The sequence below is a fragment of the Sarcophilus harrisii genome, chromosome 3 (genome assembly GCF_902635505.1).
Source record: "Sarcophilus harrisii chromosome 3, mSarHar1.11, whole genome shotgun sequence".
Classification (NCBI taxonomy): Eukaryota; Metazoa; Chordata; class Mammalia; order Dasyuromorphia; family Dasyuridae; genus Sarcophilus; species Sarcophilus harrisii.
The window spans coordinates 275,391,712-275,500,854 of NC_045428.1; the positions used below are offsets into that span (position 1 = coordinate 275,391,712).

The window sequence follows — 109,143 nt, forward strand, 5'->3', positions numbered from 1 at the left end:
TGGTTCTTTCCCCCACAAGTTTATTTGAAGTGTCTTGAATCATTTCATTGTTAAAAGGGGCCAAGTTCATCATAGATGCTCATCACATAGTCTTGTTGCTGTGGATTGTTCCTTCTCTAGTCATCTTATTCTTTTCCCGTCAGACTCAGGCAAATGATTCAAGCATAGAATCGTCTTTTAAAGAGAAGAGAACTATGCTGCTGCTCATTCCCATCAATCAAAAAATACATAACATGTATTTGAAATTTGAGGTTTTTTCTCATCATAATGAACATGTTTTTTTGGGGGGAGAAATCAATATCATTTGGCCAAATGTAAATGATTGTGGTATAAGAATTCTCTATCAAATAGAATTATGATTCTAAACCAGAAGATTCCACAAAAAGTTAGGTTTGGCAGCATGGAAGCAAAAGTCTCCAGATTTTGTCCTGTCATAACAGCAACAGCAACAATAACAATAAAAAAACAGGATGTGGTTTAGGTTGGCAAGTGAGCTTGCATCGATATGAACATCTTTTGGGTTATTACACCCAAAATGTAATGACCTAGCATTCAAACATGGTAAAGGCAGGAATTTACTAGGCATTTCTTCACTTGGAAAGGGCAACATGTCTAATCCTTGGATGACTCTGAGTGAGTCATTTAATTTTTATGGGCTTCAGTTTTCTCGTGAGTACAACATGGCTGATGGTATGGATAGTCATTTTCTTTCTGAACTCTCCTCTAACCTCTTCCTTTTCCATGTCAAAAACATAAAACTTTCGTGACTCTTGACAGTGTGAGACCTGATAGAAATAATCCTCTCAATTCTCATGCTTTGTTTTGGGACAAGCTTTCTCTATCTCATTGATTTCTTTGGAACTTTAAAATTTCCAGTTAGACTTCTTAATAATCAAATATATTAAGGTAAGGAATAAGTATAAAGAAAAATTGCAGATATTACTTTAGGTTCATAAATGTATAAATGTATTTATTTTAATGATATAGAGTGTCTCTCCCATGGTCAACTGGATTCCTTTGTAAAGGACCTCATTCATGAGATGATAGAAAAGATCCTATTGCAAATAACATTATGGCATATCCAAAATTTTAGATTAATTTGTATCAAATTAATTTGTATCAAAATGTCTTCCATTTCAGGAAAAACAACAATGGAAATATTCCCCCAAACATGAAAAAGGATGGGATCTACCATGTGCACAAGCCTGGTGAGCTGATTAAAATTATCTTCATATTTGTAATTTCATAATGTTATACAGTCACTGGAGCAATGTTGTGATTCAATCATATGTTGGTGAAATTCTTATTTCAGGAAAATATTTAGAAATTTTCAAGTTTGACAGAATTTGAGAAAGTCTTATCCAAAATGAATAATATTTAATTTCAGTGAGTTTCCAATTTACAAATAAGAGCCTTCTAATTACTGTAACCATATAAAGGCTACCCTAATCCCTTTGCAATAGCGTCAATTCCAGCTATTGAAGTGAAACTTGATGCTACACAACACTTCATCTAGTGGCCGAAATTCCTAGTATCAGCATTTCTGATTCTATGGTTCAATTTCTGTAACAAATAATTTAGTGATGTTCCACAACTCATTGTTTTATAATCATAGTCCCCAGTACATAAAAGTCTTAAAATACTGTTTTTAAAATAGATTTTTATTTTCAAAATATATGCAAAGATAGTTTTCAACATTTACCTTTGCAAAACCTTGTGTTCCAAATTTTTCTCTCTCCCTTTCTTCCTTTTCCTCTCCAGACAGCAATTCAATATATGTTAAATATGTGCAATTCTTCAATGCATATTTCAACATTTATCATGCTGCACACACACCAAAAAAACAGATCAAAAAGGAAAAAAATAAGAAAACAAAAAGCAAGTAAATAACAAAAAAGGTGAAACTACACTGTGGCTCATTTTTAGTGCCCACAGTGCTCTTTCTAAAGCAGATGGCTCTCTCCATCACCAATGTATTAGAATTGGCCCGAATCACTTCATTGTTGAGAAGACACACTTTTTAAATGATTGGTTTAGTCTTATTTGTTTATGACATCATTTGGGGTTTTATTTGTTTTTTTTCAAAGATCCTGTAGTGATTTGCCATTACTAACTCCAGCTCAATTTACAGATAAAAAAACCAAGGCAGACAAGTTTAAGTGACTTTCCCAGGGTCACAGAAAGAGTGTTTTGAGGCCAGAGATAGATTCAGGTCTTTTTGATCCTAAGCATGGGGCTCTATCCACCGCTATCATCGGCTCCAAATGCAAGTCCTTAAGAACAAAATCTGTGATCTTTATTTTTAATACTTGTCATGCTTGATTAAGTATATGGTTTCTTCCATATTGGCTATAGGGGTGACAATGAAAGTTTACACTTTTAACCCATTGATACTTTTGAAATTACCTCTAATTGGCTTTCTATTTGTCATAATTTATAGTTAATCTTTTCTGTTATTGTTGGGGGTTATTGTGACTAAAATAAAGGTCACATTGTATGAGTTTAAGGGACTTGAGGTGTGGAAACTACTCCAATAATTCATACAATTAATAGATGCCTCAAGGAATTGTCTGGCATTTCCAAGTAGACTTGGCATTTCACATTGGAATTCTTTATTATTATAGATAAGCCTGAGACATTTGGTATCATTGTTATGAATGATAAAGCAAACCAATCAAACTGAATAAATTGAGGATGATTTTTGAGTAAGGTGGGGGTAATCAGCATTCATGATGACCTCTTTTTATCTGCAAGACATCCTACTTTGAAAAATAATTTTAACAAGCATAAAAATTTCTCAAGGAAAAAACTGAAAGAAAATCACCCTACTTAAAATTTGTCACCAGTTGCATATGAAAACACTTTGTTACACATGTACATTCTTTTTTATTTTTTATGTATTTCCTTATTTTATTGAAAGAAAAAAATCAGAACAAAATGGGAAAACCGTGGAGGGGGAAAAACAAGAAAAAGAAAAACATGTGAACATAGCATGTGTTGATTTACATTCAATCTCCATATTTCTCTCTCTGGATGCAGATAACAGTTTCCATCCAAAGTTTATTGGGATTTCCTTAGGTCACTAAAATGTGGAGAAAAGATTCAAGTTTGTCATAGCTGATCATCCCACAATCTTGCTGTTTCTTTGTACACTGTTTTCCTAATTTTTGATGGTTGATTCATTCAGCATCAGTTCATTTAAATCTTTCCAGGCTTTCCTAAAATCAGCCTCTTCATATTTTTTCATAGAATAATATTCCACTACTTTCAGTTGATAGATATATCCACTCATTTTCCAATTCCTTGTCACCACAAAAAGAGCTGCTACAAACATTTTTGCACATATGGATCCTTTTTCTGCCTTTATTTCTTTGGGATACAGACCCAGTAGTGGTATTAATGGATCAAAGGGTATGCAGAGTTTTATAGCCCTTTAGGCATAGTTTCAAATTACTCTCCAGAAGGTTGGATCAGTTCACAATTCTAATATTAGTTTCCAGTTTTCCCACATCCCTCCAATAGTTTTCCTGTCATTTTAGTAAATTAAAACAACTACTTTCTTCTCATTTTTTTTTCTATTTGCCTTTTAAAATCTTTTATGAGCACTTCTAAGGTGGCTCCTTGGGCTTGAGGCTAATTCACATCCTTTGATATATCCTACGTGGTTATTCTGAGTTGGTGTTTTGGGTCTTCCCTGTCATCATAGTAATTTTCTATGGTTAAGGTTCTTTTCTGTTTCTTATTCATATTTTTTTTTCTATTTTGGGTCTTGAGTTGAGCTCTGCTCCTGGGGTATAGAGAGTGCTGTCCCAAGCTTCTTGTGCAGCTCTTAGTTTGGCCTTTTGTGTTTGGTGTCTTGTTCACAGCAGGTGACAGCTACCCCACTGAATTGCTTCACTACTAAGCCAGGACTGAGGGTCTCAGTTGCTGATCTGCTGTGTTTAATAATCTTTCACTTTCTCAAACTCCATCTGAGCTGGGTTAAAGACCCCTTTCACACCAGTAAAATTACCTTTCCTAAAATCCTTCTAATCTATCTTGGAGCTGGAGAATGGTTTCATTTCATTAGACTGTTCAGAGGCTTTTTTTCATATGCTTTTTAAGGGAAAATGGGAGAGCTTGAGCAGCTTTCTGGCTTCATTCTCCTATCTTGTCCCTGCTCCCAGAACTCTCCATATAAGTCTTTTCAGATTTTTTTGAAAATATCCTTTTTGTCACTTCTTATAGTACAATAGTATTCCATCACAATCATCATCTACACTAATTTGTTCAAACATTTGGTTGATTGATGATTATCTTAGTTTCCAATTTTATTGCTACCACTAAAAGAACTGTTAATATTTTTGTATATATAGGTCCTTTTCCTATTACCTTTTAGGGTTCACTCCCTGGTAGTGGTATTGCTTTGTCAAAGGATATATATCGTTTTATAGCCCCTTCAAATGTAAAATTGCTCTACAAAATAATTGAATCAATATACAATTTTACCAACAATGCATTAGTGCTTTAATGTTTCCATATCTGACTTCTAACATTTGTGATTTTCCTTTTCTGTTATATTAGCCAATCTGGTAAGCTTGATGTGGTACTTCATAATTGTTTCAATTTGCATTTTTCTAATCAATAGTTATTTAGAAATTTTTTCATATTAGCTAGCTTTACCTTGGCAGAAAACAAACACAAAACAGGTCAGATTCAAAGTTTGATGCAAGGACTTTTTTCACATTTATACATCCAAAGAACCTTATGTTTTAACTGAAAACTGACCTGTAATATACTGACCAATCAGTTAAGGTTTCCACATTTGCAGACATATTAGGGAGTGGGACTTTTTTCAGGATGTGAGAAATAACTCCAAAGGACTTGGGAGGGGTGAAGTTAAAAAGTTTTTAATTACACAATTGCAAAAGAGGACATCTTATAGAATAGGAACTCTTAGAATATATGTCTTCTTTTTTATACCTGAAACACAAGTCCCTCCCCTAATTCTCCATTAACTGGAGTCACAATATATCTGGATACCTAATCCCTCATGTAAGTATGAATCTTCAACCTTAATTACCTTGCCCACCCAACTCCCCATCCCCATCTGAGTATAAGTCTTTAATGACACCTCTTCCAGTGCTGAATAAGTCACCACCTGATTATATTTACAGTTGTTTTTCTTATTCCCCACCTCAGATTCCATTTGACAATTTTTTGCAAGTTTGACTTCCTTGCCCCAATTACATTTTCCTTTTATTAGTTTTGTTTCCTTGTTCTTGATCTTAGGTTTCAAATTCATTTTTTAAATTTAAATTTCCTTTATTTCTCCAACTTAATATTTCTAACTGTGGAAACCAAACTTCCATCCAATTCTCAGTCTTCCCTTTTTATTCATAATTTGGCTTCCACATCCTTTACCTTCTAATTTGGCTAATACTTTTTTACACTGTTCATATGTATTTTTACTATTTTGGCATACTATTTTAATATAAGAAATGACAAAAGGGGAGAGGCGATTACAGAAAGACATCACAATTGTATCACAAATGATACAAAGGAAAGTGAGAAGCAACAAGAAATCGTTGTGTACAGTAAAAGAAATAATACAGTGATAATCATCTTTGAAAAATTTGACTACTTTCAATGATCCAGTGATCTAAATGAAATTCTAAAAGATTCATGATGAAAAGATGCTTTCCACCTCCAGACAGAGTTAACTCTGAGTGGAAGCTGAAGTATTTAATGGGCTTTTTTTTTTTCTGATATGGCTAAAATGAAAATATATATGGCATTCTTTCACATGTATAAGCAGACTGCTTGCACTCAATGGATGGGACAGAGAGACTGAATTTGGAATTCAAAATTTCAAAAAAAAAATTTAATGCCTAAAAATGCAAAGTTATAATAAAGTGGGAAAGTAGAGGGTGGTGCATTGAGAAGCACTCCCCTCTAATTCCTCTACACAAGAAGGACCAGACCAAATGTTAATGGGGAATTTTTTAAAAATCCCAGAGTCATTCTTTTTTTCAGCCCAGCATAGGGACACAGATAAACAGGACTACAAACATATGATTCAGGTCCTTAAAAAGAGCATGTAACACAGAAAGTAGCACATCTGCCCATGGTGAAGTTTGTAAAATAAATTAAGAAAATGTCCAACCAAGGCACCATAACTGGGGCCAGTGTGGTGAACTGGACTTTTTTCAGCCACTCTGCAATTCCAGGACACATCCCAGTTCTGGGCAGAATGAAAATGTGTCTCATTGCCTCAGATGTTATCCCAAGGAAGAAGCACACTAAGAAATGCCACAACAGTATATCTCAGATATAACTTCTGCACAGAAGCATCTCAATTCTACTTCCAGTCTTGTCTAAAGACTAGAACAACAAGAATAGAAAACCAAACTAAAACATGCCTGTAATAACTCTGAATTAGCAGAACATCCCCGAAGACTAAATGTACATGGGGCCAGCAGCACTCTGTGGTTGCTCTTAACCCAAATCCAGATCAGGAATATGCAGAAAGGCCAATAATCAGTTATCTCTAGATCAGGCCACTTTAAGCCAGTGGAAAGCCTGTAGTTCTCCAATCTTACCCATTTTGAAAGACACAATACTGCTAACCTCAAAGTAGAAGCAATACCTGCCCTGCCTTCCCTAGAGAAGTAAATACAATACAGTCCGGATTTTAAGTCCAAAGCCAAGAAAAAGGATGGAAGAATGAGTAAACTACATCACCAACAACAAAAATCTCACCATAAAATGTTTATTCACTTGGCTTCAAGAAATCATTTCTTGATTGTATTTCACATTATCTTTTTTAATTCCTTCCTTACATTAAGCAAAGACAAAGAATTCCAATAAATGTTAGAAAATTTTCCTGCCCAGTCCCATCTCTGAAAGTTAACATATTTCTTATTGCACTCTGTGGGTGTTACTCATCACAATGTGGTATTTTTTAGGATAGAAATGCAATTTTTCTATGCAAAAATGATCATATGATAAGGATAGTATGGGAGTAGAATATACATTCCAGTATGTTAGACTACTCAAAAGAGTAAGGACTGTGGATTGAGATAGTGTGATTTCATTGATTAGAGGACCTCTCAGATTGAGGAAATCCTTTTGATCAATTAACTATGGGAATCTCCTATCCAATTTATAAGAACAAGGTTCTGATGATCAGGAATATGTTCAAGAAGTGAGTACATCATGCAGAGGAAGCTTGTGTTTTAACCTATATCTTCATCAGAAGTTTTGTCTTGAAGACAGAGACATGTTTAAGAGGGGGTCATTTTTAAAAGAAATGAGTGGATTCTGCTGCAAACATGGCAATGGTATATGATAAAGGACATACAAATAGTTTGAGATTCTTCTTCTTATAATGAACATAATTTTCTTAAAGAAATATACCACCATTTAAGAATGATCATGTTTCAGGAATAATCTATAGTGATGATTTAGCAGATTCCTCAGAACAAAAACATTAGGAGAACAGAAAAACCTTTTTGAGAAAAAACTGGGTATGGGATGCGGAGTGAGTTTGCATTGTGTTTTTTTAAACCCTCCTCCCAGATGAGGAAGTAACTTTATGTTGAGTGTCTTCTTACAAATATATGGCACAGATGTTGATCTCTCAGGGAAGTTGTGCTCCAGCTCTCAGCACAGATGGTCCAGGCAAAATTTTTCACTTGGGAGCATCCTTTCTACTCCTTAGGAGAATTCAGTTGAATCATTTAACTTTTAAAGACTTCAGTTTTTTCATGAGTACAAAGTGGGTGTCAGACTGCATAGCCATTTTCTGACCTTGCTTCTTTCTGTCACATATTAATCCCATTCTATGTCTAAATATCCAAAACTTAACCACTCATTGACAGGATGGGATATAATTGCAAGAAAACTTTTATTGGATTTGGAGTTTTATTTTTCTTTCTATTCCAGGGCTGTCAATAATTTAAATATGCCTCCCAAATATGGAAACTATTGTGATAAGTCTGGATGATGATCCTACTGAGTTGAATAAAATCATTCCCATTTTTGAAGATTTCACTGCATACTATTTTAAAAGGAATTTAGTAGATGAGCCAAAACCCCCAAACACTTTGTGGTATGACACTCTATATGGAAAATAGAACCTTCTGGAGAACTGAGGCTCTATTTTTATTCATTTTTGCTTCTTCGGCACACCTGATTAGGCATATATACTCATTAATAATGATTATGGATTACCTAGTGAAGACAATAAACATTTTATATTTCAATCCTTTTATATTTTGAAGATTATGTCTAATTGATTTTCTATTTATGATCACTGATAAGCAATGATTTCTGGTTGATATTGGTCCTATTTTGGTAAAAACACAGTACCACATCAGTATACAGAACCCTAATTCTGTAACACCCCTGCATTCATTCATCTATTCAACATCTATTTAAAATAACTACATAAGAGAATTGCCTGACATTTCACAGAGCTGTAAATGTTCTGGTAATTGACATTTAAACTCTTGATTGTTGTAGATGAAAATGTTACCATCTACGTGTAAGATTAAATGAAGTGGCCAAAACAGGGAGAGAGGCAGAAAACTATTATGCAGGAAGCTATTTATGATCAATATGCATGAAGAACTTCTATACTAGTTTTTGACTTTACTTGATTTAGCTTTGAATAGGATTGTTTAAATAAATTTACAGATTTCTCAAGAAAATTTCATCTCAAAGAAAATATTACTTGTAGGGGCTTCCAGCCAAGATGGCGGCGAGGAGTCACACAGCATTTTCTCTCAAAATCCATCTCATTACAAGCCTCTGAATTAATGCCTGACTGAAAAAAAAAAACGCAAATAGTTACCAAGAGAAGACATCCTTGAGATTCGCCAGGAAAGGTCTGTTTTTGCTCGAGAGCGGGACAGTTTTAGATTGGGCACAGGCTGAGGGCAGAGGCAGCAAAGAGCTCAGCAGGCAGCTCACAGCCGAGCAGACCCGAGTGGGGTGGGGTGTGATCTCAGCCGTCTCTGCAGGAGAGCTTCGCTACAGGACTGGATACTTTGCCCTGACAGCAAGTCAGTAGCCCAGCAGAGAAGTTAAATACACAGGGGATAGGCGGGGATGGGGAAGGGGGGGTGAAGAATACAACCCCAAACAGCTGGAGTTTCTTGGGACCTGGCCACCCCTCCCCCATAGTGTCTCAGCATGCTTTCAGAGTCTCGGAGCACAGGCGCAGCATAGTCCTGCTAGTGCCTCGCTGCTGCCCCGCAGTCTGTAGAGGAAGCTTGGTAAAGCCACCCAGCCCCTACCCCCAAAAAAGTAGATTCCATTTGAGGTTTTTTTTCTTTTTTTCTTTACTAGTTTGTCTCTGATTTTCCTCAGACAAAATGAGCAAAAAATTGAAAAGGACCTTAACGATTGACAGCTTTTATATGGACAGAGAGCAGACTCTAAACCTTGAGGAGACTAAAAGCAGACTATCTCCAGGTGAATCCCCAAACAAGGAGAGCATCTGTTCCTCAGCACAGATGAATCTCATAGAAGAAATTAAAAAGGCTCTCACAAGAGAGCTAGAAGAAAAATGGAAAAAGGAGAGGGAGGCCTCTCAAGAGAGTCTGGAGAAGTTATCTCACTCATTTAAAGACAGAGTGGATAAAGAAATCAAATCCTTGAAAAATAGGATTAGTGAACTGGAAACAGAAAATAGCTCTCTAAAAAACAAAATTGGTGAAATGGAAAAACATTTCATAGAACAAATTGGTCAATTAGAAAAAGATATTAAAAAAGTGAATGAAGAAAATACTTCATTGAAAATCAGAATCGAGCAAATGGAATTGCATGACTCAAGGAGACAAGAAGAATCAGTCAAGCAAAACCAAAAAATCAAACAATGGAGAAAAATGTGATATACCTTCTTGGGAAAACAACAGACCTGGAAAATAGGTCTAGGAGAGACAATCTGAGAATTATTGGACTCCCAGAAAAATATGATGAAAAAAAGAGCCTGGACACTATTTCCAGGAAATTATCAATGAGAACTGCCCAGAAGTTATAGAAACAGAGGGTAAAATAGACATTGAAAGGATTCATCGATTGCCTATTGAAAGGGATCCTAAAATCAAAACACCAAGAAATACAGTGGCCATATGCCAGAACCCTCAAATGAAGGAAAAAATACTCCAAGCTGCTAGAAAAACCCAATTCAAATATAGAGGAGCCACAATAAGGATCACCCAAGATCTTTCAGCATCCACATTAAAAGATCAAAGGGCCTGGAATATGATATTCCAAAAGGCTAAGGAACTTGGTATGCAACCAAAAATAACTTACCCAACCAGAATGAGCATCTTTTTCCAGGGAAGAAGATGGTCATTCAACGAAATAAGTGAATTTCACCTATTTTTGATGAAAAACCAGAACTTAACAAGAAGTTTGATCTACAAATATAGAACTCAAGAGAAACCTAAAAGGTAAAAAAGAAATCTTGGGAACTATTTTCATGTAAAGATGATAAAGAATACATGTATACCCTGTTCTAGAAAATAGAGGTTAAAGGACATTGTACCAGAAAAGAGTAAAGGGGGGTACACATGTCACAAAGACGCAAAGGAAGCCTATTATATCTGAGAGAAAGAATGGAGGGGATGAATATGGGTATTTTATCCATCAGAATTGGCTTTGGAAAAAATTTTAGACATATTATTTAGGGAAATTCCCACCATTGAAAAGGAGAAGGAAAAGTGAAAAGGGAAAATAAGCTGGAAAAGGAATACAAACTGTGAGAGAAAGGAGTAAGATGGGAGGAACCTAAGGTGGGGAGGAGGGATATAAAAGGAGGGCTGTGAGAAGCAAGTGGTGCTCAAATTTAATACTGGAAGGGGGTAAGGGGAAAGAAGGGAAAAAGCATAAACAGGGGTTCAAGATGGCAAGTAATAAGAATTGGTAATTTTAACCATAAATGAACGGGTAACCCCTAAAAGAGGGTTAAGAATGGATTAAAAGCCGAACCCTACAATATGTTGTTTAAGGAAACACACCTGAAGCAGGGAGAATAGAATAAAGGTAAAAGGTTGGAGCAAAATCTATATGTTTCAGGTGAAGTCAAAAAAAGAGAGGTAACCATCCTGACACAGATCAAGCAAAACAAACACTGATCTAATTAAAAGAGATAAAGAAGGGACTATATCTTGCAAAGGAATAGTAGTAACAAATATTAAAATATATGCACCAAGGGTGGCATCTAAGTTCTTAAAAAGAGAAATTAAGAGCTGCAAGAAGAAATAGATAGCAAAACTATAATAGTGGAGATCTCAACCTTATTGAATTAGATAAACAAACCACAAAATAAATAAGAAAGAAGTCAAAGAGGAAAATGAATACTAGAAAAGTTAGATATGACCTGAGAAAATGAAATGGAGACAGAAAAAGTACACTTTCTTTTCAGCAGTTCATGGAACCTATACAAAATAGACCATATTAGAAAAAAAACCCTCAAACTCAAATTCAGTAACAGAAATAGTAAATGCATCCTTTTCGACCACAATGCAATAAAATTACACTCAACAAAAAGACAGGGAAAGTAGACCAAAAAATAATTGAAACTAAATAATCTCATACTAAAGAATGATTGGGTGAAATAGCAAATATGACATAAAAATCTCACCCAAGAAAATGACAAGAGACATCACACCAAAATGTGGGGGCAGCCAAAGCAGTAATAAGGGGAAATTTAATTCTAGAGGCCTACTTGTAAAATAGAGAAAGAAAAGGTCAACGAATTGGGCGCAACTAAAAAAATGCTAGAAAAGAACAAATTAAAACCCCAGTCAAACCAAACAAATTTAAAATAAAGGAGAGATCAAAAAATTAAAGTAAAAAAAAAAACTATTAATTAATAAAACTAAAGTTGGTTCTATGAAAAAGCCAACAAAAAATAGAAAACCCTTAGTAAATCTGATTAAAAAAAAAGAAAGAGGAAAATCAAATTGGTCTTAAAATGAAAAGGGAGAATTTGCCACTAATGAAGAGGAAATTAGAGCAATAATTAGAATTACTTTGCCCAACTTTATGGCAAAAATTTACAACTTAAATGAAATGGAAGAATACCTTCAAAAAATATAGTTGCCCAGATTAACAGAGGAAGAAGTAAAATCCTAAACAGTCCCATCTTAGAAAAGAAAAGAACAAGCTATTAACCAACTCCCCTAAGAAAATCCCCGGGGCCAATGGATTTACATGGAATTCTACCAAACATTTAAAGAACAATTAACCCAATGCTATAAAACTATTTGAAAAAAATAGGATTGAAGGAGTCCTACCAAACTCCTTATATGACCGACATGGTACTGATACCCAAACCAGGTAGGCTGAAAACAGAGAAAGAAAATTATAGACCAATTTCCTAATGAATTGATGCTAAAATCTTAAATAAAATATTAGCAAAAGATTACAGAAAATCATCCCCAGGATAATACATTTGACCAATGGATTTATACCAGGAATGGTGGTTCAATATTAGGAAAACTATTAGCATAATTGACTATATCAATAACCAAACTAACAAAAACTATATGATCATCTAAATAGATGCAGAAAAAGCATTTCATAAAATGCAACATCCATTCCTAATAAAAACGCTTGAGAGTATAGGAATAAATGGACTTTTTCTTAAAGTAGTCAGGAACTTTTCCAAGTAATATTTGGAGTGAAGCAAGTTTGTCCACTATCACCATTATTATTCAATATTGTATTAGAAACACAAGCCTGGGCAATAAGAGTTGAGAAAGAGATTAAAGGAATCAGAATAAGCAATGAGGAAACCAAACTATCACTCTTTGCAGATGATATGATGGTATACTTAGAGAACCCCAGAGCTTCTACTAAAAAAGCATTAGAAAATTCAAACTTTAGCAAAGTTGCAGGTTATAAAATAAATCCCCTTTCCCAGCATTTTTTCATCACCAACAAAATCCAAAAAGAGATAGAAAGAAAATTCCATTCAAAATAACTGTCGACAGCATAAAATATTTGGGAATCTATCTACCAAAGGAAAGTCAGGAATTATATGAGCAAAATTACAAAAAAACTTTCCACATAAATAAAGCGTTAAATAATTGGAAAAATATTAAGTGCTCCTGATAGGCCGAAAGGAATATAATAAAGATGACAATTCCTAAATTAATCTATTTATTTAGTGCTATACCAATCAGACTTCCAAGAAAATATTTTAATGATCTAGAAAAAAAATAAAACAAAATTATATGGAATAATAAAAGGTCTAAATCTCAAAAGAATTAATGAAAAAAAAATCAAATGAAGGTGGCCAGCTGTACCTGATTAAAACTATATTATAAAGAGATACCAAACCACGTATTGGCAAGAAAAATTAGGGATCAGTGGAACAGGTTAATTCATAAGACATAAAGTCAACATAGCAATCTAAAATTTACAAACCCAAAGATCCTAACTTTTGGGATAAGAATTCATTTTTGACAAAAAACGCTGGGATAATGGAAATTAGTATGGCAGAAATTAGGCATGGACCCACACTTAACACCGATACCAAGATAAGATCAAAATGGGTCCAGATTTAGATATAAAGAACGAGATTATAAATAAATTGGAGGAACATAGGATAGTTTATCTCTCAGACTTGTAGAGGAGGAAGGAATTTGGGACCAAAGACGAACTAGAGACCATTATTGATCACAAAATAGAAAATTTTGATTAATCAAAAAAAAGCTTCTGTACAAAACAAAATAACAAACAAGATTAGAAGGGAAGCAACAAACTGGGAAAACATCTTCACAGTTGGTTCTGATAAAGGCCTCATTTCCAAAATATATAGAGAACTGACTTAATTTATAAGAAACCAAGCCATTCTCCAATTGACAAATGGTTAAAGGATAGAATAGACAATTTTCAGATGATGAACGAAACTATTACCACCAAGAAAGATTTCCAAATCATTATTAACTAGATAAATAAATTAAAAACTTGAGATACCACTAACACCTGTCAGATTCAAGATGACAGGAAAAAATTGATGATTTTTTGAGGGGATGCGGGAAAATACACTGATACATTTTAGTGGAGGAACAACCAACCATTCTGGGGCCACCCTTATGCCCAAAAGTTATCAACCGATTTCCCCTTTGACCCAGCAGTGCTACTACTGGGCTTTATCCCAAGGAGATACTGAAGAAGGAAAGGGACCAGTATGTGCCAAAATGTTTGTGGCACCCTGTTTGTATAAGAAAACTGGAAACTGAAATGCCCATCAATTGGAGAATGGTTGGATAAATTGTGTATATGAATATTATGGAATATTATTGTTCTGTAAGAAATGACCAGCAGGATGAATACAGAGAGGCTTGGAAAGACTTACATGAACTGATGTTAAGTGAAATGAGCAGAACCAGGAGATCATTATATATGTCAACAATGATACTGTATGAAGATGTAATCTGATGGAAGTGGATTTCTTTGACAAAGAAACCTAATTCAGTTTCAATTGATCAATGATGGACAGAAGCAGCTACACCCAAAGAAAAAACACTGGGAAATGAATGTAAACTGTTTGCATTTTTATGTTTCTTCCCAGGTTATTTTTACCTTCTGAATCCAATTCTCCCTGTGCAACAAGAAAACTGTTTGGTTCTGCACACATACATTGTATCTAGGATATAGTAGGACATATTCAACATATATAGGCTGCTTGCCATCTAGAGGAGGGGATGGAGGGTGGGAGGGAAAAATCGGAACAGAAGTGAGTGCAAGGGATAATGTAAAAAAATTACCCTGGTATGGGTTCTGTCAATAAAAAGATATAAAAATAAACAAACAAAAAAAGAAAATATTACTTGTTTATAAATAAATTATCTTGAGGGAAAACCTCTTAAAATATGGAAAGAGACCCTGGGCAAGTCATTTTACCTAAATTGCCTCAGCAAAAAAAAAAAAAAATGGAAATAGAAAAAAGCATTTAAAACTGAATGGTCAATACTACAAAAATGAAATGACACTTAAAAGTTGAGAAATTTAAAATATGTATTTAATGATATAGACTTTCCCCCAATCAAATGGATTCCTTTACTAAAGACTTCCATGAGGTAATAGAAAAGATCTTGTTAGAAATAATATTATGGCATATCTAGAATTTTAAAAATTAGATTTACATTTAAATGTTTTCTTTTCTATTTAAGGGAAAACAACAATGAAAATATTCCCTCCAAACAAAGAAAATGATGAAATCTTCCATGTACATGAGCCCAGTGAGTTGACTAAAATTACATTCATATATGTAATTTTATATCACATGGAGCATTGTTGTGATTCATGTTAGTAAAATTTTTATTTCAGTAAAATTTTAAGAAATTTTGAAGTTGACAGTATTTGAAAAAATCTTCTCCCAAATGAAGTCTCCAATTTATGAACATTTAATAAGAACCTTTCACTTACTAGAACCATCCAAAAGCTAACCTAGGCCCAGTGCAAGTAGAGGAAATTCCAACTGCCAAATTGAATCTTGTTGCTATACAATACTTCATTCAAATGAGTGGACAAAATTCCCAGCATCAGTATTTCTGGTTCACTCTTCTATTTCTGTAACAAATACCTTAACTGATACCCAGCAGCTCATCGTATAGTCAAAGTCTCCAAGACACAAAAGTCTTAGAGCAGTTTTAAGGTGGTTGTTTCAGTCCTATTTGATTCTTTATGATACATTTGATTTTTCTTTTTTTCTTTTTTTTCTTTTTTTTTTTTTTTTAAGATATTTTAATGGTTTGCCATTACTAACTCCATTTCAATATACAGATGAGGAAACCAAAACAAATGACTTTCCCAGAATCACAGAGATAGGTAGGTGTGTCTGAGGCCAGATGTAGATTCAAGTCTTCCTAATTCTAAGCTTGGAGCTTTAGTTCTGGTTTTTTCCTTAGAAACAAATGGAATTCATTTGTTTCATTAAATGTCCATCTTCTTCCCTGGAAGAAAATGCTCAGCTTAGCTGGGTAGTTTATTCTTGGCTGCATCCCAAGTTCTTGTGCCTTTCAGAATATCAGATTCCAGGCCCTTCGTTCCTTTAATGTGGAGGCAGCCAGATCTTGGGTGATCCTTATTGTGGCACCTCGGTATTTAAATTTTTTTTTTTTTGGCTGCTTGTAAAATTTTTTCCTTAATCTGATAGTTCTGAAATTTGGCCACAATATTCCTTGGGTTTTATTTTAGGGTTTTCTTTCAGAAGGTGTTTGATGAATTCTTTCAATGCCTATTTTACCTTCTGATTCTATTACATCTGGGCAGTTCTCTTTGATGATTTCTTGTAAAATAGTATCTAGGCTCTTTTTTTCATCATAGTTTTTGGAAAGTCCAATAATCCTCAGATTATCTCTCCTAGATCTATTTTCCAAGTCTGTTGTTTTGCAAGTAGATAATTCATGGTTTTTCCAGTTTGTCATTTTTTGTTTTTGCTTGACTGATTCTTGCTGTCTCAATGAATCATTAGTTTCTATTTGTTCAGTTCTAATTTTTAAAGAATTATTTTCTTCATTAGCTTTTTTTTACTTCTTTCTGTATATGTCCAATTGAGTTTTTAAATGTATTGTTTTGGTCTGTGGAATTTTTTTCCATTTCACTAATTTTTTTTTAGTGAATTATTTTCTTTTTCCAATTCACAGATCCTACTTTCTTGCGAGTTCTTTGTCTTTTCCAATTCACAGATCCTACTTTCTTGCGAGTTCTTTGTCTTTTCCAATTCACAAATCCTACTTTCTAGTGAATTCTTTATTTTTTCCAATTCACAATTCTTACTTTCCTGAGATTTTTTTATTTTTTCCAGTTCACAAATTTTGTTTCCCTGCACTTCCTGGGAATTTTTTATCTTTTCCAATTCGTATTTCAGGAAGTTGTTGCTCTCTTGTAAGGCTTCTCTTTCCTTTCCCCATTTATCTTCTAACTCTCTTTTGAGACTTTTAATGGTCTCTTCTATGAGAGCATCATGTAAAGGAGGACAGTCTGATGCATTTTTGCTATTTGCTGTCTCTTCAGGTTTGCTGACCTGCTCTTTTTCTGCATAGAAGCTGTCGATCATTCTTTTCATCTTTTTATTCATGTTTTAAAGCCTTTAGGGTATGTCTCCTAGGCAAGGGGGTTACCAGCTTCCTCTGCAGAACAGGGAGAGATGTAAACCGATTTCCAGGCTCTGAGGTATGGGAGTGCTCTGAGTGAGAGTTTTCCCTTCCCCCAACAGGAGGTGGATTCAGCACTGGCCGAGCTATGGAAGTGCCCAGTTGGGCTGTGTGGGTTAGCGATTGCCCTAGGCTAGAGACTAAGGGGTGAAAGTGTCACTGCCCCAGGCCAGAGCCTCTTGTGGGACTGTGAGTATTAGCAGCTGACCGCAGACCGCCGATTCTACCGAACTCTGCCCGGAACTCTGCCCCAGCGTCTCTGCCCGACAAATCAACCCTGGGAAAGCTCTATGGCCCCAAGCCAAGCCCCCCACTGCGCAGATTGGAGGCTAACCCGGGCTGTGTCCTCCTGCCGTGCAGGATCACAACTGCCCCAAGGAAAAGCCCCATACTGCGGGTTGGGGCTGCGAGCTTGTGCTGAGAATCTGTGCTTTCACTTTCTGTTTGAGGCTCTCCTCGGAACCTAATTTCTCTCCCAGTCTACACCGATCTCCCCCTTGGCCCCGGAAGCAACCTTTTTTGGCGAGACTGCAGATTTTCTTCAGCTGGTGAGTTGTTCTACTTCTTATCTTTACAAATTGTAGCAGTCAAGACTATTTTTGAGGCTCGATATAATATTGATAGAGAGGGTAAGAGAAGAGCTTAGAAAGTCGTGTGTGCCTTCTCCGCCATCTTGGCTCCACCCCCAAGCTTGGAGCTTTAACCATTGCTACCCAGATGCTCTAAAAGGAAGATCCTTGAGAACACAGCTGTGATTTTTTTTTCACTTTCAGTTCTTTAGCATTACTGTTTAAGTAGATGGTTTATTTTCCATATCAACTATAGGGATGGCAATGAAAGTTTACACTTTTAGCCCATTAATACTTTTGAAATTATTTCCATTTGTCATAATTTATAGGCAATCTTTTTCATTAATGTTTTCTTTGGATTTAAAACAAAAATCACATTGCATGACTATAAGAGACAAAGTCTGGAAATCACTCCACTAATTCACACAATCAACAGCTTTTAAATGACCCAAAACTATTGCCTCAAGAACTACCTGACATTTCCAAATATTTCAAATGACTTGATATTTCATATGGGAGTTTTTTTATCACTGTAAATGAGCTTGAGGTTTGTGGTATCATGAATATGAATGATAATGTAAACTATTCAGACTATGAAAAAATTGAATGATTTTTGAGACGGATGGACATGATCAGCATGCATGGCGATTTCTACTTTAGCTTATATCTTTAGGGAATCTCACTTTGATTGCAATCATTTTCAGAAGCATCTAGATGTCTGAAGGAAAATAACTACTGAAAAAAAAATCACCTAAAAACATTCTGAAGAAAACTTCAAGAGGTCAAAATGCATTAGTATTTAAAATTAAAGGGATGTTGCTGGTAGATGGCAATAACATGAAACTCCCATGGCAATCCATTTCACATGGCCTGAACAAATGAACATCTATTTATGCTTTGATAAATTACAAGGCTATTGTAATGTTCTTTAAATTATAATCTTCTCTGGGAACAGGTTTCTTGGGAGGCTTCTGGGATCAGCCTTCATTTCAGTTCAGTGTAATAATCACCTCAAATGCAGCCAGGGATTAAAGTCCAAATCCTTTATTGTCTCCTCCAAAATAAACCAGTTAGCTTTCTTAGAGGCCTATCTCTCTCCTTGGTTCTGAGAGCTCTTACTGCTAGTCCTTTGTCTCTTCCAGCTTCTGCCTCTAGCTCCCTCCGAATGTCTCCAGCCAGCACAAAGATGGAAGATGGAATAAATCTGTCTCTGCCTCCGAGAATGGGCTTGTGTGTCTGACCCTGAGATCTTCTTGCTTATATGCTGTACACTAAGTATCCACCAATGATTACATCACTGGGAAGCCATTATTTGTTGTAGGATTAAATCAATTCTAAACTAGATTTAACCATTGTCTCCTCAATTCCACTTAGTGCCATGTTTTATGTTCTGGCCCATAACATCTCCTTGTTGGATCAGATCAATCATTTTGAACCATGCTAAATTAGATAATTATTGTCTCTATCAATCTACGGTCTTAGTACCTTATAAAAATCTTAACAAACTACTGTCAGTCACTCAATGGAATCTCACTTTTCTAGGTAGAGATATTTCCAAAATCCATAGAATTCAAAGAAAATGTTCAATAGCCATGCTGCTGATTAAGCAGCTTAGAAGGCTTAGAAGATGGTTGTGGTTTGAATTAAGCTCCTGAATGAGCTGTTCAATTAAAAAAAAAACTGAACAGTTATGACAAATCTCATAACTTCTGGTTATTCCCATGTATATTAATAACCACCTTCTTAGGGAGGGTATTTTAAGAAGTTAAAATATATTGACAAAGATTCACATAATCCAGGGACTCACAAGAAGCCAAACTCAACAAAAATGGGATCAAATTGCACTAACAATTCAGAAGAATTGAGTGGATGTTGCTGCAAAGGAGTTAGTAGTATAAAACATCCCTGCTATTTCATTCTTTAAAAGTCTGAAACAGTGGGCATCTCTTTTTATTTAATCAAGTACAAGGTCTTAGCTATTGTAATTCATTCCCTGGAATGTAATTATTCAGAGAAGAATATGGTAGGAAGTCCTTTACTCTCCCTCAATTAGTGATGGGCCCTAATTCTCTGTTTGACTATGAATTAGTCACAGAATTTGTTGCAGCTTCAGTTTTTTAATTACAAACAATGAGGTTGTCAGATCAGATGTTCTTTCTCTGATAATGTTTGCAGCCCTAAAACATTATTGGTATTCTATTTTAAAAAATAAAACTCATTTCACCATATGATAATTATACTTAAGTCTAAAAACAAACTCATTGTATTTCATGTTTGTTTGAACAGCAAACAATATTTTGTGGGATATCAATCTATTATAAAATTCTTTGAATTTCTAAAATTTCTAAAAATCCAAATTTTGTGGAAATCCACAAACTATTTTTTATGTTCATATATCCAAAATACCTCCAATTCCAGGATAAATGAAATTATTGGTTCTAAAAGGTAAAATATTATTGTAAAGAGGTGAACAGTCAAATGGATCCATCCTCCAAGGTCTTACAGTGTAAAGAGTTTTAGGACAACAATAATTTTATCTAAATTACATATTTAAACATTTGATGATTTTATAATGAGGATTTCTATTTAATAGATTTTACTTCTTATTCAAGGGAGGTCCACATATATGAAAAAGTAGAAAGTACAAAGGGGAACTTAAGTGATAGTGATGGTGAGTTTTTCTTTTTTTATATTTGGTGATTTTTATCACATATGTAATCATTGGATGAATGTTACTATTCAACTCTGTTAGTCAAATAGCTGCTTATTAATAGAAACCTAATCCAGGACACTTTTCAGAATGACATACTTTGAGAAACTTCTCTTATAAATGAATAGTACCTAAGTATATACTAAGTCTCTGACCTAGGGATATTCATTGACCACTTTTGGTTCACTGCAAAAGAACATTTCTATCCATAAGTGTCGTTACTACATAGTCTTTTCTTATACATTCCTATACTATCACCAAATCCCCAGTCTCCAAACCTATCAATATTAGAGCCACATTTTTCCCCCTTTCCTTTTTCATAGGAACTTCCTTTCTCATGGGGCTTTGGTACCCAATGACAGACTGAGTGCTCCTCTTAAGCTACAATATGGATTGAGAAATTTATTGATGTTATTCAAATACAATGTTAGCTGTTTGAAGATAAAGGCTGTTTTCTTCATCTTTCCTTACTGGAGGTAGAGCTGATGTTTTCTACATGTTCTCTTAAATAAAATTAATTCAATAAAAGAAATACCTGATTTAAAAACAAATGACAATAGAAAGTTTTATATTTCAGCCCATTTTTATTTTGAGAATTTTCAACTGACTTATTACTCACGTGAGAGAATAATTGGGTTTTGTGTGTGTGTTAAAGGTTTATGTAAATCTGTGTCTGTACAATGTGAGGAATATACACTAGGAATATTGTCCTGATTCATTTGATTGACAACACATTAGAAACTTGGGATTTTAAGAGAACTGTCAAACATTTTCATTATCACTGTAAATGCTTTGTGTGTGCCATTTTTTAACTCTGTATTTATGTTTTGCAATCCCTCTTACACATATAGATAAGGAACACTGCCTACCTATTTGCATGCAAAATTGTAATAGTAAGGAAGGAGACAATTTTTTTCACGGGTGGTGAGCTTCTATTTTTGCCTATAACTTTAGTAGTTTTTTTTAGTAAGGACTGAGACACTTTGAATAGTTTCCTTTAGAAAGAGGACAAAGTTCTAATGAAAAAGCATTGTCCAACAAAATATAGCTTTTAAAGTATCCTTCCTAGCAAAACAAAACTGTCATTTAAAATTTTACTGGGTATGGCTGTAAAGATGGTAGTGAAATATATCACCTGCACATTATTTTATTATGTATTGGCATGATCAGTCATTCTTTAGAATGGGACTGTTTAGTGTAGAATTGATTTCCATAGCCTGCTACATTTATTGAGAATGTTATAAAAGCCACTATAGTGATTCTAGCGATTGGATTATTGTGTCACCTGTTAAGAAAGATTTATGAGACCATTAAGATTTAATTCTTCTGCTTTAGCACCCAATTCAAGAATAAATTGACCAGGAACAATACAACTTGTTTTGTCAATTGCATTATGTTATATTGTCGATACAATACACCTGTGAAATTCAAAGTATTAAATGATGTATTTTTAAGTCTAAAAGATCTCACAAGTTACCATACTCAAGAAAAATACTATCAGATTTTACTTATAATGTGTCCATATTCAAGTAATACTTCTGGGTTCCTTCAAAGAAAAGTAAACCTCTCTCCAAGTTTGCTTTCTTTCAGTTGCAAAACTTAAGAGAAGGGAAGAAAAAAATTATATACTAAACAGTATGTTAGAAGGAAAGCTTCATTTCCCTACTTCTATATTTGAGATGAAATTCCTAAAAATTCAATTCACTTATCTTCAAATGACCATTACTCACTAGTCCACTCCTCTAGTTCTTTTAAGTTTTTGTTTTTGTTTTTTAAAGCCCACTTAGTTTGATTACTCCATGAACCTAATAGTTCCATGCTTATAAGATAGGGAAGAATTTTTAAGCACAAGCAATTCTTTAAATGTTAGAGAAGTATTCCATATTGTTCTATCCCTCAACAAATGCCTAGAATTAATCTGAAGCTTGAGGCTGCTTCTCACTATGATAAAAAAAATTTTTTTTAAAGGAGAAGTAATGTTATTGATACATGCTAGCACGATTGTTTTCCAGGGATAGTTGATCAAACTATCAGAGATTATAAGTACAAAAATTCCTCAAAAGGGAAGGCTGTGGCAGACATGGAAAGGTAGAAAGGATAGTGCTGAGATCTGTCAAAGGAAATAAAATACATAGGTTGTGATAGGAAATATGACTTCATTGATCCAAGACTCCCACAAGGAGGAAATTTAGGCTTCTCTCCAAATTATAGGAGTAGATTCCAACATTCAGAAAAGTATCAAGGTACTTTGTGTGTTCAAACAGCAACAAGTATGGAAAAGGCAGGAATTCACCTTAACTTTCCTGACTGGGGAAGTGGATGGTGGAAGGTGGATGGAGCTTTTTTAATCTTCCTTCAGTTATCTGGAGTGAACACAACTCCTAAAGTCTTCAGTTTCTTTATGAGTATAATGAGAATGCCGTAAAAGTTATCCACATGTCTTTCGACCTCCCTTCCTCCTCTAGCCTATTATTCTTCTTATTCATCTCAAAATTCAACTCTTTACTTTTTAAAAACCACTTTTTTGATCTTGTTAAGATATGACAATAAAAGTAACCCTTTTCTTGTTTCCCATGATTTGTTTTATAAGTAAAACTTCCATTCTTTTTCTTTCTTGTTTAATTCTTTGGATTTCTAAAAATTCTGATCAGTTAGTTGCTGATTCTTAAAAATCTTTTGGTCCACATCTCCACACCGATTTAACATTTCAAAGGTAATAAGTGATTGTGAATGGAAATTAAACATAATATAGGATCAAAGTTTTCAAATAATTTTTTGGAGTGATTTAGATTGATTCTCCCCAAATCCAATGGATTCCTTTGCAAAGACCATTCATAAAATGAAAGAGCAATTATAAAAATTATTTTTTATAAAACATCTTTTTTACTCATAACAATATAGCACATTCATAATTTTAAAACTGCAATTATATTGAGATATATTACCTTTATATTTTGTTGGTTCCAATGATGGTAATATTCATCTGACTATGGAAAACAGTGAGATCACTTACAATAATGACTCAAGTGAGTTTTTAAATTTTTTTTCATAATTTTAGACTTTATAATTATATAGTCACTCAATTAAAATTCAATGCAACACTTAATAGTCACAAAACCTAGAGGAAGTTTTAAAGTTGACAGGCTGTCAAAAACTGTCAAGAACTCTCCATGTGTAAATGAATCATGCCTAATCACAAGTTCCCATCTTATGAACAATTATCAATAAGTATCCTTTCCCTGAAACATCTAAAGTCTACTCTACTCCCATATCAGCAGAGTCCATTCTCATGGCTAAAATGAAACTTGCTGGATTATCCTTCATCCAGAGAGTGGTTAAAATTACCAGTTGTTTGTAGCTCCTTTTTTCAAGCTTCTGTTTCCATATAGAATAATTGCCAAAAATACTATAAATATTTATCTTCCAGTTCAGTATTGACCAAGACAATTTGATATATTAGTCATGAAATTCTGTTAATCATAAGAACGTATTAGGAAAATAAGTGTCACTTGAGGCAAAGTCTGTTTCCCAATTTATATTTTATTCTTTACTATTACTGATTATGTAGATGTTTTAAAGCCATATTGACTATGTTTACCAAATATAAGGACATCTATCATTTTAGATTTCAGTCCTTTTATAACAAACTTTTCTTACAAAATATATCATTTTAATTTGTTTATTTAGAGCTCAAAACTCTTTTTCTCTCCCTAGTCCCTTCCCCTTTTAGATTTCTACTCTTTTATAATGGAAAAGAGACTTCAAGTTTCTTTTTTTAAGAAAAAATTTATAAAATTCTTCTCTGATCTTTTAAGAGTCCTTTATTTCATTAAAAATCCATTTTTCCTTAGATGAACTTCACTCAGTTTTGCTAGGTAGCTTGTTCTTGGTTGTAATCCAAGTTTCTTTACTTTCAAATTCTAACTAAGCCTATTAGTACTTTGACATGGAAACTGCTAAATTTTGTCTGATCTTGTCATCTGATTTTTAAATTTTTTTCTAGTTGCTTATACTATTTACTCCTTGAACTATCAGTTTGGGAATTGGGTTATAATATTCCTGGAAGTTTTTATTATGAGATCTTGTTAAGGAACTGATCTGTGGTTTTTTTCCATTTTGATTTTGTCTTCTGGATTTGATATCAGGACAGCCTTTCTTTAAAATTTCTTGAAATATGATGGCTCAGTTATTTCTTTTAATCATGGCTTTCAGATAGTTCAATAATTAATTTTTTGTTGATTTGGGAGGCAATTGGGGGTAAGTGATTTCTCCAGGATCACACAACTTGTAGTGTTAAAGGCCTAATTTGAATTCTGGTCATAGAAGAAGCAAAACTCCCATTTTCACCTTTTTTTTTTTCCACAGGAACTTGAGTGTCTAAAGATACACTGAACACTCTTATTCAGCTACAATATTTAGGAGATTTCTATGGTTACTCCAAAATTTATTTATACCATTAATCAATTAAGAGTTCTAGCTACTTGACAGCAAAAGCTATTAATTTTGCTTGCTTAGCATCACTGGTGGTAGTTTTGATTTATATGTGTGTATATACATATACATATATATATATACATATATATAATTTGCTGTCTACTAAATAGATGTTTATTCAAGAGTGGAAATAACGATTTACAAAAAGATGATAATTGTTTTAGATTTTAGCCCATTTTTACTTTGAAGTTTTCATGCAATGAGTTTTATCATTCACATAAATGAATAAAACTTTTTTTTCTTTTATGGGTGCAGAGGGGTTTTACAAATCCATTTCTGCATGAGTGTAAGAAATTTACACTTTGAAACCTTTCAGCTTAACAGAACTTCATCAAATTAGCAACTCATAGAATCTTGGAACCTTAGAGAATTATTTGATACTTTGTACTATCACTTTGAATACTTTGTGTATACCTGTTTGAAATTTCTGTCTTCATAGATGGAGGGATAGAGTTTATAGTTATACAAAAGAATACCATCAATCAACTTCTGTGGAAAGTTATGAGGAAAGACTCACTTATGGGTGGTGAGCACCTACATTTGCCTATGACTTTATTAGAATTAGCTTTGTAGTGAGCATCAAGATACTTTCAATAGTTCTATTTTAGAAAATTCACAGAATTCGGATGAAAAATAATTTCCAGCAAAGACGGAAAAGGTCAAACACATGGGGTCTAAACAAGCAGCATTTAAAATTAAAATTCATATTGCTGCAAAGGTGGCAATGGAGAAAGTCATCTCCACATTATATTAAAAAGGTTTGCTGTATTCTGCATTTATTGATGTGTAGACACTTTCACTCCTCAAAACCTTCTCAGATTGCTCACTATAGAATTGTTCCTGTAGTCTGTTTACACTTTTTGAGAATGTATAAAAACCATAGCAGTGATTCTACTAATTAATACTGTTACCTAGTAAAAAGAGCTTATGAAACAATTAGAGTTTAATTCTATTCCTGATGTTGCATCCAATTCAAGAATTAGTTGAACAGAGACAACACAACTTTATCTTCAAGGTTTCACTATAAAACATCACTAATCATGTGTTTTAGGGAAAAAGACAATTATGAAATTCAAAATGTTGAAATAATATTCATATATTTTAAGTCTATAAGAATCTATGAATCATTGTGCTCAACAAAAATGCTATCAAATTTTACTTGCTTTATGTCCAAGTTCAAGAAACACTTTTGTGTTCCTTCAAATAAAGTAAATACCTCTCTGAATTTGAGTTCAGTTGTAAAACTGAGATAATAGGAGAATTTTTTATGTTAAAACTATGTTAAGCTAGACTGCAATTTTAATTTTCCTATTTCTTCATTTGAAATTTAATTGATAATGGTCTCATTTACTTGGGTTTCTTATTCCTCCTCTAATTCCTTTGTCTTCTAATCTCACTTAAATCGAGGACTCCGTGGATCTACCATGAATTTCTTAATAGTTACTGAGGCATTTTTCATTACAAAACACTGTTTAAATGGTAGAATTATTCTACACTGTTACATCCCTTAATATATGCTCAAGATCTATAAGTTTGAGGTAACAATTTTAATTTTTTAAATAGGAGAAATTAAGGGTATTGAGTCCTCTGATCCAGGAATGGTCTATGGCAGAAAAATATTGGTTCCAATCAAGCTGATTCCTCAAAAAAAGAAAAGCTTGCCTGGATAGAAAGGTAACAAGGATAGAACAGAGACAGGATGGAAAGTGTAAAAGCACCGATTTCCTCCCCTCAAGTGGAGGAAACTCCCTTTACCATGGAAGTTGAGACTTTTATCCCCAATTTATAGGCTCAGATATGTCAAGCATTTAGAAAACTATTGTGATACATTATATATTCAAGCAGCAAGTGAATATAGAAGTGGCAGGAAACCCCATTCTAACTTTCTTAATTGAGCCTTTTTTTGAGAACACTAGGTAACTGAGACTGAATCACTTAACTTTTGAGGGATTCAGTTTCTCCATGAGTGCAATAAAGATGTCCGGGTGGCCACTTTTCTTTTTGACATCCTTTCTAGCTCAAGTATGTTATTTTTATTATGTGACTCTCTGGGAGTCCACAATTATTGTCACTCTGGAAGAGTAGAACTTGATAGTGAAGAAAAGCCTTTGCATTGGTTGGCATGTTTTTTTCAAAAGGGGAAATAGTACTTCATAGTCTTTCTCTACAGTACTAAACTTCTTTAGAATTCAAAAAAATCCCAATCCATTTTCTCAATATATACAAACTAATTTAATATGTCAGAGAATAAGGGATACCTAAAAAGGGAAGTTGAAAAAAATGATAGACTCAGTAAGTTAAATTATTTTTAGAGTCAAATGGAAAGACTTTCCCCCATTCAAATGGATTCATCTTCTGGCATGCTTACCAATGGAAAAAGTGATTGGGAAATTGCATATTCACATATTTGACATATGAAAGGGAGAAATTATATTTAAAAGTTTTTATTTCTTGTTCAAGAGAGGAATCTATGTGGAACTGCTTAGAAATGAGAGAAAAATTCTTTTCTCCCTTTGGTAGTGAGTTTCTCCAATTTATTTCTATACATGCAAATTTCACCATATATAATTATTGGAGGAATGCTGACATTGACCCCTAATGTCATGAAATAGATTTTTACAATTAGAAGCCTAATCTAGCAAACATTTTCAGAAAGATATTTTTCAAGGAGCTCCCTTGTTAAAAAGTTATCAAATTATACTGGTTATATGTCCATATTCAGAAATTTATAATGCCTTCATTTGATCTCTTTCAATGGCAACACTGAGAAAAAAATCTAATATGATAACTTTATGCTTGAAGGCAAACTGCAGGGGTTTTTTTTTTTATTGTTGTTGTTTATGCACCTGATATACAATTTATTTTAGCCCATCTTGCTTGGTCAAAAAATCCTATCTGTAATGTTCCTATTTTTATCTTCTAAATTCTTTACCTGTCTCAGTAAAGCTGATGAATCTGTGAGCAGTCCATGTATCCCATGCTTATAAAGTAGTGGAAACTTCTAGAAAAGGCATTCTTGTACAAAGCAGAGAATTCTCCAAAAGGAGGATAGCATTCTCCCAAATAGGTTTATGCTCTTTTCATGAAAAACCTCTTAAAATTTTCTCACTTGGAATCATTGTGTCTATACTAATTGATTTCCATTCCTGATTAAAATTATTTGTGATAATTCAATTTTTACTCTTGTAGTAATACATCAAGAATCCATCTTATATAGTTCTGATAAAAACAATTCTCATCATTAATAGATGTTTGATCACTTACTTGATTTAAATTTTCTGGTGTTTAATTTGCACATGGATCAAATAAGGCAGTGAGAGCTGAAGATCTCGTTTCTTCTCAAATATAAATTGTGGGATCCAAAATCATCACCCTATGTTTTTTCCCCTCCTCCTCTTTTCTAAGCTGCATGCTTATATTATAGCTGGACAATTGAGCAATTTATACTCAACTCCCATAATTGTAAATGGAAATTGAAGCATAGAACTTGAAAGTATGTTCACAATAGCACAATAATATTGGTGGATAGATCAGCCAAGCTAGATGTTCTCCAAATTCACTACAATTTAAGAAGTAGAACCATGATGGACAAGCCAAAGTGTAAAATTCTAAGGAAGCAATCAGCTCCACAGGAGGGCATCTTTTTCAAATCAAGGCTAGAGAAAAGAGTGAAGGATGGCTTTGAAAACTGCTAACCTGAGAATTTTGTTCCACCAAGTACTCTCTCCTTCTATGGTCATTCCTTTGAGGACAGCTCAAGAAAACTGTATGAAATTCATGCGAATGAAGAATCAGATGTTTCATAGTAAAGTCAGGCATTTGTTCAGGTACCTGTGATTATAATTTCCTACTTTCTCCTGGCCAAGGATGCAACAATTAAGAATAATCTTTGTAAACGTTATGCCCAAATAAAATCCTACAAAAAGGTAAGGGCAGGCTTGGTAGGCAGGAAAAAGGAGGTAAAGGTAATACTGAAACAATTGCCTATGATAAAGTGTGACTGCAGAGATTAAAGAGAACTTGAAAGATGAGTAAATCCCCTCTAACATAGCATTTGGGACATCTTCTCAATATATCATACTGTCAGATGCATACAGAAAAGAAAGATAAAGTGACTGACCTAAGCATTCAAGCAATAAGTATATGGATAAGAGACAGAAAAGCATGAATTTTCCTCGTCCTGGTTGAAAGTGAGGTCATTATTCCCTGAGTAACTTTTGGTGAATAACTTACTTCATTTGGGCTTCAGTTTTCTCATCAGGATAATAGTTCAGAGAGTTAGAGGCTTCTTCCTTTGTTCTCTCCATTTCTAGAAGACTACCACCATTCAACAATGTCTATCAAAACAAAAGTCTTTCCCTTCTATGACAGAAAGATGCCTAGTATCAGCCATCCTTTCAATTCTTCTCTTCCTTTCTTGATGCTATGGTAGTACTATTTAGACTTTTCATTAGCAATGTTTTTGATTTTTTTAAAAAGTTGCTATTTTAGTCAATACTGAGAAAATATTATGATATCTCCAGGGAAAAAGGCAATCCCCATGATAGGTTACACGTATATATTCAGAATTTGTAGAGATATATAAGGCTTACATCAGTTATTATAAAGTTGATTTCTCTTCCAGATATAAAGAAAGATTATGGCAAAATCTTTTCTCGAATTGTCCATTTGCTTATTTGTCATTTTAAAAGCAGGATTTCATTTATAATGTATTTACTTGCCACTCTAGGAAGATCAAATTGTGTTCAAACCTCAGACCAAAGCGAGTGGTAATTTTCTCTTTACTTTTGATTTTGATGATTTCCACTTTGAGCTTCAAACTCATTTTAATGCAATAGATGCTCAACAAAAGCAACCTAATCTAGAGAATATTTTCAAAATGACATTCTTTCAGTCTCCTAGAAGAACAATGCTGTCTCCAGAACTGGAACCAGTCTCTAACCTGTGGGTAGCCAGAGCTGCACAAAGCAGGTTAGAGATAAGGAGAATCAGGACACAAATTGAAGTGTAATTTGTTTCAGAGGAAAACAATAGCTGCAAGCAGAAGCCTCCTTCCTAAGAGGAAGGCTTAAAGCTGTTGATGCTGGGACCACTCTCTACACAATCTTTCCAAGATCTTCAGAGAGTTTTCATGGTTAGCATTTCTTGGGACAATACAAATTTCTTGAGACAATACATGTGTCTCATGTTTTGATATGAGTTCTTTGAGAGGAACTGGAATGTGTAGTACCTGTCAGAGACAAAGAACAAGGGATTGTGAACATGTGGTGGACATCCCTGGAAAATAAGGAAAGCTAAATCATTTAGCGAATATCTGGTGCTGACCGGTCCAAAGCAATGCACTTTGTCCAGGGTAATTGTTAGGCCAAGATTGGGACACAGCCTCTTTGCTGGGTCTTAGCTCTGGGAAACAGGGCATCCCCAAAATATTTTCACAATATATCTAATCAGGGCTTCTCTACAATTTAGGGCTATTCAATAGAGAAAATTTATGCCTTAAAACCTCCAAATGGTAAACATTAGTCCTTTGCCACAAGAGTTCTTCTCTATAGTTAACATAAAAATTTCTGCTACATTATTTTTTATAGCTTTTCACCCCCCAAATTAGGGATTTGGTGACTAATGGGAGGCCAAATCACCTAGAGTAAGGCTTCCATATTTACTTTTCTCTTGGTACCTAAGGTATTTTGAGTGCTTCTGTTCATGCATCAAGTAAACTTGTAGATGACTCAGAGAAAATCTTATTCCTAGCATTATTGTCCTAATTAAAAAAAAAAGGTTATGTCTTTATTCATCTTTCCTTCCTTAGCCCTCCTGGCAGAGCTGATGTGCTACTCACCTTGTTCACTTAATTTTAATTCAACAACGGAAGAAAAAAGCTGAGTTACACAGCAATGACATAGAAAGTGATAACTTTCAGTCCCTTTTTACTTTGGGAATTACCTGTGACTTATTAGTCATAAAATTCACAAGGCATCACCTTGGGGGTATATGTGTGTGTGTGTGTGTGTGTGTGTGTGTGTGTGTGTGTGTGTAACAAGGCCTGTAAAAAACCTCTTAAGATAATCATTAATCTTTATGTAATGCTTTAAATTTTGCCAAGATCTTTTCCTAAATCAGATTGATAATGTTCTAATCTAACAGATGTGGGAATAATCTTTAAGAGAGCTCCAGTGGTCATATGACTAGTTAAGTGTCTGAGGTGGATTTGAACTTAAATCTTCCTAACTTCACTGCCAGTGCTCTATGCACTTTAGCTGCTTTTGAAGCCTGGATCTCTGAGAGAATCCTTGGATTTGGGGGGTTTTAGATGAATGTCATTTGAACTACATAATAATTGATATTATAAAATGGACCAACCTTCTAAGCTAGTTATTATTAAATAGGCAACAGTCTTCACAGAAGTTATTTGATAAAACTTAGATTCTGTTTGGAGAAGTCACATTTCCCTACAGTCACATAGGATAATGTGGATCTTCTCAGTTCTTTCCAAGGGATCAATTAGCAGAATAGGAAGCATCTGATCACAATTGATGCACCTCCCTGGTAGATATTTCTTGCACTGTTTATGCTGAATATTCAGATAACACATTATGAATTTTTGCTGTCCAGTTAGTATTTGGGTTGTTCAAGTCTAGTTTTGTTGGTATTCACCTGCCACTGCAGAGGGAGGGGACTATAGATATAGCAAGGTTGTGGACTTGTAGAAGAAAGCCCACTCCAGCTGGTAGCTCTCTCTTGCCAATACCATTTGCATAGTTTTAAGAGTTGACTCCCTGAATTCTTCATGCTCCTGGAGAGAATAAGTGATGACACAATAAAGAACACAATACAAGGGGAAAACCGTAAAAAGAGGATACTGCTTTCATTCTTTTGGTGAGATTTTGTGTCCCAAGAACAAAATTGTACTTAAAATCAATTTCTCTTGACTTCATTTTGACTCTTTGGTAGCTGGACTCTGGTGCTGGGGGCACAATGCATGGAGAGTCAGGCCTGAAGTCAGGGAGGCCAGAGTTCAAATATGGCCTCAAGACTTTTACTGGCTGGGTGACTCTGGGCCAGTCACTTTATTTTGTCTATCTCTTGTTTCCTCATCTGTCCAAAGGAACTGTCAAGTTGAAATGTCAAACCACTTCAGTGTAGTTGCCAAGAAAATCCTAAAATGGATCACAAAAACTCAGCTACAAGTGAAATAAGACCAAATAACCACTCCTAGAACCCTATCTATTTTGCTTTTTGCTGAACAGCAAGTCCTCCCTAAAACTTATTGATTCATGTTGCTCTTCAGTGACCCATGATTCAGAAGAAAGGATATTGGGTGGGAATTCTGAGGACTGCTCTGGATCCAAATCTTAGCTTTGCCACTTCTCACTATGCATCTAATGATAGGTCATTTAAGATATCCAGGGCTCACTTATCTCATCAGGTGTAAATAGGGAGTTGGATTAGATGATTTTCAAGGTCCTTTTCCAATCTAAAATTATGATCCCATAAGCTTCCTAAGTTATAGGGGAAGGTCCTGGAAGCCCTTGAAGTTATCTTTAAGCAGCCTTGCATCATTGAAGGACATATGTGTATTTTTTCTTATATTAATATAAATATATTAATATTCATTATATATACATACATATATGTATATATACATATATAATGAATATTAATATGTATATATGTATATATACATATATGTATACATATACATATATGTGTATATATATATATATATATATATATATATATATATATATATAAAATCTTCTTTATATGCTATATTCCCTATTCTCAAAGGCAGGGATGAATCCAAAAAAAATGTCTCCAAAGATACAGCACCCACAGATTGCAGTATTTTATCATGTTTTACTACTAGGAAATTGGCGGCAAACCTCAAGAAATAAAGTTAGAAGGAAGGGAAATTTTTGTTATGATTTTGTCATGCATTGTAGCGTTTGTGTCAGTTAAGTTTTATTAAGTTCCTACTGGGAGCCAAGCCCAACGCTAGGTGTTGGGCACAGAGAGAGAAAAGATAGAGCCGTAGTTCTTCCCTCACACTGACGCTCACAACCTTCGCGGGGAGACAAGGTAGAAATCGCCAGGAAAAAGGCGGCGCGGCTACAGGAGCCCCATGACGTCACGGAGGGAACCCAGGAGAATTGTGGGATTGGGACGGCCCGGCTGTCGGCGGTGCGACGGGAGCCGAGCCGTAATGGCAGGCTGGAAGGAAGGAAGGGCGCAGCTGCGAGGGTCTAAGGCGAGCTCGGGAGCCGCCAAGGGCTCTCCTCCTCGTTCTTCCTTCCTCCTCGCCTTCCGTTTTTTTTTTTTTTTTGGTGGGTGGGGGGAGCGGAGGGAGTTTGGGAAGCGAGGGTGAGTTATCGGGTCGGGGGGCGGGCCGCGCGGGCCACGGGCCAATGAGTGAGCCCTCTTCCTCCCGCCCCTCCTCAGGGCGCACCACCCACCTGTCACTACCAGCGCTGCTGCTAGTACTGCGCTGCTGCTGCTATCGCCCCCGGCACCCCTGCTTCCGCTGCCGCTGTTGTCACCGTTGTCGCCGTTGACGTCGTTGCCAGGCGACCGTGAGAATCTCGAGGCCAACGGGCGCACACATTCGGACGCCTGACAATCACGTGGCCTCGGGCTTTCTTGCACGAGGGCAGCGCGTCTAGCTGCGAACTCCCCGAGCCCCGCCCCTTCCCCAGCCGCCTTTCTTGGGGCCTTTTCTCCGGGGCTCGAGGGTGGGGGGGCCAGTGCCTCCCGGGTGGTGGCACCAAGCACGTGGACTTTGGGCCGAGTTTTGGGGGTTCCCTGATTTCGTGTTCGGGCCAGGAATATTCTGGTACGAACAAGTACAGCGTTCTCTGGCATCTCTTAGGGTCATGGAATAGACCCTGCCTTGGGCTCTCTTGACTTTTTTGGAGCTGCTCCCAGCCACGTGACCTCTCCAGGGAGCCCCCTCCCCCCACCCTAGAGTCAGTAACAGACCCCTACCGGCTTTAGTCATTTATGATGGAAGAATGAATGGAAGGTGTCTGTATTCTGAATATATATTTCTGAATAAATAGATTCTGAATATAGTGCCAGAATAAAGTTTCCTCCATTATTGAGAAATTGCATGATTAAAAAACATACACACACATATATGTATGTATGTTTTTAATAGGTTAAAAAGAAATTACTTTTTGACTATTTACATGGTTGCTATGTCCAAAGAAATATAAATTTGATTAATTTGATTGCTCATATTTTGTAAAGTATCTTGGGGCATGGGGGCTAGATTTTTTTCTTCCCTACTTATTTTATCATTTCTGCCCCTCCCCCAATAACTGGAATAGTCGATTTTGTGTGTGTGTCAGGTAGTTTTCATTTATGATTTATTGAAATAAAGCTCTAGGGGGCAGGTAGGTGGTATAGTGGATAGAGCACCAGCCCTGAAGTCAGGAGGACCTGAATTCAAATGTGGCCTCAGACACTTAACACTTCCTAGCTGTGTGACCCTAAGCAAGTCACTTGACTCCAATTGCCTCAGGAAAAAAAAACAAAAAGAAAGAAAGAAAAAGAAATAAAGCTCTAGGGGGAAAAAACTGGTTTTTGATAATACTCTCTGAGATTTAAATGGACCTATTTAATTTGTCTTTAAAGCCAAAGCTGGAAGGTTGACCAATTGTAGACTTCAACCCAATTCTCATTTGCTCATTGTTTTGTTTTTGGTTGCTCAGTGAGTTGTTGCTTTCTAGCCAGAAATTCTCCTCCTAGACCAATTCTTTTGGGAAATCCAACTAGGCCATTTTTTGGCTCTATTCTTACCTGGCTTTTAATCACTGAAAGGTATTACCTCAGACAAACTGAGACCTGGGAATAACCCTAGCCAAAAAAAAAAGACTAAAGTCTCCCACTGCATCTGGGTTCATTATAAGTAGTCCTGACCTATGTCTTGCTAGACCTTGATGACTCAGGAGGAGTGAGGCTGATAACTTTGCACATCCCTGCCTCATTAAATCCAGTTTATTTACAGGTCAAGATATCACCCCTATTACTAATAAAGGAGGCAGATATAACCCAAGATTCCTGGAGGTGCCAGTTGGACTAGGATAAGGTGTCCAGGGAGTTAGGTCCTTCAGGGGACCGTGGGGAAACATGTTCCAGTGTTAACCCTTGTTTGTTTACAAAAAAAAAAGTAAAAAGGGAGGCCAAAAATATAGAGGGAGGAAATACCAACACATGCTTGAAACTGAATTTTGGTGGTTGGGCAGGTAACTAAAGGGAAGAGAAAAAAGTGGGACAGTGTACTCAACCCTCTTCCAGACTCTTGGACTGTTGTGTCTTCTAGGTGTCAGCTGCTTCTGTATCTGTACTGGACAAACTTTTGAGGTCCATGAAGACTTTTGGCATGCATTGAAACAAGGGCTTTCATCAGAAGATCTAGGAGTGCAGTCCCACAAGTTTGGCAGCTGTGAGAGTAATCAGAAGGGCATGGTAAGGTTACTCAGACACAAGGATTTATTGATCAATATGGTGCTAGTTTTCTGATAGGAAGAATCCTTGCATGGATCCTTGGAGCTGAACTTCTCAGGATAATACAGGTTCTTATAGAGTCTCTAAACAACACAAAGATATGATCCAGTTTCCTAGCCAGGAAAAGCTAGATTCAAATAATGCAATAAAGTTTTCTTTTCACAGTTCCCATAATTGCATAATTCCATTAAGTCAGGTACAATTCAAACTATTTAGAGTTCTTATAATGGGCAAATTTTGAGAAAGGAGATTGACATTTCATCAAGGTAACCAAGAAAACTTAAACATAAACCATACAAAACAATCACCAATGTTGAACATTCACTCCCCTTGGATCCTTTTAACCTATATCTCTTTAACCAGAACATTGTGTGTTCTAGACATCTCACATACTTAAGCTGGTCCCTAGATATCTTTTGGTCAATAAGTTTTATTTTTCAAGACAGCTCTAAAGGGGCTCTGTTTCTCTGGTAGTAAACCTAGAGGTTTCCAGATAATTCTGAATATAACATAATCACTCAAATTTGGCTCTCCAATTTTGAAACAAGAGAATTTTAATTTATGCATCATTTGCTATTTCTATCCTTATCTAAATGCTGTACCTGTTGTAAGAATCTTTAAAATTTGTGAACTATTTTTCTGTTTCTTGACCAGCACCAGATAGGTTTGATAATTACTGCCTTATAATATAGTTTAGATCTGATACTGCTAATCATCCTTTACATTTTATGAGTTCCTTTGATATACTTTTTGTTCTTCATATTTATTATATTGGCCCTGCTTAAGCCTGAATAATTTATATTTATTCAACTATTTTAAGCTAATGGAGTTCCTGGATTTGTTTTGGCAAATGTTGCTTTTCTCAAATTTTACTATTTCATTTAATTTTGAGAAGATTTCACATTACGTTTATCTTATTACTTTGTCTTGTCATTTCCCCCTTACAAGAAGGATACCATTCCTATGTTATAATTTGACCACAAATAAAAGTTAAAATTGTAAGTTATTCATTTTGCATCCTATTATATTAACTGAGAGATGTTCCAGTATCAATCTATTATTTAATAGATTTAGTATTGTACTTACAAAACTTCTTGAAATATAGAAGTTTTCTATAAAAGAAAAAAGAGAATCATGGTTATAACTATACCAACATATAATAGAGGAAAAAAGTCCCATAGCTCTTTTTGGCTCCAAGCATGAGTCATATCTGACACCCAATCATGCAGTCAGAGGGCAAGTCTCAGGATTAACCAGATGGAAATTTTCTTTTTCAGAAAAGAAATAGCATTTCCTAGACTGAGGGTTCTACTGCTGGCTTTATGACAGTCCAGACAACTATTCCTAGAATCAAAGTTGAAAACAATGATAAATTATAGTTCTAGGAATTTTTACCTTGAATAGCAAAATTTCACTAACTACAACTTAAGGCTTGTTTCTTGATATTTTCCTGACGGTTAACATTTCATTAATTCTTGACTCATCCATTAAAACTACCTATATTCTGAGGCTTTACACATATAACAAATACCAGATAGCTGACTCATCAGTATGTTGAATCTAGATCTTTAAACAACTTTACATACTTCCATAATAGCCAAGATTTTCAAATGAAAAATTACAATTGTAGAAAATCTCTCATATCAAAATAGGCTTCATTAAATATTTAACAGTTTTCAAATATAGTTTTTTACTACATCCTTTTAAAAAGCCCAAATCAAAATCTAACAGCATTCAGATTAAAAGTTTTGTCTAACAGTATTTCTGGTGTATAGTGGTCTCTCAAATTATATGATACAGATTTAGAAATACAATAATAACACAAACAATAACCTTCAGATGATGTCATTTGCATTTCCAATTTATGACATGTAAAAATCTTATTTATTGTATTTGGCATTTGAAAACCATTTTAAAGTTAGCAGGCATGGAATAATTACATTCAATTAAAGAAATAATAATATAGTATTTAGCATATTCTAGCCATTGTTAAAAACTTTACAATCATTATATCATTTTGATCTCACAATAATAATCTTGGGAGGTGGGTTTCATTATTTTTTCTTTACACATCAGAAAATGGGCAGAGATAAGGTAGTTTGCCTAAGATGACACAGCTAATATGTTTCTGCAACTGGAACAGAGAAGGGTGGGCTCACCAAGGGCAGAGGTTGATTGGCTCCACCATCTCATACTGCCATACCAGTATGAATACGAATGATTTCAAAAAGGCCTAGAATTAACCGAATATTTTTTAATCTAATTAAGATATTTGATTTTGACTCAATAAATCATGGTTCTACCCCATGAATACCTTATGCTTTCTATTAACATAAACCTAATCCCTGTCTTGGCACCCAAGACTTTCCCAGGTAGTAAGTGAGCAGGGCCTGCCAAAGGGTGGGCCTGCACTGGTGACACTAATTGGACTTTTGAGGGATAGGGTTCCCTGGGGAGACACTGACTGCAGCTTAGGAACTGGAGTGGCTTGTGCCAGGATCTCCCCATTGATGGTAGCTTCTGGTGGCAGGGCAAACTAGATGCTGGCTATGGGACCTGAGACCCTTCCCCCCAGCCACTCAGAGAATTGCAGCTTTGGAGTTAGGTACTACTGAGCCTGGGGATATTTGCAATGCCTAGAGCAGGATGTACTATACCTGGGTGATGCCCTAAGGCTTGCTCAGAGGGGCAGGTTACAGGATACCCAGGGGTACAAGTCCATTGAGGCCACTGCCAGCTGGGTGAGGGTCTGCTGTGGCTGCAGTTTTTCCCCTCTTCTGCACCCTCCATGTGGGCCCTAGAGCTTTGAAGGGCAAGGAGTAGCAGCATAATTCAATTCCCTACATTTTTCCAGCTTTTTATTTGGGAATCTGATATAGAATGAGAGGGGTTACAGAGAGAATTTAGGAAGGACTTAAGGGGAAAAAACCCCCCCTAAAGGAATGGGAATACTTTCAGAAGTGTTGAGTGTCAGGGAAGGGGTTCCCTTTAGGTCATTTGAGATAGTGTCCTATAATTTATGAAGCAGATCTTGCCCTAGTAAATGACTAGGGGTCTCAGGGACCAGAAAGAAGATAAAAGGTGATAATCCCTTTAATAAAAAAGGGAAGAGGTATGGTCTAATAAGCAATCCTCACAACTGAGATACATTCATGATTCTGGGGGGAGGAGGAGGGAAGCAAGTGGGGAAGGCCAAGGGGTTTAATATCCCCCTCCTTGTATCATTCCTTCTTTCAACCCTTCTAGGAATTAGTACATGCTGAGTTAAGGGGGTTGTGGATAAGGTCGCTCAATACTTTCTGGAATGCTTTCCCTTTTTCAGCATCTACCTCAGTCTTCATTCTGCATTCTGTCTTCCAGTGAATAGATTTTTATTTTGTTTTGTATTATAAGAATCCCACTTTTTATTTTGTAGAAAAGCAGAAACTGAGACCCCAAACTCTTGAAAACTCCAAAAAAAATTTCTTAAAAATATTGCATATCTCTCTACCACACTCTCCTTTTTTTTTTTTTTTAACCTTTTTACTTCCCTCCCTCCCTTTATTTCCTTAACAGTCGTTTTCTAGGTATTTTCCTCTTTTCCCCTGTCCCCTTTCCAACTCTTGCTAACTTTTGATTTTTGTCTTATTTTGCTTCTACTTGTTTTCTATTCTACTTAACACATCTCCATTTTTTTTTCCATTTGTCATCTTTGAAGTATAGCTTTGGTAAGATCCTCTCACAATTCTCACCTTTCCTACTCCAACTGAATAGTTTTCCCTATAGTTTTCTTTTCCAATGATAAAACCATCTTCTCCTCTACTTCCTCTTTTTACTACTTATAGTTTGTATGCCATCCTAACTCCAGTAATCTATCTCTTCCAGAAAAGAGCCTTCTCTCTTCCCTGGGCCCTTTTATACTAGAACACAGGAACCTTTTCTTTCCTTATCATCCCAAGGGGATTAGAAAGGTTCATTAATCCCTTTAGCAAGATCTAATCTCTTCTCATTCTCTGAGAAAGACTTGAGTAGCTGTTCTTTTATAATATTTCTACCTTTAACCCCAGGATGTATGTTAATTCTCCTGGAAACAGAAAAACCCTTTTCACCCTTCAAACTTCCTCCCCTATAGGAGAAAGGATCTTTCACCATCCCTTTCTACCACCAATCTCCTCACCTCATCTCCTAATTATCCCTTCTCCAGCTAGTAGAGGAGGGCATGGAGCTCTAATATACTGGCATCAAGGACATTCTTTGTTGTGAACTTGCCATGCAGCTCCTGAAGATTGTGTCAAATGGTGTTAATGGGCAAAGTGAACATCACAGTAAGAACACGGGTAGGGCAGAGCCCAGAGTAAACTTTGAGGTGGTCATGTAGGGGAGACTTCTACATAAAGCATTTGTCACAAATAGCACAGGAATATGACTTGACACACTTCAGTGTATGTACAAGTGATGGTTGAGTTGCTACTATGATTGAGCTACTTCTCATATTGAAGGCACATAAAAATGAAGTGCTGGGTTCTCATATAAAACACATTTTTTCTTCATTCTGAAATATGTCTGAGCACTTGGTATTGATTTTTTTTTTCTTTTTTTCTGAGGCAATTGGGGTTAAGTGACTTGTCCAGGGTCACACAGTCTGAGGTCAGCTTTGAACTCAGGTCCTCCTGACTGTGCCACCTAGCTGCCCCTACACTTGATATTTTTTAGGGGGATAAGGTTACACATGTACCTATAATTTCCACTAATACCAGTGCTTCAAGACATAGTGGCTTCTGCTAGGGCTTCATCTCCCAGCAAAAAGGAAATGCCCTCTCCTACTTGACCTGCTTGACAATAATAAATCCTCCCCTATTGTATTTTCTGTAAGGCTGTAAGAAGGCCTTTTGTTAGAATCCTTACAAAGTGATAAGTCAGTTGCCTAATTTAGCATGGTACTTAGCAAATTCTCTAGCTCACGAATGTATTTAAGTACTCATTGGAGTTCCTTAGCAAATTCTCTAGCTCACGAATGTATTTAAGTACTCATTGGAGTTCACACTTTTGGGAGATTCACAAGTCATTATTCAGTATGAGATTCACAAGTCAGAAACCCACAATCCCACTCTCTCAGAGGAGGAGTCAGCCTTTGAGAGAACATAAAAAACAGCTGAGCTCAGTCAGCAGAGTTCAGTTGAAAAGATTGAGAGGGGAGCATCAGTCAGTTCAGAAGAAGCCCACTCTTGGAGGCAGAGCCAGATTCATTCATCTCATCTCACACCACTGTGGCGGCAGGCTCTCTTCCTTTACTACCAGTTTCTCTTCAATCCCAGGTCAGTGTTTAAGATCTGGCTAATGCACAGTACAAGTACCTCTAACAAAGCTACCCAGGCCCAAGGAAAGAGACCAGACTTGGAAGGAGAAAATAAACGTTTGGATTTTATCAGCTGGCTGCATTTGAAGTGATAAACTGAAACTAATGCTGCCTCTAGAAAACCTCCCCGAGAAACCTGCCCACAGAACCATCTTATATTATAAAAAAGAAGAGAACATCACAGCCTTTACTATTCCCTGGGATACTGTGCTGTCATCAGGGACATCAACAATTTCTCCAACATCACTGAAGAGGAGTCCGCTACTCCCCACATTTTTCCAGCTCCCTCCAAAGCTAGGGTTCCCTTCAAAATAAAGGCTCTCTCCAGTTTCTTCATGGGGCTTAAAGTTCTTTACCATTTCCTATGCTGATTGCACCTCGACAATGCAGATATCTTACATATCTTCTTCATCCTATCCCTTTTCTGTCTTTAGTTCAAGGTCCTTATCTAAGGGGAAATCTAGCTTGACTGGTCAGGGAAGAAGTGGGGGGAGGGGAGTTGGCTTTGGGATTTGAGAAACTGGAAGGAATGACTTAGTGGAACTGAGCCCAATCAACCCAATCCCTCCACTAATTCCATCCGCTTTTAGGTCAATCTTGGATTCCATGAATTGGCTCAAGACATTTCTATATTTTTCTACCACATGTTCCATTTGGAGATAGGTAGCAATTAGGCAGTTTACAATGTCACAGAGAAAAAACTCCAGAAACCAAGTATAGCAGGAGCTGCCATGGTTCTTGTACTGTGCATTAGCCAGATCTTAAACACTGACCTGGGATTGAAGAGAAACTGGTCAAAAAGAAATGAGGAGAAATATGACCCTGGAACATGAGGCTGTTTGCCTATGGTGTAATCAAAGAAGTGCTCTTCTCTCTGAAGCTATTTCAGGTTTCTAAGGGTGGCAGCCTCATGCTGTGGGAGCTGGAATCTCAAGAAACTCAAGAAGAGTTTCCTGGATTGATTCTCCCTCTTTCCCTCTCTTCCTCTCTCCCTCCTTTCCTCCCTCCCTCTCTTCCTTCCTTCCTTCCTTCCTTCCTTCCTTCCTTCCTTCCTTCCTTTCTTCCTTCCCCCTCCCTCCTTTCCTCCTCCCCTTCTTCCCTCCCTCCCTTCCTCCTTTCCTCCCTCCCTTCCTTCCTCCCTCCCTCTCTTCCTCCTTTCCTTCCTCCTTCCCTCCCTCCCTCCCTCCTTTCCTTCCTTCCTTCCTTCCTTTCTTCTTCCTTCCTTCCTTCCTCTCTTCTTCCTGTCTTCCCTTCTTCCTTTCCTTCCTTCCTTCCTCCCTTCATTTCTTCCTCCCTTCCTCCTTCCCTCCCTCCCTCCTTTCCTTCCTTCCTTCCTTCCTTCCTTCCTTCCTTCCTTCCTTCCTTCCTTCCTTCCTTCCTTCTTTCCTCTCTTCTTCCCTTCCTCCCTCTCTCTTTCCTTCCTTCCTCCCTTCCTTCCTTCCTCCCCCCCCTTCCTCCCTTCCTTCCTAATTTCTTTCTTTATTATTCAGTAAAAACAAATTCCTAGATGTGGCACTTGTCGTTAAAGGAACCATCCTAAAGATGCAGTAGGAATGTAGAAAGGGAAAGGTTGCTGCAGTTGCTAGGAAGTTACAAGATTACATAGCATTTCTAATTTCATGCTAATTTCATCCTCCTCTGTTAGAGTGACTATCATTCCTGCTGAAGTATTAAGAACCCAATTTGTTTAGAGACAGTGGGTGAAGATTCTTAATAAAATAGGATAAAAACTGAAAATTTTAAGGGAGCGTTAACAAGAGATTGCTATATAGTACAAACTTTATTATTTTTTTTCTATCTTCACTCTGGGATTACTTTCAAACTAACAGCCTTCCTCCATCCCTTTCTTCTTCTTCTTTCCTTCCTTCCTTCCTTCCTAATTTCCTCCCTCCTTCCTTCCCTCTCCCCTTCCTTCTTCCTTCCTTCCCCTCCTTTCTTCCTCCTCCCTCCTTCCCTCCCTCCTTTCCTTCCTAGAATCATGACACTATTAATCTTATTATTTATTTTTCCTTAAAAATTTTCTGCAGAGTAGTACCCAAAAACTTAGTAAGATATGTCAGAAGAGAACAAGTTCTTGGAATCACAGTTCTCTCCTGTAATTTTAAAATGATTAATTTTCAAACACTTAATCTACCAAGATTTTTTAAATAGTTTCACAAACTTTTTTTTCCTCTGTAATTCCAGCATAACCCAAACTGAAATAACAGGAGAAAAATGTCTTACAAGTTTTTTCTCTTTTCTTATGATCTAATCTCTTGCAGAAAGACTAAATTGGGGTTACTCCTGCTGATTGGAACTTTTGCTTCAAGGATGAAAGTTCACTAAGTTTTCCTGGTGTTCTAACCTTTCTGATTCTATCACTGAGGTTTTTTTCCCCTGACTTTCTGTATTTTAAAAAAGGTAATGGAATCTAACTCACAATACAAACACAACACAGATGTTTTATATTTTACAAAGACACACAGACAAAATAAAAGACAGATATAAACAGAACCAGTTTGGCAGAGGCACACATCACCAAGCATATAGTTAAATACACACAGTTGCAGTTTTATAGGGGCATGCAAAATGATCTCAAATTCACAGAGGAGTTCAGAGAGGGCATATACAAGATGTATGAAATTTTGAGAGAATAACCTTACTAGAAGATACCTCACATCCCCATCCTGGCTCTTTTTTCTTCTGACTCTACGCCTTCTCAATGATCTCATCAGTTTCTAGTATTTCATCAGGATCAAATATCATTTCTATGTAGGAAATTCCCAAATTCCCAAACCAACAACCTGCTGGACATCACCTGGATTTTCCAAAAGCTTCTCAAATGAAACATATGTAAAACAAAACTTATTTCCTAATTTCCCAAATCTGCCCTTGGCTTTAAATTTTCTTATTTCTATCACAGACACAATCATCTTCCCAATAATACAGGTCATAATGTAAAACTTGTCCTTAATTCTTCCCCTCTCCATTATCCGACATTCACTTCACAAGTGCTATCAGTTTTACCTATATGTGATCTCCCAAATTCAGCCCCTTTTTTCCAAGTTTATAAGATTACCTTCATTCAGACTTTTTCACGTTCTCTCTGGACTGTTAGAAGTAGCATGATAATCATAACAAAAATGAAATCATTCAAAACATTTTCATATTACCCATATTACAAAAAAAGGAAGAAAAACAATCTGAAATTGAGAGGGAATTTTAAAGAATAAACTTCAGTCTACACTCAGAGGCCATCGGGTCTCTTCCTCGAGATGGAGAGTATTAAAAATGTTTGGAGGGCAAAAATATTAGTATGTGGAGGGCATAAAAAAGAGTCCTTTGGATATGTCAGGAATTTTGCCTAGATCAAAGTAGCTAAGTCTTTACCAGTTGATTATCTTTTTTCATATCCTTTGACCATATATCAATTGGACAATGGCTTGTATTCTTAAAAATTTCACTCAGCTGTCTACATATTTGAGAAATTAGGTCTTTATCAGAAACATTTGTTATAAAGATTGTGTTCCAGATTTCTGTTTTCCTTCTAATATTTGGCTGAATTTGTTCATATAATCAAAATCATCCATTTTACATTTTGTATTCTCTCTATCTTCTGTTTGGTTATGAATTCCTCTTTTCCCCACAGATCTTGCAGATAAACTATTCCTTTCTCTTCTAATTTGTTTATCATGTTACTTTTATGTCTAAATCATCCATCATTTTGACTTTATCTTGGTATGGTGTGAGGGGGTGAGATATTAATCTATACCTAGCTTGTGTCCTATTGTTTTTCAGTTTCACCAGACGTTTTTGCCACATAGTAAGTTCTTATCCTAAAGGATGGGGTTTCTGTCTTTATCGAACACTAGTTTATTATGGCCATTGACTACTTTGTTTTGTATTTTGCTGATCCCATTATTCTATTTATTAGTCAGTACTAGATAATTTTGATAATTATTGCTTTATAATTAAGTCGGATATCTGCTATTGCTTGGCTACCTTCCTTTGAAAATTTTTTTCATTAATTCCCTTGACATTTATGATTTTTTTGTTCTTCCAGATGAATTTTGTTATAATTTTTTCTAGTTCTATAGAATAATTATTTTGATATTTTTGTCACCAAAGAAGTAAATAAGTTTAGGCAGAATTGTTACCTTTTTATGATGACCTGCCTTACCCATGAGCAATTGATATTTAGATCTGACTTTATTTGTGTGAAAAGTGATTGTAATTGTGTTCATATAATTTCTTCATTTGTCTTGGTAAGTAGACTCCCAAGTATTTTATACTATTTAGAGTTATTTTTTAAAAAAAATTATTAAAGCTTTTTATTCACAAAACATATATGCATAATTTTTCAACACTGACTCTTGCAAAACCTTCTGTTTCAAATTTTTCCCTCCTTTCCCTCAACCCCTCCCCTAGGTGGCAGGTAGTCCAACACATGTTAAAATATATGTTAAATCCAATATATGTGTACATATGTATACAGTTATCTTGCTTCACAAGAAAAATCAGATCAAGAAGGAAGAAAAAACTGCAAAAGAAAACAAAATGCAAGCAAACAATAACAGAGTGAGAATGCTATGTTGTGGTCCACACTCAGTTTCCACTGTCCTCTCTCTGGGTATAGATGGCTTTCTTCATCACTGAGCAAGTAGAACTGGTTTGAATCATCTCACTGTTGAAGAGAGCCACGTCCATCAGAATTGATGATTGTATAGTCTTGTTCTTGCCATGTATAATGATTCTCTGGTTTTGCTCATTTCACTTAGCATCATTTCATGTAAGTCTCTCCAGGCCTCTCTGAAATCATCCTACTGATCGTTTCTTAAAGAACAATAGTATTCCATAACATTCATATACCATATTTTATTCAGCCATTCTCCAATTGATAGGCATCTATTCAATTTCCAGTTTCTAGATACTAGACAAAAGGCTGCCATAAACATTTTTGCACCTGTGGGTCCCTTTCCCTCCTTTAAGATCTCTTTAGAGTTATTTTAAATGAAATTTCTCTTTTTATCTCTTGCTGATGGGTTTTGTTATTGGGTTTATCTTATGTCCTGCAACTTTGCTGAAGTTGTTTTTTAGTTATTTCTCTAGGATTCTCTAAGTGTACTAATTACATCATTTGTAAAGAATGATAGTTTTTTTTTTCTCATTGCCTTTTCTAATTCCTTTTATTTCTTTTCTTTTTTTATTGCTATAGGAACTTTTCTAATGCTATATTGAATAACAGTGGTGGTAATGAGCATTATTACTTTACTCCCAATATTACTGGGAAGGCTTCTAGCTTTTCCCCATTATAGGTAATGTTTGCTGATGATTTTAGATGCATATTCCTTATCATTTTAAGGAAAACTTCATTTATTTCTCTGTTCTCTAATGTTTTTAATAGGAATGAGTGCTGTATTTTGTCATGAGGTTTTTCAGCATCTATTGAGGAAATCATATGATTTTTTGAGTTTTTTTATTGTTATTTTCCTACTATTTCCTAATATTTCAACGCTGCACTGCTGGTATAAATTCTGTCTGGTCATATTACATAATCCTTGTGATAAATTGATGTTATTGCCTTGGTAGTATTTTGCTCAAAATTTTTGTGTCAATGTTCATTAGGGAAAGTAATCTATAATTTTCTTTCTCTCTTTTAGCTCTTCCTGGTTTAAGTATTGACACCATAATTGTGTGATAAAAGAAGTTTTGGTAGGATACCTTCTTTACTTTTCCAAAAGAAGCTTATATAGTATTGGAATTAATTGTTCTTTAAATGTTTGGTAGAATTCACATGTGGGGATATTTTCTTAGGGAGTTCATTAATGGTTTTTTCAATTTCTTTTCTAAGATAAGATTATTTAGGCATTCTACTTCTTCATCTATTAATCTGGGTAATGTGTATTTTCATAAATATTCATTGATTTTGCTCAGATTATAAGATTTATTGTCATATAGTTGGGCAAAAATATTTCTTAAGATTGCTTTAATTTCTTCTTCATTGGTGACCATTTTCACACATTTCTTTTGTGATACTAGATATTTGATTTTATTCTCTCTTTTTTAAACTTTTTATTTTCAAAATATATGCAAAGATAGTTTTCAAAATTCACCCTTGGAAAACCTTGTGTTCCAAATTTTGTCTCCCTCCCTTTCCCCTAGACAACAAGTAATATATGTTAAATGTGTACAATTCTTTTATACATATTTCCACAATTATCATGCTGCATAAGAAAAATCAGATCAAAAAGGGAAAAAAATGATAAAGAAAACAAAAGCAAGGAAACAACAACAACAAAAAAAGTGTGGATCACACTATGTTGTGATCCACATTCAGTCCCCACAGCCCTCATTTGGGATGCAGATAGCTTTCTCAATCTCAAGTCTATTGGGATTGGCCTGAATCACCTCATTATTCAAAAAAAAAAGCCACATCCATCATAATTGATCATTGTATAATCTTCTTATTGTTGTGTACTATGTTCTCTTGGTTCTACTCTACTTAGCTTGAGTTCATGTAATTCTCTCCATATCTTTCCGAAATCGTGCTGATTGTTTCTTTATAGAACAATAATATTCCATAATATACATATGCCATAACTTATTCAGCTATTCCCCAGTTGATAGGCATTTACTCCTTTTCTAATTTCTTGCAACTACAAAAAGGGCTGCTATAAACATTTTTGCACATCTGGGTCCTTTCCCCTTTTTTATGATCTCTTTAGTATACAGGCCCAGTAGACATACTGTTAGATCAAAAGATATGCACAGTTTGATAGCCCTTTGGGTATATATAGTTCTATATTGCTCTGCAGATTGGTTGGATGAGTTCATAGCTCCACCAACAATGTATTAGTGTCCCAGTTTTCCCACATCACCTCCAACATTTATCATTATCTTTACCTGTCATCTTAACCAATCTGAGAGGTATATAGCGATACCTCAGAGTTGTCTTAATTTGCATTTCTCTGATCAATAGTGATTTAGAGAATTTTTTCATATGACTGGAAATGATCTTAATTTCTTCATCTGAATATTGTCTGTTCATATCTCTTGACCATCCATCAACTGGAGAATGGCTTGTAATCTTATAAATTTTAGTCAATTCTCTAGATATTTTAGAAATGTGGTTTTTATCAGAATCCTTGGATGTAAACATTTTCTTCTTCCCTTCTAATCTTGTCTGCTTTGGATTTGTTTGTACAAAACTTTTTAAACTTAATATAATCAAAATTATCTATTTTGCATTTCATAACATTTTCTAGTTCTTCTTTGTTCATAAATTCCTTCCTTCTCCACAGATCTGAGAGGGAGACTATCCCTTATTCTCCTGATTTTTTTTTATAGTATCACACTTTATGTCTAAATCATAAACACATATCTACCTTATCTTGGCATAGAGTACAGGTGTTGGTCAATGCCTAGTTTCTGCCATATTATTTTCCAATGTTCCCAGCATTTTTTTTTCAAATAGTCAATTCTTATCCCAGAATCTGGGGTCTTTGGGTTTATCAAACACTAAATTGCTTTAGTCATTGACTATTATGTCTTGTGAACCTAATCTATTCCACTGATCATATACTCTATTTCTTAGCCAGTACCAAATGTTTTCGATTACTGCTGCTTTATAATATAGTTAATAATAATATATAATATACTAAAATGCAAATGAAGATGACTTAGCTGTACTAGACATAATAATAAAACAGCTGGGCTACTTTCATTTGCATTTTTCATTAATTCTCTTGAAATTTTTGACCTTTTATTCTTCCAGATGAACATTGTTATTATTTTTCTAGCTCTGTAATTTCTTAGCAGTTTGATTGCTATGGCATTGAATAAGTAGGTTAATTTAGATAGAATTGTCATTTTTATTATATTAGCTCGATCTACCTATGAACACTTAATATTCTTCCAATTGTTTAATTCATACTTTATTTGCATGGAAAGTGTTTTATAATTGTGTTCATATAGTTCCTGAGTTTGTCTTGGCAGGTAGATTCCAAAATATTTTATATTATCTACAATTATTTTAAATGGAATTTCTCTTTGTATCTCTTGCTGTTGCAGGGCTTTGTTGGTAACATATAGAAATGCTGATGATCTATGTGGATTCATTTTGTATCTTGCAACTTTGCTAAAGTTGTGAATTGTTTCTAGCAATTTTTAAGTTGATTCTCTAGGGTTTTCTAAATATATTATATTTAGAAAATATAATACTCATCTGCAAAGAGTGATAATTTTGTTTCCTCATTACCTACTCTAATTCCCTTAATTTCTTTTTCTTCTCTTATTGCTAAAAATAGCATTTCTAATGTAACAGTAATGGTGATAATGGGCCACCTCATTTCATCCTTATTTTATTGGGAATATTTCTAAGTTTATCCTCATTACATAAAATGCTTCCTGTTGGTTTTAGATAGATGCTACTGATCATTTTAAGGAAAACTCCATTGAGTTCCATGTTAACAGAAAAGAATCTTAATCAAAGGAAGCTACTATGGTGACAGGGAAGAACAAAATACCAACTCAGACAAGGACAAAATGTCCCTGGAGAAATCTTAAAGAGTAATATGAATTGATCTGAAGCCCAAAGAGGTTTCTTGGAAGTGCTCATAAAAGTTAAACAAGAAAGATTGAAGAAAAATGAGAAAAGAAACAACAGGTATGAAAGAAAGAGAGTCAATAGTCTGGAAAAGAAAGTAAAAATTTTGACTGAAAAAAATAATTACTTAAAAAACACAATTAGTCAAATGCAAAAAAAAAATCCACTGAATAAAACAACACATTTTAATTAGTAGAATTAATCAAATGAAAAAGATATACAAAAGGTAATTGAAGAAAATCACACATTAAAAACTAACACTGGGCAAATGGAAGGTAATGGCGATGAGACATCAAAACTCAGTCTAATTAAAAAGAAAGAAAAAAAATGGAAGAAAATGTAAAACACCTCATTGGAAAAACAACCAACCTGCAAAATAGATCCAGGAGAGACAATTTAAAAATTATTGGTCTACTTGTAGGCCAAGATTTTAAAAAAGAACCTGGATAACATTCTTTAAGAGATCATGAAGAAAACTTGCCCTAATATACCAGAAAAAGAAGGGGAAATAGTCATTGAAGGAATCCATTACATAATGAGAAATGTTGGAGGGGATGTGGGAAAACTGGGACACTAATATATTGTTGGCAAAGTTGTGAAATGATCCAACTATTTTGGAGAGCAATGTGGAACTATACCCAAAAAGACCATAAAACTGTGCATACTCTTTGACCTAGCAGTGCCACTACTGTTTCTGTATCCCAAGGAAATCATAATGGAGGAAAAAAAATCCATATGTGCAAAATGTTTGTAGCAGCTCTTTTTGTGGTAGCAAAGAATTGGAAAATGAGTAGATGCTCATCAGTTGGGGAATGGCAGAATAAATTATGGTGTATACAGATAATGAAATATTATCATTCTATAAAAAATAATGAACAAGCTAATTTTTAAAAGGCCTGAGGGGCAGCTAGGTAGCACAGTGAATATAGAGCACCAGCCCTGAAATCAGGAGACCTGAGTTAAAATCTGGTCTCAGACATTTAATATTTCCTAGCTGCATGACCCTGGGCAAATTATTTAACCCCAATTGCCTCAGGAAAAAAATGGTTTGGAATGATTTACATGAACTCCTCAATGCTGAATGAAACAAACAGAACCAGGAATACATTGTACACAATAACAGCCAGAATATACAATGGCAATTAAATGTGAATTAAAACACATTATGTTCACTTCTTTTTTTTTCTGTTTTTTTCTTTTCTATAGTTTTTCCCTTTTGCTCTGATTTTTCTTTCCCAACATGCATCATAAAGCAATGTATATTAAAAATTAGTTTAGCAAGAAAAATAAAATCCATCAATCACTTCTAGAAAGAGATCCCACAAGGAAAACTTCAAGGAATATTGTTGCAAAACTCCAGAATTATAATCTCAAGGAAAAAGGACTGCAAGCTTCAGACAAAAACAATTCAAGTATTGAGGAGCAGCAGTCAGAATTATACTAAAGGATTGAAGGGCCTGGAATGCCACATTCCAAAAGAAAAAAGAGCTGGTGTTGCAACCAAAAATCAATTACCCAGAGAGACTGAGCATCATCTTTCATTTTTAAAAATTATTTTCATTTTATTTTATTTTTTATTAAAGCTTTTTATTGACAAAACATGTGCATGGGTAATTTTTCAACATTGAACCTTGCAAAATCTTCTGTTCCAAAATTTTCCCTCCCTCCCCCATTCCTTTCCTAAATGGCAGGTAGCCCAATACATGTTAAATATGTTAAAATATATGTTAAATTCAATATATGTATACATATGTATATACTTATCCTGCTGCACAAGAAAAATCAGATCTAGAAAGAAAAAAAAAACCTGAGAAGGAAAACAAAATGCAAGCAAACATTCCAACAGAAAGCATGAAAATGCTATGTTGTGGTTCACACTCAGTTCCCACAGGCATCTCTCTGGATGTATATGGTTTTCTTCATCACTGAACAATTGGAACTGGTTTGAATCATCTCATTGTTGAAGAGAGCCATGTCCATTAGAATTGATCATTGAATAGTCTTGTTCTTGCCATGCATAATGATCTGGTTCTGCTCACTTCACTTAGCATCACTTCATGTAAGTCTCTTCAGGCCTTTCTGAAATCATCCTCTTGGTCTTTTCTTATAAAACAATAATATTCCATAACATTCATGTACCATAATTTATTCAGCCATTCTCCAATTTATGAGCATCCACTCAGTTTCCAATTTCTAGCCACTACAAAAAGTAATATCACAAACATTCTTGCACATATAGGTCCCTTTCCCTCCTTTAAGATCTCTTTGGGATTTAAGCCCAAGTAGAAACATTGCTGGGTCAAAGGGTATGCACAGTTTGATAACTTTTTGAGCATAGTTCCAAATTGCTCTACAGAATGGTTGGATTCATTCACAGTTTCACCAACAATATATCAGTGTCCCAGTTTTCCCACATCTCCTCCAACATTTATCATTATCTTTTCCTGTCATCTTAGCCAATCTGACAGGTGTGTAGTGGTATCTCAGAGTTGTCTTAATTTGCATTTCTCTGCTCAATAGTGATTTGGAGCACCTTTTCAAATGACTAGAAATAGTTTCATCTTCTTAATTTGAAAACTGTCCTTATTTGACCATTTATCAATTGGAGAATGGCTTGAATTCTTATAAATTTGAATTATATATTTTAGAAATGAGGCCTTTATCAGAACCTTTGAATGTAAAAATGTTTTCCCAGTTTATTGCTTCCCTTTTAATCTTGTCTGCATTAGGTTTGTACAAAACCTTTTTAACTTAATGCAATCAAAATTATCTATTTTGTGATCAATAATGATCTCTAGTTCTTCTTTGGTCACAAATTCCTTCCTCCTCCACAGATCTGAGAGGTAAACTATCTTATGTTCTTCTAATTTGTTTATAAATCATTCTTTATATCTAGATCATGAACCCATTTTGGCCTTATCTTGGTATACGGTGTTAGGTGTGGGTCACTGCCTAGTTTCTGCCATACTAATTTCCATTTTTTCCATCAATTTTTGTCAAGTAGTGAATTCTTATCCCAAAATCCAAGGTCTGGGTTTGTCAAACACTAGATGACTGTAGTCACTGATTATTTTGTCCTGTGAACCTAACCTATTCCACTGATCAACTATTCTTGTTTCTTAGCTAGTACCAAATGGTTTTTATGACTGTTGCTTTATAATATAGTTTTAGATCTGGTACAGCTAGGCCACCTTCATATTGTGATATGGGAGCCACCTTCCAGTAGCTGCTGGACGTCTAACTCATACCTGTAGAATGGATCTCTTCATGTGAGAAGAAGATGATGATGATACAAGGAGACTGAGAGGCAATTGCCTTCTCTGACCTGACCTCTCTCCTCTTCCCTCTTGCCTCCAATTTATTTCATTCCCAATCCACAAGGAACATCTATCTGTGTTAGTAAAGGCTGCTTCACCTATCCAAGAATACTTGATATTTTTCCAATTCTTTAGATCTGACTTTATTTGTGTGAAAAGTGTTTTGTAGTCTGAGCATCAACTTTCAAGGGAGGAGATGGATCTTCAATGAAGTAAGAGACTTTAAATTTCATGAAGAATAAGAGACAATCAATCTGGAAAAAAACTGAACTCAGCAGAAAATTTGATCTTTAAACACAGGACTCAAGAGAAGCATAGAAAATGTAAACAGAGGAAAAATATTATTTAAAGGTTAAATGGTTTACATCCTTTTCAGATCATGATGCAATAAAAATTACATTTAATAAAGGGCCAGCGAAAGCTAAACTAAAAACCAATTGGAAATTAAATACTCTAATTCTAAAGAATGAGTGGGTCAAACAACAAACTATAGAAACAATAATTTCATCCAAGAGAATGACAGTAGTAAAATAATGTACCAAAAGCTATGAGATGCAGCCGAAGCAGTTTTTAGGTAAAATTTTATATCCCTAAATAGTTATTTAAATAAAACAGAGAAAGAACAGATGAATGAATTGAGCACACAACTAAAAAAACACAAATTTAAAACTCCCAATTAAACACCAAATGAAAAATTCTGAAACTCAAAGGAGAGATTAATAAAATTGAAACTAAAAAACTGTTGAATAAATTAATAAAACTAAGATAAATCTTTGGTAAATTTGACTAGAAATAGGAAAATGAAAAAAATACCAGGATCAAAAATGAAAAAGGTGAATTTACCACCAATGAAAAAGAAATTAAAGCAATAATTAGCAGCTGTTTTACCCAATTATGTGCCAACAAATCTGACAATCTAATTGAAATTGATGAATATTTACAAAAATATAAATTGCCCAGATTCACAGGAGAGGAAATAAATTAAATAGCCCCATTTTCAAAAAAAGAAATTGAACAAGTCATCAATGAACTCCCTAAGAAAAAATCTCCAGGGTCAGATGGATCTATGAGAGAATTATATCAAACATTTAAAGAACAATTCTAATGCTATTGGATATATATATATATATATTAAGTCCTGCCAAATTCCTTCTATGACACAAATATGTGCCAGGAAGAGCCAAAACAGAAAGAAAATTATAGACCAATTTTCTAATAAATATTGATGCAAAGATTTTAAATATTAGCAAAGAGTTACAACAATTTATTAGCAGGATAATACACCATGACCCAGTAGGATTTATACCAAGAATGCAGGGCTAATTAAATATTAGGAAAACTATTGTTATAATTGACCAGCTAAATAAGAAAGCTAACAGAAATCATATGATAATCTCAATACAGAAAAAGCTTTTGACAAAAATACAGCACCCATTCCTACTAAAAACAATAGAGAGCATAGGGATATAGAGAGTTTTCCTGAAAATGATAAGCAGCATCTATCTTAAAACCATCAGCAAACATTATTTGTAATGGAGAGAAACTGGATGCATTCCCAATAAGATCAGGGGTGAAACAAGGATGCCTATTATCACCACTATTCAATATTGTACTACAAATGTTGGCTTTAGCAATAAGAAAAGAACAAGAAATTAAAGAAATTAGAATAGTCAAGGAAGAGATAAAACAATCATTCTTTGTGGATGACATGATGATGTAGAGGATCCTAGAAAATCATCCAAAAACCTACTTGAAACAATAGCGTTAGCAAAGTTGCAGAATATAAAAAAAATCCACACAAATCATCAGTATTTGTATACATTACTAAACCCATCAGTAAGAAATAGAAAGATAAATTCCAGTTAAAATTACTGTGGACAAAATAAAATATTTGGATGTTTACCTATCAAGACAAATCCACAAACTATTTGAACACAATTACAAAACACTTCTCACACAAAATCAGATTTGAACAATTGGAATACTATCAACTGCTCATGGGTAGGTCAAGCTAATATAATAAAATTACAATTATACTTAAATTGGTCTATTCAGTACCAAACCAATCAAAAAAATATTTTATAGAGCTAGAAAAAATAACAAAATGTATCTAGAAGAACAAAAGGTCAAGAATATCAAGAGAATTAATGAAAAAAATACAAAAGATGGTGGCATAGAAATACCAGACCTAAAACTATTATAATAAAGCAATAGTCATCAAAAACCAATTTTTACTGGCTAAGAAATAGAATGGTGGATTAGTGTAATGGGTTAGATATACATGATACAATAATCAAGACCTATAGTAATCTAAAGTTTGATAAATCTCAAACTCCAGTTTCTGGGATAAGAACTCACTAACAAAAATTACTGGGAAAACTGGGAAAAAATGTTAGGAACTCATCATAGATATACATTTCACACCCCATAACAAAATAAGCTCAAAATGTATACCTAATTTGGAAGTAAAGAGTGATACCATAAGCAAATTAGGAGAGCAAGGGATAGTTTACTTAACATGCCTTTGGAGAAGGGAGTAATTTAAGACCAAAATAGAGCTAGAAAATATTATGAAATGCAAAATGGACAATTTTAATTACATGAAATTAAAAAGGTTAAAGATTAAAAGGAAGTACAAAGATGGGGAAAAATTTACAGTATTTCTGATAAAGGTCTCATTTCTAAAATATATAAAGAACTGTGTCAAATTTATAAGAACACAAGTCATTCCCCAATTAATTGTCAAAGGATATGAACAGTTTTCAGATGATGAAATTAAAGCCATCTATAGTCATATGAAAAAATGTTATAAATAACTATTGATTAAAGAAAATGCAAATTCAAAGAACTCTGAGGTACCACCTCACATCTCTCAGACTGACTAAGATGATAGGGAAAGATAATAATAAATGTTGGAGGAGATATGAGAAAAGTAGGACACTAATGCATCATTAAAGCAATAATTAGCAGCTGGTTTGCCCAGTTGTATGCCAGGAGTTGTGAAATGATCCAACCATTTTGGAGAGCAATCTGGAAGTATGCCCAAAGTGCTGTAAAACTCTTCATCCCTTTGACCCAGAATGTATCCCAAGGAAATCATAAAAAAGGAAAAAAGAACACACATGTGCAAAATATTTGTAGTAGCTCTTTTTTGTGGTAGCAAAAAATTGGAAAATAACTAGATGTCCATCAATTGAAGAATGGCTGAACCAGTTGTGGATGAAAGTAATGGAATAATATTGCTCTAGAAAAAATAATGAACAAGGTGATTTTAGAAAGTCCTGAAAAATTGACATGAACTGATGCTGAGTGAATCAAGCAGAACCAGGAATATATTGTACATAGTAATAGTAAAATTATGCAACTTAATTTTCAGTGGTTCAGAGATTTAAGGCAATTCCAATAAATTTTGGATAGAAAACTCCATCTGCATTCAGAGAGAGAACTATGGAGACTAAATGTAAATGAACACATGCTATGTTCACTTTTTAATCTTTTTCTTCTGTTTTTTTTTTTCCTCATGGTTTTTCCCTTTTTTCTGATTTTTTTCTTCCAACATGATTCATAAAGAAATGTGAATTTTAAAAAAGTGTACATATATAATCAGAAAAATAAGAATTTAGAGAAATTAAAATTTTCCTTAAGTATTCCTTTGGCTGAATCTCAGAAATTTTGTTATGTTGCCTCAATTCTCTTTAATGCAATAATTTTTTTTATGATTTGTTCTTTGACCCACTTACTCTTTAGAATTGATTTACTTAATTTACAATTAATTTTTATTGTGTCTTTCAGTTGCCCTGTGTGGAATATAATTTTTATTGCATTATGATCTGAAAATAATACATTTAATATTTCTTCTATTTTGCATTTTGTGTTCTGGTTTTTATGCCTTATTACCTGATCAGTTTTTGTGGAGGTGCCATATACTGCCTTTTTGATCCTATTCAGTCTTCCTCAAAGGTCTGCATATATAAATTTTAAAATATTCTACTTATGTTCTTATTTTCTTTCATATTTATTCTTTTTCAGATTTTTTGAGTTTTGAGAGGGGACAGTAACTCATTTATCTTCTTCAATAAATTGAATGCTACACTATAACAAATATGGAAATATGTTTAAAAGTATTGTACATGCTTAACCTATTTAAGATTGCTTGCTATCTTGAGGGGGGAGTAAAGGGATGGGGAGAGTGAGAAATATTTGAAACACAGTCTTACAAAAATGAATGTTGAAAACTATATGTGTAATTGGAAAAAATAAAGGGGAGTAAAGGGATGGGGAGAGTGAGAAATATTTGAAACACAGTCTTACAAAAATGAATGTTGAAAACTATATGTGTAATTGGAAAAAATAAAATACTATTGAGGGGGAAAAATAATGTGAATGTGAACTTACCCATAAATGAATATAAACATAAAACTTTAAAAAACACAAAGTCAAATTTAAATAAAAAATAATGTGCATCCAATATCACTTGATGCATATATGTTTAGTATTGATATTGCCTCATTGTCTATGGTATCTTTTAGAAAGATGTAGTTTCCTTCCTTATCTCTTTCAAATATTTATTTTGCTTTTATTTTGTCTGAGATCAAGATTGATATCCTTGCTTTTTTACTTATACTGAAGTATAATAAATTCTGCTTCAGCTCCTTACCTTTACTCTGTATGTGTGTTTCTGTTTCAAGTATCTTTCTTGCAAACAACATATTGTAGGATTGTGGTTTTTGATCTATTCTGCTATCCTCTCCTGTTTTAATGGGAGAGTTCATCCCATTCACATTCACAGTTATGATTACTACATGTGTATTTCCCTATATTCTATTTTCCCCTCCTGTTTGTCCTCTGTCCTTTCACCCTTTTCCTCTTACCAGTGTTTTATTTCTGTCTACTATCTCCCATAATCTGCCATCCTTTCTGTCAATTCCCCTCCTCCCTTTACTTAATCTTTTTAAATTTACTTCTACTTTGGTAAGGTAGATTTCTGTATTCAAATGACTATGTAATTATTTCCTCTATGAGCCATTATTGATGTGAATAATGTTCAAGTGATGCCCATAGCCTACCCTCTCATCTTCTCCTTCACTTTACTAATTATTTCACTCCTTTATGTGAAATAATTTATCCCATTCTACTTCTCCCTCCTTTCTTCTCCCAGTATACTCCTCTTTCTCATCTTTTAATTTTCTTTTATATCATTCCCTCAAATTCACCTTATACTCATATTCTTTATGTATATTTCTTCCATCTATACTATTAATGGTACAACTTTTAAGAATTGTAAGTTTTCTCATCTTTTATGACATATTTGGGTATAACAGACAGAACTTGAACATGATGCTATGAGTGATAATGACTATCTGTGATACAATCAGATGAGATTGAAATTTGACAAAGTTGTTGGTATTAATAGAAAGTTGAAACCCTCACTCTGGTATGACTGGACTCTCCAACACTCAACATTCATTGAAACTAATTCTCCCCTCCTTCAAAATTCTAATAGGATACTATCAATGATAAGCTGGGTTTCATACCTGAACACTTTGACAATCCATGTATGTTCTGCAAGGTTCTACAAGAGGCTAAAGGCAAAAGGGCTTAGTGAATACTATAGCAGCCCCAACTATTCTTTGTGCTAGATCTTACATTATTTGACTTTGGAGATTCTTTAGGACCACCACAGTGGAAGGATAATTTGAGGCTAGAACTCAGTGAGAGGATAGGCCTGTTCTCATTGCATGCGATGTGAGATCTGCTTGATGTGCAACCTACAGAATACAACTCACTAATTCTAGGCTATTCAGAGAATGATAAATGAGAATTCCTCTGTCTATGATGGAAAATCTTAGAAAACATCCCAAAGTAAATCCATCAGCCCTTATGCATCTTCTATTGTAAGATCTAAGAAAAATGTAAAGATACAGATCTGTGTTGCTTACTGAACTTTGAACTAAATAAAATGATCTGGCATATATTATGCCAGGGTACAAGATGCCCTGAGTATTCTGCTAGATAGCCAGTGGTTGGGAATCTTGAACTTGTATAGTTGATACTATCAGATCCCTATGCCTGAAGAAAGCAAGAAAAACCTTGCTTTCATCTTTTCAGGGGCTAATGGTTGGACAACTAATGATACAAAATTATTGAAAGACTGAGAAACTTGCCTGTTTCCAAAACAACCCCAAAGAATGTGATGTAGTGATATTATTAGTTGAACTTTTTAATGAGAAGGTAGAAAAAAAATGAGGACATTCACCTGGGAAAAGTTTGAGAAAAAGGAACTTGTGCAAAAACATTTTCGTCCGAGTATTGGCAAAGAAAGTGTAGGAAATTGTGTGTATTACAGGGATTAGAACTGACCTGAAATAGCTACCTGCCCAGATGAAGATGTGATGATTCTGATGATCATCAGGCTCATACCAACTACTATGGTTTAAGATTAGAGATAGCAGAGGCAGCTAGTTGGTGCAATGGATAGAGTACCAGCCCTGAAGTCAAGAGGACCTGATTTCTAATCTGGCTTCAGACTTAACACTTGCTAACTGTGTGACTCTGGGCAAATCACTTAACCCCAATTTCCTCAGGGGGGAAAAATATTAGAGAGATCAATCAGTGACAAGAGAACCAGGCCTATTATATTAGTTACTAGGCTGAGTTATGATGATACAGCTGAAGCTATAGATAGATATATCTCTAGATTATACATCGTGTAATACTAGAGAATACCCATGTGAAATGTGCCTTGTACGTAACAGTATGTTTATTGCTATATATGTGAATTACTGCATGTGTTTTATTTTGCTGTGATATTTATTAAACTGTTTTATACTATGTTCATGCTCTAGTAATGAATTAATCTATTTGCATATATGCTAATGGTTATAGTGGAATTATACTTTACATATAGGTCTACTGATATTGTAATAATTAACTTTGCTTTTTTTTCCTTTGCTATACTTATTGCTTTTGATTACTACATACTATGAATATGTATGCATTTCTGAAATGTGCATCTGTTAGGTCTTATATGTAGTTAGGCATGTTGTCTCTGTAGTATCCTCCCAAGTAATGCTCTGTATAGTGCCATGTTTATTGCATGTATTGATAATGTGCATTTATTTTATTTTGGTTTCAGTAGTACTAAAGGTCAATTGCCTGAAATGCCAGAAAAATCATAATTGTTGTGTTTATTTACAGGTTTTGTACCTGACCCAGATCAGAGGAGGAATGTAAACCCTATCCCAAAGCTCATTGGTATGGGACTCTCTACTCATTGGTGGAAATGAAAGCCCTAACCTCCATGAGGGGCAAGGTGGAATTGCCAAGAACTGGAGAGCAGGAAAGTTTCAGTTTTCTTCAGTCTTCATTGGAACTCTTCAAATTCCAAGTTGTATAAGGTGCTTCTGCCTTCCAGCTTCAAGAAGGAAGATGGAGGAGACCAATTCTACTTCAGATTGCTAAAAGAAGACTCTGGGGTGATGTGAGAGAAGGTGTCAGTCTCCATTATGTCCCTATCTTCAGCTTGTTACACTAAAGATTTCAGGAAATTTCCCATTGGGTGAGACAAAGGACTTTCTCTTTTTTTCTGAATTTTTCTGAATTACCTCACTCCTAATAGGTGAGCTTCTTCATTCAATTGTCACATGTTATTCTATATATGCCATCTCTGATTTCTGTTCTGTTATGATCTTGATAAAAGAGTTTCTTTGCTATTCATTATTTGTTTTGATTGTTGAACCAGCATTAGTTAGGGGGGAAAATCTTTGTTGAAAGGACTGAAGTGCTTATGAGTTTGGGTTGTTCCTCTGTGTAACAGCAAAGTGCCCGGGACAAGATTATTTCTGAGTCCATGATACAGTGGTTAGGGTTGCTCCTCTGAGCAATGATGAGCTGGTGCTCTATGTTGTCATAATGACTTCAGATTTCTTATTGGAGAGAGATGTCTGGAGGTACAGTGTCTGATAGAGGTAGTCTCCCTGAGCAATGATGAGCTGGTGCTCTATGTTGTCATAATGACTTCAGATTTCTTATTGGAGAGAGATGTCTGGAGGTACAGTGTCTGATAGAGGTAGTCTCTGAGGATACACATATAGCTTTCTCTTCATCCCCAGGATATAGTCCTTTGGGAAGAGAGTGACATTCTTCTGTATACTATATACATATATATATATATTTACTTATTTGCTTTAACTCTGATTTTTATTCATCAGAACTAGGTCTGCTCTTCAGGATTGATGCATCCTTAACCACGGTCCTAAAGTAGAAGTGGATCTGGAATTTTGAATCTTAGAAACATCTGAAATACAAGTATTTCCTGTTATTCCTGAAGTTCTAACTGGTGAGAAATGCCCTTTGAAACTAAGGCCAAAATAATGGATAAAAGGGGTCAGGTTACCAGAATTCCCTGGGGACAAATGTGTTCAGCTTTTTCTTGAGTCTGAGTATAGGAGATTAAAAAGTAGGGAGAACCAAGGCTCAAAGTGGGAGAACAGAGAGTGACTACATTAATCATTCTAGTAGCCACATTCCTCAGTACCCTTCAGACTCAGAACTGCAAAGCTAGGCCAGAGCGTCTCCCAAATTGATCCCTAAGAATGGAAAATTTTGTGGACTTTGGCTTAGAGAGTTAAGCAGGCTCTACCATAATTTAAACCATTAATTAGTTTTCAAGGGTAATATTTTGATAAAATAAGGTATTATTACCACATGGTGGATTCAGAGAAAGGTTTAATAATCTGGTCTCTGACACATATGGTATGACCCTAGTTAAATCCTTTCCACTCTGATGTTATAGCAGATTCTGAAAGCCTATAAATTGCAGGAAACTTGCTGATATGCGTCATTGGGAATTCCTTATAGGAATTAACTCAAATCTAGACCCTTCCACCCAAAATGGCTCCTTATAATCTATTATAAAAAAGAAGCAAGGACTGTGCTAAGGAATGGTTTTACAAATGCAAAAAGTCCTTGTCCTCAGAAAACTTGTATTCTAAAAGGAGGAAGCAATACACAGAAGCTACTGGTGGCCAGCAAAAGTTATTTTGATTTTGGAAGTCAGAGAGGGTGAATCAGTAGGTGCACTGACATGCCCTTTTCAGAAGGCAATGGGATTGTTGATTTGATCACAGTTCTCAGACCTAAGGTAAAGGTAAAGGACAGGGAGGAATGTGGGAGTAGAAGGCACTAGACACAGTGCTAAGAGTTTATAAAAACTACCTTATTTGATCCTCACAAGAAGCCTGAGGAATATGTACTATTCTTATCCCCATTTATAAGAGAGGAACTGGAGAAAAGAGGTTAAATGACTTGTGCAAGTAATAATAAGCAAGCATTGACCTGGAGCCTACCACCTTTTTGGCTAGTTATTTATATAATCTGGTCATTGCTGGACCCCTCAGAAAGTAATTCCTTTTTTCCCCCAAATGGCCTTAAGAGCATGGCAGATAATTCATTTTAATGGTTCACCATTTGGATAGATTTCCTCACAGTACATGAACCCTGGGCAGATACTGAATCTTATAATCAACTGAATTAGAGACCTCTTCCTATCCACAAATATTCTCCCTAGATGCATTTTCCAATGTTTACTATATTCTTCCTACTCTTATTTTCTCTATCCTTGTCCTTCAAGAAATTTGATTATCAAAGAACAAATGTGCTGTCCCAACAGTAACTGAATGTTCTCTTATTCTCATCCTTTACCTGATGTCCACAATAGCTCACTTTAGATCTATACTTTCCAATATGCTCCCTGGAACACCCACTCAAAAATTAACACACTTCCTCTTTTAGAACATTTTCTTTGATACTTCTTCTATCTTCTGAATCCCCCAGATGACACCACCTTGGCCAACAGAACTGATTCTGTTTTCTCTCAAACCCCTGGAATATTCCTGGATTTCCATTGCCCTTTCATAAAATCTTCCCATCATTCACTCAGCATCTTTTCCCTCTTGAAGTTTACACTATTCAAATTTATCACCTGAATCTATATCTTTGTGGCCCTGATATTCCTCATTCCCTAGAGACATTGCTCTTCCTTTCTTAATGAGTTATGGCTTACTCAGAAGCCCCCTCTCCACACCACTTCCTGTTCTCATACTTTAGTTGTCTTCAACAAACTTGTTTGATATTCTTTCAAATAATCTTTTTATATCTTCAGTTTACTCATCTCCTATGACCTCCTATTCTACTGAACCTCAGATATAAATAAAAAATCAAACCCTTGATTATCACCTATAAGAATTTATAATTCAAGAACTCCAAAATTACATTTATCTGATCATATTCTTTTCATCATTCTATCTCTCATGGACTTCAGTATATAATTTTATTCTTTTACATTCATTGTGACATGCCTCAGGATTTTCCTAGGCCATTACACCTGCTCTGGTTACATATTCTTCCCTTTCATATCTCATCCCCTTGGTGAATGAATTCAGCATTTCTCCAATATATTTTACTCTCAAATCCCCTCCATCTTATTCTCATGTCCCCTGTCTTTGTCTTGCTGTAATTTACACCTTGCCAGATCCCAATCCTGAATCACTTCCATCATCTACTTCCTTAATCCTATGTCATGGAGCTGGAAAAAGTCACAAAATTGTTATCTAATTCCAACTAAATCCTCACAATAAACTGATTATATTCCTCTATATTTTATTCTCTATTCCCCTTACCATAGCAACTTTCTAAAAACAAGCCTGCCTTGCCTCAAACTTCCCTTAAAAATTAAGATTATTTATTGAGAACTTCTTTTTCTGATCCTTCTCTTACCTCATACTTCAGGATAGTATACCTCACTAGGTCTTCATTAGTTTCTGATGAAAAGATGGCTCTTCTCCTAGTCAAAGCCTAGCATTCTATATATGCCCATGATCAGCACATCCCTTTCCATTCTCATAACATATCAGCTCCCCATCAATTTCAGTGTCTATCTAATGGTTCCTTTCCTGCCTTCAAATATTTCTTAATTTCCCCCATACTTTAAAGAACTTTTTCTAGATCCAACCTTCCTTATTAGCAATTCACAGTAGTTATATCTAACTCTGGCACAGTCCACTGTCCTATATCTCTTCAAATCATATGCCTTCTGTGTATTTATTTATTTTTATTCTCTTTTAAATCCTCCTTACTCTGACTTCCAACCTCATTATTCAACTGAAACTACTTTCTCCAAAATAATCATTGATCTCAATCACCAAATGACCTTTCTTTCTCCATCCTCACTGCTTATCAACTTTCTGTAAAATCTGACCCTATTAATTCACTTTCTCTTCCTGGATACATACTTTTTCTAGGTTTTTATGTTTTCTCTTGGTCAACTACTCAATATTCATCCACAATTTCATCTCTATTCAGCCTATTCCTAGATCTATAGGTCCATTCTGAGTTTCTTGCCCAAACTCTTTCTCTAACAAAAATTTGTCTTAATATGTAGAAGTGAAGTATTTAAAACTCAGCATGTCCAAAAGGCGACTCAATATTTTTCCCCCTAAATTCCAGCTCTCTTTCAAATTCCTATTGCTTTCAAAGGCACGAAAATCCTTCTAGTCATTCAAATTCATAGCCTTGGTGATATCACCTACTCTTTATCACTCAGCTCACATATCCAATATGCCCTCCATCCTGTTTTTACCTTCATAGCATCTCTTAGGTACATCCTCACATTTGTTCTTACACAGAGCCCTACTTCAGGCATACCTACCTCTGACCTGCAGCTTTCCCCACTCCAATACATTCTGTATTCATCTGCCAAAACTATCATTGCATGGCAAAGTCCTGATCACATAATTGCCCTACTTTCTAAATTCCAGTGGCCCTCTAGATGACAGTTAAAGCTCTTCATAATTGGGGCCCCTTTTCTGTTTTTTCATTCGTTTTATGTACCTATTATTCCACTCCATGATCTAATTCTGTTGGCCTATTTGTTGTTCCTCATGCTGCTCCATTTCCTCTCTGTGCCACTCTAGCTTCCACATACCTGTAATGCTCTACTTTATTTACTGTTTACATGCCTTGTATATATCTCCTTATGTCCATATTGTTTCCCTTACTGGAATGTGGGCTGCTTGAGAGTAATTAACAGTATCTAGCACAAAGTGCTTAATAAATGCTTATTGATTGGTTAATTTTCCAAGAGATGCTGAAGCATCCTGAAAGGCCATAAAGATTAGACAGCTGGTAAAGATATTCTGTTTTGTGTAGTTATAAGTCAAGGCTTTTTGTGTGCCTGCAGAGAAGCATATATAGCAGGCAAGGTTAATCTTCTAAAGCTATCTCCCTTACATGAATTAACTATAGAAATGATTGAGACATCCCGTTGCAGGTAGACCAGGCCTGACTGATTCATGGGATAGTAGATTCTGAGATCTAAGGGAATTTGGGGTCATGTAATTGATCCTCTAGGGATTTACAGTTAAAGAAACAGATCCAGAGATGGGGAGTAAACTTGCCCAAATTATTTGGCATAGACAGTTATTAGTTGAGTTTGGATTCAAACCCCAGGTTTTTGTTCTTTTGCTTTTTTCAAAATCTAGTACCCTTAATACAACAGTATTGCCCTCCTAGAAGGTTTACAATGAAATAATAAACTTAGCCGTCCTTAATATGAGTCAAAAAATACTTTAGAACTAAAGACTGATTTTTTTTAGAAGTGTTCTGCCAAGAATGCCACTTTTCTGAATTATTTTTACAATTGCTTCATTTCTGCTAAGAACTTTTTCTTCTCTTACTTAGTTTCTCTGGACTAGGAAAGCTTGCTAGACTTAGAATCAGACTAGACAAGGTAACTGTGTAGCATAAAGACATAATTGTCACAATGACTCATCTCAGTGTAAACTAGGGGAAACCTCTATGTTCTAAAGGTCTGAACTATTAATTCTCAGACTTCCAGTAATTTTCTAGTTGTTCAAGGTAGTATCCCACAAACAATTAACTTAAAAGCAAAAAGTTTTAGTTGGGGGATTGGTTAATCCTGTGTTGGCATGATTTTGCAAAATTAAATAAGAATTAGTCTTGGGAAATTTATGATGGAAGATTGAATTAAAACACCCTTAGAAACGAAAAAACAAACAAACAAACAAACAAAACCCTGTTCATAGAGCCCCTGCAATGTGTCAGATACTGTGCTATACAATTTACAAATATTATTTCATTTAACACTCACAAGAATCTTTAATGGCAAGTTTCTTTTATTAGCATAAATTTTATAAGTGAAGAAACTGAGGTAATCAGAGGTTAGGTGACTATTCCAGTGTCTTTCAATTGGTAAATTGAGGTTGAATTTGGACCCAGATCTTTCTGACATTAGGCATGGGTTCTGCCTACTGCATCTACATGCTTGTATGTCTGGAAATTAAGAATATTGACAACTCAAATTACAACCTGATGTTTTAAACTTTGGTAAAGCTTCAATATTTCTCCTAATATGAATAATTAGCAATGCTATTCTTAATCATATAGTCCTTCATCTAAATTGTTTTGTCACTATTATAGAATAAATTATAACAAGGTAAAGACCAATATATACTGAGGCTTTGTTGTTGATCTTGAGTCTTTTTTCTGTCATATGTGATTTTTTCATGAATCCCCCTATTTAGGGTTTTCTTGGAAAAGATACAAGGCTTAACCTACCTCTGAATCTTTGCTTGGCAAGCATACAAGAGTACTTGTCATTTCTTAATCCAACTCATTTTACAGATGAGGAACCTAAAGCAAAACAGGGTTAAGTGATGTGCCTAGGATCACATAGCTATAAAGTGTCTGTGAGGCCAAATTTGAACTGATAAATAGGAATTTTCCTAACTCCAGGCTTGACACTTTATCTACTGTGCCACCAAACAGCAGGGGCCAATGCCATGCTTCCCTGATTTTTTTAGTTGTGAGAATGTTGGTCCAAATTAAAGGGATATCCAAGAACATACTGAGTTTCATATTGACATTGTAAATTCATGTTAAAAGAAAATATATCAAACTGAGCAAAACTCGTTATTAGTTTTTTTGGTTATTGCAAATGTTTGGTTATTTTGCTAATGTTTATGGAATAATTTTAATTCTGAAGTTTGTTAACATGTTATTTTCTTAAAGAAAACTCTCAGGAAGTGAATGGGGAAAAAGAAAAGGCTTTTACCAAAAGGTGAGAACTCATTTCCAAATGTTTCAAATGTGGTCCCATTACATCTTTGCTTATTCTTGCCTCTTTATGAATTTATACCCTTTTTATTCTTTGTGGATCTCATCCATTTGATCCTGCATTCATTTGCATGCTCAAAATCAGCATGATCTGGTAGAGAGATTACTATTCCAAAAGTCCAAAGATGTGATTTCTAATTCTATCTATGCATCATAGTCTTTGGTAAATTGACCTCTGTAAATATTGATTTCCCTATTTTTATGTTTCCGGTACTTGATTTTCTATGACCCAAGCTGTTTTAACTTCTCTGTGTCTATTTTCTCACCTATAAAATGGACAATAATTCTTTCCATAACTACTTCATAGTTTGTTGTCTGTATGATAAAAGGTAATGTTTGTAATAGTATTTTTGTAAGTCATTGTACAAATATAAGCCATTATAATTATTAGATCTGTTATATTCTTGTACATGTTCCACAGTTCCCTTTCCCATACATGCTATAAGTGTAATGCAGTTCTTTATCCTCACTTAATATTTTCATCAACAGTTGAGGTCCTGTCTCGTGCAAGAGACTTTAATCCAAAAGTCCAGTCAAAGTCACCATCTTCCCATCATCAGATTTCATCATTATTGAAAGATCATCACTGGTCCAGAGTTGAGCAGATGCCCCACTTTAATCAAGCCAGAATCCCATCCTGTCTAGATCAAAGAAGCACATTTGCACCATCACAATCCAGGAAAACAACTAGGCAGCTACCTGGCCTTAACAACCAGAAAATGACTATGCTAATAACCTATCCTGACAGTCTTAAGGTGTCTAAAGTATTCATACCTCAGAAGCGCCATTTGCCCACAATATACCATGAGCATGAGGCTAAGGGAATCCCTTTGTCTTTGCCATCCTTAGAACAAAGTGGAGCACCTTTACTCAGTCTTAACCATGGGGATCAGAGCCAAAACCATGGGGATTCCTGGACAAAAAAGTCTTTTGAGACTAACAAGTTTCCTAAGGTTGAACAGGACCAGTCATACTTCAACCTATATCCCACACCCACACCCACACCAATTAATGAAAACTGGTTTGAAGCTCCATTTGATCCTTACTCCCAGGTTAATGAACCATTAATATGCCATGGTCACCAGGATGAAGCTTTGCTGAGTCACAAACTCCAAGTGTGGGATATACTCAACCTGAACCACTCAAACAAGGCCACATTAACACCATTGCCATGTCTTGACTATGGGGATAAGGTTAAATCTGTGACAACCTCAGACCTGAACCAACAGGTCAAGACTTCAGATTTGAACTCATCATATTCTCAGCTCTACTCCAAAACCATTGCTGTGCTTTCATCGCAAACCAATCTCTATGGCAAAACCACAGAGCCATGTTCACGATGCTCTTTCCGCCTCAATTCTTCTCCAGAAAAAGAGTCAGCGTTGCATGGTCATCAGGTCCCCAACACTTTCCCAGGAAAAAAGAGATACCGTCACTAGACCTTGAAGTCCAGATCAAAGCCACAGATCATTCCCCATGCCATGGCCATTGTGGTAAGCCTCCTTTCATGTCTTGTTCACATGATAAAACTTCCACTAAGACCTGATAAGTGGAAGGATGTGTTTGGACCATTATCATCATCTCACCTCCATGATGTACCTTCACCAGACACCAACCAATAGGATGAGGCTGAGGTTTCTCCAGATCTCAAGCATCATATTATGGCAGAGGGCACATCTCAACTGGTAGTTTCACCGAGATCAAGCCAACCGTTGTTAAGACGGCCACATTGACCAATTTTCAACCCATAAACATTTATTAAACTATTTGTTGGGCATTATGCTGAGTACTGGGGATACAAAGGGAGATAAAAAAAATTAGTCCCCTCAGAGATGTCACAATCTAATAGGGGATGCAAGAAGCAAAGTAAATGTTACTAACAATATATATATATATATATATATATATATATATATATATATATATATATATATACATATACATATAGTCATATATTACATATTATCAACATGGTATATATTTATATAAATGGCAAATAAATTAATAGAAGGCACTAGAATTTAGTGGGGTTGGAAAAGCCTTCCTGTAAAAAAATGGGATTTTAGTTGGCACTTAGGGGAAGCTAGAAAATAGGTAGAATTGAAAAGGAAGAAAATTCTAGGTATGGAAGACAGAGAAAACTGTTCAGAGCCAAGAGTTCTGTCTTATTTGTGGGATAGTTAGGAGGACAGGGTCACAGAATCAAAGAGGTACGTGACAGGGAGAAAGGTGTAAGTAGACTGGAAAGATATGAGGTAAGCTATGAAGAAAGCTTTAAATGCCAAACAGTTGGATTTGAGAATCATCAGCATAAAGATAAGTAAATACATGGGAGATGATATCACCAAGTTGAAATAATATAGAGGGGGACGAGAAGATATGATAGCCAGCACAGAAGCCTAAAAGACACTTATAGATAGAAGGCATAATTTAGATGAGGATCCAGCAAAGGAAACTAAGAAGGAATAGTATGATATGAAATGAATTAGAAGAAATTAGTGTTCCAAAAATCCAGGAAGAAGAAATATAGAGGAGAGAGTGATCAACAGTGTCAAAGGCTACTGAGAGAACAAGATTGAGGACTGAGAAAAAACTTGACAAAAGATCATTGGTAACTTTAAAGAGAGCAGTTTTGGTGGAATGATAAGGTGGGAAGCTGGATTATAACAGGTTAGAAGAGAATAGCAAGAAAGTATATATAATAGATGGTCTTTTGGGGGATTTTATCTACAAAGGGTAGAAGAAATGTAGGGTGACAATGGAAAAGAACTTCAGAGTTTGTTGATTTTTTTGAGTGGGGGAGACATGGATATAGTTGTTGTAGGCAGTAGAAAGTGAACCAGTAGACAAGAGGTGGTTGAAAATAAGTGTACAAAGGGGGCAATCTGTTAGAAGAGTTGGGATGGAACTGGGATCACTTAGGAACCGAGAGATATTAAGGTAATTTCATCATGGGAAACGTGTGAAAAAGAATTGCAGAAGACACTTGAGTGACAGAAGATAAAAAAAAAGGCAAAGAAAAAACTCATCTGGGTCAGTCATTGGAGCAAAGACAAAGCTTCAAAAAATCACATTTTGGCCTGCAATTTAGACCAAGATTTTAATGAGTGAAAACGTTTGGTTCATCAATCCACAGTATGGGTTACACAATAAAGTCTTTTAAAAATTATTTTGTTATTTTAAGTTGTGAACTGTGTTCTTTCCTTCCTCTTGCCCTAGAGAAGGCCACCATTTCTGTGTGTGTGTTACACACAGAGAGCACATGTAAAACATTTTCTCTCTCTGCGTGCATACACACACACATACACTTTGCACACTTCTATCAGCTCTTTGTCTGGAGGGAATAGTATCTTCCTTCATAGTTCCCTTATAGTTTAAGTATAATACTCAATTACAGTCATTTCATTAACTCATTTCATGCAAATCTTTAATTTTTTTCTCAAATCAAATGGTTCATTTCTTACAGCACAGAAGTATTCCATTATAATCATATACTACAATTTGTTTAGCCATTCTCCAGTTAATGCTCATTCTTTCGACTTCCAGTTCTTTGCTACTACAAAAAGAGCTGTTATAAATATTTTAGAACAGATAGGTTCTTTTCCTTTTTCCTTAATCACTTTGGGAAACAAATTTAATAAAGATATTGGTGGATCAAAAAGTATATGGGCATAATTCCAGATGGCTCTTCAAAATGATTTAGATCACTTTACAGTTTCACCTATTGTTTATTAGTGTTCCAATTTTTCCATATACCCTCCAACATTTGTCATTTTCCCCTTTTATCATTTAAAAAGCCAATCTTATAGGTATGAGATGCTATCTCATAGTAGTTTTAAATGTGTATTTCTCTAATCATGATAGAGTATTTTTTCATATGGCTTTTTTTGACTCCAATACTAGACCCCAGAGAGTACAAAATATAGAAACTGTATGATATTTAAATGACATCAGACCATATATTATTGAGGAAGTGGATTCATTTATTTGAACCATTAGTGAATGACATAATCAGCTCCATTTCCCAGGAGAAAAGACAAAATAACATCAATGGACCATCCAATGGGGGAGAAGAAAGGAAAGAATATAGATTCTACTCATTAATATGACCAAAGTATGCCAGTTCTACAATCTGTCTAGTTCCTGCATCCCCCTTGTTCAAGGAATGAAACTTCTCAAAAACAATTGCTATCCATATCAACAAATCTGAAAAAAATCTGAGATAATGATTTCTCTTTGAATAATCAATTTTAGATTTTCATATCTTAATTTTGGCATATTCTCACCAACACAGTATTTATAAACCTTTCCATCACTGCACTACGTTGATCCTATTTCTTTGACCTCTAAGGATCATCTATTTTAATTTATATCTTAGCAAAGACCACCAGGCAAAGGAGAGAAATATATCTCTGTTAATAGCCATTCCCAGAGTAAATAATCACAAAAGAGCCCAAGAGCTTTGTAATACATTTTAGATCTTTTCTAAAGTAATTCAAGAGGGATCAAAGAAAAAATAGCCATCTTTTTGTGTATCTCTCAGATTTGTGTCTTATATGTCTCTCGTTATTGGGTAAAGTTAAAGACATGAAACCTGTCTTTTCTTTGGGTTCCTTGAGAAAAACCTCTGCATCCTCTGAGAAGTAGTAAAATAATCCTCACATTCTCACTTTATTCTTATCCCATATTCCTGAAGTCAGAAAAGAATCAGTCTTCAAAAAAATGAAGTGTTTTGGGAATCTATGACCTTCTAACCACAGTATCAGAGAATATACTTTGGGAAGATCAGGGTTTGACATAAATTAACCTCATCAAAGCCTCTGCAATACAAACAATCTACCCCCACTTTGCTGCCCTAATCATCCTATTTTAAGGTATTTCAGTGAATGCTTTCTAAGGTTTGGTTAAAAAAAAGATACCCTTAGTATATATATGTAAACTGTTTTTGGCTTGACCCAGTTTAATCATCAAATACAAACGCTTCTTCACAAAGGTTGCTCCCCTAAGTGATGGCTATAAAGGGTCGAGTTGGAAGGAGGGGCAGTCTTCTGGGAAAAACAGTTACTGCTAAATTTTGGGGATTATGAGTCCTGGATTATCTTCATTAGCATATAAGGGGAGATGGTAGTCAAGGTAGTTTGAGATGGTGGTCTCTCCCTCCCAGTGCCCTGCTTCTTCAGCTAAAGTCTTTGTCTACTCCAATAGTGGCAGTTTATTCACAGTTGTTATTGATGGTTTGGTATCAATGATGAGTTCTAAATGGGCTTGTAGCCATAGTCCATTTTCTTTTTATTTAATCTTCTTGGGATGTTATATTCCTAATAGTGGTATTACTAGATCCAAAGATATGCACAATTTGGTGCTCACACTTCAAAACTGACTTCCAGAAATGTAAGACCAATTTACAGCTTCCCTAATTGTGCAATTTTCTTTTCCTGGATCCTCTCCAAGAACTGTCATTTTCTTTCCTGTCATCTTTGTCAATCTGATGAGTGGGAGAGAGAACTTCAGAGTTACTCTTAATTTGCATCTCTCTCTCTCTCTCTCTCTCTCTCTCTCTCTCTCTTTCCTCTTTTGGCGATGAGGATAATTTTTTTCTTAGTTTGGATATTGTTAGCTTGTATATCTTCCAGTGAACACTATTCTTATCCTTTGACCATTTATCTATTAGAAATGACTCATACTTTTGATCAGTACTTTATATATCTTGAAAACTTGTCAAAGAAATCATAATTTTTTCTTCAGTCAATTATTTCTCTTTTAACTGCATTAGTTTTATCTATGCATAGACTTTTAAATTTTATGCAGAATTGTCCATTTTATATAATTCCTTTATCATTTGAGGTTTGTACAGAGAATGAATTTTTTCCCAATCATATTAGTAAAAAGTATTTCCTTTGTTTATCTAATTCATCCATGATATGTGTATATATATCTTTGTATCTAAATTGTATATCCAGTGGGCCCTTCTTGGCCTTTGATGTGAGGTGTTCATTAAAACCTAATTTCTGCTAGACTATTGCCCTAATAGGAAGTTCTCAACAATTTCTGTTAAATATAAGTCATTTTCCTAGAGTTATTATAATTCAGTATTTTTTCACTTGTGCCTGATTCCATTTAGGGTTTTTTTTTTGACAGAGATACTAAAATGGTTTACTATTTCTTTCTCCAGCTTATTTTATAAATGAGGAAACTAAAGTAAACAGAGTTAAGTGAGTTACCCAGAGTCACCTAGCTAAGTGTTTGAGCCCAGATTTGAACTCATATCCTTTTTTAAAAATTTTTATTTTGAAAAAAAATTTCTTTACAACATTATCATTATCCCTTGCACTCACTTCTGTAGCGACTTTTCCCCTCTCTCTCTCCACACCCTCCCCCAGATGGCAAGCAGTCCTATACATGTTAAATATGTCACAGTATATCCTAGATACAATATATACGTGCAGAACCGAACAGTTCTCTTGTTGCACAGGAAGAATTGGATTCAGAAGGTAAAAATAACCCTGGAAGAAAAACAAAAATGCAAACAGTTTACATTCATTTCCCAGTGTTCTTTCTTTGGGTGTAGCTGCTTCTGTCCATCATTGATCAATTGGAACTGAGTTAGATTTTCTCTTTGTCGAAGAAATCCACTTCCATCAGAATACATCCTCATACAGTATTGTTGTTGAGGTATATAATGATCTCCTGGTTCTGCTCATTTCACTTAGCATCAAGTTCATGTAAGTCTCTCCAAGTCTCTTTGTATTCATCCTGCTGGTCATTTCTTACAGAACAATAATATTCCATAACATTCATATACCAAAATTTACCCAACTATTCTCCAATTAATGAGCATCCATTCATTTTTCAGTTTTTAGCCACTACAAACAGGGCTGCCACAAACATTTTGGCACATACAGGTCCCTTTCCCTTCTTTAGTATCTCTTTGGGTGAACTCATATCCTTCTAACTCCAGTCCCAGTCTCTATCTGCTATGCCATCTAGCTGTCCCTCATGTAGTCTTTAGATTAACAAGTACCAAAGTACTGCTGTAGTTGCATACTTTTAAGTGTTAGGTACTTATTCTTATCTACTAATTTTCTAACCTCTAACAAATCTTTTCAATTCAAACTAAGGTTTTGTAGTATAGTTTTAAATTTGTTAGGTCTAACTAGGTCTTCTTCTAGGTCTTCTTCCTTCTGTAACTTATTTTCATTTTTTTCTCCTTCAAATCTAGAGTTTCACTATCACTTTTATATCTCTACAAAATAAATCTTTTTACACTTTTATTGGAATAAATAAATAATACATACAATAAATACAAATAAAATAAAAACAATTGATATATTATCATTTTCTATTATGTTGACATGATTTAAATATGAGTGATTAATTTCTCCAATTATTTAGATTTGTTTTCATTTCTATAAAGTGTGGTTTATCATATAGTCCCTGGACATGCTTTTGTGGATAGATCCCTAAATATGCTATACATTTTGTAGTAATTTTGAATGGAATTTCTCTATCTCTTTCTGATGGATTTTGTTGATTATATAGAGATTGAGGATTTTTGTGTTTATTTTTATATCCTGTTCTTTCACTCAAATTTCTGATTCAATTAATTTTTAGTTGATGCTGCAGGGATGTCCAAGGTAGACCATCATCTTATTTGCAAAACATCCTAACTTTATTTCTTCCTTATTAATGTTTATTTCTTTCCATTTCCCTCCCTCCCCCCAATTGCTGTAATAAACTATTCTAGCAATATATCAAATAGTGGTGATATTTTTGATCTTCCTTAGAAAGACCTTTCATTTATTATAATTATATATATTTTTTGCTTCTAATTTTAGATAGATAAATTTTACCATTTTAGGGGAAAAACCCATTTATTCTAGTACTTTCAGAAATAGGCATTGTATTTTGTCAGAAGCTTTTTCTTCCAACACCTTTTGATGTAATCCTGTGATTGTTTTTTTATTAACATAAGTTATTGTATTTATAGTTTAAACTAATATTGAACCGGCCAGGTATTACTGATATAAATCCAAACTGGTCATATAAATCCCAATTCTGAAAATGTGTTTCTGTAGCTAATTGGTTTACATTTTATTTAACATTTCTAATAATTTTGTTTATTTTTGGTTTTCATCTTTCAGTTTTTCCCCCTCTATTTTCTCTCTCCTTACTTCAGGTAGCAAGACTACATTTATATCATAGAATAAATTTGATAGGATCTTTGCTTTTCTTCTTTTTTGAAATAGTTTATATAATAATTGAAACTAGCTGTTCTTTGTATGGCCATTTTATATGTCAAAAGAAAAATGAGAAAGACAACATTATCTGTCTCATTGTCTTCTCCAGAGAGGTTTCTGTTGGTTAATTGATCACTTGTAAGAGAATGAGACCTTGAGCATATTGCTTTGGGTCTTTGCAGTTCTAGGTCACGTTTGACCTAGAATTTTGACCAAATTTGCTATTCTTTTGCAATGTGTCTGATATTAGGTGGAAGAAACCAACCCAGTGAAGCCAAGAGATTTCTCCATCTTTGTTAGAATCCTAGTGTTAACTCAATGGAATTGATACAATGCTTATACATTACAATGTTCATACATTAGAGCAAATCCTTACAAGGTGTTAAGTCACTAGAATTGATAGAAACAATGCTTAAGTTAATACCTTTGAGAGTTCACACATTAGCTCATACATTAGTTCACACATTTGGGAGATTCAGGGTTCAGTATGCATATCCAAATTCACACCTCCTATAATCCCACTCTCAGAGGAGGAGTCAACCTTTGAGTTTACACCTCTAAAAGAGCATAAAAACAGCTGAGCTCAGTTAGGAGTCAATTGAAAAGATTGAGAGGGGAGCATCAGTTGGAGATATAGAGAGCCATAAGTCAGTGAAGGAATTGAGTTTGGGAGATTGACAAACTAGAGATTGCAGTCGGGCAGAATGAAGGATTAGGAGGAGGAGAACCAAGATTCAGAGAGAGCTGGAGGCTGAAGCTGGCAGACCTGCTGCAAGAGCTCTTGGAACCAAGAAGGGAGATAGGCCTCTAAGAAAATTAACCGGGCTATTTTGGAAGAGACAATAAAAGACTGCACTAATCCCTGGCTGCATTTGAGGTGATTATTGATTTGAACTGAAACTAAGGTTGCCTCTAGAAGCCTCCTAAGAAACCTGCACCCAGAGAACCATCGTATATTATACAACAGAAGAGAACATTACACATCCTCATAATTTGGACCTTGCCATAAATAAGGGAGGGGAGAACTGATTGGCAGCATTGTCTCAAGATTTATTCAAATGTTTCCCTCTTGCCTTGTATATAGAGTTCTGCCTCTGTTCCAAACTGAAAGTGTCACATGAGGAAGTCATTTAGTTTCTCAAAGCTCTAGGAAATTTCCTAAGATTATCAACTTAAGAGGAGGTTTTAGTTTACAATGGTAGAGGGAGTTTCCTTATCTAAGTATTCCAGTTAGCCAGTGAAATCATAGGTCCCAGTCCTTGTCCCTATGATTTTCATTTCTTTTTACTAAATGACTTCTGTGTGCAGTTTGGGGAGTATTTATGTGTTAAAAAGCTGGGTTAAAATAAAGATCTGGGCCACATTGTTGCTATCCATTAAATGGGGGGAATTGGAATAGATGATTTCTAAGGCTGCTAAGGTTACAGCTAGTCAAAATGACCAGCAGGAGGATTTCAGAGAGGCCTGGAGAGACTTACACGAACTGATACTGAGTGAAATGAGCAGGACCAGGAGATCATTATATACTTCAACAACAATACTATATGATGATCAGTTCTGATGGATGTGGCCCTCTTCAACAATGAGATGAACCAAATCAGTTCCATTTGTTCAATAATGAATAGAACCAGCTACACTCAGTGAAAGAACTCTGGGAAATGAGTGTGAACCACTACATAGGTTTTCCACTCCTTCTGTTTTTGTCCGTTTGCATTTTTGATTTCCTTCACAGGTTAATTGTACATTATTTCAAAGTCCAATTCTTCTTGTGCAGCAAAATAACTGTATGGATATGTATACATATATTGTATTTAATATATACTTTAACATATTTAACATGTATTGGTCTACCTGCCATCTGGGGGAGGGGAGAAGGAGGGGAAAAATTGGAACAAAAGGTTTGGCAATTGTCAATGCTGAAAAAAATTACCCATGCATGTATCTTGTAAATAAAAAGCTATATATATATATATATATATATATATATATATATATGAATAAATAAATAAAAGAAATAATAAAGAGGTTGCAGCTAGTGTCTCAGTGTATAAAGCATGGTCCTGGAATCAGGAAGACTTCTCATCCTGAGTTCAAAATCAGTCTCAGCACTAATACATTGTTGGTGGAGTTGTGAATACATCCAAACATTCTGGAGATCAATTTGGAACTATGCTCAAAAAGTTATCAAACTGTGCATACCCTTTGATCCAGCAGTGTTTCTACTGGGCTTATATCCCAAAGAGATCTTAAAGGAGGGAAAGGGACCTGTATGTACAAAAATGTTTGTAGCAGCCCTCTTCATAGTGGCCAGAAACTGGAAACTGAGTAGATGCCCATCAATTGGAGAATGGCTGAATAAATTGTGGTATATGAATATTATGGGATATTATTGTTCAGTAAGAAATGACCAACAGGATGATTTCAGAAAGGCCTGGAGAGACTTACACGAACTGATGCTGAGTGAACCGAGCAGGGCCAGGAGATCATTATATATTTCAACAACAATACTATATGATGATCAATTCTGACGACCTGGCCATCCTCAGCAATGAGATGAACCAAATCAGTTCCAATGGAGCAGTAATGAACTGAACCAGCTACACCCAGCAAAAGAACTCTGGGAGATGACTAAGAACCATTACACTGAATTACCAATCCTTATATTTTTACCTGCCGGCATTTTGGATTTCCTACACAGGCTAATTGTACAATATTTCAGAGTCTGATTCTTTTTGTACAGCAAAATAACAGTTTGGTCATGTATACTTATTTTGTATTTAATTTATATTTTAATATATTTAACATCTACTGGTAAAAAAAATTAAAAAAAATAAAAAGCTGAAAAAACAAAACAAAACAAAATCAGTCTCAGACACTAGCTGTATGACTCTGAACAAGTTACTTTCCGTGTTTGCCTCAGTTTCCTTATCTGTAAAATGATCTGGAGAAGGAAATGGCAAACCACTCTAGGATTTTTGCCAAGAAAACCCCAAGTGGGGTCACAAAGAGCAGGATATGACTGAAGAACAGCAACAAGATTGCTTTTAGACCTAAATTTATTATCACCTGATGATTTTAGACTTTTATTGGAGAAATTTAACCCAAGAGATTTAATGTATATTAAATTTTTTTCAGTTCCATTCAGCAAATATATTCCAATCTGTAATGACAGTATTTCTTTGGATTAAATAATGTTGGAGGGGACATGTAATGGGAATAGGAGCATGTACCATTTTTGAAGTTACAAAATACTGGATAATAATTTTCACTTTTTAATCCTTAAATGAAATAGAACCTCAGTAAGTAGGAGGTTATGAGAACTTCTAGTTGCTTGTGTTGATGATATATTATATGCAGGAAATTTATGTATACATATGAGAGAGAAAAAGGCATGGTCTGTCTGCCCACTCACCTGTATACATTTTATGTATATATAGTATGTAAACCTGCATGGGCAGGTTCACATCACCTATAGAGAGGAAAGCTACCAGTAAGTATTCCTTTCCATAAAATATCATTTTTTTGGAAAAAATCTAGAAAACAATTTAAAAAGAGGGGGAGAACCTTAAGTGTAGCATTTGAAATCAACAGCAGAGAATCTTAGGAGAGTCTGAGATTTCATGGTAGAGAGAAAAGAATAATGGGGATTTTTTTGATGGAGAAATGATATCAGACATCTATGTTTAGAGATCCTTTCTTTCTTCCTCCCTTCCAGGGCTCTTATAAAGAGTTCCAGATAAATCTTACTGGATCTCAAAATTTTAACTGCAGAGCAATTGCAATTGTTAATTGCACTACAAAATTTCCCATGCAGAAGAGAGGGACATTCACACATAGCTTTTTATCTTTGCTAGACTTAACCCAAAATGATGGGGCAGGGGGAACCAACTAGGTACAGATCTTGATTTCCTTTTGAATTTACTTATATTTTGCTCTGAGGGAACCTATGAAAATATTATAAAAATCTCTAACAGCCTTGAGCTTAATGATATTTGTATATGTAGATGGGCAACTGGTACACATGAAAGAATGGACACAGAATCTACAAGAGATTTATTACTGCTTTTGCAAATGGAGATGAATTTAAGTTTCACTAAGTAGGTAGCTCCTATGGGTGCTTGTGTTAAACTAATCTGTAAGAAATCCTGAAACACTCAAGTTTTTTTTTTATTTAAAAAATTTATTAGACTAATTAGAAAATAAGAAAAAAACAGAACAGTAAACAGTAAAGACATAAAAGAAAAACAAAACAAAACAAAATGGAACATTGTCATGGACCCAGCAGAACATCAGGGGAGATTTAAAATATATAACAACTTTCCATTTCAAGAAAGCATATATAATAATAGAAGAAATTATATTCATGAGTTTGCATCTTTGCTTCCTTATAAATTATTCTTTTGTTCTCTCCTATATACTTTTTTTTACTTTATTTTTGTTTTTGCCTTTCATTCCCACCCCCACCTCTCTCAAGTAGGTATCAGTTAATATAGATATATTTATATATGCATAGAAATATATACATATACACACACATATATATATATATATACATATATATATACATATATATATATATATATATATATATAGAACAGATATACACATTCACACTCACCCAGAGACCCACACACATATACATATATCTATATACATTCTTACATAGAGCTATATGCATATATACTTAGAGATACTTAGATGCACACACACACACACATATATACACACATACATTTACCCATATATAAACGTGCATCCAAAACAATATTAGTAGGGCTGACATATATAGATTTCTCTCTTAATTGATTTTTTAAGTTTGACCTTGTCCAAGATTAATGATTATTAACTGTTATGGGCCAGAACTCTAAGAGCCAGAACTCTGAACTTGAAACAAGGATTCTTACAAGATGTTAAATCAGTGGAATTGATTAGACATTGATCTAGACAATGTCTAGACAAACTAGACAATTATCTAGTTTAGCATGGTGATTAATAGTTCTTTAAGTTCAGTATCATTGATTTCATCTTTCAACAAATAATGGTTTCCTAGTGATATAATGATTGATTTATACTCAGTGTAGAGCATATAAGCAGGGACTGAGAGCCACAGAGGAGAAGCTATAAAGTTATAAAGGAGACAGAAATTCATTTCCACCTTCACTCAGGCTCCTGGTGGCAGGCTCTCCTCCTGCCTTTCTCCACTGAGACCAAGGCTGCTCTGAAAGGCTCTCCAGAAAGCTGCCCAGCCTCAAGAATGAGATAAAAAAGGATTTGGACTTTTAACCCCAACTGTTCTTGTGGTGATTACTGAACTGAAAGGAAGTCTGCTCCCAGAGACCTTCAAGAAAACCAAACAAAAGAACTTTACATTTTGGCATCCGAATGTGGGGCTGACATGATCCTGATTTCAGTGGAAAAGTCTCACTGACCCAGAAATTAGAGTGAGTACAAGAAGGAAACTTTGTTAAGGGCTAAACTAGTGCTTCAGCTGAAATGGGACAAATGTTTAGGAAATAGCCTTCTTTTCCTATTCAAGGAAAATGTGTCAAAAGTTTGGTTAAAGTTATAAAAAACCAAGGTTTTATTGTAACTTGGGAGCAGATCATTCAACTTTTTTAGAAACAGTACAGTACACGTCTCCTTGGTTCTCAAAGGAAAAAGAATTAGATCCAGACAAGTGGAAATTAGTAGGAAAGCAATATGTAAATACTACAATGATATTGGACCTGATTCAATTTCTAAAGAAACACCTTATACATATAACAATACAACTGGCTTTAAGGAATTATATAAGTATGAGAATAAGAAAAAAGAAGAAAGAGCAGTAGAGGATACAGACAAACTAGTTGAAAAGCATGAAGAATTAGGTAAGAATGGAGTTAAGTACAATTCTGAGTATGGTCCTTCACAGCAGGATCATTCCCCAATCCCTGACCTACCCCCCTCAATTAACCCTTCATGGGTGGAGGGAGAAGGAGGGGGGGAGGGGCAGTGACGCAATCAGCACCACCTATGAAACAGCCTATGACAAGATTACAAAAGGCATTAGTTAAAGCTAAAAAAGAAGGACAGGATATATCTGATTTCAAAATAAATGCATATCCTGTTGTTGAAGAGCTTGACTCTTCAGGTCAACAAAGGAGAAAATATACTCCTTTTGATCTGGAAAAAATTAAAGATTTGAAAAAGGGTTGCACTCTTTATGGGGCTACATCTTCTTAGGTTAAGATTATACTAGAGAATTTGGCTTATGAAATTTTAACTCCTAGTGACTGGAAAGCCATAGCAAGGACATGTTTAGAACCTGGACAAAACTTAAGGCTTTTGGAATACAGTGAACTATTCAGGATACAAGCCCAACACAATAAGCAAACTGGAATTAATATACAAATCACCTTTGACCAACTAGAAGGTAAAAGTCAGTAAGCAGACACTTTAGCACAGATTAATTACCCCATAGCAGCATATGAGCAAATTGCTGCTGCTATAAAAGCATGGGGCTCCCTCCCAGGAAAAGATTGAGGGGAAGCCTTCACAAAAATAGAGCAAGATCCCAGTGAACCTTTTGCAGATTTCGTGGGATGTTTGCAAACAGCTGTCATAAGAACCACTGGAGAAAATGCTGCAACAGCAATAATGATCATACAACTGGCTAAGGAAAATGCTAATGAGGTTTGTAGAAGAATTATATGGGGAATATACAAAGATGCTCCTTTAGAGGAGATCATAAGACTCTGTGCCACAGTGAGCACAAATGCTTATTATACCCAGGATATGATGCAAAATATGGGAAGATGGGGTCCTTCTTGGCAAGGGACTTGCAGAGAAACTCGTCAGTGGAAAAATAGGGCACCTGAAAGCTCAGCATGTTGGCACAGAGATAGAGAAAACAGGGTGAGAGAATAAAACCCCAAACCCCATGTTCAAAATGCAATAAGGGCTTCCTCTGGACCTCAGAATGTAGACTGACCTGGGGAAATGAGAGGCAGGGCTCAGCTCCAAGATATCATACAAAAAACAGGTGGGGCACAATGGCAGCTGAGTTTACACCCAAAGAATCTTTAGAAACTCAATACTCTGAGGTGATCAATCAGTAGAGAAGCAATCTGATAGAAGAGATTACATGATTAATCAGCCAAAAAGCAATAAGATGGCAGAAAGAGATAACATGATCAATCAGCAGAAAAGCAATCAGATGGGAGAAAGGGATTACAATTGAGAATATAGGCTTTTTAACACAACAGAAGGGCAGTGTCCAGTGCAAACAGCTCTAATATATTTGTCAGGTGATGTGGAGAGAAAGTGGTAAACAGAAGGTACTAGATAGGTTAACTGCTTGGGGAAAAGGGCTTGCTTGTATTTCTACAGATGGAGAAGGAATCAGATGGGTTCCAATGAGCACCTGGAGAGAGATAGAAAAAGAGAAAAACCTCGAAACAAAAGAAAAGGCCTAAAAAACATCCATCTGACACTGAAAGAGCATGGCTGATAATGAGACTGTTACAGAACTTCAAAACCAGCAGGAATGATTGGATTTCCTGAGAGAAAAAATTGTTGATAAGACTGTTGCAGAACTTCAAAACCAGCAGGAATCATTGGATTCCCTAAGACAAGATAAGACTGATACAGGACTTCAAAATCTGCAGGAATCATTGGATTCTGAGACATAATGAGACTATTGCAGGATTTCAAAACTTGCAGGAATCATTGGATTCCCTATACACATAAAGAAATGGACAATAAATTCCTTTTAGACTATTTCCAGGACTTATGGACATGTATAATTCCTCATGTTGATTCATGATATTTGTTACATCACTACTAGACTGTATTATATTGCTATGTACTTGTGTAATATCTCCCATGTTGATGGATTTATTTTATGTATACCTGTTTCAAGTGAGACCCTTCAGAAACCTGCTAATCTGGTTTGACTTCCCATTTCTCTTTGGTGTTTCTTCTCCCTTCCTGAGATGTCAGGTAGAGTGTAATCATCTCCTTTTATGGTATTTTCACCCCTTTTGGGGGGAGTCAGGGAAGATATGATCACCTCCTTTTTGGGGTTCTCACCTCCTAAGAAGTCAGGGAAAGTGACCACCTTACGTTCTAAAACAAAAGAAAGCAGGAGATGTTATGGGCCAGAACTCTGAACTTGAAACAAGGATTTCTTACAACGTTCTAACTCAGTGATTGATGAGACAATGATTATCTAGTTTAGTATGATGCTTAACAGTTCTCTAAGTTCAGTATCACTGATTTAATCTTACAACAAATAATAGTTTCCTAGTGATATAATGATTGATTTATGTTCAGTGTGGAGCATATAATCAGGGACTGAGAGCCATAGAGGAGAAGCTCTTGGAGCCAAGGAGACAGAAATTCATTTTCACCTTTGGTCAGGGTCCTGGTGGCAGGCTCTCTTCCTGCATTTCTCCACTAAGACCAAGGCTGGTCTGAAAGGTTCTCCAGAAAGCTGCCCAGCTCCAGGAAGGAGATAATAAAGGATTTGGACTGTGACCCCTGGCTGTTCTTGTGGTGATTACTGAACTGAAAGAAAAGCTGCTTGCAGAGACCTCCAAGAAAGCCAAACAAAAGAACACTACAACTAACCCTACTTTTTTCCCTAATAAATTCCACTCCTGATCCTTATTGTAGTGTTCATGTATTTTTCTTACCTATCCCTGCTAGATCTTCTACTTTAATTCTGTTCTTTAACTTGCTTTGCTATTAAACTTGCCCCCAACAATGGATCCCTCCTTTATCTTCTCCCCCATCTTTCTCTTCTCTCTTTATCTCTTTTCCATTAATCTATACATTTTATCCCATTTAGATTAATCTAAACACCCTTCTGTGCCTCACCTTACTCTACCTTTTCTCCCCCTCTTTATTCCTTTGTCACTAAACTACACACCTTGTACTACACACCTTGTACTACACACGTCCATAAATTTACTTATCCTTTTATGTCCCACTTTATGATATTCACTCCCCTTATTCTTTCTTTATAGATTTTGGAGAATACTATACCCTTCATGGTATACATGTAGTGTTGTCAGTGTAACCCATTCCCAATGTGAGTAGGTTTTCAGAACTATAAGCCCTTCCTTCTTTAATGCCTATGTGCTTTTTTCTCTCTGATTTGTATAACATAATTATGTATAGCATTTGTGTAACAATATTTTTACCTTTTCTTTTTCCAGGTTTGCTTTTTAGAGTTAGTTCATACTCAACTCTGCCCCAATTTTTCTTTTTGAGTTACCCAATTATTGATGTCAATCTTAAATATATGGTATACATTTCTATGTAAAAAAAACCAAACATATTTGTCCATATGAAGTTCCTTGAAATTAATCTTTTGATATTGGCTTTTATGTGTTAAATTTTCTATTAAGTTCGGGTTTGGTTGAGAAAAAGTACTGAAAATATGAAAGTTCATTGAATGTTCCATTTTTTTCATTTAATATTACAATTTTGATGGATCTGATAGTTTTTGGCCACAGGTCTAGTTCTTTTGATTTGTGGTATATATGATTTCTGGAGGAATTGTGGCTGTTGATAAGTCCTGTACAATGCTAATTACAACTCCAGCACATTTTAAAAAATTTTTCTTGTTTCTTGCAAAATCTCTTTGATCTGGGGGTTTCAAAACTTGGCAACAATATTCCTATGTTTTCTATAAAGGATTTTGAGGTAGCAATTAGTGGATTTTTTTTCTGTTTCTACTTTCTCCCCATGTTCTATCATTTCAGGACAAATATTTTTGGATTATTTTTTGCATTATTGTGTGAGGGTGGTTTGTTTTTTTGCTTGTTTGTCTTTTTTTTTATTTTTGTTTTCAGGTTATTCTTGTAGTTTTTCTTCTTGGTCTGTTCTCCAGATCTATTGTTTTTCTTATAAGATGCTTCACATTCTGTTCTACTTTTTTCATCCTTTTTATATGTTACATAATTGTTTTATGTGTACTGTGTGTAATTTGTTATATAATTATAACTATATAATTGTTATTTCTTGTTCTCTCACATCTTCACTGACTTCCCCTTGCTCAATTCTAATTTTCAAAGAGTTATTTTCATCTTTGAGTTTCTGTATCTCCTTTTCTAGTTGGGTTAGCTTCCCCACCCCCCCTTCCATAATCTTGTTTTTCTTGGATGTTTTTTATTTTTTGTTTTTTCCTCAATCTCTCTCGATTTTTAACATCTTTTTTGAGTTCTTTTATAAATTCTCTCTGGGCAAGGAGCCATTACTGTTACTCTTTGGGGTAGAAGAAGCATTTTTCTACTTCCTTATCCTCCTCTGGAAATGAACTTTGGTCTTTCCTATTCCCGTCATGAATTTCTGTAATGTTCTTTGGTTCGGTTTTCCTGGGGTTTCTGGGAGCAGCCTTCCTTTCAGTCCGAGTAATCAGTAGCCAGAGTAGCCAGATGTTAAAGTCCAAATCCTTTATTGTCTCCTTTCCTGGGGCTGGACAGCTTTCTTAGAGGCCTTCTGGAGTCTTGGTCTCAGTGGAGAAATGCAGGAGGAGAGCCTGCCACCAGGAGCCTGAGTGAAGGTGGAAACGAATTTCTATCTCCTTTATAGCTTTTCTTTTGTGACTCTCAGTCCCTGCTTATATGATCTACACTGAGTATAAATCAATCATTATATCACTAGCAAACCATTTTTTGTTGTAAGATTAATCAATGATACTGAACTTAAGAGAACTGTTAATCACCATGCTAAACTGAACAACCATTGTCTCATCAATTCCACTGATAGCACCTTGTGAGAATCCTTATTTCAAAGTTCAGAATTCTGGCCCATAACAAGTTTCTGTGTTTTTTTCTTCTTGGATGGTTCATTTTTTTAAAAAAATGATAAAATATTATTGGAAACACCTCTAATGTGCAGGGGGGGGGCGGGGATGGTATCTCTACCTTCACTTCAGCTCTCTCCTCTGACCTGGAACTCCAAACCAAGAGCTGCCCACTCCTACAAGTGTTTGCAGCTATTGGCCTGCTCCTTTTCCTCTGCAGTCACTGGCTCCTTCTCTCACAGGGACTTAGCCACACAGCACAACTGGGCCTAACCTTCTTAATTAGTCAAGGTCTCCTCAGTCTTCCCACTCAAACCCTGACTACTCAGGAAGTCTGGGAGGTGAAAGTTTTGTCATTCCTGCCAAGTCTCCAGCTAAATTCATTTAGCCCCAGGGAATCCCAGTTGGTTTTTATGCTGAGGTAGCCTGGAGATGTTTGCACTTCACACTGATTAATCTCTAGCCTGGGGTCTTTCTTCTGTTCTTCTTGGGCTATCCCAGAAGGACCCCAATTCTTCCCTAAATTGTCTTGATTTTTTTTTTACCTTGGGATACAAATTTGTTCTGTTTGTGGGGGAAATCTAACGAGCTTGAAATTTACTGAGTTAAGTGGCAAAGGGAAAGCCAGTAAAGTTATAAGAAACCAAGAAACAAAACAAAATATAAAAAAATAGAAGAGAACGTGAAACATAAGAAAAACAACAGATCTGGAGAAAAGATCAAGAAGAAAACATAAGAATAATTGAATTACCTGAAAGCTGTGACCAAAAAAAGAACGTTGACACAATAATACAAATAAAAATTAAAAGAAAATTGTCCTTATGTGATAGAAAGAGGGAAAAGAAGAAATAGAACAAATCCACCCATCAACACCTCAGGGAGATTCTACAAAGAAAACATATAGGAACATTATTGCTAAATTTTGAAACTCCTATATCAAAGAGAAAATTTTACAAGAAACAAAAACAATTCAATTATGCTGGAGTACAATAAGAATCATACAGGATCTGTTAGCAGCTCCAATAAAAGACTGAAGATCTTAGAATATTATATGTAAATAACTAAAAAAACTCAGCCTGGGACCAAAAATATTACATTCAGCAAAATTAAGCATAATATTGAACAAAAAAATGATTTTTGATGAACTTGTGGATTTTAAGGACTTTGTCTCAGCCAAACTAGAACTCATACAAAATTTTTTTGGGGGGGAAGCAAGACAATTAGGGTAAAATGACTTGCCCAGAGACACACAGCTAGTAAACATGACCCCAAATTTAACTTAGGTCCCCCTGACTCCTTTATTATACTATCTAGCTATCCCCTCAATAGAAAATTAAACAAATAAGAGCCAACATGAAAGACTAATTTCAGGGGACTCACTAATGACAAACTGTTCATGTTTTATATGTGGAAATTAAGTGAATTTTCCTGTCTCTTTAATCATTTAGTAAATTTTGGTTTTTAAGGTGTTTTTTAAAAATATGTTTTGTGCCTCCTTTACCAAGATGTTAAATAATTTTCTTTTCATAATTTTCTTAGATCACACTAATTTCTTTCCCTATTTTCCTTCTACTGCAAGTGCTAGAACTTCTGCTTTGGAAATGTGTCCTTGTGACCAACTCATATACTCTCCTCTCTGCCCTACAATAGGAAACAATTTTGTATGGGCATTATATTTGCCAATCAACGTCAGCTACTCAAAGTGCTACCAATGAATCCCCCATAATCTCTTTATTATCACTTGTCCAATCTCTTTACTTCTCTGGACTGAGAGCTCCTACAGCTGCCATTGAGGCTTTTGCAGCTACCTCTAACACTTACAGCTGATGCTGCCACCATATATACTTTGGGCCAATTTCCACCTAGGTGTAAATGACCTCCCCTGCTGACTTCTTGAATTGTCTTAGGCTGGAAAAATGTCTCACTTTCATTCTTTTGTTAGCTTTGCCACTCCAAAATTTGATTTGAGGCATTATTTTAAAGTTGTTTGGAAGGGAACGTTTGAAGAGTTTGACTGGGTTACTGAGTTTAATTTACTATCTTGGCTCAGGGAATCACTTCTGCTAGAATCAGAAATGTTGAAAGAAAGTGGAATTTGAACTAGGTCTTGAAGAATAAGTAGGGAGGAAAGAATAAGCCTGTATTATGCACTTACTATATATGCTAAGCAAAATTATCTAGATGGCTGAGTGAATAGAGCTCTGGGCTTGGAGTCAGGAAGAATTGATTCTATTGGGCCTTCTGATGTGTTAAAAGTCACTATGTGACCTTAGGCAAATCACTTCCTTTTGCCTTAATCCAGTGGAAAAGGAAATGGAAAACCACTCTAGTATCTTTACTAAGGAAATCCCCTGCACAGTATTGCATGCTATGATATATAGAGTCATGAAGAGATTGAAGATAACAATAATATGCTGGGCATCTTAATAGGTGCTTTTAGATGACCACAATAGACATAAATGTATGGGTGCACATTAAGGGAAAGTTGTGAGAAAATGTGCAGAAGTGAAAAGGTGGAGGATAAATTAGGCTACAGGAACAGAGTCCACCTTAGCTATAGAAAAGAATTTGGAAAGTGCATTAGTATGAGTTAAGGTAAAGAAGAGAGGTTGGAATCAAATTATTGTGGGTCTTGAAATTTGATAATTATCTAGTAGGCAATGGAGGATGACTAAAAGGGTTTTTTTTTGGTGGTCATTTGACCAGAGTTATGCATTAGGAAAATAAAATGATAGTAATAGACTATGAGAGGCAGATAATTAAATCTAGTGTTATGGAAATTTGTTCATCAAAGTGACATTAAAGGAAACATAGGATTGTGAATCTGTCTTTAGAAAATAATTAGACCAAAAGAATGTACAAAAGACTATAATATATAAAAGAATTGTTTCTCTGGCATTCTAACATAATTTTGTCAGAATTCTACTTAGAACTCAGAAGTTATTTTTCTTCCCCCTTATACCTGTGCTTAAGCATAATAAAACCTAGGTTTTTATCTTTATAATTTATCTTTATAATTTCTGTATGATAGTAGATCTGCTTATAAGATGAATTCAAGAAGAAGATATTTATTTAAACAAACATTACCTTTCAAATTGTTCTGCATATTGAATTCTGTTTTCTTACTGGACAATTACTTTTAAAAAAGGATTATATCCCATTTACATATATATATATATATTCTATTTTATATAGTTAAACTTCCCTTAGGCATAGAACTAATTAGGTGTAAATTACCAAGATGAGAGTCCTATATTCCTTGTTTTAAGAAAAAAAATGACTACAAGGACTTAAATAGCATCAAATGCTCTTTTGACTCCTGAAGTTTGAAATCTTTATCTCACAAGTGATATGATTTACTTATAAAACACCTTTATTTGTGAATATTTTGAATTCAGTTTTACAGTATAAATTTCTCTCCAGTATTTTAATGTAGCATTTGCATCTTGTCTTCAGAGCATTGTCTTAGAAACTTGCCAAGATTATAAACTCTCAGAGGTCATCTAGCCTAACCTGTCCCTGAAGAGAAATGCCCTCTGAATCATCCTCATTTAGTTCTGTAGCTTTGGCTAGGTGGTACAGAGCATAAAGTTCTGGGCATAAAGTCAGCAATACATGGATTCAAATCTGGCCTTAGACACTTGGCCTCAAATATGATTTTTGGCAAGTCATATGATCTTTGTGTTTGTTTTGTTGTGAGAATTAAATGACATAACATCTAAAATACTTTCAAAAGTTAAAGTGCTCCATGAATGCTGTTTCTAATGTTATGATTATTATTATCTTCAGTGAAAGGGAATTTGGATTTAACTCCCTTTTAGATAATTCTAATATTGTAATATTCTTCTCTAAAATGTAATCTTCTCTTAGAGCAGGTTTCTTGTGGGGCTTCTGGGAGCAGCCTTCCTTTCAGTTCAGTAATCACCTCAAATGCAGCCAGGAGTTAAAGTCCAAATCCTTTATTGTCTCCTTCAAAGTCTTGTTTCTTTCCCTTGGGGCTCAGCTTGTTTTTCGGGAGGCCTTCCGGATCTTGGTTTCAGTGTTCTCCACAGGACAGCCTGCCACCACTTTTCTGTGTTCCTTAGTTCTGCCCGGCTGCCTTCTCTGGCTTCTTAATCTCCCTGACTGAATCCTGGTTGAGGCTCCTACCTTATATATACTCTCTTAAAGGTGTGAATCTTGTAGAACTCTAGTAAGTACTAAGTACATGTACTGAACTAGAGAACTGTTAAGCACCATGCTAAATAACTACTGTCTCTATTCATTCCACTTAGCACTTTGTTTCAAGTTCTGGCCCATAACATAATATTTAAAATGTTTTTCCCCCATACAATGAATTAGATGTTAAAACTTCCATCTATTCTAAAGATCACCTGGCAGAATAAGATACTAGAACTGAGATCCTTTCTCAAACTAATCTGGCAAACATTCCAACTCTACTGCAGAGAGCACAACTCGTTTAGGCTGGCTGCATTGTTCAAATGCCAAAAGTACGCTTGCTAAAAGATTTATTTTATGGAGAACTCACACAGGACAAACTCTCACAAAGTGGTCAGAAAAGGTAATACAAAGACACTCTCAAAGTATCACTTAAGAACTTCAGAACAGTTGCCCGATATGGGCAACACAGGTGCAGGACAGCCCGGCATGGTGTGGCCTTATTAAAGAAGGTGGTGTGCTCTATGAGCAAAGTAGAATTGAATTAGCTCAGAAGAAATGTAAGGAGTGCAAAGTTAAAGCATCCATCCTAAATTTGTCTAACCCCGTGGCAAAGCATTTTGAACTCATATTGGGATGGACACATTGTAACTCAACTCTAACATAGTGATGCCATTTTGGTCTTATTTGAGAAGGAAGAGCAACAATCAATAGTATTCCATTATAATCACATACTACAGCTTGTTTATTTCCCAACTGATGGGCATCCACTCAATTTCTAATTCTTATGCACCACAAAAAGAGATGCTATGAGTATTTTTGTACAAATAGGTCTGTTTCCCTTTTATGAGTGTCTTTGGAATATAGACTTAGCAGAACTTCCCCCTATTATTACCTAAAGTTCTGTACATGTTTAATGATTCTTTTGCATGGTGGAACTTCAAATACTAAAATACAACTGTTATTTCAAAGTCTTCTCCACTATAGGCTAAATTCTGTTAATTAGTTCCACTTATTATCAAGAAATAGAATAAACTTGACCCTTTGGAGTTTGTAGTACAGTTGAGGAAAAAAAAAGTCATTCTACATCTAATAAGATTGATTGGATTGGATTAGAGCACTGGAACAGATTGGAAGAACAATATGAAGGAGAATCTGATCTTTGCAAATAGAGGACATAACTTCCTGGAATAATTTGGGCAGACAAAGGACAGCTGCAAGTACCACCCTTGGATTTATGTATATTTTCCATTTAGCTGTGCACATATTTTTCCTCTGAAAGAACAAGCTTCTGAATACAAGAATTGCTTCATTTTTGTCTTTCTATTCCCAAATTATTATTGGTTAATATAAAGCAAAAAAGAAAATGCAAGAGCTGAGGATGCTGAGTCATAGGCAATAGAAAAAGGAGATAATAGAGGAAGCAGTCTTAAGGACTGAGCAGAAACCTCCAAAGTGAAGATGTAGGATATTATATGTGGGAAAATCATTGGTGAGGAGGTCCCAACATGCAAATAATTGCTCAAAGGATCATGAGTCAGGCTTGTAAGTATGTGGCTCCCTAGGCTTATAGATTATGGACATACAGAAGGTAAATTCACGCTGACTGTAGGACATGCACCCCATTCAAAGACACACATGCTTGAGTGTCATATCTGATTGTTTTTGTTGGACAGATTTGCAGAGCCTCAGCAGTATCTTTTACAGACTACAAAGGCATTGAAATTTTAAAAGTTTCCTAATCTTGCATACTAAACCTAAATGTATCTATCTAAGTCAGATACTGGGTATATACAAACTTCCTAGTATATAAGTGAGTCAATCATTAGTCAGACATAGAGTTACTTCTCTCAGTTAAGATCTAGTTATAAGGCTTTGTCCCATTATAGCAACATAGATTTACTTTGAAAATCTTTGGGAGAATCAGGGGTCTATATAGCATAGACACATTATGACCATAAATAGAAGAGAAGCTATAGAAAAGCGAATGATGACACAGATAGCCATACTAGATTTAAGAGTTATGAGAGAATTCGTAGAATTTTACAAAAAGTAATGTGACTTGGAATATAAGAATAACATGAATAGATGAGGCAAATCTATTCTGTAAATCACTATTATTAATTTGTTAGCCCTAATTATCAGGTTGTGAATTTCAAAGAATAAACTCCTTAGGTAGGCATTTAACCTCATGGACCAAATTCCAACAATATATATTTCAATATTCAAGTTTTATAGGTAGTTTTATTGGGTAAGGTTTTTTTCATTTGATAGAATGGAAGAAAAAACTCCATTGATGTAAACAGTTCCTCAGAAGCAAGTTTGCTTGATGGTAGATAATTTGATGATTAAGTTTATAAAATAATAAATAAGAAAAAAGCCCCCAAAATACTAAGTATTTTTCTTAAAGCATAACATTTGGTATAAAAAAAGTAATAGCCATCTACTTTTGAATACTTGGGAGGGAAGATTATGGGAAGATGGTTGTAGGTTGGTAATGTCCAAAGTCTCCAGATTTCCCCACAAATAGAACAAATTTGCACCTCAGAGTGAACATGAATGGTGAAAAATCAAGAAGATTTGGGACAAAACAACGGTACTCCTGAAACAACCCAAGCAGACCTGGACTGGAGATTAACCTGTCTGAAGTACAAACACCTCCAGGCTAGCTCCTTAGAAACAGAATCTCAAAGATGAAAATAACTCTTTGAAAATTAAAATTGGGCAAGGGGAAGCCAGTGATGCTATGAGAGACTTAAGAAAAAACAAAATAGATTATGAAGAATGAAAAGTAGGACAGAATGCAAAACATAAGAAAAACAAAAGATGTTTTTGAACACTTGGGGGAAAAAACTCTCTCTATATATTATACATATACATACATACCCATATATATGCAATATATATACACACATATATCTATATATATCCTTATATATACATATACTTATATACATATGTACATCTATATGCAATGATTAGATCTATTTTTTCATACACACACATATATAAACTGGGTTCAGTGGTTATGATCATAGATAAGGGGTGGTTTGGGATGTTGTAGATTTGGACCTGATCTAATACTATATATACTTCTTATAATTCAAGAGGTTATTGATGGTGAAACTCCTAAATCTTATCAGAATCTTGAGGGATGTTTAAATATCAGTCCAAAAGAAGAGGAAATTCTCTTGAGGACCAGATATTTCATTTTAATTAATGGAGATATATAAGATTCTTAAGTCTAAAACAAAAATAAAATCATTTTTAGAGTCTAAAGTACTTTGTTTCTTTACAAGGATGTTAAACCTTATTTACTCCCTTATCTTTCCCTAAGGCCACTTTTAAAATCTGGAATTGGTCATCTTTAACAATGTAGACCCCTTAAGGTTGTTTTGCAAAGACTAATTATCTGTCCTCTCATTTCAGTGGGCTTAAATATGTAATAATAGACTTAAATTTCTTTTTGGTTATTTGCCTTTAAAAGGATTACATCCATTTCTCCTGACTTCAACAGTCACAGAATCTAGCTACCAACTGTCACATTCTTTTAGGATTATATAGCTGTCTGGTGACATCATTAGACTATTTCTCTCACTGATCACCTTGAGAGAGGTATGGATATCTGTTTTGATGCCAAAAATGTTCTCAGGTAGTTTAAGATCTTGAGACAGTAGCCTAGCAAAAAGAAAAGTGGGAAAGGTTTCAGGAAATCTGAGTCCTCAAACCAACATTTATTTGAGTTTTGGCAAAGATCCCAATCAGATCAGCTGTTGAACAGCTCAAAATTGACCTGATCCACAGACTTAAATTATTCTGAATTGAGCATCCTTGAAAATATATTTGAAGTGGACATTCTTGCTTCAGGACATTCTTGCTACCTACACATTTGGGACAGTTTAACATGAAGATTTCTAACGACTCTGGTTCTCCAATCCTGGCCTAACAATACTATGGAAATAATTTTTTATATATGCTAATGGATATATCTAGGTTTCTATACTTGTAACTTATGTGAACCAGAAAAGTGAAGATCATGTTAAGGTAGAGCAAATTAAATGGAAAAAAAATCAGAAAATAAAGTTATTGGGTTTTTTAATTACCACCTAAGTTCAATCAAATAATCTTAGCATTTCAGAAGCCACCAAATTAGGATTGTCTTACAGTCCTGTGTGCATTAAAAACTCTCTCACAAAAAACTGCTCTAAACAAGAATGTAAAAGCAGTTATAGCACTTTGAATCAAGGAGATCCAGGTTCTCGCATATATATTGCATCTGTGATATATACATACATATATATATATATATATATATATATATATATATATATATCTATGTATATATACATAGCAAATCACTTATCCATTCAGTGCTCTAGACATCTCTTTAGGGCTAAAAGTGACAGAGAAAAGGAGCTGATCACTCTTAGTAGGAGTTCCTTCATCTAGGGATTCCTTATACTAAAGAAATCACAGGTCCATTCCTATTCCTATATGATTTCTAAAGAAACAAAAGGACATATGTAAATAAATTTAGTTCTACAAATGTTATGTTAGGTTCAGATTTTTGTTACAAAAATAATGCACAAAAAGAAAAATTCTAGACTTCTTGTTTAATTAACCTCACTTTCTACTTCAGGATTTCTTATAGAACTCTCTACCATTCCCTCCCCTCAACTGATTTCTAACTTTCTATCTCTTTTATTTTTTTCCATAGAATTCCAGTTTAAAATTTATAGCTGACTGATGCACACTTAAATTGTTCTACTGGTAGTTCACATTAAAAATAGCTAATTGAAGAATATATTCTTTCTCCCAAAACAAGTTAGCCTTTTAATTTCTCTTATTCTTATATTACCCTCCTCCTACTCTGTCCCTTGGTCTCTTATAATATTATGATTAATATCCATTTCTGTCAACTTAATCCTATAGTTTCTTTCCTTTTCCCATCAGTACTCTCGGATAGGTATTCTTATGAGAATTTCAGGTCCTTCCAAATGTCTTTTTTTATTCTAGGATTTTCATATCTTATCTCCCCTATAAGAGGCCACTATTTAAGACTTCAGAAAATGTAATGATTTTCTTAAAGGTTTTTATAAATTTCCTTCTATGTGTTTCAATTCTTCCTTTATAAATAATGTCATTGACCTTCATTCTGGCATTCACTGTCCACTGTAGTTTGATCTAATTTCTTCCTAAACTTCTTTGTAACTTTCTCTCACATGATTCTTATCACATAACAACCACATGATAATTATTTTAGTCCTTGTATTAACTCTCTTTCTGGACTGATTCTAAAGATCTGGAGTTAGAAAGCACTAGCACCTACCTGCTACCTACTGCTCTCATTTTAGAAAGGAGAGAATTGAAGATCAGGGTGACTCACTAATTATAATTAGCTCATAGGATAAAAAGGGAAAAGACATGAGATTAAGTAGTGATTCCAAATCCAATATATTTATCATTCCTATGTTGAAAGGTTATAATTTTGTCAACTTTGTATTGCTCATGATGATTTTACTCATAAATATCTTTTGAAATATATATATTTGTAAAAGGATATTTTTATTATATCAAAAATTATGACAGTAGAGGCAGGAAAAGGACTTGAGTATTCACAATGTCAAATAATGAATTTCATAGATAAAAAATTCCATATGTAGGCATATTATATCATGGAACATCTTTCAACAATATATATTCCAATATTTTAAGTTTTGCTGTATCAACTAGTTATGGTTTGTTGTTCTTGTTGTTCAGGGATGGACCCAAAACTATTGGAATTTTTTGAACAAGTATCACACGTATCTCAAAAGAATTTGTAGGCTTACAATAACTTCAAATCAAGAGGGAAAGTTTTTATTAATATAATGCTGTTGATGGGAATAAGTTGCAAAATGGAACTTGTGAAAAAGCAGAGGACAAACAGGTATTTTTATAGGAAAAAGTGAGAGAAAAGCAGGTATTATCATTATAAGGGTTAAGTTAGGCATCTCACTTCTAGGCACCCTATTATAATTGGCCATAAGATGTAAACTTAGGAGAAAATAATTTAAAGGCATAGATGCAGCATTCTTAAGACAAAACAAGTAAAGCCTACACCATTTCATCCTTAAGGAATGCATTTCTAAAGTCATTATTTCTAAGGTCATTAACCAGGTTGCTTAGTGGTTACAAATCACATTGATTTGATAAATGCAAGAGAAAATTCCACTGATTAAAAATTAAAAAATCTTTCCTTGAGATAAAAGGAGTTATCTAAAAAGATAGATGGTTTGATTAATAGGTTTACAAAATAAACAAAAAGGAAGCCCTCAATCAATGAAAAAAAATTTTTTTAAGTATTACACTTGGTAAATGAATGAAAATAGCAGCCATTTACGTTAGAACACTTGAGAGGAAAACCATAATTGGGGAATTTCTTAATTTAGGGGAATATAAGCTGTGTTCAAAGACAAGTGTCAAATGGGTATGAGGCATAGGTTGGGATGTTATAAGTTTGGGCCTTATCTATATGTATTTCCTAGAAGTTGGTGAACTCCTAAATCCAGTTATAACCATGAGGGGTGTTTAAATCTCATAATCCAAAAAGACTTGAGAAACAGGTATCCCATTTCTATGAAAAAAGATTTATAAAATTCCAAGTCCAAAAACCCCTTTATTTGAATCTAATGTACTTTTGTTCTTGTCAATGATGTTAATATTTTATTTCCCCCTTTCATCATTTTTATGACCATCATTAAAATTTGATATGAGTGATTTTTCCTTTTGTGAAGTTGTAAGGCAAAGACTGAGGACCTCTTCCTCTCCTGTGCATTTCACCAGACTCTCAACAGTCACAGAATCCAGCCACCAACTGTCACATTCTTTGGGGGTTATATAGCTGTCTAGTGACATCAGTAGATTGTATTTTTTTTTCATCCTGACCATCTTGAGAGGTCTAGATACCTGCTAGATCCCAAGAATGAATAATTCAAGAATATTCCTTTAGGAAGTACAACATCTTGAGAAAACATAGTAAATGTAGGAAAAAAAAAAAGCAAGGGAAAGGTTTCATGAAAATGTGGGCCCTTAACCAAGCCTTAGCCCATTACCATTAACATATATGAGACACCAAACTTAAGAACAAAAGAACAACAAAAAACAAAGTTAAATATAGGGATGTAGCTGCCTGGTTAGGATGCCAATGGTAAAGAAGTATATTTACCCAACTAATACTTAAAGAAGGATACCAAATGTAGACTACTGCATCAGGGTTTATAAAGTTTTTGGTTGGTGGTGAGACATTTAGGGTTAAGAGACTTGCTGAGGGTCACACAGCTAATTATTGTTAAGCGTCTGAGATCACATTGAACTCAGGTCCTCCAGACTACAAGGCTAGTTCTCTGTCAGCTGTACTATCTAGCTCCTCCCTAGGTATAAAGTTTTAAAGACATTACATCTTTTTTTTTTAAGTCTGTGGGGACTGATTATAAACTGAAAAGATTGCTCTACACATCCTGATTAAAGGGAGTGTTGTCTTACACAAGATGGATAGAGATAGGAAAAGAGAGAAGTAGAGAGCTGTATTTTACTCCATAACACTGTCTCATGCTAATTGGAAAACCTAATTCTGGGGGAGACCTTTGACAACATTAAGACATTATTATTGTTCCTGAATGAGACCAGAGAAACTTCCTTTGTGCTTAATCAGATTATTATTATATAGAATAAACTGGCATTTGCTTGACTGAGAGCAAATATCACTCCAGGCAGTAGTCCTAGGGTTACTATATATAATCAGACACATTTCCTATGTACAAAATCTAATTGTGAAACTTGAATCAGATATCCTTTGAGATGGATAGTAGAATATGGTGGAACATCTTCTAGCTGATCTATTTATTCTCATTTTGATTTCTAAAAAAAACATGAAAATATATAATTTCTATGAGAATAAATTTTCTAGTTATGGATCATCAATTTTAAGGTTCTGAACTGCAGTCATTCACAGACCATCTGATCAGTTCTTCATAGTCTTTCATGTGACCATTATATAAAGCCTCAATTCCTCAATTCTTGGATGTGGCTACAAAGTCTTCTCACCTCCCACATATTTTACCTAGAAAACAAACACATTTCCAATCCTCTCCTCCTCCATTCTCCTGCTATCTTCATATTCTTAAGGCTTTTTTGAGAGGTATAACTTAACAATTAAGAGTCACTCTTCTCTACCATGAAGATCACTTCTAGGTATTTTGCTTAAGTATTCCACTCTTCTTAGGTGATTTTTTGACAATTAACATTGCCAGAAACAGTTGATATACACTAATTGTTGCCCAAGTACTAAGATTTGAGAATTCTCAGTATAGTCTTCTTGCCCCAAACTATATTATCTTCTCCAACCAACTACCATGGGACTCAAAATTCTACCAGTAGGGATTAAGTTAATTCCTTAGCTTTGCCTTTCCATTCTAAGTCTTGTAGTTTCTCTGATTGTAGGAAAGATGAGATTTTTAAGAAAGTATTGTAAGATATAGGCTACTCTTATCATGTCATGGGGATTGGAGTAAGAAATTTTTTTATGGAATGAGAATTGTTATATTTCCTTTAGGGTGAGGTTCAACCAGCAGAATAGTTTAGAAAAAGTCCTGCAGGGGGTATTTTGGATCTTTTCCCACAATGGGTCCTGCTTCCATATTTGGGCTCTGTTTTGGAGGTGTGCTATGGATTCAATACAGTAACTTAAAGATGTCCTAAGGGGATTCTGCTAGCAGACAATAGAGGCAGAATGAATTGATCCTGAAAGAAGATGAGCAAAAGAATAAGAAGGGATAAGGTAGACTTCAAGGTCACATTGTGATGAGAAAGGGAAAGCTATGAAATGCACAAGGAAATACTGGGTGTTTTTGAATGACAAGGAAAAAGACCAAAAGGGGGTTCTGGCAATTCTGCACCATAAACAAAACGCACACACACACACACACACTCTCTCTCTCTCTCTCTCTCTCTCTCTCTTAAAAATCTAAGAACTTTAATGTACAAATAATTTCTACCTTTACTTAGGTCAGCCATCATGGCCTATTAGTACTTTGGAAATAAGTTCTTTGTGTTAATGGATATCCAAGCTTCTAGGTGGCACAGTGGATAGAGTACTAGGCCTAGAGTCAAGAAGACTCATGTTCCTGAGTTCCAACCTAGCTTCAGAGCTGAGTGACCCTGTGCAAGTCATTTAAATCTATTTGCCTGTTTCCTCTTCTGTAAAATGAACTAGGGAGGGAATAGCAAACTAATTTAGTTTCTTTGCCAAGAAAATACTAAATGGGGCCATGAAAAGTTGCACATTGATTATTTGAATATAATTTTAATCAACTCATAATAATGAGACCAAGGCTTTTCTCCTAATTTTTGGAATATTCTCATCATTTTTCTTCCTGGAACAGAAAGAAAAACATTTCCATGTATATCCAGTTTTTTCATATTTTTAATGCTATAATATTATTTCTAACAGGACCTTTTTTATCACCTCATGAAAGGCCCTCAAAGAGGAGACCAGTTAAATAGATTAGAACAGTTTCCTACAAGGAGTACTTTGGATCTTTTTTCCACAATGGCCTCTGGTAAGATATTTGGGCACTGCATATTTGGATTGTGCTATGGATCCAATATAGTTAACTCAAAGTAGTTTCCCCAGGAGATACTATTAGTAGACAATAGAATTATGTTTCTATTGGGGATTCATTCAGGTCCTTTAGCCTTTCCTCCATCCCCATTCCTAGGAAAATTTAAGACCAACAGGAAGATTATAATTAGATTTTCAATTTATGAACATATACATTGTTTTTCCTGTCTTCTTGAAGCTCTTATTAGTCATTAGCCTTATGCTCTGTGGTGGCAGCTGTGAACAAAAAAAAGTGGATTGGAGTCAGGATGAGTTGTGGGAACCCTTAATAAAATTGATAATTTTCTTGGGACCAGAATTGGAGAAGAAAAGGCCTCAAAGAATCTGTGCTCAGCAGTGAAAGGGACATACTTGTTCCTTGAATAATCCAGGGCACCTTTGGATTCCAGTGCCATGGAATCTCAGAGCAGTTTCCTTTTGTTTCACTGGAAGCCTAGGTCAGGGGAGCCTTTAAATTGACCTCTGTAAGGAGAGGGACATAGGAAGATTCTGTATTGAAATGATAGTAGTGTAAAGGATTCAGTAATCTAGACAGGTAGTTCTTGCCCCTGGTTGTAGTCTATGCTAGCATGGCTTCAGTTTACTTAAGGTGGTGTCCAAGAAATTCTCAAGCTAAAACAAAGTAAGAAAAAACAAAACAAAACAAAAATCCTCACAACTCTTTAAATAGAGAAAACTGTTTGAATCTTCAGAACCTAAAATATTAGCATTCTGGTAAGCTGCAAAAAAAAAAAAAAAAGGAAAAAAAAGAGAACAGCTATTAAATAAAATAAACAATTTAAAATAAACAATTTTAACATGAATAAATCCCAGCTGATTTAAAATTATAAACCAGAAATATGAGACTGAGTCCTAATCAGGACTACAGTATGAACTTGGCCGGCTTTCCCAGTGATTCTTCCTCAATTATTTCTAAGTCTCTGTACAGCTTAAGCCAGTATTTATTTTCAGGATTATCTTTTCAGTTAGGTTCTGGCCATTCTGGATGGCAAGGAGGCCTTATTACCTGCCTCAGCTAATCATAGTTGCTAAGAGGGCTCCTTACTCAGTACCAACACTTACCACATAAACCCTTTATCTAGAAGTTCCCAAATTAGTAGGGATGAACAGTATAGGATGTCTCCACATAATTACTGTTTTCCTTTTTTTACTCCTGGGAATTTTGGCCACTACCTTGTATGCTCTTGATGGGTGGAATACCTACATTGATTAGTTTGATATTTACCTAAGTAAGACATGTCCAGAAAGAGAAAATTTCCTTTGGAACTACTCTCCTAGGAAGCTATTTAATACTTCCCAGACACCAAAAAAGAAATCTGGATTCTATATCCTAATAGAAAGGAAAAACTTGACTTTATATTGTATTAGTTTACTAAAATATGAAATGCCTCATTGTTTGCAATGAATTGAGACATGGCAGACAAAATAATGTCCAAATAAATAGATTGCTATATATGACTTGTATTGGGACAGAATCTCATGCTTTGTTTTTGTCAAGAGGAATACTGAGCCTAAGGTCAAAATAGAAAGAAAACATTTAAAAACTACCGAGGAGCAGAAAATTCCATTTCTAATAGAGCTGAAGTCCAAGCTGCATGTATGTATTTACCAGAAGAATTCATAGGAGAAGGACCACTACTTTAATCTATGTTTATACAAGTTTTCTCCAGATGATATAGAAAATAGGTGGTCCATGTCTTCTATATGATCTGATTCCACAAGTTTCATTTTGTTATAGGTATATGTATCTTGGTATTTTTGAATCTCAAGACATAGTCCTTTCAGGACAAGTTATTTCTATAAAGAAAATGTTCTCTTGCTGTTTTGTTTCCAATGGAGACTTATTCTTTTAGTCTCCACTGAATAGGAAAATGTTTAGCCACTAAGACTATTGGGAGATGGATTTATTTAATTTATGGACTTTCAAGTTAGTCTGATACCTATGTTCTTTGTAGCTCTTATTGTGAAAACCATTATGGGACTAGAGACATACAAAGTCACCAGTATACATGAGTGACAGAAAAGGAAAAAGGAGTCTGCTAGAAACAATTTTGTGCAATTGAATGTTTTCAAACCAAACAATCCTACTCTTGAGTTCCTTGAGGAAAATCTCACCCTTCATCACCTAGGAAGGGTGGAGGTTGGAAACCAGAGTGGACAGTGAAGGACAGGGAATGTTATCAGATAAAACAAGCAGCCAAATTGAAAGGAAAAGAATTTATTAATGAAACAAGATTAGTCAGGTTGGTAGTAGCTTCAGTCTCTCAGGGTACAGATTTAAAAAAAAAAAAAAGCTTTTTCGTCTTTCTTTTAGAGTACACAGCCAGCAGTGGCATTCTTTGGCAGAAAAGAAATAGGGGAAGTGAGCTAGCCTTGAAGTCACAGAATTACCAAAAGTCAGGTTTGTTCCTATGGGGAAAATAAAATCCCTTTTCATTATTTAGTCTAATCCAAATATTATATTTGTTGACAGTAAATCTCTTAAGATGGTGGGGGCTTCCTTCAAGATAGAATTTTTCTGACTTTCCTAGGTTCCAGACCCCATAGCGCTATAGCCTTCACCTTGAAAATTATTTGGACAGCAATGTTCATCCACTTTCTCCACAGAGATATATTTAATTCTTAACTTTTTAAAGTGACTTTCAAAAGCAAGTTTTCAATGTGCTTCCCTATTTCCATTTTGCTAATGGTCACACAATTTTCTACAATCTCAAAATGAAATCCTTTTTCTTTTCTTTAAGAATGTAGATACAAACAGTTCTTACTTTATGTAAATTCACATTACATAAATTCAAGTTTATGTATAAAGAATTCTGAAAGAAATCCACATCTCCCACCCCCAAATTATGAAAATTCCTTATGTAAAACAGACATTTTACAATAAGACACTGTATGATGTAGGTAGCACAAAAATGGTAGTGGGAATCTGAGAAATGTGTATGTCAGTTTCCACATTATCTGCAGACAGTGAGTAGTATTAGCACATTAATTTAGCTCTGCTTCATTCCCATGGTCAAAATGTTTTATAATAAGAATGGCATTCCCTTCAAGATTTTGCTTTTTTTGGGGGACAGTGCCCTAAGTCACCCTCCCCATTTGGATGATTTTAGTGAAAATAAAAACTGGCCTATCTTTCTCCGAACACTACCTTATCATTACAACTTATAGGTCAAAGAATAATTGAAAATTTCAAGTTATAATATTTCTGCACTACATTTGCCCAGGTAATTGCAGCTTTGAATGCAGATAAGGTCTTGACTGATGATGATGGGTTTATAGAAGTCATATAATATTTATTGAGCAATCCAGAAAATTGCTAAAGCATTGGAATATGTAATATGTATGAAGAGAGTTTGGGGAAAAGTGAGTCTGCAGTTTGTTGCTGAATATCATGCATTTGAAAAAGATGAGAAATATTCAAAGAAGTAAAAAGTTTGAAAAATGAGTACAAGAATTGAAGCTAAAAACTAAATGGGAAAGTTAATTGAATTTCCTGGAGAAGAACTGACGAATCAAGATCTGTTTGAGCTAAATAGATTGCAGAAGAAGAAAGGGAAGCTTTAAAACCCAAGGTCAAATCAAAAAGGTTGAAAACAAAAAAAATTTGAGTTTCATCACTTGAGCAAATTTTTTTCTTGCATTAAAAGATCTGCACATTTTTAAAGATTTTTTGAAGTTCCAAGCCAAGTTGAGGATAATGTTTCTCATTATCATTAGAAAGCCACCAAACAGCTCTCAATAACTTCTAAAAAGTTATACAGCCAACCAGCAGTGATAAAAGCTAGTTGCTATGGGAAGGAAAAGGACAACATTCTGCACACCTATGTTGACTTTATGGAAAAGTGCCTTCATACTTTATCACTGTGCACTCTGGTTTCCAACCTCTTCCCTTCTTAGGTGGTGAAGGGTGAGATTTTCCTCAAGGAACTCAAGAGTAGGAGTCGTGATACAGATGTTATCATTTTAGTGCCACTTATGACTTGAGTATTTGTATATATATGCCTCTGCTATATAGGGTTAGTGAAGTAGATGGATGGGGGAAAATTCACATTACATAATCACTCTTTGTAGAGGTCTGAGGAAAGGTCTGTGTGTATAGGAAGATCTGTCTGTATAGGAAAATCCTTTTTGGGGCATCAGTATTAAAGAATCTGAGCAAAACCCTGTAAGATCAATTGCAAAATAGATATTCAAACGGAATTTCAAAACCTTATTTGAAGACAAAACTTTTTTTGGATGTGACCTATCTAGGAATTTGTTTTGCTGGATGTGTTATGAAGGTTTTATTTTTGGCTTGATAGAATGGAGTGAGGTGGAAAAAAGAGTGGGGGGAGGGGGAAGGGAAGAGGTAAGAAATAAGGAAACTATGCATGGTCTTAGTCAGAGTCCTAACTGGGATTGGAACCTGGGACTGGGGCTGCTCTAGCTTTTCTTCTTTAGCCCAAGAAAGGCAAGGAGAAATGGGTGGTGGTGGTGGTGTGGTGGTGGTGGGAAACATTGCTACTCTCACTTCACCAGAGTAACCTCAAACACATTCCCACATTCTTCCTCAAAAGAAATACATAGGTCATTAAGGAGGGGAAAATCTCTTTCAGGTCTGAGTTTGGATTCATTCACTTTCTTGAGCAGAATGCCATTTTGCTTGAGCTTTTTACCACTCAGGCTTCATCTTTCCAAAAATTCACTTATGGAATTAATATTACACGTTTTGTTTTCTCTATATAGTCAAGAATAAAAGTTTGTAAAAACAAACACATTAACATTTTTAAAAGTTTTTTTTAAGGAAACTTTGTGATTCAGAGAAGCCAGGAAAATATTTCCTCTAAGAAAGCACACAAGAGATAACAGGGTAATATAGATCGAATTTCTAATTATAGCTAAATTGCTTCAGAAAGAATAGTTTCTGTCATTTTGTTCTTTATATCTTGATATAAATGACTTTTGTCAGTTTCTTTTCTTGTGTTAATAAAGGTAGGGGAAGTGAAGGAATGTGAAGATAGAGTGTAAAGGGAAGTTTCTTGTAGACCATGATTAGTTTGACCTATTTTTAAGTTGTGTAGAAGCAGATCCTATAAGAAATCCAAGCACATTAACAGTTGCCTAGAACATGAACAAAAGGAAATGAATTAAAATTAAATGTTCCATTAATCTCCAGGGCAGTGTTGGCTGGAGACTTTCACTGGAACCAAAGTTCTTCTCACTACTTTATTAACATACTTTCTCAAGTAAATCCAGAAATAGACAAATAATGTAAAAATTCTTATTTCTAAAAAGTGGACACTTTGGTTTTTAGCATTCCAAAAGGGACCTTAAGACATCTTTCTTGGAGCCTTTTTAAGGGATCATGACCCCACTGAACCAACATGGTATTGGTAGAAGAACATTAGTCTAGAACCTAAAAGAACTCTAATCATATTTCTGCTCATTATTTATATGACTTTTAGAAAATGACTTACCCACTGCAAACATTAATGACCTACATATGATTCCTAATAATGCATTTACTTGTCATTCTGTTGGCCTAGGAAAATCTCTCAAAACTCTCTGTGCTTCAGTATTCTTAGCATATGCAGGCGAAACATTATTACAAGTTGCTTCAAAAGTTATCAAGAAAATTGTTTTAAAAAGGTAAATTTATATTATTATATGGACATGACCTATTCTTTTGTTAAATGGCAATATTAATAATGGTCATTCATGCCAGAATTTTCTTGTCTGGATCTAATGAAGCAATAGATCAAAAATCATTGTGAAAATGAAGGTGTGTTGTAGAAATTTTCTCAGCCTGAATTCCTCAAGAGTCCAGGAAGAATTCCATCTATCATTAGATCTGCAATGCTGGGGGGGTCAAATAAAGTGAGTAGCCAAATTGAAAGGAAAAGAAATTTATTAGAATACTAAGGAAGATTGCTTGGGTTGGTAGCAGCTTCATAATATATATAATATAGACTGGGTTTTTTATGGTTATAACAGCCAATCATTAATATTCTATAGCAGAAAAGAAATGAAATTGAGGTAGGGGAAGGAATGGGAAGACCTTAAGGTCATGGGAGTTGATAAAGATCCAGTTTATTATTCCTGTTAGAAAATTAGTGTTATCTATGATTAAAATCTCTTAGAGATAATAGAGGCCTCCTTCAAGATAGAATCAGTTTATCTAGCTCATTGTATCATCTGTTAGTAAGAGGGGAGGGGGTAGGGAGGGAGAAATAAAATGTAGCCAGAAGGTTCCCAATGATACAATCCCATAAATTCTTTGGCCACAGAGATTTTCTTATCTGAGGAGGTAATTTCCTCCAACACAATACTTATGGTCATCCTTCTCTTCCACATATGCTTGACAAATGTAACATTATGCTTTTATTCAACTTTTATTTAAACCCATTTAAATCCCTAAAGGTTGCCCTTTCCCTTTTATTTGGAATATGCAGTATAAGTTTTTGCTTTCATGTGGTCCCTTCTTCAGCAGCAGCCTTGGTCCAGGTACTTTTAAAAGGGTTTTCTTACCAGGCCAAGTCAGTATAGACATGTCCACTGAATTAGACAGTACCTCTTCATTAACTTTGTTCTCTCATTGTGCCTTCAACATTCACCTTGCATAATGCAGGATGATAACTTCTAGGCAACACCTTTTTGTGTGGACCTGGTGATTTCATTTACATATGGAGCTCCCAGGGAGGCACCTCCCTGTACCAATGCTGATTGGCAGCTCTTCTGCAATTTACAAAATTCTGAGAATTCTTTAGGATACTGACAAATTGTGATTTCACACAGCAGATGTGTATGAAAAGTAGTATTTGAATAAAATTTTTTCTTACTTTGTGCAGCTTTGAAACTAAAAGTAAAAAAAGTGGACTATGACAAATCTGAGAGAGAAGAATATATCTAACCCCTCCCCCCCCCAAAAAAAAAAAAAGCAATCACCAGATTGATGTCTCACTCGTGCTCTTACCTGCATCCTAGACTTTAGGGCTGAAGTTGCTATATGTATGGGGTATAATTCCAAACCTGAGGATGACTCATTGATATGCTCTGACTCCCAGATTAGGATCATAGATGGGTTAAGCCACAGTCATCAGGATAAAATTGACTTTCTAAGTCTCAGATGCTGGGCTGAGAGGCAATTGCCTGGTGTTTCTGCCTCTGGCACTGGACAACATTTGACTACATTTGTTCAACTATTTCATGCTGTTCTTGGTCAATCCAGAGTCATGGATTTGAAAATCTGAACTAATGTGTCAAAGTTAAAGCTTAAATGGGATAACATTGACTTTTCCCTCATCGCAAGCTCTTCAGTTACATACCCTGAGCAGGACTCTGGAGGTTACACCAGCCCTAAAGAACTAGGCCACAACTCCACTTGACCTAATCTAATGTGCTGATGTTTCAAGTGGCATCTATCTACCAAGCCTTGTCAGTAAACTAAAGGGAAGGTTCCAAGTTCTGAATATTTGGACAATAATCCACTGTGATTTAATTATCAAGTCAACCCAAAATAAGTGTATAGCATTACCCTGAAACTGTAGTAGGTCCTGAACACTAGCACATACTTTCACTCAACTAGGTTACAAGATTTGAATCACCAATGTCCTCTGAAGCCCAGGTGATTAAAAAATTTTTTGGCTTGAGTAATGGAGTGAAGTTCATTTTGGGATGTGACTCCTTAGGCCAATATTTTGCTGGATACCCACTATCAAGTACTGACCAGTTATCCAGAGGCCCAGTCTTCTGGACCTTATTTTTATTTACTAGGTCTCAAAAATTAAGTTAAGGAGTCCAAATTTCATGTCACAACTCCAAAGGACCTAGATCCTAACAAGCAAAGCTATCTAAGGTTCTGGAATTGAAACTATACATAAGCCTTTCTTAAATGGCAGGCCATGGGTGGACCAAAGCCATCCTTGGGCCAAATTTCCACTGGCCATAATTCTACTTGGCCCTGATCCATAGCTTGTTGTGTATATATCCAGTTCTGAACATTACTTTTATTTTGTTTTAGGCCATGAGTCCTCCCTCCCTTCTAATGTAGGTAGTGGGCAAAAATGTAAATATTCAATGAAGCCCAGCATACTCCTCCAAGAAGTGTGGAGGATGAGGCAAAGTTCCACCAAACTAATCCAACAGGACCATGTCTCTGCTAGGGTCAAGTTAGTGGGGTGAGGTTCTGATATCTTCTGACTACCATTAGTCTGCACTGATCTCTGACCACTAAAATAAGACTCAATCTTAGTTCCAACACCAGCCCCACATCATGCAGGATAGAGAAGTTCTGTGGTGGTTAAAAGGCATCAGACTATTCACCAACGAGGAGAGGGCAACTCTTGTTAATGGCATAATCAATTCTGTCACCATTGAAAACTCCATAGGCCTAGAAATAACAGAAAAATAAGGGAACAGGGAAAAATATAGCAGTAACAAACATCTTACGAAGGAGGATAGGATAAAAGGGAAAAGACTGGAGGCAAGAAGCATGATTTCAGCAATGACATCATAGAAAAAAACAGTATAAAGTCAGATCCAGATTGATTAAATCTGACAAAGGATGAAAAATGAGCAAGTCTTTGAATAAGTATTTCCAAGTAAATTAAACTAAGTCAAAACCTCTGAAGAACAAAAGGTACTTTAGAAATGACAATGAAGCATCTCTAAAGAAGCTCCAGAATTGTTGAAAAGAGGAATAATAGCATAATTAAGTGAAGAAGTCAAAGAAATAAGGATGAAAGGAGGATTTGTCAGGAACTAAAATCTAGTAAGAAAGTAAATATTTTAGAATGTAGGACAAAGACATTCCAAAATAGAAGATTTTTAAAATTTTTTAAATGAAAGAAATGAAATACAAAATACCAAGGTAGGCAGAAATTATTTGAACTTTCAAAATACAACGTTAGAAGGCAAAAGCAGAAATCTAGACATGATTTTAGGATTCAAAGAAATAATCTAAATAGTATATGCCTTCCAGGGAAAAGTACGGAAGAAAATACCTGAATATCAGGAAATTATGTAGAAAAACCCTGACTATCAGAAGATTATACAAAAAACTTGCCCAGATGTATTGAAAGAAGGTGGCATAATCTATAGATCTATAAGTTAAATCTAGCAAAAACCATCATAGTCAAATTTCAAAATTGTTGCAACAAACAAAAAATATTTAAAGCATCCAGGAAATAAAAACAGTTCCTTTCCCAAGGAAAACTAATCAGAGCAGAGCAACAATATTTCTTCTCATTTATGAGGAATCAAAAGAAATATAGAATGATACTTTGAAAAGCAAAGAAGATGGTTACAGATCCTCTATAAAGGATATGAGGACATATCCTGTGGAGTTGAGTAAGCTGTGTATTTATATTTGTATCCTCAGTAGATTCCATCAAAATAGCAAATCAGATATTAAGCAAAAGGGAAAAATTGGTTTTTCTTCCCAAAGA

The 109,143-nt window shown here is 35.0% G+C and overlaps 1 protein-coding gene and 1 pseudogene across 1 annotated transcript; one reads left to right on the forward strand and one right to left on the reverse strand.

Annotated features, from left to right (window-relative positions):
• The first annotated feature begins 35,076 nt into the window (after positions 1–35,076).
• LOC116422356 lies at positions 35,077–68,747 on the forward strand. Its single transcript, XM_031959541.1, has 5 exons — positions 35,077–35,402; positions 59,875–60,235; positions 60,888–61,015; positions 66,766–66,814; positions 67,360–68,747. The coding sequence occupies exons 4-5, from the start codon at positions 66,784–66,786 to the stop codon at positions 68,307–68,309; spliced, it is 981 nt and encodes a 326-aa protein (XP_031815401.1). The 5' UTR covers positions 35,077–35,402; positions 59,875–60,235; positions 60,888–61,015; positions 66,766–66,783; the 3' UTR covers positions 68,310–68,747.
• Positions 39,539–43,441, reverse strand: LOC111719679 (annotated as a pseudogene).
• Positions 68,748–109,143: the final 40,396 nt, after the last annotated feature.

Bases quoted from the DNA above. Each gene is read 5' to 3' on its own strand.
- LOC116422356 (XM_031959541.1), top strand. From the start codon at position 66,784: ATGGGGAAAAAGAAAAGGCTTTTACCAAAAG. The intron at 66,815-67,359 runs GTGAGAACTCAT...TTTCATCAACAG, and splicing joins GAAAAGGCTTTTACCAAAAG to TTGAGGTCCTGTCTCGTGCA.